This window comes from Ambystoma mexicanum, chromosome 1q (assembly GCF_040938575.1).
Source record: "Ambystoma mexicanum isolate Mex_15411 chromosome 1q, UKY_AmexF1_1, whole genome shotgun sequence".
NCBI classification, from domain to species: domain Eukaryota; kingdom Metazoa; phylum Chordata; class Amphibia; order Caudata; family Ambystomatidae; genus Ambystoma; species Ambystoma mexicanum.
In genome coordinates, this window is record NC_090922.1 from 460,839,411 (window position 1) to 460,983,589 (window position 144,179).

At 44.4% G+C, this 144,179-nt stretch overlaps 1 protein-coding gene across 1 annotated transcript; it reads left to right on the plus strand.

Annotated features, from left to right (window-relative positions):
• The first annotated feature begins 14,958 nt into the window (after positions 1–14,958).
• Positions 14,959–84,848, plus strand: LOC138528667 (chemerin-like receptor 1). The gene is made up of 2 exons (XM_069640518.1): positions 14,959–15,059; positions 80,962–84,848. The coding sequence occupies exon 2, from the start codon at positions 80,968–80,970 to the stop codon at positions 81,937–81,939; it is 972 nt and encodes a 323-aa protein (XP_069496619.1). The 5' UTR covers positions 14,959–15,059; positions 80,962–80,967; the 3' UTR covers positions 81,940–84,848.
• Positions 84,849–144,179: the final 59,331 nt, after the last annotated feature.

Sequence of the window (144,179 nt, forward strand, 5' to 3'; positions counted from 1 at the left end):
CTCGAACATAAACCCGCTTGACTAAATACTCTTTCTTTTGGCTCCGGTCAGGTTTATTTGCAATTTCTTTTTGTTAAAGTCCTTCTTGTGTTTTACCAGGTTTGCCTTCTTTGTTCACCGTTTTTTCTGCCAAGAAGCCCTCCTCTGGGCACCTGGGTGTCTAGGTGGGCTGAATGTGAGGGAGGGGTGTAGTCACCCCCTGCACAGGGTATCCTAGGAAACCCGAGTCGCACTTTGCCATGATTGGCTGAGGTGGTTGTCCCGGCTGGACAACCCCTCTGCTGCGTGATTAACAGCCAGGCTGTGTGAATGGGGGATTTTCTCATAAAAGGCAGGACTCTTGGGCTAGAAGTCAGAGTCACCACTGGAACTACAAGGAACCGAAGAGAAGCAGAGAATAAGATGGCTGCTGCAACTAGCCAGTCCCGGTGAAGCCCTGCTGCAGTCCTGAGCTGCCCTTCGACGACCAGAGGAGATCCAGTCCGGAGTCTTCTTCCCTTGAGCTTGGTGGAGTCAACCAGCTCATCTTCCACAGCCAGAGGATCCTCTTCATGGTCGAAATCGCTGCACACTGCTGTAGGTCCGGATAGCCATCTGAAGAGCCTCTCCTGTTTTAAAGGAGCTCACCTTTTATTCACCGTCGCTGCTGCTGGCTTCATCCCTGAGTAGTGCAGACCCCTCCAGACGTCCTCCTTCTAGTCACCACGACCGAAGCACTAGGAACCGTGGGTCTGCAGGAAACTACCAGAACAACTGCTGTGGCACCAGCTTCTTCATTGAATAAGGTACTGTGTTTTTTTTCGAGGAACTAGGGTGAATCTCTTTTCTCCTCATCCAAGGCTTGCCCTTGTCTTCCCTCCTTCTTATAACTTTTTCTTCCTCTGTTGACAATATCCAAGTACTCCTGGCAATGTTGAATCTTGAACTGCCTGACTGTGTGATCCTCGACAATAGGAACACGGTCCCACTTGACACTGGCTCCGGCCTATTGACTTTTGTATTTCTGTCAACGATTGTTCTCTGATTCTCTCTGCCTTGACAAAAGTATTGCCTATGATTTTTGCCCCCAAATCTCTCTGGTTAGCCCAGGTGCTAAGTGTGTTTTTGTCCCGGTAACATTTCTCGCACGGATACGCGTTTCATTAATACGACCGAGCTGTCAAAAATATATCGCATATGTATTCCCGGTAACTTCTTTTGTTTCACAACACTGATCCGGCAAAACATAAGGTACTTACCTTGAGTTATTCCATGCCAAGAGAATGGTTGGTTGTAGTGTATTTTACGTGTGGTTTTGACTTTATAGAAGTGTTGTGTTTTATAACAGATGGTTTAAAAATAAATGTACTTATATTTTTTACCTGAAACCTTGAGTCAGTGTTTGCTTGAGTCACAGTAATTGTGGTCCCTGTGTGTAATCTCTGCTACTGCTCATATACTCTTGAGATAAGCCTGGCTGCTGCGCTACTGCTACCACTTTAACATAGTAGTACAGGCTTGTACCAAAGGTGAACTTGTATTACCACTTGTAGTCTTAATTGTGTGTAGTGGTCCCTAAGGGCACTGCACAGGATTCTGCCTCACAGAGACATTGAGCATCCTCACTTTACCCATAACTCCATCTCGCCATGTGGTGCAGCTCTCTGCAATTCCATAATCTGTGTCTCTGGTAGTGTATTGTACCCTTCCCTCGTCACAATGCTACTCATGCCTCCTTGGGCCTTTGGCCTCTCTTCTAGTTACCACAATTTTCCAAAATGTGCTGCACACTCATAATCTGCAGGTTTGTTCCCTCTTGAGGTAGGTCTTCCCCTTTTGTGTGGGCCTGGCATTTCACCAGTGCAACCTGCTTTGGATATGCAATCACTTCAATCAATTTTCCTAACAAGAGCACATGCTGCACTGAGGTTCCATCTGCCTTCATGAACCCCCTCCTGAGGCATTGCGCCAGTCGTGAATGTACTGACCATGTGACATAAGCACTGTCAGAATATATTCTCACATGCTTCTCCACGCTGTGCTATAGTGCTAATATGAGAGCCACTAGTTCTGCTGCTTGTGCTGAATAATGGGATGGTAGTGATGCACTCACAACTACCTCATTTGTCCTGTCCTCCGTCAGTCTTACCACTGCAGTCCCAGTCCTCCTGATCCCATCAGTCTGGTTTATTGTCGATGAACCATCAATGTCCAGTACGTCTCCCCCTCAAGTGCAGCTTCCTCCACCTTACATGTTTCACTGAACATCTATATGTTCTTTGTGCAGTTATGTGCGTTGTCTCCTGGTTGGAGGACGTCTGCCAAGAATAATGCTGGGTTTACTGTCTTGCATCTTACTATTTTCAGTCCCACATCTGATAGTATCACTTCATACTGTGATGCTCTTTGTGTGGTCAGTGTGCTCTATGGTTTATGCAGGATCGCAAAAAGGGCTTGTTCCACGTAAAGAGTAGTGGTGCACCTCATTGTCACTGCTGATGACCTTTTCACTGCAAAGGCTGCTGCAGCCAATGATTGTTTACACTGACAATTTCCTCACATCACTGGGTCAAGCTGTCCACTTTAGTGAGTAATTGGCCTATGGCCCATTCTTGTCTTCTGAGACAGTACCACTTTCATCACCACACCATCAGTGTGTGAAAATAGGAAGAACTCCTTTTTGTAGTCTGGGATCCCTAACAGTGGAGCTGAACGTATTGCTTGCTTCAGTTCCTGAAAGGCCTCAGTCATGTCTGTGGTTCATGTCAGTGTCTTTGTTCCCCTCTGGGCCTCATTCAATGTAGTCAATAGTGGCCTTGTGTATGTGCTGTAGTCGAAAACCCATGCTCTGAAGTAATTGAACAACCTCAAGAACTGATGCATTTCCCTCACTGTTTTGGGCTGGGGTGTGTTGTGTATTGTCTCTGCTCTCTTTGGGGCAATGTGCTGGCCGTTCTTGGATATCATCTGTCCAATGTATAGTACCTCCTTCTGACAGTACTGGAGTTTGGCCTTGTCCACATTGCATCCTTTGTCTGCTAACACTGTCAACATGTGCACTGAGTCCTGTGTGCACTTATATTCTGTCTCGCTGCAAATCAAAATGTTGTCTACATAATGCAGAACTGTGCTCTCTGTCTCCATGTTGCTCAGATCCACCTGGATCACCCTGTTAAAGATAGATGGTGACTTGCAGTACCCCTGTGGCAAACGAGTATGTTTCCACTTCTGGTTTTGGTACATAAAGCTGGTTTTAAGTCCTCTGAGTCTGGGTGTAATGGTATTGAAAAGAATGCATTCTTTAGATTAATGACTGTGAAACAGGTGGCTTCCGCTGGAATGCTACACAAGATTGTCGCCGGGTTTGCTGCTACAGGATATTCTGCTTCTACAATGCCGTTAGGAGGTCTTAAATCCTGAATAAAATGCCATGACCCCCCGTTGGCCTTGCACATGGGGTACACTGCTGTGTTGCATGGAGATTCTGATGGTACGAGAATGCCTCTCTGAATTAGGGTGTTAATTGTCTCATAAATGCCCTCATCTGCTTCCTTGGTTAGGGGATACTGCTTTACTCTTGACAAAATTGCTCCTGGTTTCAGTTTAATCTTCACTCCCCCATGCTCTTGATGCACCCCACGTCATAAGGACTTGTGGTTCACAAGCTGTCAGGTACCTTGGCCATGTTCTCCTGTCAAATGAGAAATTATATTGTGCCTCCTATAGCAATAAATATATGAATATTGGCCTACTCCAAGCTGCTTATAAGTCGCTTGCGAAGAAATCCGTGTTGCAAGGTCCTGACCTTAAAATCAATGTAAGCCGCCATTTTAGGTCAATCCGCCATTTTAGGTTCGCTTTATAAAGTCACCCTGTGAGTTAAAATGGTGGACGATGTCATTCCAAAATACAACATGGCCGTCTTGACCTCTGTATGTAGCTAATATGTAACTTGCCTCCAGGCCACTTGTTGAGGTCGTGAACTGAGACCTTGTCCTTCATTGACCTGTGTGTAAAGGATTACTCGTGCAATGAAACTAATCCACGAGCATACGTTAAGAACAATGTATTCACATACTGAACGTAGAACACTTGTTTAACTACATTGTATTAATGTTTGAGAAGATCTACATGGAAAATCTCAGAATACACAGTTGCCGTATAGGCTTGTTGATATATGTATTAAAAGCAAATCAGTTATATGCGGATGTGCGAGACTTGGCATGAACCCTAGATCGGTGATGTACTGGCGGAATATTAACCCGAAGTGGGTCTGGACATCGTGCTCACAAAGAGTATAAAAAACCAATGCATTCTAATGTACAGCGTCTCTCACTGAACACACTGAACCACGCTGGAGTTCGTTGTGTTGCACTGAGGGCCGATAGCTATCTGATTTTTGCTCTGTTTTTAGTAACTGGATTTAGTATAAAATAAAGTACTTTGAATGTTTCTTTGTAACCCATGTTCGGTGTATTTCCTTTTGGGGTACTCAGCCTCGATATTTTGATTTTGTTTTCACAGTTGGCACCTGAATAGGGACCCTCAAGATTGATGCCGGATTATCGAAGGTTGACGCAGGATATCGGACCGGGATCGGACGGTGTGACAAAAAGGGGGCCCCACTGAACGAGACGCGACACCTCAGCAGCGCTGCATGACCCGATCCCTGGACGATTAGCTTGTGGTCCGAGACGGCATCTTGACGAGGGTCCACTTATCGAGGCGGGCAGATTTGCCGAAATCACCATACACAAGGTAAGATTAGTTAGGTAAGATTCTTTGAAATCCGATCGGATCTGCTTAGGTTTGTTCAGGTGAGTCGTGACCCGACTCTTAATTCAACCCTGATAATTTGAATTTGGCGCACTGTATCTGCAGACACAATTATTGACCAGGTAACACCAATAATTTGATATGCCTGGGAAATTGTCTACCTGCTTCAGGGCATTGTTCCGCAGCGATAGACAATCTTTGGAATTTAGCCGTCCCGCACCAAAGGAGGGGTTCCGGCATGTACTATGTACTGTAAGCATGGCATTGGAAGTATAGTATTTAATAACATTTGGCACAGACAAACCAGACATGCCTCCGAACTTCAGTGGCCAATCAATGGTAGTTTTGAAATCCCTCGTATTGAGTACTTAGAGTCAATTCTATTAATGAAAAAGGCTAGACCTGCAGTATTTGATGTTTTGCAGAATTGGAAAAAAGAAGCGTTGCAGCAACTTAAAAGTAGAGAAAAACATGCGCGCCGTCATAAGACGAACGCCTAAAAGGCATTATTGTATGACCAAGATAAGCATTCTGAATCGAATAGGAATATGGATGGGGCTTTCTCACTTGGAATTCAGACAATCTATCCTTTCAAAGACCTCCATGCTTCCGATGAATTCATGGACAAATTGTTAAATGAACGAAGGCCTGGTGCCTCTGCGCCACCTTCGAATGTTCCTCTTCCTGCTGCTTTGCCTCTTCCTCCTGCTTTTCCTGCTCCACCTGCTGTTGTTTCTGTTGTTCCTGCTCCTCCAAATGTTGCCCTTCCTCCAGCTCCTCCACCTCTTGTTATCGCACCAGTTACAGTACCTCCACTGAATTTGCTTGCTCCCTCTCTTCCAAGTGGTCCTGAGTCGATCGAGGTGCGGGGTCAAAGGTTGTCACTCGCAATACTTTACCACCAGAGAAGAAACGTGATTTGATTGCATGGGCTAAGCACTGTATGGAGAGGGATGATCAAGCTAATGTTTTTGCCACACTTTATAATATGGATACATTTCCTGAGAAAAATGTTTTTATTGAAGGTTTAGGGATTCATTTATGTGTAATGTGGGGAAAATTAAATAATACAGATCTCCCGCAAGGGTTAAGGGATCTAAATACTTTAGCGTTTTCTATAGACACTGTGGAGAAAGTAAATGAGCATGCCGAGAGGTTATTTGGTTATAGAAAGGAGTTAGAAAAGTTGAAGAATGAGGATGACGAGGGGGAAAGTACGTATGTGCAGAAATGGATCCTTCCTTGTCGTAAATCGATATCCGAGGAAGCACAAATTTGTACGAAGGACGCACTTAGATGGATTTCGGATATGTCGATAACTTGAGTTGAAGTATATGACACACATAGTCAGTATATGCCAGAAATGCAGAGGAAAGTGATACAGGTAATGATAGAGTACCTACAGGATGATTGTGTAAAAAGAAAGATTAGTTGTCCCATAGAGTTATTGAGTATTTACAAGAGAGCTTTTTCTCTTGACACTTCTTCGACTGCTTTAGCACTCGATTTAGCTCTGTTGATTAGTAAGCGTTCGGAGCCACCTACTTCTCAGTTGCCTATGAGAGAGGTTCCTCTGACATTTGTCCCAAAGGTCCCAAAGGTTGAGATTGCGGCCGATGCTGCACGCGGTATAGTCGCTGTGGACATTCCTGCACATTATGTTTCACACTTCGTTCATGTCCTGTTCTCAAGACAGGAAGTGAATACTATTAGGCAATCTATTGCTGATATTAGGAAAAGTCCGACAGGATTCTATAAATGATGGTGATACTGCTGCTGTGCTTGTGCGATGGGGCTGGTTATAACCGTCCCTCCATCGTGTACTTTGATAGCTTCTTCTGCAGTAATTTGGCCTCGTCTGGCTTCCTCTCTTTAGCTGTTTGCTTGACCTTCTCCTGAAACAATCTGTAATGGTGCGCTATTGTGGGCTGTGTTTCTGGCCATGCTTTTGCCTCCATTCCCACCAATTTCTTCAAGCTCTTCTGTATGGGCTCTGTGTTGGTATTCACCAATGAAATTAGTCACCAGAAGTTGCGAAATTAAGACTGCTGCGTAACTCAGACCAAATAGGTCTGAGTCTCCTCTATGAGGTAGACCTTTCTATTAATGTACCCTTCTAGTTGTAATAATATCTAGAACACAGGAGTTAATTGATTGAAAGAGCAGGAGGAAGCACCAACACTAGCAGGCGTACACCAGCTGTAAGAAAAGGCAGGTCTAAGTATGGTATGATGGATCAGTCTTTTACAAGAACTAAAAGTAGAGGAGGACTAAACTTTCTATTCTGGTGCTGGAACGATGAGTGTCTTTTGATGGTGTGGGTTTTGTCTTCTGGTTGGTTTCCACCATAAAACAAACAGGGAATTGATAAGACACTTAATGGATTAAAGGAAGGTGTTATGAGCTTGCAGAGATTCTTACCTATATTAGGGATGTGGAGTTGAAGTGTTAAGGAGGACTCAGAGGGACTCTCAATGTTAATGGAAAGGAAACAAACGAAAAGAGAAAAGGAAGGGGAATTAGTAGGGTTAGAGAGGACCTGAAAACCCAGAGGCACGAGGACGCTCTAACAACGGTATGGTACACATGTGATTACAGCAAGGCATCTCTAGTTCAGTGCACTGAATGATTCCATGGAATTCAGAAGGGTGTTCAGGTTAAACGAAAAGAACCAGATAGTGTAGAAGTCCACTGTGAGTAGAGAGCAGCTCTAGTTTCTAGGGTGGTCATCAGAAGTACAAAACGTTAGGAATATGCAATCAGTGATCTCAAAGCTAATGGTTGGCAGTGTGCGGTCAGCAGAAGTACACAACATAAGGAAAATGCTGTCCGTGTTTCACACCTAATGGTTGGCAATGGGCGGTCAGCAGAAGTACTAATGTTAGGAATATGCAGTCCGTGATAACTATTAGAATCGTTTACCGTATGATCAGGAGCGGGATAGGACTTCACGCAAGAAAGTCAGTGACCCAGGAAGCAAAATTTAAGAACAGGAAACAAGAGTGCAGAGCACCAACTTCAATCAGAAGCGCTAGTGCTGGCGTTTGGCAGGGTATTATGGGACCGGCAGGGTGAGGCGCGACATGTCAATTGCAAGTTGGGTAGTCAGGTGATCACATTGCTGTGCCGACAGCGGTTTCATGGAAGGTGGAGCCGCAGAGCGTGGCCTCCGTATGTAGCGTCCCCACCATTGCCAGGACAACTTCCATTGTTGCAAGAAAGGGGAGGCCATTACATGATGAAAACAGGCCGAGCGTCTGTGCTGAGGTGCAACCGCAGGCATGGCACACCGAGGCCGAGGCAAAACCATGACACTCTGGTAGTCCCTGCACTAAGATATGATAAAATATGTCTATAATTGCATCAAAAGGCTCATGGGTTTCAAGGCGCAAAAAATCTTGAATCTCCTGAATATATTGAACAGGGTCTTCATCTTCCCTCATCTTGCGTGACGTAAACGCCTCAATGTCTGACGTGTCTGGGTAAGGTGTTCGTAGTGCCTACCATAATACTGCTCTGCAATTTGCAAATGGTGCTCCATCGTGTGCCGTGTTCTGTGTCGTCACCCTTGGGAACCCCACCCTCTTCCATATGTCATCAGCTGCATCGACTAGTATCGATACCAATAGTGCCTTTATGTCACCCACTGCCAACCTGTGCCCAGCTGTCATCTTTTCCATCTCATAAATCCATTTCTCTGCACGCACGCTCAATGATGGTAACGTATATTTCACATTCTCCTTGACTGTATGCTTCTAGGGCACATACTGTGGTGTCGTCTATCCTCTCTCTAGTAGGGGCATCTGTGAATATGCTGCCCTTTTTTCTGGTGTTCATCAGTAAAGGCCCTCTGTCATCCTCAATGTCTGTGCATGTATCTGCTGGTTCCAATCTGGGCACTCGTTTGCTTTCGTTATAAGCTCTAGACTGTCGCCCTGTTGAACACGCTATCACTGTTTCCTCTCTCCTTCGTCCTGGAAGATCCCTTAGTCTGTAAACAAATGTGTGGTGTGTGGTGCATATGTTGTTCACTGCTGTGCATGCCCTTCTGACCCAACCCCTGCTTCTCCTTGTCTGTCAGCCCGACATTCACATGACACCCTCTCGTCCGTTCCCATAGACTGTGCCCTCCTTTCTCCCTCCTCTCGTTCACACTGTGTTTGTCGTCATTGTCTGATCCTGTGTCCATGTTGCTACAAAAATCATCGGCAAAACATAGTCTCCTCGATGTCGCATCTGTGTTAGGTTTCATGTTAAGATCGATGTCAAACAAATTATACATACTGCCTCACGTCCATGTCCCCAGGCCTGCTCCACTCCCTTCTGCCGTCCTTCTGCACCCTCAATGTGTGCTATCTGAGTCTATCCTTCCATCCTCTCCAGTCCTAACATGTTCCCTATCCAGTGCTGCCCGCGTCCTTACTGCCCTTATTGCCCCTTCATCTTCCTCCCTACGTGCTCGTTCCCTCGCCAACTGAATTTCATCTGTTCCCACCCTGCATTTTTCTTGCTCTGCTATCCTTCTCCACCTCTCTACCTTCTCTAGCTCTCTCTCCCTTTTCTCCCTCATCTCCTGTTCTAATATCTTCCTCTCCTTGAGATCCCTCTCTATCCTCACTTCTTATTCCTTTTCCAAGAGTTCTCTCTTTTCTTCCAGTCTTTGCTCTCTGTCTTCCCGCTCCAGTTTCTCCTCTCTCCTCCTTTCTCTGTCCATACGCACTAACCTCACTTCCCTATCCTTCTCCCTCCTATCCTCCTCGTCCATCAGTTCTGTCCAATCTGTCATGTCACTGTCCCTCTTCAGACTTTCTATGGTCTCAGTCATCCCTTTTGCCTCCCCAGTTTTCTTTCCTTTAAGTTTTAGAAGCACCTGCGCTGCTATCCACTTGCTTGTGCTTATGCTCTCAAACTCTTTCTTCGCACGTTGTAACTCCTTGTCACTTGCTCCTGCACCACTAGCTGGTTGTCCTGCACATTTCGGCTTATCCTCCTTAGTGTGTGGTGGTGGTTTGTATGTCAGATTTGAATATTTCTCTGCTGCCCTGAGTTCCCTTATTGGATACATTCCCTGTTCATCGTCTGTGTCATCAGATATTATGCTTGCAGGGGAAGGAGGAGGTGCAGAGGGGTGAGTCCCCTCTTCCTTCACCTCATGCTGGCTTAGCATCCATTGATGCCTTGCAAGCACCCTGCATGTGTGTCAAAAGCAATTGCTACACGTCTTTGGAGAAATTGCCACAAGGTGGCCATTGCTTTGTTAATTTACCTCCCACACCTTTGGACCATTATATGCTACATTTACAGATCTTCCCCTTAGAAGGGGGTCTTATTTTACACAAATGTTGAAGGGGAGTAACTCCCCCACTAGTGCCCTGGTACATTTCAATGCCTTTTTTACCTGACCTCACGTTGAGGTTTTCGCTAATCCACTGTTCTGGGATACAAAGTCATAATGCCATGCTAATACGTTCCAATTTATACAGCGCCTCCAGGCGTGCTCCGCGCACAACCCCTACTTCACATTCGCTGCCTCCACAGGCACCCAACCATAATCCTGTGCATGCACGTTTATGTGCACCGCCACTGGTTCACCTTGTTTGCCAATCCCAAGTTCACAATACTGGCTCCTCACCGTCTGAAAATTCTGTGTCTTATATGCAAACCTAAGGGCGACGTCACCAAGCTATCAACGCAACCCAGGTAGATTGAACATTGCACACACACAGCAGTAGCCCGTTACTCCCAACCCCCCCAGAAATCCCCACAGCTGTTTTCAGGCTCTCCACGCAGAGTATACCAAAATTCTCTTGTGATCGAACTGCACCCGTTGCATCTCCTAATGTGTAAAACGTCTCTCTATGAGAATTGACCAGTCAATTCACCATACTCAATCTAGGATAGCTCCAGCCAACCTCACGGGAATACCATCATCCTGAGCTAAAACGCCCAACCCACAGGAATACTTCTTTACAGAATTCTTGTCATCCAAGTCATCAGAACCTTTTACCGTGAAGAACGAATATGCCCTAAACAGAGAAAAGGGACTTCTACCTTTGCTCCATTCCCTACTCACTACAACACTGATAGACAATACTATGACACTACTAGACCATACTTTGACAATGGGCGACAATACTAGACATTACCCCACAATACTCAATGCCCTCCCTCAGTCTGACAATTGCTGTCAGTTTGGGCCAATACTTACGTTCTGTGTTGCGCTGACACTGCTCGGCTGCCCGCTCCCCATCAATGCGCTCGCTACCCCGTCCTGGTCTGCCTGGACAACTCACTGATCTCGGCCACGATGATTTCCAAACGGCTCCCGATGAGCTTTAAATGAGAATGTGTATTCCGGTCTCTCTCAAAATATGCAAGGGTCCCAGAGCCTCTCAAGTTCGGCATTGAAGGAATCAGCTTGGAGCTGGGCTGGCGAAGTGAACCATCCTCTGGCTACCAACCTGTTGGGACAAACTCCCAGGTATGTTTAAGGGCTACTAGGAGTTTGCAGACTCAATACTCATGGAAGGCCCAACAACTTCCCTCAAAAGGAACACAAACTCAGCCAGACAGCAAGTTCAAACTTCCGTTTATTACAGCCAAAACCAACAGGGATCAGTACGAGGATCGGAGAAAATCCTGGGACATCTCGATGGTCCCTGGCTCGCAGGTCAGTTTTGTTATTCCGTTGTGTCACAGTCACATCACAAGATGGGCTTCTCTCCAGCAAACCTAACACATCACTAGATTGGGTACGGAGTAATAGTCCACCTTTAGCGGACCCTATGCATGTTAGTGTATTGGCTCTTCCCATGTTAGGTATCAGGCCTGGCCCATCCCAATATTGCTATCACTAAACAATGTTGCAGTGTGAGGGTCTTACCATTGGTTCTTGCACGTTGCTACCCACCCCTAGGATACTGAATTGTGGTTGGCTAGAGCTGGCGTCCCAAGGCCTGGGGTCCAAAATTATTCTAAGCTCGAAGTGTACCTTCTCAAGGTAATGAGTAATGTGTCTGCATTGTAACTTGGTTGTACCACCATAGTCTATGAGAGTGCCTGTTCACATCGTACAACATTTGTCTTCTCGCTGTAACGACTTTGTTGCAAACTTCTGTCTGGTGGCGTTAGATTTCTCCTCTTTCCCAGCGCTGGTTTCGATTCTCACCCATCCAGCGCTGGTTTCGATTCATCATCCAAGTCTGCCGAGTCACGTGTCTAGAGACCGTATTTGGGCTTCTTTTTAGCTCTGACTTACTCTGAATTATGAAGAAGTATTCGCTTTTACTGCAGCTGGTGCTACTGCCATTCAGGGAATGGAATGTTATTTGTATCTGTGGCCTTGACAGCAGGCCTTGTTTCACATGTTTGCTCCTCTGTCCAGCCTGCTCAGCTTCTACCGAGGGTCTGTGGCCTGCTGTAATTTTCCTAAACCATAACATGGCTTCCATTCTATATCCTCTATATGTTAGTCATACATGGCTCTGGCAGGTCCCGTAGGTGCTCCTGCAGCTTCATAAGGTTAGTTGCGTATAAGCATCGTCAAGCTTTTCAGGATCTCTTGCTTCTTGCGGTTACTGCGTTGTTGCGTTAGCTAATGACAAAATAATAAAATCAAAGACAGTATGTATATGTGTCCATCCTCTAACTTACAGAACTGTTATGCATGTGTTCTTTGTCTATTCGGGTGTGTGTTTATTTCCCGATGTGCGGATGGCACGTATGCTTCCTGTCCAACACAGCTATGTCGTGGTGTCTCTAACGATGTGAGTAACGTGGCTTCTTGGCACTTTAGTCGATATTGTCAATTGAAGTCTCCTTAGTTGCATCCTGAGGCTCCTCATCCACTCTGGGTAACGTTTGCACTGCTCCTGGGCTGTAGGGTTGGCTGAGTGGGTACCTCTCGGCATGCTTGTCTATCATAGGAGCACTAGGATTGGTACGAAATAGTGCGGGCGATGGCGGTATCTCCTGTTCTTCTTCTGGGCCATGTATCTTGTTGGAGGGGGAGCAGGAAGTGAGTTCTTCCATCCCTCTTCGTTGCCATGCTTAATGCCAGTTACTGTTGCAATAGAATTAGTGATGTCATCAGTAATTTGATCAGTGATGTCATCATTGTGGTCATAGGATGCGCAACAGGGGGTGCAAAGTTAAGGTGGCGTTGGCTGAATTTCAGAGGTTTTATGGCGTCAAGTTCTCATCTTAACATCCCTGCAACTACAGTGTTTTCCTTGAATATATTTATATATAGATATATTCCCAGTCAAGCAATCAGCCATCTTAATTTCAGTAAAATATTTAGAATACATTCCCTTCTGAAATTAGGAAATCTACTGTGGTAGGATCTGTTGGGGATTTAGTTTTTTTAAGATACATATGGCCCATCAACGTGTTAATAACTGAACATTAGCAGGTTTCATGTGGCCTTTGAACTTTTCACATAAAAAGGTTTCTGGATAGGAGCTTTCCCTCAGCACCTACTTCTGATTAATTACAAATTGCTGACAAACAGAATCGAAGTGCCTAGTGAACCCAAATTGTGACAGCTCTGGTCCTGACACACACCTTTAGACCTGATAGGACTCTTGCTACGCAACACCAATGTAAACATTTGAGGTGGTGAACACACCATACACCCTTGCAGAAACTACTCACCAGGTTAGAGGGGAATTATTTTAATAGTGAAATGGAGAGGAATGAGCAGGAATTGTGTGTAGTGCTGGGAGAATCTGAAAGAAATCCCCCAAAAAACATTTTGCCGTGCTCCCCCATCCTGCTCCCTCTGTGGACCTTAGGAATGGCCATGTAGAAGCAAGATAGAACATACTTTAGGGACATGCTTCTCCCATAATGTATGAGAGATACAAAATTCGATCCTGCCGCTCCACACATGTCATTGGAAGTGAGGAAGAGCTAGGTGGCACCATGACACAACACAACTCAAGAACAAGCTGCCCCCTGAAATAAATAGTAAATACACAAGTTGGTTCTGCCACACAACACACATTTCAATGGAACTTACGAGGAAGGGCCACACAAAGGATAAATAAATATGAAGCCAATACTAATCCCAGTGTCGAAACAAACACCACACAGCCACCACACTGCCAAATTAGCCAACGAAGAACAAGAACACCATCCAGACACAACCAGAGCAGAGACAAGATAATTGTACTGCAATAATCGCCCATGCTTACCACAGGAATGAGGTAGAACTGCACTACAAGCACAGTATAGTAGTAGCTGCCGTTGTCATCGTCATCTTCATCGTGATCAGGTACCCAAGCCAGCCACGTAGAAGTCAGTGACAGAAGTAGCCAGCTTCCACTGACACTGCACACACCAGATCACCCACCCATATGTATACTACTCTGGGTGAGCCTTCAGGGCTGTGCCCCTGAAATGAGTGGCACAAATGGAACAGGTCAAATGAAAACCATCAAGCCTTGTCCATTGGGACGCAATGGTGTCCCTTAAGAACCATTAGGGCTCACAGAATGAAGGGAACCGCACAAAGTGTCACATTTCATAATAAACGGTACATCAGGGGTGAGTGAACGGCCAGAACGGACCCATAACAGTTTTGCGCGTGCAGAATCGACCACAGGAGTGAATTAGCAAAACACCAGCGCAAATCAAGGGGTGGGCCCATGTTCCGCTGGTGCAGGGAAATCATCGAAAAGGTGGGCAAGCCTCTGTTTCCGCAATTGGCGGACATTTCAGTAACCCCTAATTGTGAAGCAATTGTGGCGCAGCATCTCTTGTCTTTTTGTCCAATTATTTCAGTGTCCAACTTTCCGCTATAGGAATATGATGGTGTGGATGAGACATACAGGAGAGATTTCACCATTTTGCAATCTTTCTCCATGACAACCCCAAATGCTATGTGGGGAAATGCAGTAAAAACAACGATGCCCTTGATCTGTTTGGATTGCCACTCAGTTGCCAATTTCCTCAGACGGAGATAATATCGTAGGCCTTTCCGGTACATGCGCAATCACCTTGCAGTTTTTTGTTCCCATGAGTCTATATTTTGCAAGTCCTCATTTCCCTAGAAGGGGCATAGGCTGGTAGCGTGCTTATCTGGAAATCAGTGTACGTGTGAGCAACTCACGTCGCATTTGTGCTCTCGAAACCACAGGCATTATCATGCAACCCTTATCCACCCCTACTCCAGTTCAGTTTAGCAAGATCGAGGCCTTTGAGCTGCAGCAGATCCGCGCGCGCCCTTCAGAGAACAGCACTGGGGACTTCTGGCTCCGGACCAGGTGCGGAGAGGCCGTCTCATCCACCGTCCACACCCTGTAAGTGAATGCGGCATGTTTGTATCCAGCTCAGGTATGACGACGTGTAAAAGGTTTATTTCTTGAGAATTAAGAAATCTTACTATGCAACCCGCCTCGTTTTGAGGAATGAGGCAAGTTTACCGTGAAAGTTGATCAACTTCCTTCATTGTACTTGTTTACTAAATGGAGATGCTTAGTAGGGAAATGTGCAAATGTGCCAAAGTCAGGCTTATTAATCAGAACTGTAAAGATGTATAACAGAAACTTCATTTTTTGATAATGTTTAAAGTTTTGTTGAGCTCTAAATGATATGTGTTATCATTGCCAATTATTTAATTGGGTGTTTTGGGCTTCCAGCATTCAAACCTGTGACCTTGAACTCGAGTGGACATCTTAAGAGCAGGGGCCTGATTTACAAAACCAGAGCCACATTAAAAACACTCTGTAAATCAGGCCGAAGTTTGACCGGATGCATTCTGTGCTTGCTTTTAAGAGGAGTCCCACACACATTCATTGCTCGAAAACCAAATGAATAATGAGGCATATACTGTCATTGCAAAAGAGATGCAGGGGTACAATGAAATCTACAATTGGGGGATAACCCTTCAAATGGTGGATGAGGCACTAACTTCATTGAGAGTGGGGGAGGGGCAAACATATTTGTGTTGGGGCATTTACTTCTTTACACATTCTAAATAGAGTTTTCTAGTGCAGCTTCAATGTTACAAGCAGTTAACTCTCTCCTTTGGGCCTCAAAGCACCTAATTAAGGAGTGCTGTGAGAATGAGTGGTCTCCTGTTCCCTCTCTACCCTTCCAATCACTCCCCTAGCATGCAAGTACTAACCTCACATCACAATTTCAATTGCCTAAATATGTATGCACATGAAGGCAAGTGCTAACAATTCTTGTTAACAATTGCAGGGCCTTTGTTAATGGTGAAGCCCAGGCGCCTTTTAACATATGTGTCTTGCTCTTTGCTGCCTGTGCACTGTAGGTCAGCTAGGGCGAGTCAACATAGCCAAACATTTCAGGTGAGGGGGTGGGAGAGGGCTGAAGCCAGGTGAGCTTAATAGTGTTGCGCCACTGAAGAGATAAATCTAGAGTGACTAAGACCGACTACTAGTGCCCTCTAGTCATGGCAGATATGTAGGCGTGCTGCGCAGCTGGAAGCTTGAGGTTCTACGCTCAACCTCAAGAAATATTGAAGCAGGGTGGCGCCAGTTGTTCACGCTAGCATTAAAACAATTTATGAATACTTTGATCATATGTTGGGTGAACACAAAGAAAGGTTTAATCTTGTATGCTTGATAAAACACTTCAACCAACACGTGTTTAGACACTATGGGGGTCATTACAAGGTGGGCGGTAAGGGATACCGGGCACCGGTAAGGAGACCGGTGCCGGTAATGCCTTACCGCCCTTCTACAAGGTCCTTTAGTGGGTCCCTCCAGTAACCGATGGTCTGACCAGCCGTTGTGGAAGGGACCCGTTAAGGGACCAGGGCGCAAATAATGGGCTTGACATTCGCAAGCCCATTATTTGCGCCCTCCCCATTCCCATTGAGCCCTATGGGGGCTCAAATGGGAATGGCATTTTCGAAGGGGACTTACCGGTCCCGCAAAGGTCGGACTACACCAGTAAATCCCCATTGAACTATACCGGTGCCGGACCCGTTATTGGTGGCAGTCATGGCGCAAATAGCACCATGACTACCACCAAACTTGGAATGAGGCCCTTGGTCTTTGTCAAGGTTGATGGTTAAACAGTAATAAGGTGAAGTCATGGTATGAAACAATAACATTAAATATATATAAATGATCAATACATATATGGTCGGGGTTAAGGAGGACGTGGAAAGGAAAAGCAAAAAGAGGGACATGGAGAATGAAAAATAGTTCAAAATGTAAAGATTCAACATACAATACATTACACAAGTTGTAGAAATGTTCTTGGATTCCATAATACATATACCTTGTTGTGGTCTGGTGCCATAAGCAATCACCTGTATTCTTATTGCTAAAAAAGGAGAAGCTGTAGTGGAAGTGGCACCCGCAAAATCCCAAAACTGATAGTGTCACCGTTTGGTAGTGAGAAGCAGTAGTATGGTGGGTGAACATTGCTTTTCCCATAATGATGGAAGAGGTTGAGAACTGCCATAATGATGGGGGTAGGGTTATTCTGCATGTGAGGAAGAAAGCTTAGGCATGTGCAAAAAAGGGCTAGGCTATCCCGTCTGGGACTCACCAATGCTCACGTCTTGAGTTTACCTGTATATCACATGATAAGGGAGCAAATATGTGTGCAGCCCAAGAGAATATCAATATAGATATATCCGTGACGTTTGTCGTCATAATGCTACTTTGCACTTACCCTAATGGTCTCATGTGATGTTCCGGTTCTACCAATATTTGGTTTGCGGATAGTTTACAGTTCAGATTAGCAAAATGTGAAAAGTGGTTAATGTCCTAATTAGATATGAAAGGAGGATGGTGCTAAAGGATGAAGATTGGTTATTTCATAGACTTACCACTCGGTCTTGCCAATATTAGCATATTGGCAGTAGTTCTTGGTAACATTGGCTGGCTCTATTGTAATTTCCTGTAGAGAGTTAGGACAGTCTTATAATGTGAAGTATAGGGGGCATGTTGATAGCAGTGATTCAGGTTATGGATACACAATTAAAGTTACATGGTTAAGATTACAGAGATCCTGCAATGGCAATAATGGAGGTTTAGTATTGAAAATAGAGGCTGCACAGTGCTTGTGCTTACTGATGCGCTGACAGGAGAGAAATGAAACACACTGAAATAGCCCTTAGGGGTTTGCATACGAAACCCAAAAAGAAAAAGGAGAAGAGGAGAAAGACCTTACCTAATGGAAGGTGGTTCCCTGTAAGGAATCGTCCCTTGTGTTTCTCTTGTGTTAGACGCTCGGCCATCTGATCGACAATGTTTATGCGTTGCTGCTTGGTGACGTCACATGCATCAGTGTGCGTGAAGTCACACACTCTATACGTATTGTCTCTCTGGGGACAAATAAGATCAGTGATCTGTTAGCGCTTGTCTAGATCAGAGTGCTTAACAAAATTAGAATAATGATGTTTTGATACTGAGTGACTTCCAACAGAGGTGTGTTGGTTGTACCGAGTGGACAATAATTGCTTGCATCATTAACTGGCAGTATGCGAATAGGTCACACACATCAGAGGGCATGATTGTCAGAGGAGCAATGTTTTAAAGAAACAAGGCCAGGCGACCTAATGTTATCTAGTTTGATAATGTCTGGGACGTGGTCAGTTTACATATTAGATTTAAAAATTGAAAATGGTGAGTGTTAAGGTATAAGTAGAGCAAGTAGGTGATCCTCATTGTTATTTGCAAGGCTTGAGTAATGATTAGTAGGATCTAGGGAGATGGGGTGAGAAAATATCATACTTATTTACAAAAATATCAGTATAAGGGATGTGGGTGCTTCTTCTTCCAACCTTTATTATTTGTATAGTTTAAAGAATTATTGAAACCTCACATAGAGTAGTGCATATTGCAAGAGATATCTGGTTACAACAGATATCAAACAGTACAGTACTAGGTTGGTGTCATCTGTTGGCAACTGTAGTCACAGCACACTCATTTTGATGAACATAATCGTACAGCAAATTGTTGAACTTAAATTGTTTGACCATTAGGTCAAGATTGAATAATAGAGTTGGGTACAGCAATACAATATAGTACATAGCTAGATCACGTGATATCCTATAGTTTTAATATGGCAAAAATCAGTACAGAGATGCATGGGGCGGATCATAGATACATTTGTGAAATATAAGGTAGATTCAGAGTAAACACATTGATTAAACATTTCACATACAGTTTATCATCTTATATACAGTTGAACTGATCAACAACCTTGACCTTGATATCCTAGCTATTACCCAGACCTGGCTACATAGCGTTGCAGGGCCTGCTCTCACTCTAGCCATCCCACCAGGTTACTCCATCATCAGGTAGGACCGACTCACCACAGTAGGAGGGGGTGTAGCAATGAAAGACCACCTAGAAGCTAGACAAATCCCATCCAACCTAAGAGGAAACACTGACACCTTTGCTGTCAAAAATCTCCCTCTCCCCTAACACCACCATCACCCTCAACCTTGTCTACCACCAACTTGGCCCACTACTAGATTTCCACGAGAATCTCATGCACCTCCTAGCAGAAAACCTAAAAACCACCTCTAAAAGCATCCTTGTAGGTGACCTCAACCTTGGATTCAATGACAAGAAAGACAGACCAGCCAAAGCTCTCACTATAGCCCTACATGAACTAGGCTTTGACCAAAAAATAAACTCGCCCATGCATAGCAAAGGGTGCATCCTCGACTGGGTAGCCAACCACAACTGTGATATTTACATCAGTTCTATCACTCCTGCCCCATGGTCTGACCATCTTCTCATACATTTTTTTATCCCCACCGAGACTACTAAGACAACAAAACCTAACCCAACCCCCCCAGCCTTGGCAAGAAGTGCAAAAAACCTCACCAAAGACAGAATCTTACCCCACCTCTGCACCCTTACCACCAAGCCTGAGTACTCAGACCCATTGGTGCTAACAGATAGCTACAAATCCACCATCAGCAACGCAATAGACATTATTGCTCCTCTCCAGAAGAAAAAAGCCAAAACAGTGAACCACTCCAACACTTGGTTCTCCAGTGAACTAAAAGAACTCTGTTCTCAAAAATGCAAAGCCCTGAACATCTGGCAGAGCTCACCCACCACTGCCACGCTATCCTCATGCAAAAAACTTGCATCACAATACAAAAAAGCTATAGTCACAGCCACATCAGCCTCCTATAATGAAACCATTACAAATGCCAGCTCTGAATCTAAAGAACTATTCGCTATCTTTAAAGAGCTCACCACTCCAGCCAAGTCCCAAGAGATTGTTAAAAATCAAACCTGGTGTAACACAATACAAACCGCCCTACTCAATAAAATCGAACTTCTGCAAATGAAAATGAAAGAACACCACAATAACCTATCACAGCACATTCAGCTAACCGCTAGCAGAGAGCAAGTGATCACCCCTAGTGCAGAGCCAGTGACCACCAAAGATCACATAACGCTGTTCAAATTCAGAGAAATTACGGAACTCGAAGTAATTGAGATAATGAACAGAATCAAGCCCTCCAACTGCAAAGGAGACGTCTGATCAGCCAAACGAAATAAAGACTATGCAGAAACACTTGCCCCATTTCTCAAGTCCTTCATCAATGCCTCATTCAACTTCCACACTGTTCCAGACAGCCTAAAAGAAGCCTGGGTGCGCCCACTTCTAAAAAAAACCCACCTTGGATGCAGATATTGCCAACAACTACAGCCTATCACCACCGTCCCTTTCTTGCTTAAGATACTGAACAAAGCCGCCTACACGCAAATCCAGCAATATCTAGAAGCAAACCACATCTTAGGTAAAAGACAGTCAGGCTTCCATCCAGGACACGGGACCGAATCGGCTCTACTCGATCTCAAAATACAACTTGGTGACATCAGGGACAAAGACAAACTGGCACTGCTCCTCCTCCTGGATCTGTCCACTGCCTTCGACCTCGTCAATCATGATATCCTAGGAATGCACTTAAAAAATGAGACCCACTTCTCCCCTGAAGCCATCGCCTTGGTGGCCTGCTTCCTAAATGGAAGACTCATGAAAGTCTTCTCGGACACTGCATGTGCCTCCCTCACTAATATCCATTGTGACGTCCCGCAGGGTTCATTCACTGCTCCCACGCTCTACAATACAATCACCCTGCCGCTCTTCAATGACTGTCGCAACATATCATACACCAATTATGCTGACAACACTCAGGTACTACTCCCTCTATTTCGTACTTATGAAGAAGATGCTGCAGCCCTTACCAAAATCTACTCAGCTATTCAGACTTGGATGGCTGCCAATGGCCTCTGCCTAAAAGGGGACAAAACAGAGAGCTTCCTAGTAGGTACCAGCGGAACTCTCAACAAGCTCCCACCACAATAGAAAACCTTCAACATTGACAGCTCCACCATCACAGTCTTAACAGCTGTAAAAACTTTGGGTGTCTATCTTGACTCCTCACTATCCATGTCCCGCCAGGTCAATGCCATAGCCTCTTCTGCCGCATTCACCACCAAGGTGATCAATGCAGTTAAGCATTTCTCTCCACCAAAAACTGCTTATCCATCGCCAGAACTACAGTAGGCTCTAAATTGGACTACTGCAATGCCCTATTCTTGGGCACCTCGGCGAAAAACCTTAACAAACTTCAAGACACACAAAATAATGCCCGCAGGGCAGCTTTGTTTATTCCCAAAAGGGAACACATCTCTCAAGCTAGGAAAGATGCCCACTGGCTACCAGTCAAGGAACGCACACTCTTCAAATCACTGGTGATTACACATTGGTGCCTCTCATCAGATGCCCCACCCTACCTATCTGAAAGAATCAACCTCAACTCCTCCACCAGACCTACCAGATCCCACCTATCCAATCAGATCTATGTCCCCACCTTCAAAAGAAAGAAAGCGGGAGGGTCCAGCTGTCAACACTTGGGACCAAACAATTGTAATGCCTTGCCATCCACACTAAGGAATGAAAGATCCTACTCTACCTTCAGCAAAATGTTAAAAAATTCCCTGTTCTGCTAGTTGACCTAGACCACGTATAAATTTGATATTCAGCTGTAACCGTAGCAACAGCATAACGTACATATGTTTGCTCTGTTTATCCTCTGTTAATTGTATATATAATATCTTCACCTCTGTCAGTGACTTTTGCAAGCTAAGTACTCTGCAACAACGTCACAATGCCCCAGGGCCGCTGTGCACTTTATAAATGCAAGTATATAAAATAAATAAAATAAAAATACAGAGCAGCGCAGTGCTAACCTGATATCCACCACAAACTCCTATACTCTCAGTGTGGTAAATACAGCGCAGAATGACACAAATTGTGATACAGCTACCTCCATATAAAAACAAGGTTAGAGAAACACATACATTCTGTGCTTCACATTCAGGCCATGCTTGGTGCCCCTGCACTTGTAGATGCATTTGGATTACATCTGCCGTAACCTTAGTGTGCGGTTGCCCCGTGTTTACTAGTATTGGCTTTCATCAAGCCAAATTATTTGATCATTCTCTTATCTGACAATTAGTGGCAATTCTGCCAATGCTGTGCCAGGGGCACCCCGGCATCCTGGCTGTTGAGACTTGCCAGATGTTCCCTTATTCTAATTCTCAGTTGCCTTATGGTGCTCTTTATATAGAGTTTCTGGCAAACACATATAATAGCATATACCAAATAGGTGGTCTTACAGTTGATGAAGTATCTTATCATGATCTCTCAACCTTGTTTAAGGGAGACTCTGTTGCAGTTCCCATTGGCAAATGACCCACCCTACCTATCTGAAAGAATCACCCTCAACTCCTCCAACAGACCTACCAGATCCCACCTATCCAATCAGATCTATGTCCCCACCTTCAAAAGAGCCAAAGTAGGAGGGTCCAGCTTTCAACACTTGGCACCAAAAAAACTGGAATGCTTTGCCTACCACACTAAGGAATAAAAGATCCTATTCTACCTTCTGCAAAATGTTAAAAACGTCCCTGTTCTGCTAGTCGACCAAGCCCACCTGCATTCATTTGGTGTTCAACTGTAACCATAGCAACAGCATAACGTACGTATGTTTGCTCTGTTTCTCCTCTGTTCATTGTATGTATAATGTCTACACCTCTGTAAGTGACGGTTGCAAGATAAGTACTCTGTAAAAGGGCCACAGTGCCCCAGTGCCGCTGTGCGCTTTATAAATGCAAATAAATAAAATATAAATACAGATCAGTGCGGTGCTAACCTGATATCCACTACAAACTCTGATACTCTCACTGTGGTAAATACAGTGCAGAATGACACAAATTGCAATACAGCTACCTCAATATAAAAACAAGGTTAGAGAAACACATTCATTTTGTGTTTCACATTCAGGCCATCCTTGCTGCCCCTGCACTTACAGATGCATTTGGATTCCATCTGCTGTAACATCAGTGTGCGGTTGCCCCCATGTTTGCTAGTATTGGCTTTCATCAAGCCTATGAATTTGATCATTCTCTTATCTGGCAATTGGTGGCAATTCTGCCAATGCTGTGCCAGGGGCAGCCTGGGATCCTGGCTGTTGAGACTTGCCAGATGTTCCCTTATTCTGATTCTCAGTTGCCTTATGGTGCTCCTTAAATAGAGTTTCTGGCAAACACAACACAAACTTTGCCCTAATGCTAATACCGTGCAAACTTTGCACTTGCGCCAGTGCACAGTTTCTGTAATCTGGCCCCACACAAATTCAGGCTTGGGAGTAATGTGGTTTAATAAGTCTTTGTCCATGCATAGAATATACCAGTGCTTCTCTGCTATTCTGTACAATGTGTGGGCATCGTTTGAGTACTGTGTTATGATATCTGTTGTGGTCTTTTTCTTTGGTTGATCTTCGAGTCTTGGTCGCAAGACCTCTGGCCTTGTGTGTTACTTGATTTTATCAAGAGATTTCATGACCAGAGGGGGTGAATATTCTCTTTCTTGAAATCTCATGGAGAGCAGTGCACATTCTGCCTCAAAATATTTGTCTTCACTGCAGATCCTACGGGCCTGGTGAAACTTGCCTGCAGGTATTTTGTTCAAAGTAGCTTTATGATGGCAACTTGAAGCATGAAGGCTGGAGTTTACTTCAGTTGCTTTGCGAAATGTTTTTGTCTGGATTTTGCTTCCTTCTGTATAGATATGTAAATCTATGAAGTCTATTGCAGTGTTGCTACAGTGCTCCGTAGGTCGGAGTCTGAAAGTATTGGTATTCAGGTATTCTATAGATCTGCAGAAAAGTGTTGGTGTTCCATTCCAGATAAGTAGAATATCATCAATATATCTCCTCCAAAGAGTAACATGTTGTACAAAGGCATTGTCATTTAGTGGATGAGCATCCTCATACTGAGCCATGAAAAGGTTTGCCAGAGATGGTGCATATTTTGCCCCCATAGCGACACCTTTAACTTTAGCATAGTATTTATCATTAAACAGAAAGATCTTATGTAGTGTACATTGGAGAAGATATTTGATGATATCAACATGTTATAAATAGGATGTACAATGATTCCTGAAGGTATAGTCAATTGTCTTAATGGCTAGATCATGGTCAATTGAGGTGTATAGAGCTGCCAGAGTGTGGCTAGCATATACCCCTCTTTCCATTCATAGTCTTTTAGGAGTGTGAGTACTGCTGTGCTGTCTCTAAGGTATGACGGCAGTAGGAAGACATATTGTTTGATGGCTTTGTCAATGTATTCAGATAGGCCTTCTGTCACCCATCTAATGTGACTCCTGATCGGTCTGACCTTGTGTAGGTTCTCAAAGGGTTTATGAATCATGGCAAGAAATATATCATTGGTATTCTTGGCTCTTTGCTGGACAGAACATTTTTCTCATCATCAGTAAGGAGCCCTAATTGGTGCCATTTGAAGATCTCAATCTGATGAGCTTGGAGTATTGTCTTGGTAGGATTGCTGGCAAGGATCTTGTAACAGCCTGGTGTCACAAGATGCTACAGGCCCATGTCAATGTAGTCTTTTCTGTTTAGTACAACCACATTGCCGCCCTTGTCGGCCTCTTTGATAACTATATTGGTGTCAGACACTAGTGTGCTGAGGGCCTGTCTTTCAGTCCAACTAAGATTGTGTCTTGGTCTGTGCCAATCTCTTTTGGTGGCATCAAGATGTTTGTGAATGTCATTGATCACTGCTTGGTGAAAGGTATCAATGACATTATCGGTAGCCATTTGAGGTGTGAATTTTGATTTGGGTTTCAATTCTTGTACTCGTAAATTGCTCAGATGCACCTGTAGTTCAGTATAAATAGCTTCTTGGTCAGTTAGTGCACTGTCATCCAGCGATACAAGGAGATGGGTGTTTTCCTTGTCTGTAATGGAAAATTCACTAGGGGTTGGTGGTTCTTCATGTGGGACAAAGGTTTTAACATGAGTTGCAAAGAACCTTTTAAGTTTGAGCTTCCGAACTAACTTAGAAATATCAATTAGGAAATCTACATAGTCGGTACCACTGCTTGGGGCAAATGATAGGCCTTTGTTTAGAACAGCCAACTAACCAAGTTAGGTGGTATTATGTTTGTACTTTCTTCCTGGTGCCTGACCTCATCAGTTGGCTGGTGGTCCCCTGGTCTCTGCTTGTGCTGGTTCCTCCCAGCCCTCCTGCCCCATATGTTGTGTTTTATGTTGTAGTATTTTGTACTAGAGGAGGTCTTGGAATCTGACATGTCTCGTGTTGCCTCATAGAGTACCTTTTTTGTACCTTTGGATTTGTTCTAAAAAAGCCATCTTGGGTCTGCTATTGTCTTGGGTAGATTCTGATGCGCTTGCCAAGGCACCCACCATTGGTTTTGCCTTCGGATTCCAGATCAGTACTCCCTGGTGATGTGGTGGGTGTGTTTTCGAGACACCTGCTTTTTTGAATATAATCATATTTAGGTTAAAAGGTACACACACTATCCTTCCTGTAAGTCACGTTCATCCCTGAATCATTTCCATGATTTTCCTAATTTTATCTGCATCTTGTTGTAGTTACTCTGCTTGTTACTGTCAGTATTAGTCAAGTCTGTAATTTCTTGTTTAAGTTGTTCAATATCAGATAGAACCTTCACATGTTCTCTTTTGGCATGTTCAACTAGGAGTTCAATCATGTTCTTTGAATTCTGATTCAAATTGTCTTCCCATTTATCGGCTATGCCCTGGTCATCTTTGTTGTTGACATTGGGGAATATAAGTATCCTAAGTCCTCTGTCTAGACTGACTACTAGTGCGCTCCAGTCCTTCCAGATGTGTAGGTGTGCTGTGCAGCTGGAACCTTGAGGTTCTTCTTTCAACCTCAAGAAGTATTGGGAAATGGCAGGTTGGTTTTAGTTGTTCGCGCTATCCTTAAACATTTTTATGAATACATTGATCATATATTTAGTTATCCCAAAGAAAGGTTTAATCTTGTATGCTTGATTAAACATTTCAGCAAACACATGTCCGACAATTGGTCTTTGTCAAAGCTGCTGGTTAAACAGTAATCAGGTGAAGTCATGGTATGAAACAATAACATTAAATATATTTAAATGATCAATACATATCATGGAGGGACATGGGGAATGAAAAATAGTTCAAAACGTAAAGATTCAACATACAGTACATCAGACAAAAGGTGTAAATGTTCTTAAATTCTATAACACACATAGGTTGTTTTGGTCTAGTGCCATAAGCATCACCTATATTCTTATTGCAAAAAAAAGGAGAAGATGAAGTGGAAGAGGCACCCCAAAGTCCCAAAACTGATAGTGTCACCATTTGGTAGTCAGAAGCACTAGTATGGTGGATGAACACTGATTTTTACATAATGGTGGACGAGGTTGAGAACTGTCATAATGACAGAGGTAGGGTAACTGTGTATGTGAGAAAGAAAGCTTAGGCATGTGCAAAAAAGGGCTAGGCTATCTTGTCTGGGACTCACCAATGCTGACGTCTTGAGTTTACCTGTATATCACATGATAAGGGAGCAAATGTGTGAGCAGCCCAAGAGAATACTAATATAGAAATCAAGGCACGTCGAGTATAGCTGAGTGTCCTGTGATTACTGGGACTTCTCTTTGCTGCTCTGGAAAGTCAGCCTTGACACACGATTTTTACATGACTGCACTTTTCTGTGTTCTGTTGCTTTGGCCTGGAGGCCCCCAGTTGTACTGTGCTATGCGCTCTGTGCCTGCCTTCGAACTCAAGCGGCACGCACATCTATAAACAATCCTTACTGGTGCGTCAGTGTGCACGTCAAGTGTGGCTGAGTGTCCTGTGATTACTGGTACTTCGCTTTGTTGCTGCTCTGGACAGTCAGCCCTGACACACAATTTTTACATGTCTGCACTTTTCTGTGCTCTGCTTCTTTTGCCTGGAGGCCCACAGTTGCACTGTGCTATGCGTTCTGTGCCTGCCCTCGAACTCAAACGGCACACAGCATCTATAAATAATGATTACAGGCACGTCAGTTTGCACGTCAAGTGTGGCTGAGTGTCCTGTGATTACTGGTACTTCGCTTTGCTGCTCTGGACTGTCAGCCTTGACACACAATTTTTACATGGCTGCACTTTTCTGTGCTCTGCTTCCTTTGCCTGGAGGCCCACAGTTGCACTGTGCTATGCGCTCTGTGCCTGCCCTCGAACTCAAACGGCACACAGCATCTGTAAATAATCATTACAGGCACGTCAGTGCGCGTGTCGAGTGTAGCTGAGGGTCCTGTGTCTTGTGCTGCTTGCTCCATGCTGCAGGGGTTTCCCCCCTCCGTTCTTCATTCTAGGTAAGAGCTTGTGCTACCTGCTTTTCATCTTGTGAATCTGCTTTATTGACACAGTATGACTCATAAAGCAACACTACGCAGTACCGCCGCCTAAATGACACAAACAACAACAAAAACAATGCCACACGCCCAGAAAGCACAAAACAGAGCAATTTTTCTAATGCTTTGCATACCCCCTTCACAATCTGAGATCACTGCCTTTTTCGTATCAAAGGTAGTTTCAGTCTCGCATTCATCAATATCAATTACACACAATTGACAACAACAATTCTATGCTGAAATTGGTTGTGAATTTGAAACGCGTCTCCTTGGGAGACGAACATCTTCCAATTGATCAAACATCTTGGACGACATTATTGACATCAATTTGTCCAATTCACCATAGATGGCTGCATTTGCCTCTCTTTCAGAATCCTCTGGCAGTCATAAGTAATATTACTTGCAACTGTGCTATCAACCGGACTGGGATTAATACATCACAGCTTCTGGAAAAAACAAAAAAGTTGACTCAGTGTGGTGGGACTTTGGGGAAATCCACATCCCTCGACCCACAGAGCTCAAAAATGCCCTAAAAAACAAACAGCAAACTTAGGACTTCCAGCCTCCTTTCCAGGGCCAAAAGATTGATACAATTCTGAAAGTAAAACAACGTGGAGCTCTCTTTCCTAACAAATAAAGCCCTCATGAGCGCGCTGTAGTGAAAAAGTGTGCACCTGATGGTAGTATACGTCAGGATACTTACACCGTCCGATCAAGATTGGAGGAAAAAGACTATCTGAGGCCACCTTCCCAAAAAAAGAAAGCAGACAATCAACTTCTCTGCACAGAGGCACATGACTAGTCCTGTAGTGTCTCCAGAACATCTCCAAATGTGCAGAAGCCAGAAGAAAAACCTCAAATGGTGATACCAATAAGAAACTCTGTAATTGATTTACTGATTATCAACCCAAATGCACTAAAAGATTTGGGAAAATGGATTATTCTTGAGGAATCTCATCCAACTGTTACTAGCCCATTTTTGAATAGGTATGCTCTTTTGGCCTGCTTTCATCAGCTACCATACTTCGATGTAATTCAATCCCCTGATATTTTGAAAATTGAACTACCGGAGTGGGATAGCCCTATAAACTGGGCTTTCGTGGAATTTGCTTCCCTTCTGATGGTAGCCTTGCTGAGAACTCATGCATACTTATTCACTCAATTGGGCTTTACCTTGATAGTTTGCAGAAAGGTTAAAAGAAGCCCTAAAGCTTTCTTGGAGTATGACACCCACTCAAATGGCCATTCTGCACCCCAAAACTCTGAATGAGAGGCACTTCGACTCCTTCAAGTCCAAAGTGCTAGAACAAGAGAGTGCATGCCTGGTGTCGAATACTGGAAACTCCTTCTATCAAATGATACCAGTGTATCTCATGGAATACCAAGGGGTTTCACTCTTTTTTGACACACCCTGAGGGTCAAATGCTATTAGAGACCACTAATATTTGTATGCTACAAGAAACCTGGTGTACTAAACCAATCTCCATCAACGGTTTCCACATTCTCTCACAAAAAGCAATTCCCTCAATAAAAGGGTGGGCAAGTGGTGGGCAAGCAGTCGTTTAGCTATTGGCATTAAGACACACCAAAACTTTTCTTCCTTCCCACACTCGCCAAAGTCTCCCTATGTGACAATGGGAGTTCTGAAATCTTTTTCCCCTGAATCTGAGGGGATGTTGATTATTAATTTATATGACCCCCAGGTGGCTCTCAGACAAGACTATTCCAGGGGATTTTGGATAGTTCAATTTCTAACTGGTTCTTTGTTTTCCAGCTCAATTTGGTGTTGCTGTTAGAGAGCAAAGAAACAAGTGACTCTTATGTGTAATGTATCCATGCTCACTATTACTATAGAGGAAGCAACACCAAAGCCAGTGAAACCATGTGTGATACTTTTTTGAAGATCATATCATGACAACCAATTCACTCTAAATGGCTACAATTATGAAGGGGTTAGAGACTGGGAATTTTGACATATTCGGTACTACAGGATTAAAAGAGATGCCCAGGATAACACATTGGCTAAGCAGTGAAGCTTGGATTTCCAACAACTCTTTAATTTACACAATTTACCACTTTCTTTTCCAGTTCTTACCATTAACTAAAATATTCCATTTAAGAGAAGTGACTTGGAAAGTACACAAATCACATAACCTAACATGACCGTTTTCAAAAACAAAATGTTGTAGAAGTGTATTATGCAGTACAGGAATGATTATAGCTTCATTGTCTCCATCATCATGGGTAGTAAATAAGTGCCAGAATACTAATTGATGTGATCTTAAAAGATGTCATCTGGTTTTCTTCTTTTGTATTTTAAAGCTTTAAATATGTTGAAAACACAGGCTTGTGAAATTGTTATTTATAAACGTGCAGCAAACCTTTAAGTTGTGCAAAAAAAGCAAACCGTTTTTTTGTGTCAAACGAGTAGACCTTAAAAAATGCTTGCCAAAGGCCTGCGATATCTGGCCCGCTCTCTTCTCTCCAAAATCCCTACCGCTCAAATGGCCTACATAAAACTAAATCGGGAAATGAACTAAACAATGCCACGAGCATGTGAGAAGGCCAACCTTACACATAACATCGCAGAGTATTGCCAGTGAAATAAGATGATTTATTCAGGATCACTGTATCGTCCGCTGCCAACTCCAAGATACACACATGATTGCTTTGGCTCCACAGTCTTGAATGTAGATACCTAAACACCTTTCGTGATTACACTTGATGCTCATCATAGGAGGTGGCTGCAGTTTTACAACAAACCAGATGCTATGCTATGATAGTTTTTATAGCAACCACTGTCTGGTGCAGGTACATTACTGATAATGGTATCTGTTGTTACAAAAGAAAGTGCATATACATGCAGGTTTATTAACTTCACAGTGCTCTGGGCAGAATGTAGTTGTCAACAATAGATAGCTAATAGGTTTAATAGGTTTAATTTCTGTATTGGGGCCCTAGGAGTGGAACCTTCCTTGCTAAACTCTGTTTGTTTATTCTGGTGTTTTTTGATCTAATGCAAGGTCACAGGATGGGGTTTTGAGGTGAAGCCCACACCTCCTTTGTTGTATATCAAGGGATATCCTGGATACCTCGCAGTTTGCTTATTTTCTCAGAAAAAGATTTTCCACACCGTTTGTTTGGTGATAAGTGCAAAGCGAAAGTTTTTATTCAGGTTGTTTGTTACATGGGCTCATGGTCCCAGTAATGGTCAGCCGACATGTGTTTTGACCCGTGGGACATTATCAAGGCTGATATATGTTCAAAAATGTTAATATTTAACATACATGTGAACACAGCAAGTGGTGGGGGTGGCGTATGTGACATAGTAAATGTGTACCAGTTTCAAGTGCATTGAGTGGTGAGATGGCATGGTTATTCAGTTTAGTGAAAATAATTATAGTAGTTACATCATTTACATTTGGTTAGATGTGGGTTTGTACAGGCAATTCAATAATTAGATAAGGGCGAGGAAGAGGGAGAGGGCTACTCCTTCTTTTGCCACTAGGCTACTCTCCAGCTATTCTTACAACCTGGACGGAACAGCAATGGGGACGCTCAACCGTCCCCCACTCGACCGGACTCATTAGGACCGCTGCATAACAGTTCTTTCCAATAAGCCACCCTTTATCATTGCAGCACACTGCTACTGAGGGTAACTTATCCAGTAGGGTACCCTTCCTACTCCTCCACATACACATGTTGGACTACAACTCCCAACATTCTGTGTAGGTTCCCAGGCAACTCAGAGACTACCTAGGAACTGTTCACATGCGCATTCAGGGTCTCGCGGACAGAGCAGACACTACTACAGCAAAATGCCCATGCGCAGGGAGTAATCTCCGCTCCATGCATGTGCACTGCCCTCCTGATAACAGTATTAGTATCCTCACTTGAGAGGATCACACGATACAAGATGGAGGACGCACTGACGCTTTCTAACATTGAATCCAGGTAAGCCTTGTCCTGGGCATTTCTCTACTCCCTTCCCACTCAACATGTTCCCAAGCACTTGCACTCCCCCATGATGGGGATTCCAAGCTTATCTCAACCCTAGTTTGGACTAGTCCGGACGTGGGACCTGACTCCAGCCACTTCCAGTGGACTGGGTTGACCTTGCAGCCACATCCGAGCAGGACAAGGCCCTCAGCATTGTGACTCATTGCATCAAATTGGACAGAACTTCACACTGCAAACATCAAGCCAGGAATGAGAACGAGACCGTAAAAGATAACAAGTACTGGTTGTTAGGCAGAATCCTGTGCAGTGCCCTTAGGGACCACTACACACAATTAAGACTGCAGGTGGCAATACAAGTTTTACCTTTGGTACAAGCCTGTACTACTATGTTAAAGTGGTAGCAGTAGCGGAGCAGCCAGGCTTATCTCAAGAGTATATGAGCAGTAATAGAGATTACACAAAGGGACCACAATTACTGTGACTCAAGCAAACACTGACTAAAGGTTTCAGGTAGAAAAATATAAGTACATTTATTTTTAAACCATTTGTTATAAACACAACACTTCTATTAAATGCAAAACCACACGTAAAATGTACACTAACCAATTCACTTTGTACAGTATGACTCAAGGTAAGTACCCTGTGTTTGAATGGACCGGTGTTACGAACTAGACACGTTACCGTGAATACGATGGCGATCACTTTTTGACAGTTCGGTCTACTAAATAAACGCATATCCGTGACAAGAAATGCTTCTGGGGCAGAAACACACTTAGCACCTGAGATACCCAGAGGGAGTTGGAGGCAAAAATCATAGGCAATATTATAGTTAGGCACACAGGATCGAAGAACACTCATAGACAGGAATTCAAGAGTCAAAGGGCCGGAGCCAGGGTCAAGTGACACCGGGTGCCTGTTGTCGAGGATCACACAGTTGGACAGTTCACGATTCAACGTAGCCAAGAGTACTTTGATATTGTCAATGTTCGGAAGCAAAAGTTATAAGAAGGAGGGAAGACAAGGGCAAGCCTTGGAGATGAAGAAAAGGGATTCACCCTAATTCCTCAAGCAGGACACAGTACCTTATTCAATGGAGAAGCCGGTGCCCTGGCAGTTGTTCCTGTTGGTTTCCCGCAGACCAACGGTTCCTGGAGCTTTGATGTGAAGGAGGACGTCAGGAGGGGTCTGCACCACACAGGGCTGAAGCCGGCAGCAGCGACAATTAATAAAAGGTGTGCTCCTTAAAAACAGGAGAGGCTCTTCAGATGGCTATCCGGACCACTACAGCAGTGTGCAGCGATTTCGACCAAGAAGAGGATCCTCTGGCTGTAAAGATGAGCTGGTTATCCCCACCAAGCTCAAGGGAAGAAGACTCCGGACTGGATCTTCTCTGGTCGTCGAAGGGTAGATAGCTCAGGACTGCAGCAGGGCTTCACCGGGATGGGGTAGTTGCAGCAGCCGACTTCTTCTCCGCTTCTCCTCGGTTCCTTGTAGTTCCAGTGGCGACTCTCTGACTTCTAGCCCAAGAGACCTGCCTTTTATGCGAAAAAACCCCATTCACATAGCCTGGCTGTCAATCACGCAGCAGGGGGGTTGTCCAGCCCGGACAACCACCTCAGCCAATCATAGTAAAGTGCGACTTGGGTTTCCTAGGATACCCCGTGCAGGGGGTGACTACACCCCTCCCTCACATTCAGCCCACCTAAACACCCAGGCGCCTGGAGGAGGGCTTCTGAGCAGAAGCCCGCCAAAAGACGGTGAACAAAGGAGGCAAACCTGGTTTGCCGTGCAAAGTAAGACACACAAAGAAATGGCGAATAAACCCGACCGGAGCCAAAAGAAAAAGTATTTGGTCAAGCGGGTTTAAGTTCGAGGCAAATATAATAGGCTAAAACAGTACCACGTTTATCTAATATAATCGTGGTAGAAAAGTTAGGGTAGATACCACTTCCACCAGCCAAGTCTAAATGTTAAAAGAGCGAAACAATGCTCTAAGAGTTACAGATACAAGGGGATAGGAATTAACCCTTTCCAGTATTCCATGGAAGATAGGGTGTACTGGATCTGTGGTAATTTGACTAAGTAAAGTCAATGGTAACTTTACCCTTTTCTCGGGAACTGTAGTCAGCCCCAGGAATGGAGTCGGTGGGAAGTCTAAAAGACAACCCTGTGTCACTGCACTGAAGGTGCTGTGTAACACGCAACAGAAGGGGGCTACTGAAGTGGTGTACTCCAGAGTTCACAATCATAAAACAGGTAAAAGACACATGTCAAACATGGGTAAGAGTGGGGGGAAAGCTTACACTCTTACCAAGTGAAAGAAATAACTCCAGAAGTCCAGCAAAGCTGCTGGGGGACTCACTAGGTGAGGGAAATTAGCCATAAATGAGAATCCTCCCTAACACTGGTGCGTCAACCTAAGGGTCAAAAGTAAGACCCACGTTTTCTCCTGACCACCTGATAGTGACCCACAACAAAGGCACCATGATCACCGCTGGTGGAGATAGGCAATCGTTGGTGATGAGAAACCCGTCCCACTTCAAGAAGGTTGGGGCCTCCTGGCCCTCGGGTGGGAACAGACTTATGACAGTCCAGATGAAAGACATTCAGATGATTCCTATCTGGGAGATGGGGAGCTATCAGGATATGACGACGGTGGGGGGAGAAAGCCCCCACCCCTGCTGGTGAATCGCCTAACTCAGAGGCCTCAGAGATGTTGCATGAAGCCTCAGACACTGATTGAGGAAATGGGCTGACAAACTATGAGTGACCCATTATCTTAAAAAGGGGGGAGAGGCCATGTCGCGAGCGCGTCTGACCAGCCCTGCTATGTTGTTTTGTGGGAGGACCCTCGTTGGGGCCGTATCCCAGTGGAAGTCACGTTGGGGTTAGGGAAGCGGGCGGCGAGGGGAAAGGGTAGTTCCCGTTGTGTCATTGAAAAAAGAAGTCATGCTTGAAACCTCTACATCTGCCGTGCTGTTATTGATAACGGAAGCAACTCTGAGTGTACCGGCGGGTCCCTGGGCGGTCCCCGGTTGTCTTTGCCATTACAGTAGCCTTTTTACACGAAACTCCCCATTATTGGCACCATGTTGTCAAGTAGCGAATAGTAGCTTTTCAGTGGACATTTTGGTTTTTCAACTCCGTGCCCGTGATTATGACTCACAGGTAGAATACCTTGAAAAGAACTGTCAATATTATCAAAGTCTACTCAGACAAATAAGACCTGTCCTGAAAGGAAAAAAAAACTGCACCACCATTGCTAGAGCCACTATCCTCTCAATGCTAGACTATGGTAAATCCTAACTACTGGGAGCAAATAAAGGCTGTATAGCCCAATGTCAGGTAATTCAAAATGACACAGGGAGAATTATCAAAAAGAAATCTAGGAGGGATCATGTCACTGAAGATAGGAAGTTGATCCACTGGCTAGCCATGGACAAACATATTATCTCCAAAGCAGCCTAGATGGTTCACCACTGTATCTATGGTTGCGCACCAGCGTACCTAAAAGAGCAAATACTCCCATATGAACCAGGCCAAACTCTTAGAAGAAATGACCAAGGCCTGGTAAAAAAAAAACATCTGTGTCAAGAAAACAAATGGACTAGGACATTCTTTTCCAGTCTAAGCAGCTATAGAGTGGAATAAACTCCCGGTGTAATTAAGGTTCAAACCCAACTTCTTGGTATTCAAGAAAAAATTGAAAACAATGCTATTTTCATGAAACACATAGGAACTCGTACTTTGTAGCCTGTCATTTGTAGCCTGTCTCTTGTCCTGTCACTCCTTGATCTGTTGTCTTTTATGCACGCGCCCTGATGCCTGCGGGCTTCGGCGTGTTACAAACAAATAAAATAAATAAAGGGTTGGTTTGAGCAGTGCATAGTCGTGACTTGCTGTATTTTCTTGATGAATATTTTGGTGCACGTCCATCCATTGGTGCATTGTGGTGTGATTCAGAGGGCTTTGGAGGAGAGTGTAGTGTGGAAGGAAAGCCATTGGAATGACTTTGGGGTTGGGGAGATGCGGGTATTAGTATTTTCAGCTCATTGCCAATTTGCATTTCCTTAATAAGCACTTACATGAGTTGTAGATTTCTATTGGGTGGCACAGTTATGTTTTTTGTTGGGTTTTGGCATTTATATTGCGCTCTATATATCATTAGTATGACCTCAAAGCACTGGTAGGTTGAACGCCCTCTGGGACCATGGTCCAGGTCAGTTGAGAGAGTAAGGTGGCATAGGGTGCATGGGCTCTCCGATTATGTGTGCAGCTGAAGTGATTGCCAGGGTAGCTGCATCATAGCATTAGGTGTGGTGGTATTTGATATCAGTAGAATGTGTGCAGTCTGGTCGATGGTCACCAGGACTGGGTTCTGGCTGCGTTAGGCCTGTTCAGGACGCTTATGTGTGCAGCTAGGCTGAACTTGAGAGGTATAGTTGTGTTTTATCAGAGTGTTGAGGTGTTTATGAGGTATTTTTCATATGTGAGCAGCTAGGCCAAATTGCTCGAGGGGTGTAGCTGCGTTCTAATTGTGTATTGGTGTAGCGAAGTGTGTGAGCGTAGCAATATGAAAGGTGAATATATGGGAGGAGGGTTTGATCAAGCGAGCTTGCAGTTCCGGAACTAAGGTCTGAGATTGTGATTGCCCCGTTCAGAGTAGACATATTCGTAATTTATTAGTCGCCTTCGGTGGCGTTATTGCTCAGGATTTCAGAATATTTTTCATCAGGTAGCAAGGTTTCAGCAGTCATAGATGGTCATATTCGTCCTTATGGAAAGAGACCGTTTTTCAGAACTTTGCAGAAGGCCATGTAGTTGTGGGTGTGTTGAATATGAGCGGGTAGAGAGTTCCACAGAGTAGCGGCTAAGGTTGAAAAAGTGCATCCTCCGATCCTGGCAGAATTAGAGGTTGGAATCGCTAGAAAGAGGGCAGTGCTTGATCTGTGTGTGCATGATGGGAGATAGGGTTTTATCTTTTCTTGTAGGTATGTTGGGCCGGTCTTGTATACTGCTCGGTGGGTAATGCATAGGGTCTTGAAGGTGGCCCTTTGTCCGACTGGGGGTCAGTGGAGGGTTCGAAGAGTGAGAGAGATGTGGTCTCTGGGTCCCAGGGCGAGGAGGAGTTTGGCGGTAGCGTTTTGGGCTCTTTATAGTTTGTTGAGTTGGTATGCCGGGGCACCCAAATATAAGGAGTTGGGATAATCCAATCGGATCGGGTTAGGCCTGAGTTCATAGTGCAGCCTAGGTATTTGACTATTTCCCAGGGAGGAGGCAGTGGGCCGAGGGAGGGGGGCCAAGGGAGCTGTGAGCTGAGGGAAGGAGGCCATGGGAGCAGTTGTGGGAGAAGGTTGGTATTGCCGCACACCATGATTTCGATTTTATCGGGGTCAAAAGAAGGTAGTTACAAGTCATCCATCGGTCAATATCACAGAGACAAGCCTCAAGGTCAGGCTGTCGGTTGGTGCCAGTCTTGGGGAGTCTTATGATAGTTTGGGTATCAGCGGCGCAGTTGTAACAAGAGAGTTTGCGTGCATGGATGATTCCTGGTAGAGTGGTCAGATAGAGCTTTGAAGACGGGAGCCGAGAGGCATGCACTTTGGGGTACTCCAGTGTTGACGGTTCGAGCAGTTATGATATGATAGATTATTTATAACACACTTAATACCCGGAGGTTTCTAAGAGTGGACCCGGGGATCGAACCTGTGGTGCTCAGTGTCGTCTTGCTTCCAAGGCAAGCATGTTGCCCCTGAGCTATCTTCCCAAGACAAAAGGAGGAAGGAAGACTGATTGTTTCCTGTTGCTGAAGAAGGAGGCAATCCATTCGAGAGCCAAACCACGGATTCCTATGGAGTGGAGGCGGTCAAGGAGGATTGAATGGTTAACGGTGCCAATGGCGCAGAGAATGAGGCGTATCTGTGCTGTGCATCCCTCAGAATCTGCAGTGACTTTGAGATTATCCCAGATCAAGATCAGGGTGGTTTCTGTTCCATGTCGAGGGATGAAGCCTGATTGTGCGGAGTCAAGGAGAGTGTTTGATTCTACAAAGCATTTGAGCTGGGAGCATGCAGTCCAGTCAATGAGTTTCACTAGAAATCGGGTGTTGGAGATCGGTCTGTAATTCTTGGGGTCAAATTGGTCGAGGGATGCCTTTTTTAGAAGTGGCTTGACATGCGCTGTTTAAAAGGCTTCTGGGAAGAGGCCAGAGGTGAGGGAGTCATTTAGTATAGCTCTTGCATGTTCTCCAGCGCATGTAGAGGAGAATATTTCTTTCAGAACAGAGGCAGGGCAAGGATTGAGGGGTGATCCGGAGTGTCTGCTCACTGTTAGTAGGTCAAGAAACTCGTTTCTGCAGATGGGTTTGAAAGAGTCGAAGGTTGATCGAGTGGGTGTCGGGGCAATGTGATCTGGAGGGATCAGTGTAGGGCAGGGTGTCAACAAGGACAATTTGGAGTGAAGGGTTGCCGTCCGGTCAAGTGCGATGTTGTAGAGATGTTGCGAGAGGGAGTCGCAGAGTGATTGTGTGGGAGTGAAATGGGCAGAGGTGCAAGCAGGTTCCACGAATTCGAAGATGATCTTGTGGACCTCTTTGCTGCTACTGCCACAGTTCAGAATTTGTTCATTGTAATAGACTTTTTTGGCCTTACAGATCTCGTATTTGTAGTTACAGTGATGGAGGGCGAACAGGGATCTGTTGCGGTTGGTTTTAGATGCTCGCCATTTGCGTTCAGGAGAGTTATTTTGTTTTTTGAGTGTCCTCAGAAGAGGAGTGAACTATTTGGGGGTCGATTTTTTGCGTGAGGTTGCAGGGCGCGAGGGAGTGAGTGGAATTAGTGATTCTTCAAGCCAGGAGTCGAAAGATTCGCTGGTTAAGGGTCTATCACAGGACAGCGGCGCAGGGGTATTGAGTAGCAGGGCTTCAGCTAAGTCAGGAAGTACTTTGACTTTGTTCCAGCATTTGTGAATGCATGAGTGGGCAGATGGAGCTGCAGGAGATGGGGTGGGTGAGTGGTTAGAGAAAGGGATGGCAAAGTGGTACGTCCAAATAAGTGGTTTGGGACTGGATATAGAGACAAGGTCACAGGAGCTAAAGATCGCGTCAAGGGTGTGGCCGCCTGAATGGGTTGGACCAGTTGTGTGTTGGGAGAAGTTGAGTGCATTGAGAAGGTCAGCCAGCGGATGGGTTATGGGGTTTTATCAAACCAGATATTGAAGTCTCTCAGGAGTGTAAGGGAAGGTTGAATTACCTGAATGGTGGCAATAGAGTCGCAGAGATTATTCGCGAAATGTCTGTCATATCCAGGGGGTCTGTGGACGAGTAGGAAGCTGTGGGTGAAGGTTGGTGGTAGCAAGAGTTTTATCAGAAGGGATTCACAGGAGGTGTTGCATGTCTGCGTTTCAATGAGTGGGACGGAGAAATGCGTTTTGTGGAGGATTGCCACTTCACCACCCGTTTGAGGGTTTACTGTGGGTGATTAGAGAGTAGTAAGGGGGGACGTCCTCGTGCAATGCACAAAGTCATCAGAGATCCAGGTTTCGGTGATAAAAATGAGGTCAGGATTGTCAGAGGAAAGGAGGTCAAAGATGCTGTGTCTATTTTGTGCTACGGAGCAGGCATTGAAGAGGATGCATGTGACTTCATGAGGGCAGGTAGATTTCGTGGCGCTCATCACCGCGAGGGTTCGGGGAACATGGGTGCCGGACGATGAAGGGGCTGACGGAGGGTCATTCAGGGTGGTGGCAACTGAGAGAGGGGATGCATATGAACATTAGGTGATGTGTGGAGGGGGTTACGTTTGGGTGGGGAGAGGAAGAGTAGGCGGACAGTGGTAGGTATGTGAGAATCTAGGAGGGGGACTCAGGAGGGAATGGAAGGGAGGTGAGTGGAGCACATGAGGTGAGGGGTTTAGACGGATTGCTTGTGGTTCGAGTCTGGTGGGCGATGGGGGTTAAGGGGTGCTGGATGAGAAGTCAAGGGTGAGGGAGTGGTGGCTGGGAGGGACTGGAGGTAGGGGTGGGAAAGGCTGGTAGGTTGGTCCGATGGAGAAGGGGTGAGGTGTGGAGGGTTCAGGGTCGAGGGAGAGGACCAGTCAAGGGAGGGAACAATTACGAGGAAACTTCAAATTAGCTCATTATGAGGGACCAGCTGCACACATTATTGAGTTGTGTATGTGTGTATGTGTGTATCTTGTATAAACTGAGCAAGATTTCAGCAGATTAGAAATAGCTGTTATTTACAGCACAATACAATATGATTCAGTTAGTAAGCAGTTTTGAAATAATCACCTTGTGGCCATCATTATTATTATTATTATTATTACTATTTAACAGAAGGGACGCAAGGAGGCAGGCCAGGAGAGAATGGCAGCAGAGGGACCTGCAAGGTTGGATATGAAAGAAGTGAAAGGGGGTGATGAGAGGTTGTGATAAAGATCCAATGTATTGTGGCGTGTTCTTCAGCCATGGCCCCCACCACCCACCCTGGTTTGTTTCGGAAAGGTGATTCCTTAAGTAACTTTCTGTCATTACCCTGATTTGTTTCAGGCGTGTGACGCCTTTCATGAGACATCTTGTCAGTTACAGGGACAATGGTTGACCAACGGTTTGCGGAACAAGGATGGGTGCCCATGTAAAAAAAAGAATTTGTCTCAGTACCAGGGATGTCATTTCACCAAAATGCCAGGGGTAGCTGAAGTGACATCACGGCAAGCGATGGAACACAAACCTTCACCCCTTGACAAAATAGGAATTGGCATCACATAGCATTGTTCCTAAGTACACTACGAAAAATATGGTTACAATATCACTGTAATGTGTATACATTTCATACAAGAATGATCACCATACATATTATTAATATCAGTGTGTATAGGCCCATATTACCAAATTACTGTGAATGCAAGCAGACGTCCAAGGCCAAGTGATAATGCTGTTTTTCAAAGCACTTACGATTAAGCGCTATATATAAAATAAGTTTTAGTCGGTGAAGGTGTGAATGCCTTCCCTTTACTGGTGATCAATCTATATTGGAATGCAAATTAATTTTCTGATCAATTGTTGGAAACAGAGCTAACTGCCGTAGGCAAACAAATAGATTTGTGGTCCATTTGTGGTCCATTGATAACAAACAGGGTCAAATAATCATAGCTGGTGATTTAAATGCAGATTGTAGTGTGGATAGGTTGTTAGGAGAATATTTGTATCTTAATATGGCGACCTGCAAGAATGGTAGTGAGAAACTTAGAGGATTTCTTTGGCTAAGTTTTGCTGAATTGTGGGGGCTCAAATTGATTTCTAATGATCACCATACATGGAATGCGAGGGGTTGTTCGTCTATTATAGATTATATTTTTTTAACCGCAAAATTAAGTCATTCCCTGTCCAATTTTGAAGTGAAGACAGTTTTAGTAAGTGATCACTGTATGTTGACGGTCGAGTTTGAGTCTGAAGTCCTAATGAGGGCCCAAAAGATCTATAATAAGGATCTAGTATTCAATACCTCCAAGAATAGGATCAAATGGTCCTTTAATTCTACAAACAAATTCATTACTATACTGATCGCTGAATATGAAAATACTAAGCTGGAACAACAAATGCTTATGTTTTCTGTGAAAGAGTTTGATAGTACCATAAGATCTAAAATTAAGGGTTTCTTTTAGCAGAGGTCTCGTAGGTTGTCTCAAATGACTTATCATAAACATTCGATGGATCTTGAGGTCTATGAGAGAAAAAGAGCACTTAATAGGGAGCTCTGCAAAATGCGGAAGTTGGCCATTATTGATCCAGGAATTGTGGGCGTAATAAAACAACTAAAGCAATCATATAAGAATTGGTTGATCAGCCATCGATGTATTACTGCCCAACTTGATGGTGAACGTATGTTGGGAGCAATGAGGGGGGTTACATCCTCTAACTTCTGGCAATTGTATCAACAACGTTGATTCGACCCAAGATTTAACATTGGTAAACCCAATTCCTGAATCTATTTGGGCAGGTCATTTTGCCAAGTTATATAGGACAAGTGGACCTTGTCATGCGAGATAGAAGTAATAAAAAGTCTGATAATTAAATCCAAAAATACGGGGGCCTCAGGTCTAAATAATCTTACTAATACGGTATTAAAATCTAATCCTCTCTTATGGGCAAGGATCCTATGTATACTCTTCAGAGATATGTGTTTGACTAAAACTATTCCCCAATCTTGGAGGGTTTCTGTAGTCATTCTCGTGTATAAAAAGAGTTCTAGACTACTGCCTTGTAGCTATAGCCCAATAGCTATTGCAGACTCTGACTCCAAAATATTTTCATCCTTGGTGTTGATAGATGTTCAGAGATGGATTGATGACAATCAAATTCTTAGCATGAACCAATTGGGATTTTAAAAAAAAAACTGTGGTACGGACTGTGGTGGCCTGCTCAATCAATGGACCTTAGTAAGGCTTTTGATCTAGTTGATAGGCCAACATTGTGGAATAAATTAAAATCACTAGAAATGCCTAAACATTTGTTGGATATCATTATTGCGCTCTAGACAGACACCAGGTTAGTGGTACGAATGAACTCCACTGGGGACCTTTCCTCTCAGATGGAAACCAACAATCTTTACGTTAGCGGTGCTCATGTGGCCTTTCTTAATGGGGGTTTGGTGTCACCTAAACTCAACGGAAGGGCCATTTCGTGGTTGGCTTATGAGGATGATTTTCTGCTAATAGACAATACTAAAGTGGGGCTTCAACGCTTAATTAAGATCTTTGAATTGTTTATATGCAACCTTCACTTAAAAATCAATCCTTCCAAAACAATCATAATTGGTATGGGTTGTGCCAACAAGAATCAGGACTCCTTCACATGGTTTTGTGAGGGTAAACACATTGGCCCTCATTACGACCCTGGCGGATTTCGCGGTGCAAAATGCACCACGGAGCATGGCGGAAAGCCGCCGATAGCGCCATGGGGGTTGGCGGATTTACCACCCCATGCCGACCTTGGCGGAGCGGTAAATCCCCAATCCCCATTTTACCCTTCCCCATTCCCATTCTTGCCCCATAGGGTATAATGGGAGTGGGGAAGGAGTTAATTACGCCGCCGTAAAGTACGGCGGCGTAATTAACAACGAGGTCCCTTAGCGCCATGGTTTTCTCCGCCCGGTAAAACCAGGCGGAGAAAACCTCCATGGCGCTAAGGGAACTCGTAGTACGGCGGACGGGTCCGCCGCGATTACCGCTGGCGGTATCCCACTCCGCCAGGGTCGTAATGAGGGCCATTAAGTCCCAGAAAGCTTTAAATATCTGGGATACTGTTTTGCAGGTGCTGAAACTGCTGCCTTGTTCAAAAATCAACTCCGGACCAAAGCCGAAGTGGCATTAAGGCAGATGCGACTGTTGGAAAGGAAGTTTGGAGGTTTAACGATGAAACCCATTAGGGAGTTCTATTTAAGAAAAGTGGTCCCAGGGATCACTTATGGTTTGGAACTCTTTCCAACCAATATTGCAGACTTTTTGAAAACCTTAGAAGGAATCATATGGAAGCGACTACTATTCTTTTTACCCAAAAGTATTCCGATGGAGGTACTGAGGTACGAAATGAGCTTGCAGTCTCTCCATTCGGTGGTCGCAATAAGGAGGCTTATGTTATGGAGAAAATGCAAGTTGTCTGGGGTTAGTAATTTTTATGTGGAAGCAGGTACGGACCCAGCGTGCCCGTTCATGATTTCTTTAAATAATGAATTTGAAAAGATGTTTGCAGAAACAGGCATAGCAAAGTGCACTTTAACGAATAAGCCTAAAAAATGCAAAATGATTATAAGTGGAATGGACTGGTCTTTGACAAGAGCAAAGTCTTAGAGTCTAAACTTTATAACCAGGTCCATTCTTTTTGGAAATTTCTGCCATGCATGGAAATGTATTTAATAAAATATCCATCAAGCATTTGTAGAAATTCTTTTATGAGATTTAGATTAAATGTTATGTATACTTACCATATACTAAACATAAGAAATCTGTCTGAGGAGAAAAAATGGTGTAGAGTCTGCAATCAGTCTGAAATGGATGAGACCGTAGAACATATCATGTTGAGATGCCCTATGCTGATTAAGCAGAGAACAGAATACTTCTATTTAACCACAGGCTCTGTATGGATTCCAATTATATTTGGTATAGAATGAGAAATGGATATTCACCTATTTTGATTATCTGTGTAATTACTTTTTTTAAAACAGTGTGTGAACTAAGTTATGTGTCCTGCTTTGATTGATGAATCTTGAATCTTGGAGTTTTGTTTGGATACTCCTCTTTTTCTTTAGTTCTGTACTTTTCTCTTCTCTTTTTTTTGTTGTTTGTTTTCTTTCTTCTCATGCATTCTTAGAAAAACAACGGTGTTTTAATCCTAAAGAAATGTTTATACCTGGAATTTGAAATTTTGGGTTGTTCTAATTGTGTGTCTATTATGAATATTTTGTAAAGGTTTATGATAAACCATGAACAAAAAAACAAATTAAAAAATATATATATCTAAAATAAATATACATACAATATCACCCAACCTGTCTTGAAACTCATTTATCGACCTCAGAAGGATGAAAGACTGAGTTGAGGTGTTTAAGAACAGACAAATCACTGACTCACCCTTGAGGTATGCCTGCAATGAACCTTCAATGCGTCCAGCAATTAGTGAATAGAATTCCAGAATGACAAATTATTTGTTATTCCTACCTATTCTTTCTTATTTAGGGTCACTGTTCAAAGTATTAAACTTGTGCAACCCCCTGTTTTTTTAAGACGCCTGATCAGGAAAGCCAGCCACTACAGAAACAAAGAGCCACATGCTGCTTCAATTAAAAAAACTAAAAACACTTTTTTTCCCTTTACTTTTTAGGGGTTGCAAGCGAGACCACAGGGGTAGCAAGGGAGACCTCAGGGGTTGCAGTCGCGACCCCTGGCGACCCCCAAATGACGTCCCTGCTCAGAACAGCGTTTACATGTTTAAGTGATGCTTACAATTGGATGGTATTCCCAGGACGCCATATTTCAATAAAAACACACGAGGAAGATACAAAAAGATTGGAGAAGGACAATCTGTGGACTAACCAGTGCTGTATCCAGTATTTCTTGCGGGGGTGGAGGTGCACATTACACACAGCCCCATGGCATGTGCCCCTGCAAACAAAGGAGGTATATTCATTCATATTTGTGATGTATTTTCTTTGGCATGCACCCACAGCCCGAAGTTTGATCATCTAACGCCAATAAAACATTTAACTAGTTAGAAACACAGTTCAACCAAATGCCAACTTCCATTGACAATGTAATGTAACTTCAGCCCAAATATATTCCCGTATGCATTTTAATACTCTACTTTCGAGACACAGCAAAATAAACTGTGACACCTACTTGTTGTCATTGTTTCACAAGGGAATGCGGATTGTTGTGTGTGAGGTGAGTACACATGTTAAGCAGGGGTCAAGTCCTAAAAAAAGAAGTTGGGGGGCTAATTAATAAACGCAACTGGATGCGACGTCGCCAGAAATTATCATATCAAGGTGAAATATGCACAATTCATTGAATCGGCTTTGCATAACCACCCAAATTGTACGGGGCAAATAGCATTTGCCTTTCATAAAATCAACACACACACAAAACCAAGACAGGATAATTTCTTCTAATAGCGTTTTGCAAAACGTTTAAAGGTGTTCATGTTTAAAACTCCAAGAACCAATACCGATGTGTTCCCTGGAACATGCTGTACAGAAATGGGACATAGCACGTTTAGTTGTTTATTTTTCACCAGGCTCGATATTGCAGTGGTGAAGTGTCTGCCCTTTAAACCTAAAGACTGTTTTTTAGCACCGAGGTTGGTGTTAATTTATAAATTCAAAGAAGACACTCAATATTTCTACTTTTTTGCAGGTTGGGCACTGAGTCCACCCTCTAAAAAAAGTGGGTGGACTCTGTCCACCCACGTCTATCCTCGACTTGCGCCCTGATGTTAAGTGCTGTAAAAAAGGAAAGTGATTTTTTTCTCCAAATTACATTGTTAAATGCTTTGTGTGGGTCCTTTTAGACCAGTCGCACCCTTCGTTGTGTGATTGACTGAAACATTCACACTTCTTGAGGGCAAACGAGTGAAATTGACTGCATCACAGTGACTACTCGTAGCTTCATAACATTTTAAATAATACATGTACATTTTGACAATCTAAACTGTATTAATTTTACTGCATACTGATAAAAGAAAGTGTTGGTCCTTGCAGAATTCAAGCATATGCGTGTTTTCTATACTAGTGCACCATACCAGAATGCATGCAAAGCTAGGAATTTCAGAAAACAAAACGATTCCAATTTTTCGCTTGCCATTATTTCTTCATGCAAACTCCTGTTTCTTTAAAAATATGGAAGACCAGAACTCTCAACTCATGCTCTACGAGTCGGGTCATTCGTATTTCAAGCCCTTGTGCATGCAGCTACAATACGATAGATACGGGACTGCATGCAGAAGAATGTTATATGAAAGTGACTGGATTACTATTTCACACCTGGCACAGCAGCACTTGAGCTATCTCTCAAGTCGGCTATGTATGGCTGTATTTGTTTCAGGCTTAAGCCCAACCTAGAAGAGTCTGTGTGCTAGTCACCTGCTTGTAGCCATTGTTTGCACGAGTTTGTTGGTACTATGCATACTATATATGTATTTGTATATCCCATGCAACAGATGGCAGTCGAAATCTCCATTTGGGATTAGAGGTGGGAATATCACAGATTGCATTAGCAACTGGGTCTTTCTGCAGGGGCCCTCACTGCCATCTTTTCTGCTAGAGGACTACCTGTCGGAAAGACCTCTTAATATGTTTTGTAACGTGGACATCCAACATCCTGCAGGCAAAGAAGGAAAGTACTTCCCAACATGCTTTGTGTTTACTCCTTTGCCCAGGCAACATTTGCATCCATGAAAGGCTCTGAAAAAGGTGAAAGGATTGTATTTTATTCAATGAAGTAAACGAACGTGTAGACCAGTGCTGATGCGGCTCTGCTGCTTTATTTCGCTCCTGGAATGTCTACTGTTTCCTGCGAGAGCATGTCTAATCCTTTTAAGACAAGGCCATCTTAACATATTTTTTAGCCCAAGACGCAGAAATATTGGGTACCCCCAAACGTCATAACACTGGAGGGATCACAAGACTCTCTTTTCAAGCCCAACACCATACTTTCATTGCAATCACAAACCATAACTTGTTATGTTGGTATTGTAACAATCAAAATAAGCATCAGAGCTCTCTCAAAGTCCCTTCGTCCTCATGCTGGCATTAAAATAATTAACAAATGGCAGCACAAGTGCAACATTAGTTGCCTGCAATAAGGACACATTTTAACAAGAGCAGGACACCGATCAGTAGCCAAATGGCAAACAATACACAAGCATCAATGAAGGAGACCAATTGGGCACAACATATACACACACCACAGCATTTATAGAGACTACATATTAGAAGTTACCAGAAATATATAATATACATAGATTAACATAGATTAAGATTAGAAAAGGGTGGGGGAGGGGGGGTGCTAGAGAGCCAACCAAGATGGCCACATCTCTTTGAGTTCTGCCGGACCAGGGACATTCATCCCTGATATCCTGCGCTATCCTGCTGAGTAACTGGTGCCGACTGCTGCTATAGTCCCCTGAACTGACAGTGACCAACACTGAAAAATTGCTGGTCACCGTGCACTCCTTCTTGAAGAAGGCTACAACGGCTTGCCGGTGGAGGCAGTGGTGCTGAAAGTGGCCTGCAACTTTTCGCATGGTGATCGCCTGTGGCAACTTTAGGGGACACAGATGGAGGCACACCTAATCTGCTGCAGGTGCTCAACCGGAGCTGAGGACACCCAGACGGTAAATATGCCAGCTGGAGCAGGATTAGTGCCCGCCGTGGAGATCCATCCTGCAGCGCTGAAGTGGCAGGGACCTCCCCGCTGTATAAGACATCGCCAGAGCCTGCACCGGGGCTCAGTGAGCAAGCAGGTGTGTGGTGATGACTCCTGCTGAGGGACTTGTGTGATTGAGGTGGAGCAGTGGTAAGCCGTGGGCGCTGAGAGTGAGGGTCACACGTGGACCAGTGTACAGCTCTTGCTCCCGCCCCCACCCCTTGGGACAATGGCAGACAATGTGGAAAGCAGTCAGAAGACGCAGGTTGTCCCTAATGCAGGTGTGCCATTGCAGGGTTGAAGACCCTGCGAGGGGGGAATATTGGGCCAAATGGGGATTCATGAGGTCGGTGACCTGTGGAGAACAATGCAGGGTGGACTGAAACTGAGCTTGCCCAAGCCGTTTGGAGCTGCTGTTAATGGGCCACTCAGTTTCAACTTGCACTGTGAAGTCAACCTGATCACTGGTAAACCAAGGTGACTATGAGCTAAGCTTGCTGCCTGAGGGGACCTGCATCTGTTTGCTATATAGCTGGTGCACTCTGGTCACAGATATCCAACCCCACAGGCTGGACGCAGAAATGGTGAAAGGTCAGCAGAAATAAGATCAGTGCATGGGAGGAAAGCGCAAACTTTCAAAGGTGAACACGCAACCAGTGGGAGGGGGACTGGAAGTGGACCCACCGGAAGAGTCGGTGACCATTAGACAATGCCTACTGGCAATCCAGGAAGCTCGGACATCTCTGCAAGGGAACGTACTAGCGGTGTCAGTGGAGCTCTCCATGGTGCATGCAGATCTGCAGAAGATGGGGAGAGGGTGTCAGAAACTGAAAGGAGAGTGGCAGATGTGGTGGAAACCGTGCAGACGCTGCGAGCAAGACTTGATGCACTATCTGCCGCCATGAGAGCCCTTGAAACTAAAAAGGAGGATGCTGAAGACCGCTCTCAATGGAGTACCATCAGGATCCTGGGGATCGTTGAGGGAGAGGAAGGTCCCAACATGGAACTGTATCTGGAGCGGCTCTTCCCCAATGTCCTGAAGGTTAGAGGTCTTTTGATGTAGTTTACGCTCGAGAGAGCGCATAGGATCCTGCAAGGGAATCATTTGGTGGGCGTCCGACCCAGAGCTATTCTGGCCAAATTGCTGAATCATAGAGACCATGATGGAACCATAGAGACCATGACGTGTTCCTTTAAGATGCACAGTGAAACTCGGAATACGAAGTGGGGGGCATGCATGTTCTGGTTTTACCAGACTTCACCTAAGAAGTGCAGACGCAGCATAAATCATATGATTCATTGCAGAGAAAACCCAGAGATTTGGAAGTGAAGTACATGATGTTGTTCCCGGCCGAATCGATCACATTTCTTTGAGTGCCCAGCGGAGGTCTGGGAATGGCTGGGCTTAATGTATGGGGACAAGGCTCAACCCCAGCATGGAAGGCTCTAAGCTGAGGCCCAAAAGAGAGGCTGTGTCTTGCCATAGAGGGAATTCGCTACTAGGAAGCGATGAAGATTGAGTGTCCGTGCCGGAGGACGGAACACTGGAAATAAGGAGTGCTGTGAGATCCCGAAACTCTGGAAGAGCGGCGGAAGCCATTGGAGCAGAAAGGGGGAGCAGTGAGCTTACAGAGGTAGAGACCAATGGTTGAGGCTTGCAGTGATTTTCCTGGGTGTATTTGTCTTGACTCTCAGGAATTACATGTTGGTTACTTCAGACACAATGACACTGGATTCTCTGGGGGGTCGATGGTTTTGGGGTGAATTAATCTGTGGTGTGATGATGGGGCACAGTGGAAGAAGTATGGGGATGATTGCCATGGATGGGCATCAGCAGCCCATCTCAATGTTCCACCTTCACCTTTGTAGATGACCACTTATGGTCGAAATGGGGGCTTGTGATCCCGCAATATGAAGTTAGATTGGATGAAGTTGGTGAGGGGGCTTGAGGAGTTTTGCCCTGTTTGGTGGGTTGTGGGTGCAGGGTAGGGGGAGGTGGAGGAGAGGGGGATAAGGCACATAGTTATTTGATTTGCATTTGTCTTCATTATGAGTGGTGTGGGGGTTGGCTGTTTGACATGCCCAGAGTGGTTAGGGAAGGTTGATAGTGCCTGTTAGAATGGGCAGACTGGGGATGGTTAGTTGGAATGTGCGAGGGATGATTGATGTCATGAATAGAGGGAAGGTTCGCTCGTACCTCATTTGACGCAACATAAACATGGAAATCTGGCAGGAAAACAATTTGGACGTGCAAGGATTGCAGGGAGTGAAAAGAAGTTGGAAGGGGGTGGTGATCGGCATTACTTTCTCTACCTATGCCAGAGGGATATTGGTGTGGATCAGGGATTATGCATTGGTAAAGGTGTCACAGACTTTCATGGATAAAGAAGGGAGATATGTGGTGATTGTGGGGGAGATTCTGGGCACCTCAATGTTTCTTTTGGGAATGTATGACCCCAATGTGGCACAAGCAGAGTTCTTCAATAACACGCTTGATGTACTGGTGATATTTTGGAATGTTTTGACCATGCAGGTCGAGGATTTCAATTGTGTGTTAGAAGGCATGCTGGATGTGGCTACTGCTGCGTTCCAGCAGGTGGACGCGGCAACTAAGACCCTGGCGGGGGTGGTGGGGGATTTTATTTATTTTTATTTTATTGGGTATTTACAATGCGCCTATAAAGCAAATGGTGTTTCATCCTTAAACATAAGGATGCCTGGAGGTGGTCCACGGGAAGGAGTGTAGTTACACTCCTTCTCCTCAGTCCGTGGGTCCTATTCGAGTAAAGATTACACATTTGTGGGGGAGGAGAACATTGGCTGGGCAACCCGGTTGGAACACTTGGATAGGTCATTATCGGACCACTCACCCATAGTGGTAGCATTGGGTGGAAAGATGTTCATCCGCTCATTCCCATTTGGACATTTGACACCCAGATGCTAGAAGATGGTGGGCTCAGGGCATCGCTGAGAGATAGTATCAGTCAGTTTCTTGAGGATAATTGGAGCTCGACAGCACAGTGGTCCACGGAGTGGGAAGCACTGAAGGGGTTCCTGTGAGGGGTGTGTATGTCCACGAGGGTGGGGGTATTCAGGGTCCTTGGGCCGGGAAGGTGAAGAATCGTTCTTAAAGGTTGCTTGACTAGACCATGACCTAACTACTGGGAGGGTGTAGGCTGGCGTAGTATATGCTGTGAAGGGGGAGTTTAGGGCAGCGAGGGACCGGTTGGACACTCTTAACTATGCTGGGTGAGTGTCCCAACAGCATTCCGAGGGAGATAAATCAGGTAAATTGCTGGCCTGGTTGGTCAGGTGAGAAGGTGGGATCAGGAGGTGTGAGAGTATCTGGGGACCGGATGGGACCCTAACTATGGATAATGAGGGGATTTGTACTGCATTTTGTGAATTTATGCCACGTTGTATCAGGAGAAGGGAGGATTCCATGTCGACCGGCCAGATAGTGGCTGAGGGGGTATACAGTGTTAATAACAAACATTAAAAAAAATTACGATCCACATTTTAAATGACACCCGAATAACGACAAAAAGACAATTTCTTTTGTAAAAAGTATGTATGGAGGGTGGGGTAAGGGATTAAAATGGGTGGGAGTAGTTGGGGGAGGGTAAAACCACTGTATAAATGGGGGTCTTTTGGGTGGACCCCCCAAATTAAAGAAAATAAAAATTTAATTTTTTCATTATTCAGGTGTCGTTTAAAATGTATGCCGTTATTTAGGGTGTTGTTATAAAGACATGGAAAAAGATGAGGGACCCCCACTTACCAACGCTGGATGAGGAAGTGAAAGGACAGCTGGGGGGAGACATTGATGTGCAAGAGGTGACTAGGGCCATTCATTCCTTTGCAAGGGGTAAGACACCCTGGACAGATGGGATAAGGATGGAGGTGGATAGGGAATGTAGTGCTAGTCTTGCCCGAAGTTACTTGAGATTTTGGTGGAGTCTAAATCGAAGGGGGGGGTTCCTGGAATCCATGCTGGAAGCTCTGGTAAAAGCTCTGCCTAAGGAAGGGAGGGACCCATCCGAGTGTGCATCCTACCATCCCTTGTCTATGATAAATGTGGACGTTACAATTATGTGTAAGATCCTGGCAGGACGGATGACCCTGTTCATTCAAGCCTTGGGCCATCCCGATCAGATGGGATTTATCCCAGCGAGATCCACAACGAATAACCTGCAATGTTTGCTTTTTATTCTAGATTAGTGTAGACATAAAATTGCTTTGTAACCATCTTCCTTCCACTGTAACCAGATTATGTCTTCATGTAACAGCGCCACGATGCCCCCGGGCTGACGTGCGCTTTAAATAAATTTGAATAAAATAAATAAATAAATAAATAAATACATTCAGAGGAGGGGCTGGCAGTGATTCGTTTGGACTCATATAAGGCGTTTGACTGTCCCATAGGAATTCTAATGGCTGGTCTTGGAAAAAATGGGCCTTGGGCCCGGCTTTATTGAGTGGCTGAAGTTGTTATATGCAGGCTCTTCGTCCAGAGTTCGGCTGAATGGGTTTTTCCCCCCACTTGGGTGTTCAGAGTGGCACGCAACAGTGTGGCCTGCTCTCCCCATTAATATACCCTTTGGTCATTGAGCCCTTGGCGAGGATGTATAGTTTACGGCATGAACACACAGGTCTGAAACTTTGGAGGGGGGGCAGAAACTGTATATTCATGCACGCAGACAACATGCTATTATACATTTCGGAATCCGCAGTTAAACCTCGGTCGGACTATGGCAGTTATAAATGAGTTTGGTCAGCTCTCGGGACTGGTGGTCCATGATTCCAAGTCGGCGGGGTATGCGTTACCAACCGAATAGAGCATGGATTTATCTCAGCTTGAAATGGAGGTGCTGATTGCGGGTTTTAAGTATCTTGGAATAAGGATGAGTGCAGTCTGTGAGTGGATGTACACCCAGACCATTGGGAAATAATGTATAATATTCACGGGTCTCACAAGCTTTTGGTTTAAGTTCCCTATAATTTTGCTGGCGTGGATGGCCTTGACGAAGATGATCATGCTGCAAGATAGTTGTATGTTTTTCGAGTAATGCTGATGGTCTGGGGGTAATGCATGTTTCAGCTCACTGCATGCCACCCTCACTAGGTTACCTTGGAAGGGCGAGACCCCGAGGATTGCGCTACAATTACTGCCAGGCAAAGGGGGGGTGGGGCACCTGATTTTAGGACATATAAACTGGGTGTTAGTCCTGTAGCACATGGTGGATTGGTTCACACAACCCCATGAAGACCGTAACACCAACTGGATTGCTAGATCTACCAGGGGGGTGGGAATGTGACAGAAACTTTGAAGTCTCCTGACCCCTGTGTGCACTGTCATTAGGGTCTGGTGGCGGGCCACCACTTGTGGGGGATCAGAGGTTTCCTTTTCTGCCAGCTGTACCCCTGAATTGCAGCAGACAGAGGCAAGTGATGGTTTGAAGGGCGACTGGACGGCTGGTCGGGGATGGGATCCTGAATGATGTATATGTGGGCGACAGGGCAGTTACGTATGTCAAATTCAACAGTGCTCATCCCCTGATTTGTCTGATTTTTTTAGAGCTTACAATGCTAATGGCTAGAGTGGGAGCAGCCTGGGAGGGTTCCCAGATAAACCACACACTCATGATATCAATGGAACCCTCATGGAACTAGTAGAAGGGGGGGAGCGTGTCTCGGAATTGTATGTGGCTATCCGGGCGGAATGTGACGCTGCAGTAGCAGGGCTTCGAGCTAAATGGGAAACAGACATGGTAGGGCAACTCACAGATGGCGAATGGGTGAGAGTTCTTTAACATGCAAAACGGGTCACCAGGAATGCTAAATTCTAATGGATAAAATACAAAATAGTACGGGGGGCATATGCCACCCCAGTGAAAGTGGGCAACATAGCGGTGGGAGTGAACCCAGTTTGTTGGAGATGTAGAACGGAGGTTGGACCTTCCTACACATGTGGTGGGAGTGTGAGCGGGTGGTGGGATTTTGGAATGCCATCTGCTCAGATTTGTCTGAATTGATTGGGGTACAAGTCCAATTTACGGTTAAATACTGCTTGCTGGGGTTAATGCCCGTAGGGAAGGACAGCCGACAGAAGGCACTGGCTAGAGCTATGGCATTGGATCTACTGTTGGCCAGGAGGGCAATAGCTATGGCCTGAAAGGAGCAGGCTAGTCCAAAGATGGGTAACTGGCGAAGTGCATGGCGCAAATGGGGAAGCGCTGAGAAGGATGTGAGTGTTCAGGTACGCTCAGAGGAAGGGACAGAGGTGCGATACACAATACGAAACCCAGACTTGTGTCCACCTTGAAGGGATGAGTAAATGAGGATATTGTTGCTATGTGGGTACCTTGAAGAAGGGGGAATGAACAAGAAAAGGTTCATGGGAATTGGGCCAGAGGGTGGGGACTGTGTGACTATTCCCTGGTTCTGCTTGGTATGAGGAAATGTCACTACTGGTTAACAGGATGCCGGCAGGTTGGACAATGTATACTCATTGAATGACATTTGTTTGTGTGTTTTTGAAAATACAATTAAAACAATTCCTAAACAAAAACAATTGATTAGAACAGATGTTTTGGCTTCTCTGGCTCTAATGTGGTTAGCTCATCACCTCTCCTGGCTAGTGCATGTTGCTCTTCATTGGAGTTGGCTAATTCCGCTGGTGGTAATTCTGGCAAAATAAACCCCTTACAGTCTGATGGACTCTGGAAAAATGGGGATTAACTCCGCCACCACTACTTGTAATCTGGCGGCAATTCCGCTGGATCAAGTGGCGGTAACAGATTTACAGTTTGTTAATATCTTGGTGGATTTACCACCCAGATACCACCAAACTCGGTAATGAGGCCCATTGATTTGTAGTAGACTTGGTGTTAGTATCTCCAAAATGTATGAATTCAAGATTATCAACCTCATTGATGAGAAAGGCTAATTCTTCTTTGCCAGCATTTGCAACTGTAAGCTGGTTTATGAAAACAAATCTCTGTAATAAGTACATGACACATTGAGCTATCTTCTAAACCATCGTGGCACTCAACTCACCAACATGCATTTACAATGTGGTTATTGCACAGGTTCACTCCAATCCCCAAAGAAAGACGAAAATGCGAGTTAAGTTGTGCTATTGTGAACGCAAAAACCGTATGTACAATGATCACCAAATGCATTACAGGATTAATTGATGAATTTACAGTGTAGTTATCAACAGCAGCAAGAAAGCACACTCAATGCCTCAGCAGTGCACTATGCAATATCATAACCTGTTACTTATATTTATAAAAAAGTGCCATGACTACTTTGTATGAGGCAATCAGGCACAGCTCACCGTCCTCCAAGGTTTTAAATGTGCTTGCTTATCAGCATACCACAATAGGAATTGTGGTTATCTCATGAACAGGGGTGTTACCACTCCAAAAACTGGGCCCTGGGAATTAGATGGTGGAGCAGAACCCTCAGGCTAAAGCCACTCTATGCCACTGGGATTCTAAGTAACCTCAAAGTTGTTTAACTATTTGAAGACACATTTGCCCTCCCCATGACTTGTCAGTTTACAACTTGCCTTGAGAGAAATATAGAAGAGGGCTGACAGAACTAATATACAACATTAATATCTACGTCATGTTTCTATGATGTCCCTTCTTGGCCCTGGTTTCCAGGCTGCATGCATTTGTGTACTTTATGGGGCCTCTCAAAGCACTTGTGCTTTCAATTACTCTTAGGATCTGGTCTGAAATAAAAATCACATCCACTAATAGGATGCATTTCTTCTGCTGTAGATGGTGATATGTCATATTAGTACACACAATCCTGATAGTGCATCTATTTAAACTTCAAGACCTTCATGAAGAAACCTAAAGACAATACCTCACTTAACAGTCACACAGAAGTGTAGTGTACTCACTGGTAGGCATGGATGAACTGTCCTGAAACAACCCCAAATCACCCAAAATCTGGGTGGTTCGTCTAGGAAGACCCTCAGACATGAGGTTCCTCCACGTGACTTGAAGGGGGACACATGGCTGGAGTACAGGTAAATTCTCATGAATCGTTCAGAGAGGCAGGATGTAATAGCTGGAGCTTTGCATATTTAGGGAAGTGCAGGCATATTTAGAGTAGTTGTAAGAAGGAGGTTCGGGAGATGTGGTCTGCATCTTAGACCCAGCCAGAAAGTGAGATGTATGGTTAGATTTGCTTATGCAGTGCTGTGTGCCACTTTCACTAAATTGGAGTCGTTTGACAAACAACAGAAGTTCCCTCTCTAGAGATTAGGCAAGGTGGGTGACACACCGTCCGTGTCCATCTCATTACATGAGTGGATGAGACATGTGCCATAAGGCATTAGACCCGGGAGGATAGCTTAGCGGCAACGTGTTCGCCTTTAAAGCAAAACAACACGAAGCAACACAGGTTCGATCCGGGTCCGTGCTTAGAAACCTCTGGGTATTTAAGCGCGTTATAAATACGTAACTAAGACAAAAAAAAAGACACAATTTTGCAACTAAAAGGAAAAAAAAACAGTTCCTGTACCAGCACCTCGTGGGCTGTGTGAGCGCTTTAAAAATGCAAATAAATAAATAAATAAGGTGATACCTGGGAGGAGCTGGGAATTTCTTACAGCAGCTTGTGGTAGAGATAGGATCATCTGATTTTGCTGGGAAGGAGCTGCAGAGATCCAGGAATCAGAGTGACACACCAATCAGTGTCTTCCCCTTGACACAAGTAGGCAAGATAAATGCCATCAGGTAACACCTTAGAGGAAGAGCAGAAGGCAGTTTGCAGAAGAGCCATGATTGCATAACGTTTCTGAGTGGGAACAGCTCAGACTGAGAAAGGCAGGTGATATACCAGTTGGTGTCAGTCTCCTGATGCAAGTGGATCAGAAATGTGCCATCAAGTGAGACCTGGGAGGAGGAGCGGCAGAGTCGGGAAGCCCACATTGTAGTTTGAAGGAGAGACGTGTCGCCTGATCTTTCTGGCAGGGAACAGCTGAAATTCAGGACGGATGAGATACACTAGTAAGTGTTTGTGCTTTCATGTGAGTGAATGAGATTTGGGGAGTTGGAAGTGACAGACATTTTGACATATTGGGGATACCATGTATTCTCCCAAATGAGCAAGAGGCAGTGAGAGACATGCTGCTCATTGTCACTCCTGCTTTAGAACCTGCTGTGTGCAGTGGGGAAGCCATAGTTGACTATGGTGAATTTAGGGTCTGTTCCTACTCATGTTCGACTCTGCTTGCTAAAGTGATTGCAGGGTATATGAACCAGTACAACAAAAATGCACAGTGATTGCACTATAATGAGGAACATCTGCCAAGGCCAACAGAGGAGGGTGCTTTCTCAGTTCCTCCCAGAATCTCAGGAGTATAATTGGGAGGTTTTCAGATCTTAACTAATGATGAGGAGGGAAGAAGGACACTCCCAGTTCACCATCTCCGTTGGCCCTATCCACTCATTCAGACAGTGATGATGATGAGATGGATGATGATCCAGCCAAATATTATGCTGTATCAGAGCCCGGATCGGTGCAAGCAACGCTGGTGGAAACCAGTGATACCCACATGGCACAGGGGAAGGACACCACAACAGATGCAGAGGGTGTAGTATTAATAGAAACGTGTCCACCGCCTGTATAAAGACAAGAAACAGGCCTCCCATTGCAGATCCAAAAGCACGTCCCATCAGAATGTACTATCCAGACCTCCACCTGTGTACTGCTAGCCTGCTATGAAAGTCAAAGGTGTTGCAGTACTACAGAGAGTAAACAGCAAACAAATGCTGAAACAGGCACACTCTAAAGCAAAATTGTATGCTGAGGGAAGGTAGGGGTAAACTTGGGTACCCTCATGCATTGGCATCATGTACAGAAGATGCCAATCAGACAAGCAGTATACCTCCAGCAGTCTGCACTTTTACACCTGAAAAGGCTTCAGTTTCATTAGTACTTGGCACTGGGCGTAGGACACCCAGTTCTACTATCTCTTCCCCAGAGCTGCACAGCATTGATTGATCCCCCATTGCACCAGGGCAGTGTTAAGGAAACAGTCCTGTGTGACCATAAATATTACAGGTCACATCACATTGCTTCTTTCCCTACTCTCTTGTTGAAACGCTAGATTTCAGGTTTAGAAAACCCAGTCAAGATTTATTTCTCACAAGGTAGTAACAGAATCATACAACAAGGTGACGGCTGCAGTGGGGTGGGCACTACACAGTCCAGGGTAAAAAGTCCACTTCTCTGTGGACTTTGAAGCAGTATTCAGAGCATTGATGCTGCGGATGTCATAGTGCAAATGATGGTATTTCCTTCCTCAGCATGCAAGTCCCAGAGCATTTCAAGGGAGCAGCAGGTGTGTGCAATCCATCAACAGGCAACAGTGTGCAAGTCATTTCAGGGCAGATGCCACAGGGGATTTGAACACTGGTAGAAGTTCAAGGAGGTGGAAGCACAGTGGGTAAGGCCCTGCGTTTTGCATTTGACCTGGGCACCATGAGTACAGATGAGCCATCACAAACAGGCAGCAGAGCATCAGACGCACAGAAGCCTGATGCCTATCTTCTGTACACTTTATCTGTGGGAAGGTTATGAGGCCTGTTATAGAGCGGCACAACAAACAATCTGTCTGAGCGCAGCACTTGTGCGATTTACTGTAGGATCCCTAAGCTGGCCCACTGTAAAAGTGCAGTCTGACAGTTTTTGTAGGGGCGGTGGTCCTTTTATCTCCAAACATAAGTATCGCCGTGCAGTGCCACATGTTAAAAATGTGACCTTTATAAAAATGAGAAGCATCTTCATTGTGTAAGACTGTAGAATGGCATCTACCCATAGCCAATATACCATCTCAGAGGATGGTGACCATGATTGTTTACTCAGTAAATGTCAGGCACTGAAAAGTGGAGCTGTGTTTTGTCATGGTACATGTGGTTGTGAAATGGATAGCTGTAACTTTGACTGTGACTGCATAGCCATAACTATTTGCTGACTTACACATTTCATTCCATTGACTTTACTGCAAGTAATAGTTTTGAATCTTGATCACACATTTGTAATGTTGTCTCACAGGGCACAGCCACCAACTAAGGTTCTCCGATTTTCACAGGGAACAGGCACCCCTTAAGGTTTTCAGGTTTTTTCCCAGGGCACAGTCACCCACTAAGATTCTGGGTATTATTACAGGGCACAGACACCCACCAAGGTTCTCTATTTTTTCACAGGGGGCAGCCATCCGTTAAGGTCCTCAGATTTTGTTCACAGGGTGCAGCCACTCTTTAAAGTTCATAGTCATTTCCATGGGGTGCATCACAAAACAACCCACTTGAGGTTTTTTTGGTACTCCTGCAGAGCATTCCATTAAAACTCTCCAGCTCTCAAATAGACTGATCCCACTGAAACAGGTGAGTGAGGGTGTGTCAAGACGTGATTGCTGCGTGCATAACAATATACCTCTGTCCCCAAGTACCAGTCAGAGAGAGCAAGCTCACTCACTAACCAGTCATTGAGGCCACAGGTGGCAGGAACAACAGCACAGGGTCTCCAGTTGACTGAAAGGAAAAAATGAAGCAGGTAAGAAAATACACAAGGACTGATGTCGACAGAAAACAACTCCACCAATGCCTCAACTTACCTATATGAAGTTGTGACAAGCGTGGAAGTGGGGAAAAGGTACAGGCTCCTGTGGGACACGAGGTGTTTGCCCACCCCAGGTGCTGAGAGGGTAACAATAGGTTCCGGCAGTCAGTGGGAACCCTAGAGGTGACTGGATGTACAAATGAGTCACCAAAAAGGACTGGATGAAGGGTTCCAAAGTAGTGCAAGGTGCAATTTCCTGGCTTGGCACTGTGCAATGGTTCCAAGGAAGAATGCTCTTTAAGCAGTCCTAGTACATGGTGCAGATAAGGGCAATCCAGAAGCAATCCTTGAAGCAGTCCTAGGTCGAGTACACAGTCAATCCAAATGTCAAAAGAAAGCCAGAAAGAACTGAAGCCAAGGAGTATCGAAGAGAGAAATCCAAAGTCCAAAGCCAAAAGTTCAGAAGCCAAGAAATCCAGAAAAACGAAGAAGTAAAACAAACCCCATGCAAGCTGGCTAAACAGACACAGCTGAGAAGCGGCGTGCACAGTGTTTCGGCTGTATTTATGTCGGTTTTCATGGTAGCAGGTCACGTGAGCCATTTCCGCCTCACGTGAGCAGCTGCTGACACTGCCCGTGCAGTCACCAAGGCAACCACCAATGAGACCTAAGTCTAAACTGCAAGTGACAAGGTCTCTGTGACGGTGTGGCGAGTGCCTCACAATTTTTGACTGTGTTGGAAGGCACGACAGGGGCATCATGATCACGGAGTCAGTGAAAAGCCTTAAAGTGAGGGATAAGCCGGCTCCGTACTCGTGATCTGGGTGAAGGCGTGACAGGGTGTCAGGCTTTGAGATAAGTCTCTTCCCTATGACTTAGTCTTTCTTTCCAGTCGACTGGAAAATGGGTGGTGCCTACTCAGGCTGCCCTTCACCGCTAAGTGGTCCAGCTCCCCAGCGTTAACTGATCCCTCACAATAAAATAGGTTCACACATGCCTTTTGATCTCATCCAAAGGGTCCTACCCAAAGGACGTATGCAGTTGGTGTCGCACCACTCCCCAAGTGCTTCTGATGAAGTGCCACCAAAAGGGGCAGGGGCCTGATGCTGATTACAGTTATCAAAGCTATGGATAGAACATACTGCACCCCAAGAGTGGGACGTTCTAAGACCCTCCTCCTCAAGACAGATATAGATGCTGGTAGTGGTGGATACATGTTGGTGTGCCTCTGAGGAAACACATGGCTGGTAAATCCTCCTGTGCCACAGGCATGCATAACTCCTCATTGCTATGGTCCCCATGGCGCAGAGCCCCTCTCTTCTTACATTTTACCCCCACCTGACCCACTTCCCACAGCCCTCCACACATGCAGAAGCGAGCAGACTCCTTTCAACTGATGGTCTTCCCTGTGGCAGGGCAAACTAGTCCCTTGCCCAGGAACCTGTGGGATGTGTGTTGCGTTGAGTTCACCCTCCATGGGACTCTTCCCAGATTTCCTCTTGTTGCAAAGTCAGAATAGGCTTCTCTATAACAGCCTCTGCCTGCACCTCTCTTCCTCTCAGGAATGTCCACCTCCTTCTGCAGCTCCTAAACTACCTCTGGAAACTCACCCCCCCTCAGTCTGAGCAGCACAATTCCCCCTCTATGCCGCCAACCAAGTCAGGACCCAATCTTAACACATCTTTGATTGTGCATGCTCTGCTCCCTGTTCCTACATGATGGACATGCCTGCCTGCTTGTCCAATCACTTTCTAGGGATGTCAACATGAGGCCCCTCGCTCCCTTGCCTCTGTTCTGATCCCTGCCTGAACTTCTTCTAGTGGCCCCACCTCCTCTTTCACTGGTGAGGCCTCTCCCAATGCCTCTGCTTTTTCCACTGTTTAAGATAATCTGCGGTGCTCTGAGCCTTGATCCCGGGACCTGATGCTCACGACCATGAGGTTTCACCCTTATCATCACTTCTAGAGCTATCATCCTCCTCCTCCCCCCATGAGAAATGAAGCTTATTCTCCTCCTTCTCACCACCAAATTGCTTCGTCTTCCCCTCCCAGCATTGTAGGCACACCATGACTGCCACAAATGCCAAGAACCATGTATGTATGTGAATCTGAGAAGTTAATGTTAATGCTAATGTTAAAGGACATTTGTACCGTGCACTATCACCACAGGAGTGGTCCCTTGGCGCTCTGGCGGCTCTGAATAGGGAAGGGAGGGGGGTTAGTGGGAAGGAGCTGGAAAAGTACAAGAGAGCAGTGATGTGCTGTTGGCGGCCTCAGCCCGTTGGGTCCGTTGGCTGGGCCTGGGGTGTTTTGCGGCCGGTAGTCGTTGTGTACTGTTGTGTAAGTCTATGTGTGTTTTTGTCTTGTTGTTGCCATGTAGTGAAGTTTGTGCGGTTTGTTGTGCTGTAGGTTTGTGGTTGTATTTGGTTTGGAGTTTAAGAGATGTATGCAGAGGGGGAAATTGTTAGTTTAGTTGATTAGTTGGCATCTCTATTCTGACTTGAGGTGGTGGGTTTCTGTATTCTCCCCAGATGGGTTTCGGTAGCACCCCTATGCATCTGTCATGATCTGAGTCCATCCAGCCTTCACGGTCTCTTTTATATATATCCCCCTCGTCCCCCAGCCTGCCTAGCAGCGCTACCTATCTTCCCTTCCCACTTATACAGCCATTGCACCTCTCTACGCCTACGTATCCTGACAATTCCAACCACTGTGGTACCTGGTGGGAACTAAGGGGCGAGTGCGTATGTTGGGTGGGATTAGGTAGGGTTTGTTGATTCCATCTCCGTGGGTGTCGCCGGTGTTACCCTCTAACCGGTGAGACTCGTCCAGGTGCCGTGGGAGTTTCCCAGTGGGTTCTGGGAGCTGTCTGTGTCTGGTTCAGTCTAGTCATCCCTTTTGTTTGTTTGTTTGTTTATTTATTTATAGCGCGCGCCAGACCCGAGGGTATTCGGGCGCGTGTTCAAGGATACTTTAAGCTTACATGTTACAGTTACACATTTCAGGAAGGTTACAGGGTGCATTAACAGTAAATGATGACAGTATACGTGTTACAGTTACACATTTCAGGAAGGTTACAGGGTGTATTAACAGTGAGTGATGTTAGTATGATTGGTTACATGCGCAGGTGAGTGTGCACAGGGGTGTGTGCACAGTATGCATTGAGTGTCGGGAGCAAGGTGGGTTAAACGGGTGATGAGCGAGGTATGCGTTCGGCTGCAGATTAACAGGTGGGTCAGACGTGAGTAGTCCTAGTCTAGTCGGTTATAGGTCATTTTCTTTGAGCCATTTAATGCAATTCAGTCTGAAGCGTGGATAAGATTGGTCAGACCTTAAGGATGATGGGAGGGAGTTCCATAGCTGGGCCGGTTTGACGGGGAATCTGGTGCCTCCGGCTGTGCTCAGCTTAAATGGGGGCATGGCTAGTTGGTTGGTGTATGCTTCTCTGGTAGGTCTGTTAGAAGTTCTCCTTTTGAATCTTTCTGTTAGGTATTTGGGGGCTACGTCATTAATACTTTTGAAAGTCACTGATGCTGTTTTGAGTTTAATTTTGTCAGCTGTGGATAGCCAGTTAGATTGTCTTCTGACGTCTGAGATGTGCTCTCTTCTTGGGATTCCTAGGGCGGCTCAAAGGGCGTTGTTCTGCAGGGTTTGGTTTTTTTGCAGTGTGTGTTTATTGGACCCTATGTATAGTGCATTGCAGTAGTCCAATTTGGATAATACTAGGGCTCTTGATAGGGTGAGACAGCTGGCGGTGGATAGATATGGTTTAGCTGCTCTAATCAGCTTACAGGTGTAAGCGGTGCTAGAGGCCATCGCATTCACCTGCTTTGTTAGGGAGAGGCAAGAGTCGAGGTAAAAACCTAGTGTTTTTACTTCTTTCGCTACTTTAATGGTGTTGCCATCTATGACAAATGATGAGTAGTCATTGTTCAGTCTTTTGATATTTTGTGTGTTCCCCAGTATGATGAGTTCCGTTTTGTCATCATTCAGGCATAGACCATGACGGGCCATCCATGCCTGGATGATGAGGTATATTCTGTTCATCAAGGCCAAATCCTGTTCATAATCCCCGAAAGTGGGATGAGGATCTGAGTGTCATCTGCATAGTTTGTGTAGGTGACAACCAGAAGGTCCAGATCATCGAACAGGGGCTTCGTGAAGATGTTATACATAGTCGGAGAGACACAGGATCCCTGGGGAACGCCACATGTGATAGGTACTGGGTCAGCCGCTGGGGAGGTGGAGAAAACCCTCATGGTTCTGCCGCTTAGGAACGATCTGATCCATGCAATGGCATGTGTGGAGAAGAGGGCCGCGGTTTCCAAGTGGGTACAGAGCACATCATGATCCACCAGGTCAAATGCTGCTGAGAGGTCCAGCAGGAGGAGTAGGGCAGTTTTTCCAAGATCTCTCAGCTCATCGACCTGGGTTTTGAGATCGATAAGTGCAGTTCCGGTGCCATGTTGAGGCCTGAAGCCTGACTGTCTGGTACCTAATAGTTGGTGCAACTCCAGATATTTTTGGATCTGTAGGTAGGCCACTCTGTCTAGGAGTTTTAGCAGAAATGGTACCGTGGTGATTGGCCTGTAGTTAGTCGGGATGGCGGGGTCCAGGGTTTGCTTTTTAAGGAGCGGGAGGACCCATGATTGTTTAAGATTGTCTGGTATAGTGCCTGATGCAAAGGAAGCATTAATAAGTTTGGAGATAAATGGGGAAAGGTCTCTGGCGGCATCTTTTATCAGTTGGGCTGGGCATATGTCACCTCGACAGTTAGTTGGTTTGAGCGAGAGTATCATTTTTTCAATCTCCAGGATTGTTACTTTGGTGAAGTTGAATTTATGTTCTGGCTTGGTAGAGGTAGGTGGTTTACCACTTGGGTTGGTTGAGGTGGGTATATTTTGTTTCTTTTTCTCAATTTTGGTTTGGAGTGTGGCAATTTTGTTGTTTAGAGCTTTTTGGATGTTAGAGCACCATGTTTTATTTTTATCGCAGTTGTCTGGAGTAGGGATGGGGTTTTCCAGTTCCTTTAGTATAAGAAATAGTTCTTTGGTTCCGGATTTAGCCTGTAGTATTCTGTTGTTAAAGTTTTCTTTTTTGGCCTTCCTTATTTCATTTTTGTAGATCTTGGAGGCACTGATGAGAGCTATTTTATTAGTCTCTAATGGAGTTAGTCGCCAGGCGGATTCGCATTTGCGTTTTTCAATTCTTAGGGATTTGAGGTGAGGGGTGAACCAAGTGTTTTAGTGTGCTCTGGGCTTGCTTTTTCTCATTTTCAACGGGGCGATAGTGTCCAAGGCTGTGGCCATGTTTGAGTTGAATTCGTTCACTAGGGCTGTTGGGTTTAGCGATTCAGATAAGGAATTTAGAGTTGGGAGGATAAGTGGTAGCAGTTTGTCTGCAGTTATGTTTTTTTTGTTTCTGGTCGGTAGGGGGGGGGCTAATACAATTTCCTTGGGTTGGGTGGTGTTTTCATTTATGAGGAAGGTTATTAGTGATGGTCTGTCCAGATTTGTGGGCAGACATTGGTGATTGTTACATTACAGTTGTGGTTGGCTACCCAGTCGAGTGTTCAACCTTTTTCATGGGTAGGTTGTGAGATTCTTTGGGTAAATCCCAGTTCTGTGATGACATTGGCGATGTTAGTCGCTTGCAAGTCTTTGTGGTCATTGAAACCTAGGTTCATGTCTCACAGGAGGATGGCTTGTGAAGAGTTTTTTAGATTGTTTGAGAGGATCATAGCGATGTCCTCCTCAAAGGTTCCAATGGGACCTGGAGGCCTATAGATGAGGTGTATGTTGATAGATTGAGAGGGTGATGTTGAGAGTTTGGCGGTTAAGGATTCACAAGATTTGGTGATTGAGGGCATTTCTATTGTTATGGCGAGGTTGTTTTTAGCGATGATGGCTAGGCCGCCTCCTCGAGAGTTGGTTCTGTCCTCTCTGAGAATGTTGTAGTTAGGGGGCAGGGCGAGCATCAAAGCGGGTCCTGCTGCTTGGTGAAGCCAGGTTTCCGTTATGGCTAGAAGGTCATAATCGCCTATTTGGATGAGATCGGCAATTTCGGTGGCATGTGCTATCAATGATCTAGCATTAATGAGGGCACCCTTCAGCGGTATGTTTGGTTTGGGTGTCGCAGGGGTGACATGGCTTTTCTTTTTGGTGGGTCTGATGCTTGATTTGCGGTGGTTTTTAATGGGGCTGTCAGCGTGGGAATCTCTTTTGGTGGGGGAGGTGTCTAGTTTGGGGGCATTGCATTGGTGGTTTCTTATATTGCTAGGTTTGGTGGCTAGTCTGGCTAGGGGTTCATAGATTTTGGGTAGTCTTGAGCGTAGTTTTGCATTTCTACTTAAGGTATCGCATGGGATTTTTGTTATGGGGTGGTGGGTGGTAGGTATCTTTATCTTTATAGTTTCTAAGTGTCTGGGATGCTGGTCGGTCGGGGCTCGTCATCAGAGTTTGACGTTGCAGTAGGCATAGACTGCGGTGGGTGGTTTGCTGCTGTCATTGTATAGCAAAGGGTGATCAGGAGGAAGAGGATGGGGATCATTCTATAGAGCATACAGTGGCTGTCAACACGGTGGCTAAGTATGGGCAGTGGTAACACAATGGCTAGGTATGGGCGGCACACTAGTTAGGTGTGGGCAACACGGTGGCTAGGTGTGGGCTGCACAATGGCTGGGTAAGGCAACACGGCGGCTGCGCGATTGAATCTAGATACGCAGGGTTCACCCAGATTCAGAAATCAGGGTAAGGCTAAAGTGCGTGTGCAGACAGGGTTCATCTAAATTCAGGGGTTCAAAAGTGGGGCTAAGATGCATGTGCAAGCAGGGTTTACTTAAATTCGGGAATCGGAGGTAGGGCCTGGGTGGCAGATACCAATGCGGCATCTAGTTTAGCAGTACAGTGGGCTAAAGCACAAGGCAGCAGTACAGTAGGCTAAAGCACAGGCAGCAATATAGTAGGCTAAAGCACAGGGCAGGGCATCACCTAGATTTGAGACAGCGCAGTGGGCTAAAATGCAGTACTTAGATTAGCAGTACAGTGGGCTAAAACACAAGGCAGCAGTACAGTAGGCTAGAGCACAGGCAGCAGTATAGTAGGCTAAAGCACAGGGCAGGGCATCACCTAGATTTGAGACAGCGCAGTGGGCTAAAATGCAGCACTTAGATTAGCAGTACAGTGGGCTAAAACACAAGGCAGCAGTACAGTAGGCTAGAGCACAGGCAGCAGTATAGTAGGCTAAAGCACAAGACAGGGCATCACCTAGATTTGAGACAGAGCAGTGGGTTGAGATGCAACACCTAGATTAGCAGTGCAGTAGGTTAAAAAGACCAGGTGACTAGGCGTGGCAGGACTCGGGTCAGAATAGTTCCAAGGGTCTGATGTCCCGCCTGACCGCGGGAGGTATTGGCAATATCTTTCATGTGGAGAAGTATGCGGTGGCAGGCAGTAGTGAATTAGCATTAGACGTTATAGTTGCTAGCAGGCCAGAGAACAATGGTGGCAGTGGGATATAGAGTGGGGCAAACAAGAGACGCTGATTTCTATAGCAGTGACAAGGTAGTAACTGGCAATCTATGACAGACAATCATGGAGAGCTTGGCAAATGTATGGCTCTGTAGAAGGGCACAACAGTGCAGTAGCCATAGGCACATGTGAGCAAGTTAAATCCGACAATGTGGCCGGGCTCTGTGAGAGGGCCTAGCAATGCAATAGGCATAAATACACGTGGGGCGGTTGCGAACAGGATGAATCAAGCAATACGGCAGTGCGTGAAACGCATGAGGAGGCTTATACAAGACCCATATGACCAGATGTGTGGGCTTAGAGACAGATGGCTAGCAGTGCGCGCAGTGCGCAGGCAAGGCTAATCCATATGAGGACATGACGTTTGCGCCGCAGGGTGGGATAATTGCAGTTCGTGGCGTGAGGCAATGTTTTGCAGGAGTGCAGTTTAGGATACAGTGATTGCGCTCTCACAATAGGGCTAAGTAAAGTCGTGCAGTGCAAGCTACTGACAAATGCAACGTTAAGCACTGATATACATATAGCTGGTGCTGTGTTCCGAAATCGAGGAGCGTTTGAACATGGTAAACAGATATGTAGGTGTAATGCAATGCGCCAGAAGTTCAACAAACATGCAAAGTCTTACAGTTTTGAGGGCAGCAGGTCGTTGTCGGCCAGTCCGTACCTCAGATGCATAGGGCTTGGCAGTAGAACAGTAAGAGAGACAGGGTGGCTGGCAGATGGCAACCCCGGCAAAACAGGCTCAAAACAGGAGCTAGCCTTGCTTCCCGTGGGCCTTGGAGGGAGTGGGCCGGCTTCGCCTGCCGGCGGCCAATCGGGAGCAATATGGATCTGGTAACCAATCAGCTGGCATCCAGGGGGCCTGGTTAGGAGGAAAAGGTTGTAGGCAGCAGGCGGGCGGCCATCTTAGAAGAACTAGGTACCTCGTGTACCACAATGGCGGCAGCGGCTCGAAATGGCTTTTTAGGAAAATAAAAGCGTTTATTTCTGTTTCTAGGATCCGGATTCAGGACGATTCAGAGCGTGCTCAGCTCGGGTAAAAAAGGAGCGCTGTGCACCCAGTTTTCATAAGGTGTGCTAAGGGCATCAACGCTTACCATAATTCGTGGAAAGCAGGGCTGGGCAACTGGTGTCCTCCATGGGTCCACTGCTCCTGCAGGGACATGACCTGGAGCTCCTGCTCCTCAGGTGGGTGGTAGGGACTGCCACCTACCTGAGGAGCAGGTGGGTGGCAGTCCCACCTTTCTGTTTCCGTTTTCAGTTTGAGTCTCTGGTGTTGAATAGCCAGGTTTTTAGTAATTTGCTAAATTTTAGGTGATCTTTGATGTTTCTTATTTCTTTTGGGATGTTGTTCCAGATTTTTGCTGCTAAGTGGTAGAACGAGGTTCCTCCAAATTTTTTCTTGAGGTATGGTTTTGGTTCCATGCGGATTTCGTTGCATGACCTGAGGAATCTTGTAGGCCTGTAGATTGTTATTTTCTTCTGTTGGAATTCTGCTCCTTGTCCGCTGATTTCCCTGTGCGTTATGCACGTTGTTTTGAAGGTGATGCAATGTTTTATTAGGAGCCAGTGTAGTGTATTTATGGCAGGAGTGATGTGTTCTCTTCTTGATAGTTTGAGGAGTAGTCTAGCAGCTGTAATTTGGGTTTGTTGTAGTTTCTTCAGGAGGCATTCTGGTATTCCGAGGTAGAGGCTGTTTGCATAGTTTGCATAGGGCGACGATAGTGAGCGTTTTGTGCGTGAAGGAGAGCAAAGGTCGGATTCCCCTAGTTGTGTGGAGGAGGAAAAAACATTTCTTGACAGTTGCATTTATTTTTGTTTCTAAGGTTAGGGAGTTGTCCATCAGGACCCCCAGATTTTGTACTACCTTAGATGGTGATGGTGCGGTTTCCATTTCAGTTGGCCACGGGATGGTGGTTTCGTTTTCTTGGTCCTTGGATATGATCATGATTTCTGTCTTTCCTGGGTTGATTTTCAGGCTGTTGGCAGTCATCCAGTTGAAGACTTCTTTTAGACATTCGATTAGGGTTGCGTGATCGACTTGGGTGTCTTTGATTTTTTAGATGATTTGAGTATCGTCAGCGTAGTTGTAGCATGTGATGTTGTGTTTTTTGAAGATTCTGATAACCGGTGTATGGTAGATGTTGAAGTACAGTGGTGACAGTGAGGATCCTTGTGGAACTCTGCAGTTGTTAACTATTGGAGTGGATTTGAAAGGTCTGATCCAAATGGTTTCTGTTCTGTCCGCTAGGAATGATTTAGTCCAGAGTAGTGCTGTGTCAGTTATGCCTATGTCTTCTAGTCTTTTGGTTAGGGTGTCATGACTAACTGTGTCCAGGACTGCGGAGAGGTCGAGTAGGATAAGGGCTGAGGTTATGTTTAAGTCTGCGTTAGGTCATCCCAGATGGATAGTAGTGCTGTTTCTGTTCCTCTTGCAGGTCTGAAACCGACTTGAGCTTGGTCTATCAGGTGATAGTTTTCTATGTGTTCTTGGGTTAATTTATACACGTAGGTTTCCATGAGTTTTGCCATGTAGGGAATGTTGGAGATCGGCCTGTAGTTGGAGAGGTCTTCTACGTCGTCACTTGTGTTTTTCAGAAGTGGTTTGATATATGCTGATTTGAAGATCCTCGGTACATTTCCTGTTACTAGTGATTGGTTCAAAAGGTTTCTATAGTGTTCTGCTGGCGTTCCTTGAGCGAGGATTGATTTGTAGATGTCAGGGGGACAGGGATCCATGGGTGATCCAGCTTTCTTGCTGTGTTTTACCAGCATTGCAAATGCCTCTGCTGATATTTCAGGAAAGTTTTTGAGTTTGTGCTGAGGTTCTAAGATAAGATCGCTCGGTAGTGTGTTGTGGTCCGTTGGTATGTTCTGTATGGTTTGTCATTGATTTGTTTCTTGAAGTGGTCTGCCAGGTCGTTGCACAGTTTTTCTGAGGGGGTTGGGGTGTTGTCACAGCCTGGTGGGTTTCTCATCTCTTTGATTATGTTAAACATTTCTTTTTGAGTTTTGGTGGCATTGGTAATTCTGTCATCATAATGCCTTCTCTTCGTCTGTTGAATTTCCTTCTTGCATGCGCAAATTTGTCTCTGGAACATTGTTTTATTGTCTGGGTTGTATTCTTTGCTCCATTCCAGTTCCATCTTTATGTTTTTCTTTTTCATGGTGCTTAATAGTGGAGTGAACCATTTTGCCATTGCTCTTTTTTTTTGATGGGGTGAAAGGTTTTTCTGGAGCGATCTTGTTGATTGTGTCTGCAATCCATTTGTGTAGCAGTTCCGCTTTCTCGTCTAGGTTAGCCAGCTCTAGCTCTGTAGTTGAGGGTTTGGTTAACTCCAGTTGTTCGAATAGGTTGCTTTCTTTGACGTATTTGCAGTTTCTTTTTGTGGTGGTTGTGAGTTTGGGAGGTTGGATGTGGACTTGAGCAGGCAGAGTGATCACGAATGGGATAGTGAGATGGTCAGCCACAGTGCCGTGGTGATGAGTTTATTTTTGGCGAAAATTGCGTGAAGGGTGTGTCCTGCCGAGTGTGTTGCCCCTTTGACTAGTTGTCGTAATTTCATGGTATTGAGTTGTTCGATCAGTGAGTTTTCCCCTAACGGTGTCTGAAAAAAAGTACAGCCATAAGTGGACAAACAAGTGAACAAACAAAACAATCTTATTCCTCAGGAAACTACAACCCACACCTACACCTACAACTACAATATACAACTACAGCTACTACAATAAAATACAATACAACAAACTACAATACAAATAATCAGTACATGTGAAACGCAGAGAGAGGAAAATGCACTTTTTTGTGTTTTGGGGGCACAAATAGGTATTTAAAATGTTTTGAGGGTGTTTTAACTGTCATAAAGGGACACAGAAGGGGAAAGGTACAACAAATATGCAAACTCTTTTTTTTATTTTAATAAAGAAACAGGAACCCAAGACACACACTGAACAAACACCTACATATAGATGAACATAAAAATGACTTTGAACATAGTAAACAGCAAAATATTGTACAAAGGTTAGATTGTGTTGGCAAGTCCAGGGAGGATAGCTAAGTGGCAATGTGCTCGCCTTGGAAGCAAGACGACATGAAGCAACACAGGTTCGATCCCCGAGTCCGTTCTTAGAAACCTCTGGGTATTTAGGCATGTTATAAATGTGCAACTAAGACAACAACAACAAATAAAACAAAATTCTGTTTGTGTAACAGCGCCTCGATGCCCCAAGGCTGTGTGAGTGCTTTAAAAATGCACAATAGAAAGGACCAAAAACAAGCAAAAACCAATCCTCCAAACTCTATAAATATCTTCTAAAAAAAAGCACAAACCTCCCTCCGAGTGAGAGTCTGCCCTGTCTAACACCTTACCTCTCAGAGCAGAAACACCAACAACAGAATAGGAAGTGAGTTGTCCTATATGTAGGGGTCAGACTTTCTTTTAGATAAGTGTCGACTCAGATTGGCTACACAAGCTCAGACAAACTTGATTGGTTCCACAAAACCTATATATGCACCAATGATGTGGGCCTCATGTTGAGAGATAGTGCACTGTATATAACTATTTAGGAGACATAAGGTAGAAATAAATTATGAATTGGCCAGTGTTAAACATCATTGTTCTCTTTAGGGCTTGCTAGACCTGTAAGCAGTTCAACTTTCAGAAATAAGTTATTGAAGGGTATGTGTCAGGCGCTTCAGTTCCCTCTCCAACAGCTTCTAGTAAGTAATGCACTGAATTGGAACTATCGGTTGTCTTCAAGCAAAAAACGACTTTGCAGATTAAAACTGTCTGAGACAGGATTGGCATTGTCAATTACTGTTCTGTCTTCATTGTAATGGAGGTGAAATTACAGATTGTGTTTACTGTCCTGGCCATATTTCAGGTATAACCACCCCCCTACTTTGTTTTCACAGAGCAGAGGCTGCGTGGATCAGTTTCACGTCGTCATGTGACAAGTTTATCAAGGCTCACTTCATCTGCTGTGCTCTGTGGTGATGTATATGGTTGTAGGTGAAATGGTCAACTGCAATTGATTCAAATTCAATAGTTTTGAGTCAAAAGGACTGGAAAAAAAGGTTGAATGTGTTTTTTTTTTTTGGGGAGGCGGGGGGGGGGATCACCCCGCCAAGCACCCATTTTTGTTGTAAAAAAACACTTTTTTTTCCTATACGGAAATCAAAAAATAAAAATACATTTTAAAAAAGACATTCAACCGTTCTTTTTCCGGTCCTTTGGTTTCAAAACTTTTGTAATTCGAAACAATGTATTCGACCCTTTGACTGGACACCGATGTATATAGGTTTAGTATATTTTCATGGAAAGATTTTCAAGACACCAGAGTTGTTGGATTTATGTATCTCAGATTAGACTTGGGGCAAGAAAATGCATATGTTCAAGTGTCCATCACATGTTGGCCTTGTTTATGCAAGATTAGGATAGATGTTATATCTCAGTGGTACATCTAATTAGATCACAAGGGAATCCTACTTATAACTGAATTGTCCCTGAAACAAAAGTATGGGCCAGGTGCAGTCTTGCTCAAGTTGAATGAGGTATCATCTTTTGGTGGGAGTGTTAACCTGTTTTATTTTTTATTTTTAGTGAAATTAGCTATGAAGGATGGTTTACTTGTTTGAGGGCCTTCATTGGCCATGCCTGCTTGTCTATAAGAAGATATGTTGGGACAAACGCCATCATCCATTCCCAGGGATGGTAATGCTACTCTGGAGTTGATCCAACTTTCCTTTGGCTTTGGGTGCCAAATGTGGATGCTGAAATTCCTCAGTATTTTTCCTGTGATCTTGTGAGTTCCCATAGCACATCTTTTACATTGGTATACGGGGTACTAGAGGCATCTTTGGGCATTTACAGAGCTCTGGGCTACCATTGCTTACAAGGAACTACCCCGTTTCTTTGTAGGCCTGTTCGCTTTATGCCAATTTGCTTGTATGTGTTTTACCATTTTATTGTAAAACATTGGTGGTGGCTTGGGTATAGGTATTTCGAAGGTTGGGAGGATGTGGCAGGGGTGTGGTTGGTCTCCCCCCAAATTGTTTGCGGTAAAATGTGGTAAAAGAAAATTGAAGCAAATGGGAGCAAATTGCTGCAAGGAAATCACATAGATCTGCTACCAATGCTGCCCTTGGGCTTCCTTTGTAAGAAAGTTGTAGAACAATAATATTGAGGGTGGATAATGTTTCTAAGATGCCTATTGGTGCCTTGTAAATTCTAAAAATGTAGTGGTGTAAATATTTTCCCCAAAATGTCCTGAGTGAATGAGCAAAGAGAACAATCCTAAAGTAATATAGGGGTATTGAGGGTTTCTCCCCCAAGAACATTTTAAAAATAATTGGTTGAAGTAGTCCATGTTGCACCATAAATTTAAGAAAAATTGGTAAACATGTATTAAATTTACAATTGCTTCAGTAGCGTAACATCCAACACATGACCCAAGTGGTGCCATTTCACCAACAGTATATCGCAGAATCTTATAATTCCTCTATATGGTCAACATTGATAATGCAAACCAATTGAAAAGTGTTTATCGTTTGTTTCAGCTGTATTGGTTGCCTCCAAACTCAACTTCTGATTAAATCCACTTACAATGTATTGAAAAGTAAGTGACGATAAGCAGAAGTTTGGAATGCTGAAGAGAAACATTGAGCAATTGATTTCAGGGTTGTTTTCTAAACATCATAAGCATTGCCATAAGAAAATATGTGGAAAATGCGGGTGAAGTGGCTCAAACATTTGTCTGCTTTTGATGTCTTCAGTGGAGAGCAGCAAATAAAAAGGAAGACCTAATATGTGAGGTGGGGGAATTAAAAGGTAGCACACTTTGCATCCTCTCCTATAGCAGAAAAAGGCAAGGCAAGGGAAGGCATCATTGACACACACTGAGGTTCTCAGCTGTGCCGTTTGGAAGGTCATGTCATGTTACACTCACTGGAATACAGCTGCAATGGGAGCAGAGATGCAAGGTCCTGCTTTTCCCTCCCTAAATTGTATCCCCAGCCTGTACCCCTCTCCATGTTTTTATTTATTTTATATTTGAATTGATTGCAGCCGGCAAGGTAGTGGGGTGCTATGCAATGGATATATTTGAATATAAGAAGTAGAAACTTGAAGAGGGAGCAATTATGCATTGGAAGCCATTCAGTTTTGTGGTGATGCAAGGATGTGGGTGAGGATAGGTAGGTTAAAGAGTGTGCATTTGGCGAAGCTAATTTTATGGAAGAAAAAGAGTAGAGGGGAAGGTCAACACACAGGCTACTGAAGTGATCACAATTTCCCAGGGCCTTGCTAGAGATTAGAGATTTGGCAGAGTGAAGGGTGAGGTGCAAACCTACTTTACTGGTGTGTACAAGTTTAAACCTTGTGGAAGTTGCAACTGTACTGATGAAGTGATTGGCTTCACGCTTTCTTCCAATGGAGACACTACGTCTATGAGCATTGGGTGATGGAATGAGAAGTAACAAGTATGTTATAGAACACAGTTATTCCCCTCACTAACTGTAGTTAACATTCATGGTTCCAAAAGACACGGCGTTCTCGCAAATAAAGCCTATTATATTACTATGCAAAGATTCAATACAACAGAACTCTGTTAAAGTATTGCACTCAGCTGTGGGAAATAAAACCCTTCTAATTTGAGTAACCTCAAAAATATTTAATTATATCTTTTGTGTTTTCTCATTCTGAATAATCTTGACTAGTTTTTTTCTGTAGAGTGCACATATTTTTAATGACTTTCTTAGTGATTGAAGCAGAATTTTCATACAAGAATGTTGACGTAATGTATATTATTAAATTTGTTTTATTAAAATATTGCACATTTTAATTACTTTTCGAGATCAGACAGGAGTTGTTTCCAAGGCTGAGTGCATACAAGTCTCTAGCAGGGATCTGTTACATTTAATCTTTGTAAATTAATGGAGTGAGAAAGTCTTAAGCAAAGGAGGGGTAAAGGAACAGTGAGGTTGATAGCAGAGTCCTCAAATACTAATATGTTTACACTTCATGTCCTAACATGCATAACCTTGACAGTCAATCCTTCTATTGTAGCCATATAATTATATCCTATTACTGTAGCCCCTAGTTGTGCAGTTTTCAATTACTTACCAGCTATGGTTGAACTATATAAAACTTAGAATATACTATAAAGTACATATGCTGTTTCTCTCAATAAGCTACCATTGTCACTGTTAAGTACATGCTCATGATACATTTTTCACAAATGTATGCCATTATTGCAATTGTAATGAATATTTTCACAATGCCCAATACCCACAACATATGCCAAACTTGATCCTGTTAAACATACATTATGAGGTCTGTGCCCACAGTATGTGCCAGCATTGCCCCTCTAACACCCTTCATGATGCCCGAGCCCACAATATATGTCATTGTTTACAACAAAATAACATACAATGTAATGATACCTCTACCCACCAAATAAGATAGTGGTGTCCGAAAAGGGTTGGAACACACTTCTCCCCACCCTAATGGGACATTTTACACTGAAGATGTCTGCTTTTACCCCTTCAAAGAGTTTACCACTAACTCTGAAACTAAAACTTGGAAATTGTTCACCTACATGGTTATCCTCAAAAGAATATTTCTGATTATAGCCTGAAGTATGTTTACAAATTCTGTGGGCAATATGTGCCACTATGGAGGTTGAACGTGCCCTTACATCTGGTTGTTCGCCTGTGACAATTGGTCACAATGGGCAATTACAATACTGGAGCAGTACAATCAATAGTATCTATGGGCCAAGCAGCCCAGTTAAATGTTTTTGTTGTCCATGGCAGAGATTACACATAAACAGTTTGCAATTCTTGCTTGGGTGAGGGAATGAAAAGGTAAACAGGAGAGGATAGAAGATGGGAAAGTGAGGTTGACATCAGAGTCTTTGAGTAAGATGCCTACTATTTATGTCCTCCTAGCATGCCCTTAATAGTCCAACTCTCTAATTGTATGCATACTCTTGAACCTATATTATGTGTCCCCAGTTATCTGAAGCTTCACAGCTAAGTTTATGCTATATAAAACCCAGCACATGATGTAAAGCACATTTCTGGGATGCCTCTGCCCACAACATCAACATATGCTAGCATTGCCACTATAAAGCACATGTTCATGGGGTTGTAAGTGACTTCAATCTAGCAATCCCACTAAGTCAATGCCTAGTCTGGAATGCCCAATGGAAGCCTTTATTTATATATTGTTATGTCAAGTTCTTAAATCTGGATGATAAACCCTTATATAACGCCCCTCTCTTTGAATCCCCCTGACCTCACTGAGCCAAGAAGTAGGTTTGTTTTGCAAATTAAAAGGTTTATTGGAAAAATTAAACAATATATATATATATCACACTTTTATGAATAAATTAATATTTGATAGCACACTTATGAGTATGAACAGTGATCAACAATGGATAATATTACAGTAGCACAATTCCTTAATTACTTAGGAGTTGGTATAGAAAGGATAAGGTAGCAGAGAATACTTTGTATGGTTTCAAGGAAAAGCAAGGATGGAAAGAATGCAGCACAGAAATAAACTGGATATGGTTTCAACAAGAGATAATCTGATCACTTTTTCCTCACTCCCCCCTTATGCAATATGAAGAGATGGAAATGAGGGCACACAGGTTTTCAGGAATACAATCAGAAGCAGTTCAGTTCCCGTTCCCCCCAGCAAGCTTAGAGAAACAGGGATGATTTTAAAACACAGGCCAAATACTTTTAAATGTGGTTGCAATGAAGTGAAAAATAGGCTAAAAATGATTTTAATTCCCTATAGGAGATTCAGGGTAGGAGATAGCTACTTTGAATTAGTTCAGGTCAACACTAGAAATGATTCAGGAATGATTTTCAGAGTGAAAACGAATTTCAGCAGTGGAAAGCAAGAAGCAGCTATTTTTACAAGTGGTGAAATTGGGTCAAATTGCAATTCGCAGCACTTTTTCCGAGTGCGTCGATCGCGATTACTGAAAAACTATTTTGGGTTTGTTTAAAATGACAGTTAAATCTCGCTTATAGGATGTGCGGTTCAAAAGATACGAACGTTTTTGTGGAGGTAGATTTTCAGAAATAATGTCAAGATTTCAGAATGACAGATGACACTTTTGCAGCTTTGAAATCACAGAATGGACACACAATTTCTATGCAGTTCTAAATAGGTTCAAATGGATGGGATGAGATTACTTTAGAGTAAGAGATGACTATGCACAGTTCTTGGCTGGATACTCACTCCTAGTTTTGGACTGGAATGGGCCTGGGACTGCACTCCCGCCACCGGACGGTCTCTGGCACTGGTTCTGCTCACAGCGTGGCCTCTGGTCTGCTATCGGCACGGCACAGCGGTCTGGTCTGGGTCTGACGGGTTCTGGATACAGCTCTGCTTTCCGGGTCTGGGTCTGGCACAGGGTTCTAGCCACTGTGCATTTTTGGATGATTTCTGGCAAGCAGCATGCTTTCCAGCAGCCATTATGATGTTTCCACTGCCAGTAATGCACAATGATGTTGTAGGGCTTGAATGCGTGGGTTGAAACATCCCACAGGGTCTGTGCCCCCAATGCATGCCAGCACTGCCACTGTAAAACACATTAACATTATGCCTATTATCACAACACATTTCAACATTGCCTCTGTAAAACACATTTTATAATACCTGTGCCCACAATATATGGCAGTGTAAGTGGTGTCAGAAAAGGATGGCATGCCATCTTCCGACCACAATGGGCAAGTTGCCACTGAAGATTGCTCGTTTTACCGGAAGAGTTTGCCGGCAGCTTAGGAAGTAGCTTAAAGTTTAAGGTGAATATTGTTCTCCTACATGATTAGCCTCATAAGTTTATTTGTGACTGGAACCTAGAATATGTTTGAAAGTTGTGGGGGCAATGTGTGACACTTTGGAGGCTGAACAGGCCCTTTCCTTTGGCTATTATCCACAAACTAATAGTCTAAATGGGCAAAACAAATGCTGGAGCAGCACAAGCAATACCTTCTAGAGGACAAGCTGCTAATTAGACGATTCTCTTGTCCACAGCAGAGATTGTGTATGCATTCTTTGTTATTCTGCTACTCTTCTCAAACACTTTTGCCTATGAGGATTAGACAGCAGTGTCTTTTCAGATACTTTTTCCATTAATCATCTTGGCTCGTCCCCTTTTGTTCATGAGTTGTAGAGTTTCAGGAAACATTTTGGCAGAATTTAAAACAGTCTAACAGCAATTCAACTATCTGCAGATACTTCTTGTAGACATACTTTCTCTTATTTTGTGCTAGATAATTATTGGTTGTCAGCATGGTTTTTGCCTGACTGTTATTTGCCTGTTGACTTTCACCTCATTTTGATGGTCCTTCCATGGTGGATCATGTCATGTATCCTATGGATGGCCAGTTGTAATTGCTTAGTATATGGAAGATCCTTCTTCATGTTTCATGTGTTACATATCTGGAATTGTTTGCTTCGTTTGACTTTCTAAAAATCCTCACTGACATTTCTCCGGATGCTCATGAGAAGGTTTAGGTGTTTGATATTTGTGATGCCCTGGATTTCTCTTGGTTTGAATTTGGTTCACTGGAAAAAGTGAGTAGTAATAGGTCCTTGGAGCTAACAGCTTTTGGGTTTCCCCCATTGTTTGCTTGACCATTGCATTAGCAATTTCGTGAAAAACTGTGGGTTCCTGTGGGGCTTCATCATCATTGTTTTGGGCAACAACAATGCAGACAGCCTGTCTTATTAATTTTTGTAGTTTTGGAGATGCACTATTGAGGTCCAGTGCTGGAATCTTTGTTGTGGTTGGGACCTGGTGTCATTTTTAAAATGGTTTGTTTGTTTACCTTTTTAGCTCACCCCTGACAAACCCAACAGAAACCTTAGATCAGGTATTGCTTTATTCCTTGCTGCCTTCAAATCAACAAGACTAGGGGGTCCATCGAGGCTCCCACAATATGCAACACGATTCCCCTCAGCATCCACCGCCTAGAGGATCACCTTGCCTTCCAGAAGGACAAGACCTGTCTCTTCCACCTAGCATCCTGATGAACCTTTTCTGCCTCCTGTGATAATTTAATCCACTGTCAAATAGGCTGGTGCAAAAGTGAGACCCTCAAAGAATGTATGCAGCAACATAGGGAAAAGACTCTGACAGACTGCAGGACAAGAACAACAAAACATCAACGAAATAAGAAACCTTCCTGGTCACTCGGGTATGTATCACACTCCATGTTATTTGAGAATAGCCATTGGCACAGAGCCACCCCCACTCATCTTCAAGCACATGCTACATGGAAACAGATCACACATCTCCTCTGCCATTAGAATGCAGCAAAGTCCTACAACAAATATTCGGTCTAGCTGGATACATAGTCAGTCTCCTGGACACGCATACACTCACTATAAAGTCACAGCATCCATCCACATGCTTGCTCGATATGAGTCGCTGGCAGGGACATAGCCACCCCTAACTACTTTCGTATTCGCTAAATTGCATAAATGCATTCTAAACTCCTCTGACGAATCTCCCATACCACAGACATCGGTCCACCGAGGGTGTTCACGTAAAGTGCTTTGAGGCCATACCAATGGGAATAGTGCTATGCAAATGTAATATTACAATACATTACATTACTTGTCTCAATTCTTCATGATGTGGCTTGCTTTGCAGTTAGGATGATTGGAAGCTTTATGTTTGTATCATGGTTAACACATTCTTTCTTATGTTAGATACTTCATGGACACCATCCCTCCTGTTGTTGGCCTCTCAATGTAGTATTCCTCTTGGTATTACCTGTCACTATCTCTTGACATCTCTACTTTTTCCCTATTGTACCATGAGGTTTTCTTCAATAAAATGTAGGAGTTCTTGCAGTGGCCCAGTTCCCTTTATTGTAATACCTCTCAGGCACCATTCTGAATATCCTCTAGCAGACTCTTGAAAAACAAAGATAAAGACATTATTTTTAAGCACCCACAAACACCACTAAACAAACCACACAATGGAACTGCATTCTTGATGATCCGTTCCGGTAAGTGCTTTATCGTGTTGCAAACAATCACATTATATCATGCCATCCTTCCTCTATCATCAATAGGGATGAAGCAGAGTTGCCCACTGGCTCCCATCCAATTTTTGGTTTTTCTCTCAGACTTTCACCCATATGTTGCGGGAAGAAGAGTTTGCCCTCTACAATTGAAGTCTATTCTTTATATACACTCTTTTGTATGCTGGTGACACTGCAATTGTAGATCTATCCCCGGCAAGTCTTCAACAAAGGCTCCTCTATGCCAAAGAATATGTGTGTGAATGCAAGCTGAAAATAAACAAATCCAAAACTAAAATCTTGGTATAGAAGTGGTCAATGAATGCTGCTATCTAGGCCCGGCATTTATGTCAAGCAGGGAGTGGACTGCCCACATTAGGTAAAACTGCTGAGAAAACCTCCTTGAAGTCTAAAGATGTAATACAATTTTTTTTATTACAGGTTTGATGCCTAAGGCTTGACACGTGTATGAAGGAATATAAAACCACGTTCAGAACAATTATCCTTTACAGCAGCTAAATTTGGGGTCATGCAAAATGTAATCGGTTGGAGGTGGTACACACTCTACAGACAGATCCCTTCAGAGACACCAAATAGTGAGCTGTGTGTAGAGCTGGGGTCTTGCGATAGTCTTGCGATAGAGGATCATTCCACATTCGTAGTTTATTTTCCAAAGAACCACTTGGGATGTGTCTCAAATGTAAATGTTAACGCAGGGATATCGGAAATGGCTGCAGCGCCGGGTGCCCTTGGGTATACGTGGGATATAGCAGGGTTCAACCTATGAAAACGTTTTTCAAGGAAAGATGAAAGCAAAGACCCAAGGCACTTTGCGATGCTAACCTGTCTGAAGGAAGAAGTTAAGATGAAAGGAATACAAATCGGAAGAAACGAGGAGGTGCGGAGCATAAAAAAGCTTTCCTCGTTAGTACTCTATATAGATTGCTGACTGTCTCAACAAAGAGACATCACTAGAATAAAATTGCTGGATTCCAGAAGAAGGCTGCTTCTTATTAGCCTACATCTATTACCCTTGCACAAACAAATACAATGGAGGAAAGGGAAAATTAACTGCCCGTGTGTAATCGGGAGGGAAGAAGACCTGTGTCCTGTCCTTTTGATTTACCCCGCTTTTCAGCTCTTCACACACAATGGATCAGACCTTCCTTTCAGGGTAAATGGAATAAGGACTCTCTTCTTAGCAATGTATTTTATAATGAATTGTGAAGAATTGGGTTTGCATATACAGCCTGGTGTAGTTTATTAACCTTCTTTCTTTTTAAGGTAGACATATGTATTTTGGTTTTATGTAATATAGCTATGACTGTTTTATAGAACTGTATTTAGTTGTTTATATATAAATAGAGAAATCCGAATAAAATTCATTTGATGATCTTTTTCTTTTGTCAGAAAAGAATGAATATCACCAATCTATCAACACCTCCGTGCAGCATGACCGAATCAACTTCCGTCAGTGATAATGAGGCACTGCATATAGTAGCAAGCATTGGTAATGTCATTATCGTCATAGTGGGAGTCATTGGCAATGGGATTGTCATCTGGTTGGGAGGTTTCAAGATGAAGAAGACCATCTGCATGATCTGGTACCTGAATCTGGCTGTGGCCGACTTCTTCTTCTGTGCCGTCCGCATCCTGAGTGCAGTCAGGGAAGCTATGAACTTCGACTGGCCCTTTGGAACAATAGTCTGCAAAGTGAGTGGATTCATGAAGTACTTCAATCTTTACGCAAGTGTGCTTTTCCTAATGGTTATCAGCGTTGACCGCTGCATCATGATAGCCAATCCCATCTGGTGTAAAATCCACAGAAACATGAAGCGTAGCATCATTATCTGTTGTGTGGCGTGGATACTGGCCACAGCAATGAGCTTGCCGTATGCAGTTTTGTTTGATACGTACAAGAAAGAGCGCAACTGCATGTGTGAATACAGTCCCAAATTGAAGAAATATACCATTCACCCTTTGCGTATTAGCAGGTTCATCTTTGGTTTTGTTATCCCCCTCATCATTATCATAGCCTCAAACATTATCCTGGCCATCCATTTGAAGGCACAAAGGCTGAAGACTTCAAGAAATGCCACAAGGCTCCTGACAGTAGTGGTTGCATCATTCTTTGTTTGCTGGTTCCCCCATCATGTGTTAATTTTGCTAAAAGAGACACATAATTCAAAAATGGGATGGAAAGTTACATTTAAAATGTCCAACCTGTTGGCCTTCTTCAGTGCCTGCATCAACCCAGTGCTCTTCTTCTTCGTGGGCTACGTAAGGAGATATCCCAGGGACCAGTCTCTTCTTCAGGTCCTCAGCCGAGCATTTGTCGAAGACTCCAACTGCACAACTGAACCAGACCGCCTTCAGATGTCTGTGTAGAACATTGACTGAGGATCACAGGTCACCCTTGGGTTCTAAGGTCCCAATTTGCTTAAATTGTTTTATGATAATTATGAAAGCAATGTCTCTTTGCAATTATTCACCAGCTTCCAAGGCTTTTCCAAGCCTGAATACACCTTTGTACCTTGGCTAGTACTTAGGCTTTCCTCCTAGATTGTGAAAGCATGGGCCTCCTAAAGGCCCTGTGGCCAACACCTCCAAATGATGAAAAGTAACTGGTGAGTGCTCAAGTGGGATACAAAAGATCTCAAATGGTCAGCTAAACTATACCCATGCAGACAAATGTAATCGTTAATTGTTGACATATCACTGTGGGCCCAACTCTTTAGATTTAATAAGCAAACAATGTCCTCAGCAATACTGGGCATTTAAAGATTTACTAACATGAAAGCTAGCCTCTAGCCATCAAAGCACTCTGGAGTTTCCAACAGGTAGCACACAAAATATAAGACTTAAATATGTGGGCCAGGTATGATGGTGTGTTGCCTCACTGAGACAATCCAAGATAACGGAAGGGGTCATTGTCTCACTGTACAGCCATATATCTCATCTAACCAAGGCTTTGGTGAAATACATTTTGGAACATTTCTAAGACCAGAAATAGCAAATAAGTCTAAAAATATGAGGCAGAAAGTCAAACACCTTTATTGATTGCAGGGTGTTTCAATGAGTACATACAGCATTGGCGCTTCAGGTTTATTGTTAAACTTGCTGAGTGCTACTGGTTTTCCCATGAATGCCTCCTGAAGTAATGCTTCTAGTGTCTTCACTAACGCTTCACAATCATGTGTGTTAATTTTGGAAGACATAGCACAGACTATTGTAACACAATTGAATGATAGCCACATTTTAAGGCATGCAATAGTATGACTTTCTCTCCCATGTCCTGCGGTACTGTTTAGCAACACTCAGAAAATTATATTTGTGTACTCTAGGTAGTGCAATTCAAGGCATATCCTTAAATACCACTATCATTGTATTATAGCATATTTCTCTGTAGAGCTGTTGTGGATATGTTCCCAAGGCAGATAGTGGCTACATGCCTACCCTCAAACGAGTAACCGAATCTGACCTGCCCTTGCCCTGCAGATAGATAAGAACTCTCTAAATCATGGGTCTTGATTAAGTAATTATCACCTGCTCTATCACTTCATACCTCAACCATCCTTATAGATCCTATTGACTTACCAGCCCATGCAGCCTACTATCATACACATTTCCTTTTAAAGATATTGCTATGTTGCCTCTCTATTTGTCTTCATAATGGTCTGCTCCAGATAACAGCAGGCAGTTCACTCTGGCATGCTCATAACTTATAACACTGATTAGTATCACTGCCAAATACCACCTTTGTTATCGCTCTGCACAATTGTGGGTTTTATCACCCACAATAAAATACCTGTTGTAAATGGAGATAGTATCTCCACTTGAAATGCAAAATAGCAGCATGCAGTCATTCATTAATGTAGACCAATATGACTCTAAAATAGGGAAGTAACTTTAATTCTAGATAATGCAGTGAAATTACTTTTACTGCATGCAGTAAATGTATTTCCGTTTGGAGGTGTTAGGACAGCTAATACTGCAAAACATATAATTAAACCTGGAGAGTTTTTTGCTGTTGTTGCTACGCTGGCCATTTTCTGATTGCTATGCATGTCCTCTGGCACACCTAAAGAAAGCCTCACAATTGCCACCAATGTGTCACTCCTGCTTTCATACTCTATATAGGGATGGAATCTGAGCTAGCCACACAACCAGGCAGACAGCTCGGCACTAGTGGAAGTTTATCGCGCTCTGACTGACGGGGAGGGATTCAGAAACCCAGGGTCAAATGTCGTATATTTCAACCAGCACCAAATCCACGTTCAAAGTTCTGTCAAGTTTTTAGAACTTAGTTTATAGTATGCCTTACAACATGTTCATTCCTCTGACTACTTGCTTAGGATGCAAAGATATACTGCTATCTAGTAGTGGTTACACTCCTTTCCCATTGTGCTTTCTTTTCTTTGTATTTATGTATTTTTATTTGTATTGTTTAAAGTGCGGGCCTAGCCTGAGAGCAGCAGGCTGCTGTACAGAGTGTGGGTAGCCACCATTTGGCCTGCCATCTTTCCACAGTAGCACCAGACTGTGAGGTCTTTACGTTGGTATGTACGTCCATTGTAATTAGTCCTTGGTTTGGAGTTGTTGAAAGAGACATGTTTTGAGAGATTCGCGAAATTGGAGAATTATTGTTAGAAATGAATCAAGAATTTAGGTAATGATGTTCATTTCTAACCTTTTGTTAGGATTCTAATGTTCTGTTTATTAAATTATGTCAGCATGACTAAAAATGCAGAAAGAAAAAAGGACAGCTCCCATAATTGCTTTCAGAGTTCAATCCAGGTGACCACTCATGTTTTGTGTAGTCTTTCATCTATTTTCGAACAACACAATATGGTATCTTTCTGTGGTGACGAACAACTATCAGGATGCCATCTTTGGAAGAAATGCCAGGAAGATGAAGACCTTCCATATTAAATATAAACATTGAGAACCCATTCGAATATCCTCATAAAAAAAGGCTGCAATGAGTTGAAAAACTCTGCTGTTGAAAAACAGAGAACAACACGAGGGTCGGAATAAATGAGAGGCATAATACTCACATCCAAGCACCTCAGTGGAATCCCGACTCGCCATTGTTACATTTTATGAATAATCTTCATTCTTTAGAACAGTATGGAGGAGTCACAATATGCACATTTAAGGCTGACTGCAGACTGGCAGTAAAGGGTTCACATCTGGCTTACAGTAATCCAGTTGTGCATCCATAAAGCAATAGTCTCATTCAAGAAATCATGTGACCTAAGAATCTCCTCAAGCTTTACCCCAGAGCAAAAGGCTTCAGAAGCCATGGCTCCCCGAGGCAATTCTACCCCAAAAATGGACATTTCATTCCCTGGCTTAGACATAACCCACATACACCACACATCAAATTTGGAGAGAACAAGGTAGGGCAGGGCTTCTGGGAGGAGATAAACAGTTGATCATAGTACATTCTTTGGTCAGCAGTCCGTGGTCATCTTTTGACACATTTGTGAGTTTGGGATATTCTTAGGTTGTGCCAGACATCAAAGGACAAAGACAGATTATCATTACTCTGTTTATTGTATGTCTTGAAAGTATTAAGCATGTATCATAATGCCCTTGTGATTAACACGTGTTTCGGCCAGTCGGCCTTTCTCAACACCGGGCTATTCCAAAATTTCAGGACAGTAATTTACAGTTCTGATCAAACGTAACTATAGAACCTCATTTTAGTAAATAGACAGAAAGTTTAGGGTTGTTGATATGTAGGATTAGAAGGGAAGGTGAGACAACAAAGTTCATATTTCATTAGTTATATTGCCATTTTTTCAATATCATCTTTGAAATCTTCTTTTAGAGTTGAATTACTTATCCCTGCTCTATGAGTGTGATGTCCCTTTCACCACTTAATAATATAATTCATCACTAATTCAATAGTTCCACCTTCTAGTGACTCAATCATCCTTGACTACAGTTACATTCCTTATTTTGATTATTGATTATAGGGATTATAGGGATAATTAATCTTATGCCCTCAAAGTGATAGATTCGATCAATATTCCACATAGGTGATTAGCCATATGTAGCACTCACCAGTCTTGAGCACATCTAAATGAGTCCCTGTCGTTATTCAAAGTTGCTCCAAATTTCTGGGTTAGTTCCCTGTTTCTAAAAAAAAAAGTGTTTTGTTCACATTAAATACACATTTCCCATCATGTAGTTAGATTCTTTTTGCAATACTCCTGATTATATCTAGATTGCATACGCTCAAGTCAGGTGACAGCCCTTACATATTATCAATATCATGTCCTTAATCTCCAGCCTCACAGGGTGAAAGTTCTGCCCCCACAGATTTGTTTTCCCTACGTGCTTAATAGTGTTGGTTGTTCTGTGCGTTGTTCTCTACCGACCCGTTCATTTGTGTCTAACAACAATTTAGCCCTCCTGGGTAGAATAGGGTCATGAACAGGAGCCCTTCTTTTTGATCCCACATTAGCCATTCCAAATGGTATCTGGCATTTTTTCATGTAGCCTCACCCCAATTACTTTAAAGTGTCCTCTGGGGTGAAAATATCCTCTTACACTAGCGTCCCTAGTTATAAAGACTAGACATTGTGCCATTTTTCTGTAAACTTACTTGCTTTCATGTAAGGAGCAGGCTCCAAAAGTGTCCATGTAGGTTTTGTGCAGTGCAGTCACCATTTTGAGAATCTTTCTATACTAATGGGTGTCGCCATGCATCTCACGTCCTCCGTGTGTGATGTAATTACATCTTAGTGCAGCCCTCTGCAATGTCGCTTTGTGCAATATCTTTAGGTTTATTAATATGTAAATAAACATAAAAACAACAAAGGCAGTTAAGTCCCAAAGCTACGACCGGCTCCCATACTCTCAAATCTTTAGTTCGGTTCTTTTGAAAATCTGTTTGTGTTATTCTCACTCCCGTAATTCCATTTGGATTTTATTTGTGCCCCTAATCGTACCATATCCAAACCGGCTGACGCAATTAGATAGAAAGTCTGAGAGGAGTCCGCTACACAAGCCCAGCACCCAAGAAGGAGAATAGACACCCAACCTACATCTACCTACCTTCAGCATCAGAACACCAACAGACATGGCTAGAATAGAACGAGGAGGAGCAATCAGAATACTTACAAAGTGCGTTAGAACAGCACAGGGAGCGCCCCATTCAAACTAAACCCTGCCAGGCGTAGCCTTTTGCCCACCCCGATGAAACGGGGAGGATTGGCGAGTGCCACACTCGGACAGACTTGGGAACTTCTGTTCTGACTTCCGCCTAACAAAAAACTCAGCTTTTCTGCAGACTGATCTCACTCAAAAATCTCACACAACCATCTCTCGCAAAACAACCCGCACGCACTTCACAACACCGCAACAACACATAAGCAACACCAACAGCATACGAGGACTGGCAACGATCCAATACTCGCACCAAAGCTCAGCACCCGGTGTATACCGAGTTGAAGCTGCCAACAGAACACCACTGCTCTCACTATCCTACTCCCGGTTCACCTACTAACCCAACCCATCCTCTCATTTGCACATCTGCCAGAGCGCCTGGGGACCAACTCCGTTGGTGACGGTGCGCGGTAAAAATACCTTTAAAGGATAGTTCCGGGACTTTTTTTTTATTGTCCCTACGGTTCGGCCATGTGTTTTTAAGCATAACTCGGTAGATCGTAGAAAACTTTCCTATGGACCTTACCCGACTTTTCGTCCATTAACGCACTCGAAATCAGCCGCCATTTTCTGATAATCCTATCATTTCCCCCCATCGCCCTGGCTCACCTGCTTTTGCGGCACTAAATCAAATCCCCCGCCCCTGAAACAGACTTTATCAAAACATTCATATTCCCCGCCTCTATCCGTGACGTGACTGAGCTGCATAGGCAAACGCGCCCAGGCGTCTTCTACGCGACTCCACACAGAACCCGGAAATCAACACAGATGAGCTCACACAACACAGCGCGCCACAATTGGGAATATGAAACTGTACTTTTAAATGAAACCGCAAGATTGTAAATTTGGTAAAGTACATTTATTTGACATCAAATGTTTTGAGAATATTCAGCGATTTGCATTTTTATTTGCTCACGTTCCAAAAAGTTCGTTTTGAGGCACGCGATGTTCCTTTGCTGTACACAGGGTCTTAGATCATCTCACAATACAGCGCCACAATTCGGAATATGAAACTGTGGTTTAAAAGCAAACGGCAAGATTGTACATTTGGCAAAGTACATTTATTGGACATCAAATGTTTAGAGAATATTCAGCGATTTGCATTTTTCTTTGCTCTCGATCCAAAATAGTTCGTCTTGAGGCAAGCGATGTACGTGTGCAGTACACAGGGTGTTGGTTTACGATAAAATAAGCTCTTCGGTCGCACTGATAATCGCATGGCTGTTCCAACAACGAGGCACTAGGCCACCACAACGGTCTGTATGTTGCATCTAGCCGTTAGTACCGCGTAAGGGCATACTTGTACTTGGCGATCGTCCCATAAAATGGTCAGGGTGGTAACGTTGTTCACGCGGAGAAGCAACTGGTGGTTGAAAAACCCATCCGCCGGTGTCTGGTACTCGTGACACATGCAATAATGAAGGATGTACCTGTTTGAAAAACATAAAAAATGAAATTAGTCTCACCATCAGATCTTTATTAAAATTATTCATTTTATATATTCGGTCGGGAAATTATTTCATAGCTAGGACAGTGCAACTGGGTATTATACGTCAAGGGGGGGCTGTAGGATACTGAGACAGTCCCCCAGTGCAGGGGTTGACAGGGAGGCAGTGCAGGTGGAGAGTGGAAGGGCCCAGGACCGAGGTCGCAGACAGTGGACCAGTTGTAGCAGGGGAGAGGGAGAGAGAAAGCAGAAGCAAAGAGGAAGGTTTTGAGGTGCTTCCGTAAAAGGAGATGGTTCTCCTCAAGATAGTGCGCGGTACAAAACAATATGCCACATAGAACGAACAAGTTTAAATTGCGGTATAAACTCATCTAAAGAGTTACTTACATTATATTTGCATTTTCCATTGTTTCTGTGCGTAGGGCAGCCCCGAAATACCACTCCTTCTATGCCGACGTTATTTCTTCTAATGAACGAACATTAAATGGCTATCGTTTCTGAAATTTTATTCATTATCGTTTCTTACGTTATTGCACCACACCCCCAAAAAGAAGTCTTTCGGGATGGTCCCGGCCTGTCAAGGTCAAATAACAATAGAACCTTATACTGAGTCGTGGGCCATTCCGGCACCCGAGCAAAAAATCAAAGCAGCTGACCTTCACTTTGAACGAGCACACATTCCTAGTTAGCTACATTCAGTGTAAGGCCATCTCACAGGACTTGAAATTTACACTCCATCTTTGCATTTTGTCTGCGTGCTTTGCAGCCCCAGAGAACCATGAATACGGAGACATTCTATATTTTTTGAAAAATGATTTATATTACTGTTTGGTTTAATTTAATGCGCAAATGAACAAGGTTGGATAGACACATTGCATGTACACTGAGCAATCACTTTTATTTACACAATACATAGCTACACATATTCAATGGGCCTGCGACATGAGGAGACTCGAGAGCAAAGTCACAGGTGACACCCGGGTGGTTCGCACTACTGCACGGTGAAGGGAGGGGCAAGGGTGGAGAGACACATTGCATGTACACTGAGCAATCACTTTTATTTACACATTACATAGATACACATATTCAATGGGCCTGCGACATGAGGAGACTCGAGAGAACAGACAATCAAATTACAATCATTTAAACCGTGATGTGTATTTCTCAATGAGCTCTTCTTTAGGTGGACATGGAACAGAGGCAATGTTGGGTGGCAATGCACTTGTCCCCTGCACAGGTTCATTCACAACTCCATGTATGTGCCTATCTAGGACATCAACAATAAGTCTCTCAATAAACTCATATTGCATATCCTCAAACACTGGTTTGATCACCCATTGTTTACTTCTTTTAGTGAAGGCCTTATTGTAGCGAAGCGTCCCTAAAGTTCTGGTCGTCCTACTTTGTTGGCGGCCAACATTATGGTTATGTGCCAAGACCGCTAGAAGAGTCCGATTTATCATGCCCTCCATGCCAAAATGCAATCGTTTTGGCCTGTACTTTAGGCACATATTGTGGAACACCTCCAAATCTCCTGTGTGGCAGAATTCCGTGAGTCCCCTCAAATCTCTTGTTATAGTTTTATCAAATACAATCTTTTCAATGGCTTTGTGAGTGGGTGATGAAGGAATCAACCACTTCTTCTTCCGTGCCTCCTCTGTGGACAAATGGCCATGTTCACAATTGTGGAAATGTTGGTTTGTGTTCCAACGGTGAACGTTGGTACAGTGTAGCATTACTGACCGCCATTTTTCCAGTAGAATTTCCAACGACCTTCCACATGTTTTTGAGCTCCACCAAAGATGGTTGCTGATTGACTTGGACCACTGTGAAATACCTTGCATATCTTTTTTTTTACCTGCAGCCGACATTTTTTTATTGATTGTTTTTGCAAGATGCCAAACGTCAAATTGGTGATTTATATTTTTGTACTCTTCTCTCATTGTCTTGGCAATTGAAACGTGTCTGCCCGTGGCTATCAGGTCGATCACCATTCCCCGCGATTGTAGTTCTTGCAATGATGCTACAAAGCCAACTTTCTCCATGGCCACTGAGGATGTACTATGTGACACCTGCACGACCACCGAACTCACAATTTTCTTACTTTCCATGTCCTGAAAGTGGTAGGTGCAGTACTTGGCTGAAAATCCTGGGCTGTCGCACTGTCCATCACCAGCTAGCCTGAGCCGTTTGCCCGCGAATGTACTATCAATAGACATTTTTTCCATTCTCCAAGCTTCGCTAATGGCTGGAAATAGATAATCGGTTTGGTATTTGTAGAACTGAGTTTTCGCAATGAAATGGATTCCCACAAACTGAAAGAAAGACTCTAACTTTTTAAAACTTGAACCACTAAAAAGTGCAGCCGCTGCACAAAGTAGATTGCCTGCTGGCAGTTGCCCCAGCATGGGTTGTGCAGACCATGAGAAAGGATGATATTTTGTACAGGTGGCATGTATTTTAAGGTTAGTGCCTCGAATTGCACGAGTCACATTAATCAATGGCTCCCCACATACTTCCCCACCAACCGAATGCCCACATTTCATCCGAATAATAATATCAATCAAACAACTATCGAATACAATGAATTTGGCCTCTTTCCTTATACTGTCACTCTGCATCCCAGCTGGTTCGGCCTGTAACGTTGAGGACATGTCACTCACATGAAAGGTAGAATCTCTGATATCGTCTTCCGCTATGTTCAGTGATATTGATGGTGTTTCATTGTCGTCCACTTCATTCTCTTCCATTGCAACATCTGTTCCTTCTCCGGCGATGGGTGAATAAAACAATTTCTTCAACTTTCTCGCGGCCTTAGTTTTTGCGGGTGTGGATTCTGTGAATTGATCTCCGACTGCATCCGAACTACCAGGAGGACATTCACTATCAATGGCTGGATGTGGTATAGCTCCGTTGTCAATCACTTCATATTCTTCCCATTGGCACGATGCATCTCCAGTCTCAAGTCCCTGCCAAAAGGTTTGACAAGCAACATCTCTCGTTCGCTTCACTGTCTGTGTAGATCTAGTTCGTACACCCACTCGCAACTAGAGGACAGATTGGAAAAGGGATGTTCAGTTTAAACACAACTTACAGTATTGAACTATTAACAGTGAAAAACAACATAATATAGTGACCAGGACACTAACCTTCTTTTGCTTTCTTTTCTTTGAAACTTTCTTGCCTCGAACTTCAACATCAGGACGCTGTTGCTCCGACTCGTGTGTGCATGTCTCCACTTCCTCTTGCGCTGCAACGACTATATTTTCATGATAAGCACATCCATCACGCACTGACGCTCCATCGACTCCCTGAAACATAGAACTTTCATTAGTATGTATAATAATATCGAAAACACAAAATGTACTTGGGGACCAATACCCACGTACACCTCAATAGCAAAACACGAATGAACGCTTTGTGTAGAACATTCAAACGACAATTATTCACGCATTGTTTATCTAGTTAGATGGAACTGTCAAGATCCATACCTCGGGCTCCTCATAGACTTCCATTGGTGATATTATTGAAGATGATGCTTCAGTAACTCCCTGAAACACAGTAATTGCATTAGTATGGTTTTCTATTTTGTTAAAAAGAAAATAAACTTTGTGCAGGCGTCAACGGCTCATCTAAATAGACCTGCACAAATGATCAGTTGTCTAAAATAAATAATGGACATGTAAATATGATTCGATTTGCTCGATCGTTGGAAGTGTCACCACCCAGAGATCTGCATCAACTACTAGGGGTGATGTTCTTGTAGAAGAAGCTCCGTCATCTCCCTGAAACATAGTACTTGCGTTAATAAAGAAGGAAGTATAGCGGATGTAATCACGTCATATGATTTCGCTTGATCGAACTGTCAGTATCCATACTTCGAAATGCATAAGAACATCAAGGGACGATGTAACTGCGGTGCACACTTCTGCAAGCTGTTGCGCCGACCCGTAACTGCATGCTCCCGCTTCTTCTTGGACTAATGCTCCATCGACTCCCTGAAACATAGGACTTTCGTTAGTAATGAACTCAATATTGAAAAAAGAAGAGACATAGGAGGGCGACGACAGAAGGACATATCAATGACTAAAAACGAAAGAAACATTGTGTGTAACAATCACGCTACAAGAATGCAAGATCTGATGATCTCCATCAATGGAACTGTCCGGAAACGTACCTCGAGCATCTGAGTGACATCAACGGTAGTCGTCAATACGTTGGACTCCTCAGCATCTCCCTGAAAGACAGTACTTGCATTATTTTGGATAACAATAATTATAACTGAAAACAAAGACTAGAGGACGAGTACAGTCAGTGGCAGAATAGCCAAGTAAGATTACCCAATAGGCGCTTGAAGTGGCTGATGACTGCAATAACGACACGGATGGAGAATCTTCCGCCTTCATATTGAGTGGATACATAAATGGGGAAATTATTGTTAGCTAATGCTACACACTACCGCAAGGCCGAGAGATAAATACGTAAACTTGACTCACCAGTGGAGGGATGTGGACGAATAGAGTGGGAATAGCGGTTGAGAGCAATTTTCGCCTCGCTCGCGGTGTGTTCTTCTTTATTAGCAATGATGTGGAGTACATGTCAGAGGTAAAGTGCCTGCTGCAGATGCGGTATCGATCACCCCTCTTGTCCGCAAAGACTTCTAGGACTCTACTTTCAAGCTCAGACGGTGGATATCCGCAATATCGGACCCATTCTCGTATCTGATCTATTGTCTTAGGGAAAACATGCATTATAGTACCTTCAGATTTATTATGGGTCTTCGAAGGGCAACCGCCAATGGAACAGGCAGGCATTGTGGAAAGTTCTGAAAAGTAAAGATCAACAATTCTCTATGAATACCAATGTGTTAAAAAATTAAATGACACATAAAAGGTTCAATGCAAGGTTTGTTTTGGTTCTTGGAACTATACACGTTATTCACATGCGGATAAGTATTTGAATAACTTTAAAAAAATAGAAAAATAATTTGACTAAACTCAGAACATGTGACTAGTTCCTTGCATGTACTGTCTTGAACGAAAAGAAATTGGACGCAAAATGATTATGGTACATGGCCTTACCTTGACGAACAAACAGTTAGATGCAGGGATCAGAGCAGTTTCTTGTCGTAGAACAGGGAGCAGTTCACAGGTTGCAAACTGACGAGTTTTCTCGAAGTGGTCACGGAAGTTTGCAGAGACGAAGAGCAGATAACCAGCACCTTCACGGGTTGACTAGCAAAGCGCAAAGAAGTTCTCATTAGAAATATGAAGTTGGTTATAAAGAATTCGAAACAGGGGTGTGTTTGTGAATGAATGACGTGTATATGTCGTGGCATTATGCGGTTTGCAGGGGGCCGTCCAGCGTGAGGGGGGATGCTTGGCAGGAGACACGGGGTCTGGAGGTAGACATGGGAACAACAACCCATGCTCTATAGACCACTTTGAAGTGTACATGGTCTTTGGCACCTCTTGGCCTTTATCGCTCCCTGACAGCTCCACTTGGCAGCGCAAGTACCCCGGTGCGAACTGCCTTTGATAGGGCGGGGGGTGGATTGGGGCGGTGGTCGTGCAGACAAGACACAGGAAGACTCGTGAATGGAGACACACTTATGTGGATTGCAGGGGGCCGTCCAGCGTGAGGGGGGGATGCTTGGCAGGAGACACGGGGTCTGGAGGTAGACATGGGAACAACAACCCATGCTCTATAGACCACTTTGAAGTGTACATGGTCTTTGGCACCTCTTGGCCTTTATCGCTCCCTGACAGCTCCACTTGGCAGCGCAAATACCCCGGTGCGAACTGCCTTTGATAGGGCGGGGGGTGGATTGGGGCGGTGGTTGTGCAGACAAGACACAGGAAGACTCGTGAATGGAGACACACTTATGTGGATTGCAGGGGGCCGTCCAGCGTGAGGGGGGATGCTTGGCAGGAGACACGGGGTCTGGAGGTAGACATGGGAACAACAACCCATGCTCTATAGACCACTTTGAAGTGTACATGGTCTTTGGCACCTCTTGGCCTTTATCGCTCCCTGACAGCTCCACTTGGCAGCACAAGTACCCCGGTGCGAACTGCCTTTGATAGGGCGGGGGGGGGGGATTAGGGCGCTGGTCGTGCAGACAAGACTCGTTTGCCGCAGGGCCTCACCAAGGAGAGGCCATCTCACTGCATGTAAGAGGCAGGCTGAAGGATCTAGTACATGGAAGGCAGGGGGGTGAGTTTATAAATACCTCAGCCTCCCAGGAGAATATATGGGTGCAGTTCACCCTGGAGACCCTGGATGCCTAGGCAGTTAGTCAGCTGCAGGCTGGCCTGTGGTGGCAAGGCGGCACGGGCCAGAGGGGGTCATCTCTGTACCCGGTGCCCAAAAGGATGATTTATTACGATTAACCATATTGATTATTTTTTTGTTTTGTATGAATAAAATCCAACGGCCTTTTATTGCCAACGCTTGAACAAAGTGGTGTGGTAAGTATTTTTGGGGGAGGAGGCAAGGCCGGGAGGCTTGATGCCAACCCGCAAAATAACATATGTATGTCTGCTGCATATGGGTTCAACGGTTATGTGGATTGAAGGTGGGCGGCCAGCGTGAGGGACGATGCTGGCCGGAGACATGTGGTGTGACAAGACAAGGCACAGGAAGACTATTCAATGGAGACACACTAGATTCATTTAAAAAATCAAAACAACCATTGTTAAAATATATGTTGGGTTTTATTTTAGATCTTTATTTCAATTGAACATAAATAATAAACATTACACATTGTAAAGTTCCGGTTGCAGCACATCCAGGGAAAATCCGCGGTATTGTCCACTGTCGCTGGGGAAATGTTGTCTAATGGCAAGTACCGCACAGGCAGGTATTACTCTCCGAACGCGGTGTCTGAGCCTCCCGTGAAGCCACCAAGTGAAGCAACGATAGACCACCAGCCTGCACCACCTGTGAAAATGAAAGATGCAAACTGTATTAAAATGACAAAACTTTCTTATCACTATCGATTCAGGTAAAAAATGTCATTCTGCTTTGAAAAAAATTCTATCTAGAAAATGCACAATATGGAACCAATTTACATGCGTTCGAATGATATGTAGATGTAATTTTATATGTGGGAGACGACCATGACATAGTAGTGGCATCACTGACATCACAACCAGAGTATACTTACTCGTTACTCGGATTACGCGGACGAACAGTGCCGCGAAGTTCGTGCATAAGCACCATCATCATCCTCAACACGGTCCGTGAGAGGCAGGCTTCCCTGAACTCTGGCAGCTCGGTGATGCATTGCGGACTTGGCTCGCCTTCCGAAATGTAGGCCAAGCACCCGGAATTTTCACGGCAGCAGCAGTTCTCCTCCTCAGTTGGCATTAGCTCGCACCGATTGCACGTGCACCAGGGGGAGACGCCGTCCATGCGACATGGTCCAGGCTCTTCATCCGTTGACTGGTCCTCCCAACTGCCGTCAGAATCCCCATCGTTTTCGCGTGCTTGCCTTTCCAGTAGTTCCTCCTCGGTGTACTCGGGCTCGTACATATACGGCATTATTGTAGCCATTGTGTGGTAAAGAAAGTAAAATAATTTACAGAGATGGTACAGGTGTTCACAAGGCCTAGAAGCGGCGAAGGTAGCTGACCAGAGCACAGAAACGAGTCACAGAATACTCAAAGTAACACACAGAGAGTAATGGAATCGAAAATCTGCTGCTGTGTGTTGTGAAACGGTGTGTTTATACTTATTGAGGAAAGAGGCGTCCTGCCATTTCCATGGCGACACTTCATTAGCTGAGGCGCAGCGATTGTTGACACGAAACGTGCTTTGGCGTTGGGAAATGGGCGGTACGCGTCTGCTGATGTCAGGCTCAGGGGCGGGGGATTTGATTTAGTGCCGCAAAAGCAGGTGAGCCAGGGCGATGGGGGGAAATGATAGGATTATCAGAAAATGGCGGCTGATTTCGAGTGCGTTAATGGACGAAAAGTCGGGTAAGGTCCATAGGAAAGTTTTCTACGATCTACCGAGTTATGCTTAAAAACACATGGCCGAACCGTAGGGACAATAAAAAAAAAGTCCCGGAACTATCCTTTAACATTTACCATTTAACATTTAACATATCTTTAGATGAAGCTAAATTAGTATAACACGTTCCTATTATTCATTTGGCTATTCTTAGTTGTACATTATATAAATGTAACGCTAAATTAATGTAACACATTCTCCTATTACATTTACCTATTCTTAGTCATACGTGTGATATATGTAATACATACTAATGCGAATTTTAGTGAATGCTAATTAGTGTACCACATTCTACTTCTCCAATATACCATACCTGAGCATATATTTTATAAACACCTGTTAGGTATAACACCTTCAATCAAGAAGTTCAATACTTCTTGAATCTAAGGTTAGTTTCTGCTTTTCCAGTTTATTATCATTTTGTCACATTTGACCACACAAAATTTTCAAAAATGAAAACACAGTGACAGTAGAACCTGTCTTGTCCATCAACGAATCTGAAACATGACTCCCTCGGGAGAGTAGGACACCCCCACTCAGTTCAGGGTTTTAACGTTGCACACTCTTTTGAAAGATACCATATACATCAATATGGCAAGTTTGGCCAAAAGTACCTTGAGAGAAAGATGTCCAACCGCTAGGCAATCCCTGAACATGAAAATCACACAATTAAGGAAGATTACTTAGCAGCAGGGGTGTGTGTATGTTTGCTCCCAACACATCAAGAAACTGCAAAGCAAAGGATGCTCCCCAAAACGGACACCATCAATCAAATCATCCCTCCATGAAATAGCTGACCTGCAAATGTTAACCATTCGGTATTACACATTATTCACAATTCTAGCCAAGAAGATTACCACCTGGCTTCCTTTAGCTGGGAAGAGGATCCTACCTTCTTCAAAGGCATCAGAACACTCAGGCTTTCCAAGCTGTGCCACAGGTCCTAAGCATCCTGTGGCCTAAGATTCGTGAATGAAATCCAAAGTGGCTGAAAATTGTTTCTTAAGGGGTCAATCTGCTCCTGAGATAAACCACACCATCAATTGAAGCAATCCCTCCAACACCAGAAGGTCAGGGCGGGGGAGTGGATCCAGCAGCATGTTCTTGAACATGGGAAGTAGAAGCTTACTTTAGCTCTTCACAGTGGCATTAGAGCACCAATAGTGCATCCAATATTGCATTAAGGTCCAGCCAGGGTAACTCCTGGACACCTGGAATGTTCTCAATGATTGGTGCTTGCTGCATTGGTAAGCTGCACGCTATTGGAAGCGTCACATGTCTCTGTTTGGAATGTTACAGGGCAGATATTTCACTTTTGTGATAGAACTTGTTCATCTCTACTGAACTCCGAAATACCAATCTGTTTCAGTTTGAGGTTGTATCCAGTCATGCCGCCAATTGCCATTGCTTAAATATATAAATTATTCTTATGCACTTGGTGAGTCTTAAAGCCACCAGCTTTCTCAGTCTCTTCCAGGCCCTACTTCTTTCAATCTGTGGCATGCTCTAGTCTTTCTATGTGCGTCCTGTCTGAAAATTCCACAGCATAGGAACGTATAGGTGATAGACCCTTGAGGCCTACCCTGAAGTGCATAGACTACTCGCCAAACCCCCTGCAGCAAAATGAGGTTGCACAATAAGGCTGCAAAATGAGGCTGCAATGAAGCTCTTAGGTCAAGCAGGAATACAAGCTACAGCCAGGGAATATAACTAGATCCCGGTGAGCAATAAATCACTTCAGTAGCAGGACAAATAGCAAAGAAAGTGGGGCAATGTGATGGTTAACCTTAAAAAGAGCACCAGTAGGACAAGATGGAATTTTTAATTGTTGGACCATCGAAAACAGGCTACCTGAAGTATGATTGGACATTCTGGGAGGAGCAATGGAGGGAAATATGGGAGCAGAAGTATTTTTGTAATTTCTTTTTTCTTTTCACTTTTACTGCTATAACCTAAAAAATAAATTGCAGTGCATATTAAGAAGTCCCTATTACCATAGATTGGTGTCCAGTTAAAGGATCGACAGTCAAAGGATCGAAAGACAAAGGATCGACTACAAAGGGCCGAAAAACAAAAGGATCAATTTTTTTTTTTAATTATATATTTTTTGGGGGGTTTTCGTTTAGGGAAAAAAGTGGTTTTTATCACAAAAACAGGGGTTGGGGGGATCCCCCCAACAAAAAAAATGTAAAAAAATTAAAAAATTAAATCCTTTTGTTTTCGGTCCTTTTGTGTCGATCCTTTGACCATTCGATCCTTTGTAGTCGATCCTTTGACCTACAACCCCATAGATTTCATAGTCAATTTCTGACACACACACCAAACATTTGTTTTGAAATTGTTACCTTGTCATCCACTTGAACTTGTTTATTTTTAAATGCCGTGATTGATGAGCTAATTGCCACTGGTTCAACACAGAATCATGCATCCCACCAAATACTAAAATATTGCCTAGGAAAGTACCATCTTCCAACTTAGGTTGGTACCTTCCCCAGGACTCTGCTCCGGGCCTCTACACTGGGTGAACATGCAAAGCCATTACAACATGAATAAAGTAGGCTCATTTAAATACCCAGATACAATAATGAAATGGTTATATTTTAGTCTTTCATCAAGATGTATCATGCCCCCAGAAGTTCCTTTTATTCTTCATCAACGTATGCATTTTGCAAAGATGTTATTCTCGTGCAGACAATTATACTACTAAAGGATGCTGTTTAGAAAAGGGGCACGACTTCAAGAGATGCTAGACACAATTGTCTCTGGACTGGATCATATATTAGAGTTTAGTTTTTTCCAGAGGTTGGTAGAAATTACTCAGATCAAACCTCCTGATCAGACTTTCTGAAATTGAGGTATGATTGTTAGTTTTCATGTAGAGGACCTGTGAGCCAAGATGGAGGAGAGTGATAAAACCATTTAATGGAAAATGGAAACTAGAGGTATGATAAGATCAATACAGATTTATTTTTTATTGTAGACTTATTTCTGCGACAGCATCTCATTCCTCTGATTATTTTACAATCTGGAAAGCTTGAATGTGCAACCAGCCTTCCCCATTGTGATACATATATATATATACATATATACAAACAAACAAGCACACACATAAACACACATTGGTTTGAATGTTGTCAGTAATGTGACCCTTGTTTCTGAAGTGAAAGTCACAATATCATTTATTTGTACCTTCCAATTTTGACAATAATACTCCCTGGAACCTCTTCCCTATCGCACCTCTCTCACATGCATACTTTGATTTGCTTGGTTCTATTTAAATATTATAGGCAAGCATTTAATAGTTAACCATAGCAAGCAGACCGGAACTGCTTGGTCACATCCCTTCTGCACGAGACCACACGCATTCCCAGACATGGTTCACCTCGTTGGGCCTCATCAGTGCGGAGTAGCTTGGTTCTCTAGGCCCAGCAGGCACAGGGTCACTATAGCAAAACAAAAGAGTCATAGCTGGAAGGTTTTGAACAAATCTCAACCACTGGCATTGCTTTGGGCAACTCTTCAGACCATTGTTCTTCACCTGCCAAGCTGTTAAAAAAGTAGGAACACCATATGCAAATCAGGCTTGGTCCCACCCCAAAGGGGCAGTCCAGCCTGAACTGCTAGGTCACATGCCTTCTGCACGAGACCACAAACATCCCCAGACATGTTTCAGGCTCATTGGGCATCACCAGTGAGGAGTAGCTTGGGTGTCTAAGCCCAGCAGGCACGGGAGTGACGTCTGGGCATAAAAGTCCCACTCAGGGTAACAATAGCAAAACAAAAAAGGTCATGGCTGGAAGGTTTAGAATGAATCTTTACCTCTGGCATTACTCTGGGCAACGCTCCAACCCATTTTTCTTCACCTGTCAAGCCATTACAAAAGGGGAAAGACCCTATGCAAATCAGACGTGCCTCAGGGAAGACAGGAGCAGGGGATTTTAGATGTCTACATTGATCTTTACCCTGAGTTAAACATGCAAACACATTGGACTGGAGCAAAATAGAAATGTAAACACTGCAGGTGAGGAACATCTACACCTGGTGCCCCTCACAGCCTTCTTTACAGTAACCAACCGAAAGCAAATAAAACTGCACGTTTATTTTCCAAGGTACTCATTGATTAGGCCACAGCCCCTTACTTGATGAACGTGTCTCCTGCAGGACGCTCTAGCGGAGCTACAGATTGTATGCCCCACTTAAAATTCTGCAGCTGCTTATTCATACGGTAGACTCGTTGATAAGACCTGCTCCAACACAGAGATGGGTAACTAGGAGCAAATAGTAAGCCAAGTAAACCCTGCGCCATTTGGGATAGTAGTACAGTCCTTGTGTTCCATTCAGCAGATTGGGTGGAAAGGGTGGTATATAAGATAGCTGAGAAAATTTCGAGAGGTTGGCAACTACTTGCTATGGGTCTTTGCAGGCCTTATTCTCATACAATAATTCCTTTTCTTGGTTAATGTCTGTAAGATAGGGGATCATGTGTTTGACAGATCCGAGCAAGCATGGGCTCTTTGTTGCTGGTATGATGAGACAGCAAGTGGATTCACCTAAATGAGTTACCAGAGTTGAAGTTGAGTTACTCAATGCAGTAGGTTGTTCGTGCAGTTTTAAAAAATAACTTAGGGAAGCTTGGTTAGGATTGGCGGGAGTAAGGCAGGCTATTAGGGAGGTGGAGTGGTTGGCAAAACAGTTGGGGAAAAGGGTGCATTGTTGGCGGATTTTGTGAGGGAGTCTGAGGGGAGGATACTTTAGTCATGGAGAGAAGGGTGCAATTAGAAGATTTGTAATGAATTAGTGCTTTCACAATACTGTTTTAGTCTGTTAAATGTGATGTGTATGGTAGCATTTTTTGTGAGTTTTAACTAGTGACATTGATAAAACCTAACACCTACCTAATATAGGTGTTTCAGGTACTGATAATAGGCCTAATTATCCTTCTGGACTCTAGGCCCATGAAGATCTCCACCAATGACTCCAAACAGTTCAAAGGCAGCCTAAATCTTCGCACAAAGAGAGGTTCTCTATTATAGCCTTCTGGTAATGTTGCGACATACAATTCAGCACCCCCATAGTCATATGCATCTCTAGCGAATACATCCATGAATTCCAAAGATAATTTCATCAACAGGTCTCTCTCTAACTGATTTGTACATGCATCTGCAGCTTGGATTTGTTCCTCTACCCTTTTAGAACATTCTGGAAAGTCCTCCAGAGGAGGAATTTCTGTGATGTCCTCTAATAATGTGGCAATTGTTTTTGGATAAAACACCACTCTGAAATATCATGGCAACTCAGCCTCCATTTCAATTTGCTATTTGTTTTCGGTCTCTTTGTCATCCACCTGGAATAGAATGCAATCATCCTGGTGATGACAAATCACATCTTTGGGCCATAAGGATACACTGACTGAATCCTGAAAACTCCTTTTGGTTTGGAGCCTAGAGACTCAGGCAATTCATCTTGTAAAGTGACATACCTTCCAGGAATAGTTCCAATCACTATGTTGTTCAAATCTGCAGTGTAATATTATTTTGAATTGCCATACCAAATGGTGTACCTTCTTCCAAATGAATCTCCTGACATCTTTGTTTTCCACTAGTATCCAGATGTGACTATCCCCAAATTCTACTAGTGGTGTGTATTCACATTTTGTCACCTGCTGTCTCATGGTTCCACTGATACTCACAAATGCATCAGACTCCATACTTTGTTGTCCCTTTCAGTATTTCAAGGATACAGTAAACTGTCTTGTGAATGCAACATCCTTTTTCACTTGGAGTTCAACTGAATATGGCATTATTTGTGCGCAAGACTATGCCTGCCTTTTATTCTCAAATTCCAGTGGTGCTCCACCCAGTATGGACACAACGTTTTTATGTAAGAAATCTAAAACCATACTTATTCTGTTCATGATATCATTTCCCAAATAGAATGTGGTCATAGTTCCACCTACAATCCATACATTGTGATTGATGCTTTTGGATCCGCTTTTTATTTTCAACATGCATCTCCCCAGAATTCTATGTCCCAAATCAGAACACTCTACTCCTGTTCTAAGGTCATTACTGTCTCTGTCATTCTGGATTCCCATCCATGTGCATTGGTACCCATGCCTGAACTTCATTCATTTGTATCTCCGCAATGGATGAACTACAGTGTTCCTGATCTGACCAAGAGGCAACACAACATTTTGAGTCTTCCTTATCTGAATAGAATCTTGATGTGTTCATCTACTAGTGTTTGACAATTCTTCTTTGCATCTAAATGAATCTCTAATGATCGTTCTTTTAGTTTATCCTGCATTTCATCCTGAAACATGATAATAGCAATGACACAAGGTACAAAGCCATTAAGGAGATATACCTCAACCACTTTTTCAGACTTTTCAATGGCGTGGCATTCTTTTGCAATGCTAACCTGGCTTACTATGTTTTGGGGTTTCTGGGGCTTTTTGGCCAATGACCACAGAACACCATTGGCCAATGACCACAGAACACCATTTACCCCATCAGTTAGCGGTGACAGACGCTTGAGACAATGTGTGCCTAATACGAATGGTGTCTCCTTGATTGGAGTGACCATCACTTCTTGCCTCAATGTATGCTTTCCTACCTTAAAATTAACTTCAGTAGCACCTTCCACCAGTTTTTCTTCACCTTTGAAACTATGCACAGGGCCCTCGATATGTCTTATAAATTGTTTTGTTGTTGTTTTCTTTCATTTATGCTATCCAGCATTTTCCTTGACATTACAGTAGCCTGTGCTCCTCTATCCACCATCGCAAACACATTACATTGCTGTTCTACTGTGATAGGTCATACTATCAATCCTCACATTCCTCTAGTGTACATAGGAAAAGTGAGTTGTTACTATCTCAGGACTGATTTTTCTTAAGCCTGTTTAAGTTCTTGCTAAACAGTCTTATTTTAAACTCTCCTGTCTTCTTTGTTTATTTTTTTGTACTGTGATTCCATCTGTGATATGATATGATATGATATGGCATGTATAACACGCCTGCACACAAGTGTTTCTAGGAACGACTTGCAATTTAATGGCCTCTCTGCATAATGGGCCCACAGGAGTTTTCACCCAATTCCCCCAATTTTTCCACATTGTTTTCAGTATCATCACTTACCTTCTATATGGTATATGATGTCTCTGTATTTTGAGTAGCTCCTTTTTCATGTTGTAACACATGACCATTTGTGTTTGGAACTTACCTTGCACTTGTACTTTACCTGTTAACTTCACCTCATTTAGCATCGTTGGCACAACATGTTCCTCTCGGGACTCACCTGCACATGTCCTTTGATGACTTTTTACCACTGTGGAAATATGAACAGTACTAGATCCATCGGGAAATGGAACCCCATCATTTTTATTTAATATTTACTCCATCCTCACTAGCCATTTAATTTACTTCTGTTTAACTTATTTCTGATGTGTTCAGTGCTCTCATGTGTTCTTTTTGAAATTAATCAACCAAGTGATCAAACAGGTGATAGCCCTTTTTCTCACCATTCGCCATTGGTTCATTGTATTCTCCTCATCCTTTCCATTTGCAATATATTTCTTTTTAATCTGTTTCCTTTCCTGCTGTTCTTTGGGTTAACCACAAAACCTGGTGTAATCATGTGTATTTTTCCTTTGCCTTTCCCTGTCCTTGAATTGAGTCAATGTTTTGGTTTAATTCTAGGTTAAGCCACATTCTATTCCTGTGCGTGTTCCAATTTCAAATGTCACTGCATATCTTTTTCTCTACATCTAAAATACTATGCATTCCTGTGTGTATAGCCAACAGTGTGTCATTTTGTGTCTGTTCTCTATTGTGGGGTGTTTGCCTGACTAGTCACTTACTGGTTCCTTGGGCATGATCACTTCTTCATTCAGGTGCTCTTCATTCAGATTTGTCATGTGTTAGTGATTTCTCTGACTATTGCACAGCCTTCCTTTTTGCTCTGCAAGCATCTTTATTTGGGGTTTTAGGCTCTGAAATCTTTGCTTGAGTCCTACAATCATCTCTCTGTGCTCTGGGCCTCTATTGATTTGATTCAAATTGCCCTAGGCTGTTCTGGTCACCATCGGGTGACTGGATTTGGTTAGTGTTTTTCCTGAATCCCCAAGACAGGGGAGGGGAAGAACGTGGGGTTACGCTCTGTCCATGAACCCATTGTGATGTCTCTTGGGCATATGAGTACAGACTATATGTCACATTATGCCTTTCATTAGGCTGATATTGCTCCCTTTGTTGAGTGTATGTTTCATTGAAGCTGTCTACATATCATGGTTCCATTTGGTTACTGTTCCCATATGTCAACATGGTATTGTGTCATTTTCTTTCCTGTCCCATCTTTAGCATCATATTCCTCCTTGACTTAATTTCTGCAACAGTGGGGCAAACTAGCACCTCTTTCCCTTTATGTTTTGGCTATTTGACTTTATCCTCTGAGTGGGAGATAACTTCATATCTCTTCATGGCTTTATCTATAATCCAATGAATACTTTTTTCACTTAAGAACTCTCGTGCTAACTGTGCTAAAATAGGCTGATGAAGACCATAAAATAATGTATGTTTGAACTCAATTGAATTGCCATCACAGCCCACATCAAATCATACAAATTCCCTTTTTAGTGTTGATAGAATTGACTTTGTGATTCATCTGTGCCTGTGCTTGCTGACAATGCATAAAACGCCCTCTTAACTTCTTGCACTGACTTGCAGGACAAACAAAACTTGTTGCTTCTTGCTGGTAGTCATCCCAGGTTAACATGTGCTGCTCATTCAAGCTATGCAGAAACCTGGCATGTGCTTGATCCACAGTACAGTGAAAAAAATAATGTACTGCTCCTTTGGGACATTTAGTGTTTGATGAAACTGAATAACCTGCTGGAAATGCTCTTCTATCGAGTCAATATAACCCTTTTTAAATGTCCTTATAATCTCTTTAAGTGACTTAAGTGAGTTATCTTAACTGGGTCAATAAGGAACATATTTTCTCGTGAAACCCTATAATTGGAAGAATGTTGTGGCATCTGCTCTCTTGTGCCCATCTCTTTGTCTCCAGTGAAAACACTTCCCTCCAGATGACTGGTAGAGCTTCTCTGCCTCTCTATGTCAGCCCAGGGTACACTATCTCTTCTCACTGACCCTGTAATGCCACTTCAACCCTTTTTGTTTCATCCTGAAAGGTATCAATTTTAGATTCCTCTTTTTTTAGCCTTATGAGTAAAGTCTTAATTTCCGAGTCTTGCCCCTTATAGTCAGAGATTATTTTCAGACTTCTTACGCTCTCTGACATCAAATTAGTGATTTCATCCTCTAAGCACTGTACATCAAAGGACAGCTGTTTATTTTCTTTACATAATGAATCAATTTATGTCACAACCTCATCACTAGCCCCTCGAATCTGAGCTAATTCCCCTTTTAACTGGTTTATCTCTTCAGAATTCTCCTGAGCCTGTTTTCTTTTAACTTCCAACTCATTCTGCAATGTTTCATAACGCTGTGGGTTCGCTTGTAAATGTGACAATTCATACATCAATTGATTACATTGGCTTTGCAATTGTGAAAATGGTAGCTCACCTTTGCCTGATGCATCTACTCGTTCACGTAATTTGTTCGTTTCGTTTTGATATCTCACAATTGTTTGTTCAATCCTATGTACCCAACCGGAATATACTGTCTTTCTGAGACTTCTTATCATCATGGTCAAAATGTCTGACTAAACACAAGTGTAAAACGGTGCCCTCTTCAAATAATGTAGCATGCACCTCCTTCATAGTATCTGATATCCATGTAGCTAACGCAAAGAACTTGGTTTCTGCATAGCCATGCAAATTTGCCACAATAACCTCAGACATGTTGCAGCCTGTCCAAGAAATTTAGAATTCACTTCCAGTAAAGCACACTATTGACAGAACCACAGTTTCCACATCTGACTGACACACTAGCTAAAAGGTTCCCAGCCAATGCACCAAATATGTAGAAAGAAACAGCTTTCTTTTCAGACGCTTTTCTTATACTTTTGGAAGTTAGCTATATATTGTCTGCCTTAGTACTGTACCTTTCATCTATAATGTCCATTTACCTCTAGATGCAAAGACAGGCTCCAGACACAGTAAGGGCCACAACACACTTTCACTGTTAGTCACTTTATATATTCAATCTCAGCAGCAAGAAACAAACCACATAATTAGATCACTTGTAATGTATGAATGCATTTGCAATAAATCATTTTTTATTAGGCACATGCGCAAAAATGCATTGTATTTCACCATAGCATAACTATCTTTAGACTCTGCAACTTCCCCAGTATTAATTTGTTATGAGAGTAGTATAATATGACTAGGATTTCAGTTATTGGTTATTCCCCTCCCCTCACTTATCATGTTAGCTTATGACCCCTACTGCACTAAAAAGGACAAACTCCCATTCAAGGTTTTGAACATGGATACTCCATTAATCTTTTAGTACCTTAAATATTAAGGGAGTTATGCCCTTCGTGCCCACCTTGCCAATTAGCCTGTAGGAGGGTTCCTAATGAATTGTTGACCTATTTATACTCACAATCCAAATGATTTCTGGTCTCGCTGTCTTTCAGAAGGCCACCTCACCCTTGGCTTGCAACTTGCCTTCCTGTAGCTAGTTTATCTCAGCCTGTCTCTCCCAGGACACCGCCTCGGAGTCCAACCACAGCCTTCAATGAACTCTCTCTGCAGAAATCACTCCCAGCTATACCGATCAGCAGGCCAGCAGATGATCCTCGCCAAAGCTCCCGCCATGCAGCACAGCCCTCTCTCTCCAGCAAGTCTGACCACCACCATTTTCTCTCCCTATATTTCAAACACTCATTCAACACCTCCTCCTCTGTATGTTTCTCTACATTTTCTTTAATATTTCCCATCCTTTTCTATGATGTCACTTATCACGTGCCAGAAACTTCCAGCACCCTTCTCACCCCCTTTGCTGACTTTGAGCAGCATTCCGCTTAGCAGAATTTCTTATCAATGTTGCATTTCTCACCTTATCCTGCCTTCCCTTTCCAGCTTCACATTAACAAAGAGTGTTCTATTTTCAAGGCCCAACATGCTGTTACATTGCTCTGCACACCACCCATCTTTCCTTCACATTCAGCCTTTAACTCTGATTTATTTCCCGAATCTGCCAATGTTAGTGTACCTGCTGCTATGCCAGCACTTCTGTGGCCTGTGGCTGAACAAATCTAACCCACTCTATTCCCCAAATCTTAAGTAATAGTTTAAAATGTTCAACTAAACACTGAAAGTACTATACAGCTCATAAATTCCCTAACAGTCTACAACCTTTGACTCTTGAGATACTTTTTTACTACAAATCCCATCATCCTGAACCAGCATAGCCCATGATGAGGGACCATGGCAGTCATATTCAAAAACATCTGAGTAGACACAGGTTGCAGACCCTTGCCTTGGATGGTTTGTGCTCTGTTACTCAACACATGAACACATCACGAGGAAAGCAAAAGATGACACAAAGCAATTGTACAACAGTTTTCGAGAAATGAGGATAGGAAGCTGGGTGAAGTCTCCGTGGGAAACCCTTCCTTTTCCACTAATACCATGTAACATATGGGTTGAGCAAAAGTAGCAAAGCTAATCTTTACTAAACAATACCTTTTAGGTCTGTTATTTTAATGTGTCATCTCAGAGTCAATAATACCTGGGCTCATAAAACTTTGATGGTGAATCATTCTGGTATACTATATTCTGTCATTAAATAAAGTTTGTTGTTAATGTTTCACTCTCTTCTGTTCACATGACACACAAGTATCCCTGTGTGTGTTTGAATAGGAGAAACTTGGTTCTTCCTATTAAGCAAGGGAGGGTAAAAAGTGTTGTCAGATGCTTCATCAAATTCGAAAGAATAAAGAACATGTTGTGTACCATCAGTTGTTTGGACAGGAATTTCTCTAATTACACTGAAATGCCTGATTTTGGAATCCAAAGACAGGGGTTCTAATCTCGGCTATGCCACTCTCATTTCAAAACCAAAACTCAGGACATCTGTCCTCACTATCCTCTACTCCCCTCCCTTCTCCCTCACCCACTTGCAGGCCTCCCTTAGGCCCCCTCCTCCCTTCCCTCCTACTCTCCTCTTTCTCATCCATATCACTGGATGAGCTCTCTAGACAACTCCTCTCTATGAAAGTCTCTTCCAAAAAGATGGCCCCCTGCTCCTCTCGAACTATCAAGGACAACATTGCCTCCCTTGCTCCAGCCTTGCCTGAGTTCTCCAATCGCTCCTTTGTCACTGGCTCCTTGGTTACACCACTCAAGCACTCCCTTTTGTCCCCTCTGGTCAAAAAGCCTTCTGCCGACCCCTTCAGCCGAGCTACCTAATCCCCTTGTTGGGAAAACTCTTGGAGAAGCTGGCCATCTCCCAGATGATCCACCACACTGAATCTGTTGGTTGTCTCCACAAGCACCAGTCTGGCATCAGAGCAGCCAGAGGCATGGAAACTGCACTCCTGAATATCTATGAAGGCTTTCTCTGAAATCTCAATTCCAACTCTCCTTCCGTTCTCATCCTTCTTGACCTTTCCTCTGCCTTTGATATGGTCAATCATGCCACTCTTATAAACCAGCTCTGTGATACCCTTAGTATCACAGACCTGGCACTGGACTGGTTGACCTCTTTCCACTCTGTCTGATCATCCCAGATTCAACTGGGCCCTTTTCTCTCCTCCATCACACTCTCCACCTGCGGCAATTCTCTGGGCTCTATCCTCATGGCTCTTCAACATATACCTTGCCCCCCTAGCACATTTGATATCTGCCTTCCCTCCTTACTTCCAGTGTTATGTGGATGACACACAGCTCACTTTCAAGTTTCCCACATCCTCCTCTTCTTTATCTCTCATCCCCAACTGTCTGACCACCATTCAGGCATGTTGTACTCCTAATGATCTCACCAGTAAGACCAACATCCTTCTCATTGGGACCCTAGATCCCACCTTCCCTCTTACTCTCTGGTCGCCCTACATGGGCTCCCTCCCCTCACCCTCTTCTGAGGCAAGAAGCCTTGGTGTCACCTTCGAATCCTCTCTCTCCTGCTCTCCTCACATCAAGGATCTTACTAAGAAGGCCCACGTCCGGCTGAACTTCCTCAGAGACATTCTCCCTTTTCTCACCTTCCACCAGAAACTAAAAGTCTCCAGAACTCTGGTCCTCTCTAGGCTGGACTAGCGCAACAACCTCTTCCTCAAACTGCCTAAATCCTCCCTTCGCCCCTTTAACTAATCCAGAATAAGACTACAAGATTTATCCTTGGCCTCAAGCCCAGGGACCGCATCTCTCCAGTCCAAAAATCTCTACATGGATGGGCTCCCGGTTGCTCTGAGGATCAATTTCAAGACCCTCAGAATCATCCACAAGGTTTTCTGGGGCCTAGAACCCTGTTACATCCAACTCCCTCTCCTTAAATACATCCCTGCTAGAGACCTTCAGTCTTCTAGCTCCAAATCTCTGCAGATCAGACGCTTTTCCAAACAGATAGTAGGGGTTAGATCTCTCTCTTCCACAGGTGCCTTCCTTTGGAAAGGGCTCCCTGCCCCCTCAGACTTGAGCTGGATCTCCTTAAATTCTGGAAGCTTCTCAAGACCCCCAATTTTCCCTTCCCCTCTCCTCTTCCCCTGCTGATTTCCCCCTCTGTCTCATTACTGGCTTCCTGGTTCCTTCAGCTTCATACAGGGCACCAGGCCCTCCTTGACCATTCTACCCCAGCACTTGGTTGACCCTGACCCTAACCTGCACTTGCCCTACCAAGCTCCCTCCCCCTGAACTAGCCTGGCTGGGCCTGCACCCCTATTGGCGTCCATCCTGTGTTGTCCTCACACTTACACATGGACCTCCTTCCCCTCCACTCTCTGCATTCTACTGGCACTTGTCCACCTGGGCTCCCCCTAGCACTTGCCCCCCTCAGCAATTGTGCACTTTCCACTCTAACCTTTACCCTTTACTTCCTTTCCCTCCTTAGCATTAGTGCTTCTTCTCAGACCGCACTCCCCCCACCCAAACCCACCCACTGCACGTGCACGTCCAGGAGCTGTTTTGCTGTTCCCTTAGGTTGTGTTTGTGCTTGAAAGCTGGACTATTGAGAAGTGATGTTTCCACTATTTGATAGGTGTAGGTTGAACTTTAATTCTGTTAAGCATTGAGGCAGGTTTTCAGACTTTTCTGAATTGTAGGTGGTCCTTTAAGTGCAGATTGACCTTGGTAGTGCATTCCAGTGTTTGCCAAACATAGCAGAAAAGCCAGTCCATCTGTACCTTTCTCTGCATAAACACCTAGTTGCTAATTATTTTTTGATCTTAGGTCTCTGGTTGGTTGGCAGAGAAATGTGTTGTTTAGGAGGAATTGTGCTGCTTGACCTTCAGGTGCTCTGTGGGCAATGTGGTAGGCCTAAAGCTGGATCCTTTTTTTTAATTATTATCGAATGTATTGCTTGGGAGATGCTATTATGTGTTCCCCGCTGTTTGAACAGATTAGGAGTACATCTGCTGTGTTCTGGATCCATTGAAATTGCAATTGCTCTTGGCATATTAGATTATTGCCAGAACAAGGTTGATGATGGGCAGCAGCACTCATTATGTGAAAGCCAGTGAGGGCATAATCCGCCGGTAGTAGCGGTGATGGTGGAAGTACTTTTTTTGACATGGGATTGCAATGTGAATATTCTGTCCTTTAATATTAATGGGCTCTTTATCACATTAGATGGTTTAGGGCAGTTATCCATTTCCAAAAGCCAGAGTAGAAGTGCCAATGGGGCATTGTTACTTGTATAGTCACTTCTGGATTTTCATTTTAATGCACAATCCAGCATAGCTCATCACTCTCCCCATCAGCTTGGACCATCTGTTTCTGCTAAAAATATGTCTCACGGAATCAGGTCTACATTAGGCAAAGTCTGCTTCAGGCATCCTCTGGGAAAAGCCTGTGAGGAGACCTCCATTCTCTTGAGGTATTAACCCAATTCATGATATCCATTCATGCAGGGATCCCCTGTCTGCAGACTTCCAGAATTTGTGTTCTCCCTAATTTCTTTGAGTTTTGACAACATTTTCCCACACTGTGTCATTTGACATCATCATTTTTGAATGATTGTATCTTTCCATTGGTTCTCGTGACAGATGGATACTCCCATAAAATGCAGCCCATTATTTAATTGGTCCAACATATTTTAGACATGTGAAAGAGGTGATTCTGTATGATTTGGAATCAAATTACAATGTTCTTCCATAACTCTGGTTCTACACACCTTAAGGCATACATTTTCAAAATCACAGAGCAAGTTCTTCCCAAAATATAACAAGCTATGAGCCATAAACTGGATACAGGATTCACCAACTAAAGTTTCCCTGAATATAATACATTTATTTGTTGAGTATGTTGATATGCTAGATGGTTGCCTCATGAATGCCAGAGACTCCCAAGCTTCAACCACATGTACTCATAGCATATATTTGAATTCCTCTGATTCTTAAAGATACAGTTGTGAATGTTAATACATTTCTCCCACTGCCAACAGTAATATAAGCCTATTTAACACAAAATTATTTATGGCACTTACAATACTGTTTGGGTTCTGTGCAGAGTTTAACTTTATCATTATTTACAGACAACATGTTCGAGGTGGCTGACAAACAACATGTTAGTGGGGGAAGCTTTACCTCGTGAAATAACAGTGTATTTGGTAAATCTGTTACTTTATGGATGGAAACATTTTTTGAAGTTGCCTTTTGATTTCCACATATTCTGAATGAGGTGCACATTACAGAAGTGAAAACAGCGCGCATATACAATTTATTGAAAATTATAAGAACAAGTTTAAACTTCTGATGGGATGGGAATCCGATTTTCTTGGATGTAATGAGCTGTTTTTTTATGCGCAGCTCCACAATGCAGGAGCACGGGCCCTGTCTACGATGTTGTTGATCTTTGTGTGACTAACACTGATTGACAGTTAATTGATGGGACAACATCCCACAAATTAAAAAGTGGTATTAGCCCTAGAAGGAGTCACCCCTATTGGGTTTCCAAGTATTGTTTCCGTGTTTAATTAAGTTCTGAGCTATTATACATCTGTGTGTTAAATGGTAAAAAGTACATGCTCTTAGCACTTGTAGGGCTACTACAGTTGACACCTATCTCAATGTTCATTTGTCACATGCGAATACATCACATTTAATTTACAGATAATTCTCATGGGGAAAAAGTACATACGCATTTCCTTCAGGATAAATGACTTATAAATCTGTCTAATGAGTGGAAAATAACAAGAAAAGTGGGATTTTACAACAAACTCCCACACCACCAACACAAGTGTTTCAAATGTACAGACATTCATGTTCACCAACCTACCAGTCTGCTATTTGTTAATTTAATGTTTTTAAAGGGCAAAGAGTTGGATGTGTGGATAAGGACTAACAACCTCTGGTGGGACCCACAGCTGAGAAAACCACCCACTCTTTCATCACCAGCTGAAGGCTTCGTCTAACACTGATTTATGCAGTTTTTTCCAATGACATGTTTCAAAAAATAGGTCTTCACCAAATCAGTGGGCCTCATTACGAGTTGGGCAGAAAGGGATTACCGGCACTGGTAAGGACACCTGTGCCGGTAATCCCTTTGCGCCCTATTCTGAGTTTCCTTAGCGGGTCCCTTCCTAACCAGCCGTTAAGGTAGGGCCCCACAAAGGCACCTCGTAGTAAGGCGGTAAGGGTTTACCGGCACTGGTACCCTTACCGGTAAACCCTTACCGCCATCCATGTAATGAGGCCCAATGAATCATCAGAAGGGGAGGACTGGTCCTGTCTGGCTGGGGCTCACCAACCGAACATTTTGTGCAGACCATATCAGGCACAATACCCTACTTCCTGGAATACAAGAGGTCATGACCACTATTTAGAAGAGGATGGTTTATTGAATAACCTAAAGAAGTATGAAGTAGTGGCTTTACAGGAAGGTTAGGCAATTGATGAGCTTGAATGTGACAGTCAGAATCAGATTGAAACACCAGCGGGACCTGACCTGAGTAAGGAGACCAAAGTGATGGTTACTTCTTAGTGTTCTCAACCATCTTAATATATGCAAGGTTGCACCTGACTCCGATTTTGTTCGGGGGTGAATCTATGGGAAATGGTTTGGAGCCTTTGCTGTAGTCTTAGTGGTGAATATTTATAGTCCTTATAGCCTTAATCATACAGAGGCTATTATGGCTACCATTGGGACACTTGTGGAGGATACAAATAGGGTTGCATCAACCCCCTATTCATTTTAGGAGATTTTAATGCTAAGATGCCCTATTCCCCAATTTATGATATATAACCAGCACTGTATATTCCAGATGTTATTAAACTCATCACAAAAAGAACAATACTAGCAGAAAAACCTATCAAGATAGACTTAACCACCAGCCTCACAGAACGTAAGACCCCTATCTTCCATTTCTCACCAGTCTCCCAACAAACAGTCTTTAATACAATAGGGAAATTGAAAGCGTCTAGTTGCAAAGGGGACAACTTCCCAGCACATCTACTCAACCTATGTGCCCCCACCCTCACCCCCATCATTACCAATTTCGTTAATGCATCATTCAATACAAATGTGGTCCCAGCCAGTATCAAAGAAACCTGGGTCACACCCTTACTAAAAAAAAACAACACTAGACCCTCTTATTCCAACAAATTATAGGCCCATAACCACAGTCCCTTTCCTTCTTAAAATTATAGACAAAATAGCATATAACCAAATACAAACCCACCTCGAACAGAACAAACTCCTTTGGAGATAGACAATCCGGCTTTAGACCTAACCACAGTACTGAAACTGCTCTCACCGACCTAAAAATCCAAATTGACACCATCAGAGACTCAGGAAAAATGGCTATATTGTTGCTGCTGGATCTGTCAGCAGCATTCGACCTAATAGATCATGATAAACTTTGTGAAACATTAGCCAAAGACTTTAGCTTCTCCAACAACGCCACCCTCTGGGTCAAATCGTTCCTTTCTGAACGTACATCCAGAGTCACCATTGGCACTGAGGCGGCAGACCCCATAACCATCCCGATCGGATTACCCCAGGGTTCATGCCTCTCCCTGACCCTCTACAATGCCTACACCAAACTCCTATTTTCAGCTCTTGATGATATGGGTGTCATCTACAACAATTTTGCAGATGACACCCAGATCCTTATTCCCATTTCTGGGGATTATACCCAAGACACCCAAACCATTAACAAAATCTATGCCATCATTCAAAACTGGATGGCACTAAATAGCCTCTGTCTCAATGATGAGAATACGGAGATCCTCATCGTAGGATCCCAAGCTAGATTAAGTTCTCTTCATACAGACTACTCTGACATCAACATTGACGGCACCCGGATACCAGTACTTAAACAAGTTAAAACCCTCAGTGCCTATCTAGATGTTAACTTCACTATGAGCAAGCACATCTCAGCCCTCTCCTCCTCCGCAGCATACACAGCCAAGCTCATTGCCCTCAGCCACCAATTCCTGACTCCTACCAATTGCATAACCCTAGCTAGAGCTTTGATATTACCTAAGCTCGATTGCTGCAATGTACTTCTACTAGGAACTTCCAATGCCAATACAAGTAAAATGCAACTGCTTCAGAATAAAGCATTAAGAGCAGCATTAGGTATCAATAAATCAGAGCACATCTCTTACCTTAGGAGAGAAAACCATTGGCTACCTGTCAAAGCCAGAATCATTTTCAAAACTCTATGTGTTGTATACAAATGCCTCACTAACAAAGCCCCCAGTTACCTCAATAAGGCCATTAAGAAAAAAACACCCAACAGAGTACTGAGATCAAACAACAAGGCTCTACTGGAAATTCGGCATAAAAGCACCAAAGCAGGAGGGAACAGCTTCAGAGTCCTCGCTCCCACCCTATGGAACTCCCTACCCCTCAGAATTAAAAATGAGGCAACAATGGCAAGTTTTAAAAAAGCGCTCAAAACATAGCTATTTAATCAATACTGAGGGACCAAAACCCCCCACCTGCATCCTGCCCACACAGGTCCACTCTCACTCCTTTGAAGTATTCAGGGCCTGCCAATAACAAGTAACTAATTGTAACTAAACCACTGCTTTGAGCCATGTTGGCCATATGTTTTATTTGCACAAATGCGACAATGTTTAATTAATACACAAGATGTCTGTAACCTCGCCATGATACCTAAGGGTCTGCGCGATTAACAAATGAAATAAATAAATAAATAAATAAATAAGCAGTTAAGCCTGTCTACATGGAATGCAGAGGGGAATAGATGGGACTTGTTCCTTTCACTGCTGACCAGGAACAACTACAAGACTACAGATCCCTACAAGAGAAGAGCAAACCAAATGGCACCACAGGGTGGCATTTGCAACTGTGAACCCAATACAAAATACAAATACAAACACATCTAAAAACTACCAGAGCTCACAAGGATAGACATACCACTAGGGAAGATATAACCACAAAAGAACACCACAGGGAGGCCCTTGCTGTCGGTAGCCTGAGACTAGTGGTTTACTACCCATGGGATAGCCTGGTATGCAAAATAGTCTAACCTGTGACAAGCCCCCTCTAGAGCAAAAGCCTTCAAGGACCAGAACCCAGTGCAATATTCCGCAAACCAGCAAAGACCGACGATCAAGGAATAACCAAAACAGAGCAAACGAAATGGAACAATCTTGGAAAACCACACCTGAAAAAAGGCACACACCAAGGGATCAAACAGCTCGCCCAATAGAAAAAAGCCCATTCGGGGAAACAAGACCAAAAATGCTCTACCTAACAACTTACATGTCGTGAAACACACAGAAACCAACCTGAAGGATATGACACCATCATGCAATTTATCACCAAAAATGGGCGCAAACGTAGGCACCATCAACATCAACAGAGAGACGACCACGAAGAAGCCATCAACCCAATATAAAGCTTGACTGATCTACTCAATGAGGAATCAACCTCCACAGAATGAAACTTGCAAATAACCAGTAATAATGAACAACATCAAAATGTTCAACAACAGACATAGCCAAAGACCCAACAGACCACACAACTCACAATGATACACTGCACCCTAGTCAATGCCAGATCCATGTCCAAACACACAGCAGAAATCTACGATCTGCTTTGTGACAGATCGAAGGATAATCTATTCATCACTGAAACCTGGCTAACACAAAACTACAAGGTCATAGTGCACAACTGCATACCCAAACCACTTCAATATCAAGCAAGCCAACAGACAAGGAAAACGAGGTGGAGGGCTCACTGCAACATAAAAGGACCACCTAAAAATATTTGCCATACCATTAAACACCACAAACTGTGAGTCGCTCATCATACATCTAACCACAGACCCTCAAACCAATATAACCTTTATACTAGTCTACAGGCTGCCAACCTATGACCCTACATTCATAGACATCTTCATCGAAGCCATCACCAACATGACCATTAAGCACTACCATCTGATTTTTCTTGGAGAATTCACCATCTGATTCGAAGAAGAGAGCATCAACTCGCCAAAAACGCTAACCAATCAACTAGCGACAATGCACCTAAGACAAATGGTGAAAGGAACAACCCATACAGCAAGCCACACACTAGATGCAATCTTCAGCAACAAAAACCTAGTTACAACTAGATCTCCAATGCAAATCCTCTGGATAAACCACCTCATTATGCTCTTTGTGATCCAATCACCATCAAGCATGATATTCCACCCGTTTGCTGATACTCGTTTTTTTACTTTCTATGAATAAATGACTCATCAACATATTTAGGGGGATAAGGGAATAAAAGGGGCAGGGAAGGTGCTGGGGTAGGGGTATTTTTAAAATTTCATTTTTTAATGTATTGTGTTTTAACTGAAAATCGGCTTTTCACATATACAAACCAAAGAAAACACATATTAATAAAATCACATGATACTTCTATAAACATATTATGGGATAGTACATATTGAATACATTTTGTGTTTTCCTCAATCATTTCACAGCAGTATATCTTTTCTGCTGATGATAATAACTTCTTCTTCACTCCCCCTGACTCTCCTTCCCTACCTCTCTCCCCTTCTAACCACGTATCCCCCCTTCCCCTCCCTCCTTCCCCCTCCCCCTATGACCTCAATTGGACAATTAATCCACTTAGGGGCATTGGAGGTCACAAGAACACTTTCCCCTTCCCTTCTCCTCCCCTTCCGCCTTCCCCCTTCCTCCCACTCCCCTGACCTCAAAACAGACATTGTAACCCCCATCACATCCCCCCTCCCGTTCCCCCACTCTCCCCCTCCTTTAAGTAAATTGTTCTACATATTGTTCTAATGATTTGTTTCATGTTTGTAAATATGCTTCTCTCATTATTGTACCTGTTGTTATACGGTAAAGTGCTTTCGCTTAAATCGCTATATAAACTCAATAAATATAAACATGAACATAATACCACAAGTCTGCAGGACCCGAATAACATTTATGGTCAGCGATGTTTCATGGACCGCTACATGCCTGTCCGGGAACATTTCTGATGTCAGTCTGTCTTCTCTCTCTCTGCAAATCTCATAAGATATCCTACCCTCCCAAGTGCCCCTGCCCTCCATCAGAATGTGTTTAATGGACTGCTTGCTCAGGACCTCACAGAGAGTGCAGAGTTTTCTTTTTCTTTTCTTCTCCACTCCGACCACAACAGGATAACATCTCACCAGTGTGTATCAAATTAAACCAGATACTTAGGAAGGTCTGTCTCCCTTTCCAATCAGGGAAATGCCTTAGGTACTTTAGCAGAAAGCCATTTTTTTTGTCAGTTGGCGAGAGTGAGCCTCGTATGGCTAACTTGCACATGTCATCAATTGTGTGTATCCAGTTAGTGCGTGTCAGTGCCTTTTATGAGGCTACTAGGACCGCCCCTGCCTCAATATGAGCACAGATAAAATGATTGGCTGATCAATGGTTCCAGTATTGCAAACATCAGAATCATAGCGCTTTTATTTTTTTATAAAGAATGCTTGTTGGGTGGCATATCTTTTAGGGTGAGAATGGCCCAGGAAGTGGAGGGTATATCAGGTATTATACGCACATCATGAATATGTAAAAATGTATTTTGGAAATTGAATAGAATATGAGTTATGTACAAAAGTAGATTAGTTCGCCGTTTGGTAGCCGGACTTCTAGGCTGAATAAGACTGAAATATTTCTAAAATGGATGCCAAAATACAAAATGGCTTTGGGAGCAGGTGTCAAATGGTGTTACTCATGCAGATAATTAATAATTCTTTGGCAGCAGTTCACTGTAGATATGCATGTCTGGGATGGTATATTTAGAATTTTTTAGCAGAGAAAGAAGGCATGATTGATAATAGATCAGATAAGGGCATGGGAAAGCTACCAATTAGACAGGACAGCTGCTTACTTAGCAACAAATAAGATGAGCTCATGAAGTTTTTCACAGTATAAGCTGCTAAGTAAAATTGACATACCTCGAAAAGCTGATAAGGGCAGATTTTTGGCAGGCGTTAAAAGGATTTATAATTGTGTCCAGCTGAGTCAAAACCAAGTTTATCAGATTATGTGTCAGTCAGCCAATGCTTGCCAAAATGAGCTAATATGGGCTTTGTGAGTGACAAACAAGCCAACCAATCAAAGACAAGGAGGGCTTATATTGAAGCATTATGTCATTGGAAAAAGACTATAAAAGCAGGCTGATTGTAGCAGCTCTGTGTGCCTTCCAGTGTGTATTCTGAACGTATATTAAAATATGGTTGTGAACCAGTAGCCGTGCATCCGTTCCTTCTTTATCCTGTCTCCAGTGTCAGAATCTACAGATGCAAAGGCTGATGAATGAGACGGTCCCCCTTTACAGTCTGTTTTACCTTCATTGGATTACATGCAAGGGTATCAATGTCACTGTCACACTCAGGCAGTGATCTAATTACGAGTTTCTTTTTTTTGTGCTTTATAGGTTTTATTTCAATGAGGGGACTACATGATCAACACAAGTCAATATAAGGAATGGAATAGTCTAGGGATCACCCCTAGCAAAGTTTTCACACTCTGGTGACAAGTCCTCTGGTCCCATGGTGGTTGCTACTTATTTTCTACTCGCTGGAGGTATGGCTTTCGTGGGTCCTGTACCCAAGGCTATCTAGCACCAGGAGTCCCCAGACTCTCCCTTAAGATGTCAGATGCAAGACTGAAGCTGGTCCCTCATTAGCTTCTTGGAATACCTGGATGAGGCACCTCCATATCGCCTCTGCTAGGTACAGTCTCCTCTACCGCTAATTCCCAGGCCCCACTCCACCTTCAAGATTGCGCACCTTTTTTTAAAAAATTTCTTTATTGGTTTTAAACAACAACAAGACAACAAAACAAAACATACAATCTCTCATGACATAGCATCACTGGCGCATTGGCATGTTTCTCGGAGCCTGCTGTACTCCCGCAGCTTTGGGGTTCTTGGGCGACCGTGCCATTCATGTCCATCACCTTCGTTGGGTCTACCGCAGAGTTCTTTATAGAGGTGTTTCGCCATGAAGCTTATTCCGGTTATCACATTCCTACTCGTTAATCTGCTGTCCCTATGGGGTCATCACTGTCTCCCTCTTCTCTCGTGTCAAATAGATCCTGCATCAAAGAATTCCATGCGGTTAATTTGTGTACTGTTTCCCCTTCTCCTCTTTTTACCGCTCTTATCCACACCGCAGTCTCTGTCTGTGCCCACATTTGGAGATCTGACCACCATGCATCTATGTTCGGGCCCTCCCTTGACTTCCATGACATTGCTTATCTTCTTTTAGCCAATATGCATATTAAGTCCTTCATTTTTGCTTGGTGCGATTCGTGTCTGTTTCCTCTTGGGAAGAGGCCTAGTAGGTATTTCTCTGGATGCTCTGCTTGTAGTTGGAGTCCTCTTCGTGCTATCTTGATTCTGATCCCATCCCAGAAGGTCTGTATCACTGGACATGTCCAGAACATGTGGAGCACATCAGCATCCTCTGTCAGGCAGAGGGGGCACCTGTTCTGGTTTCCACCCTCATCTTGTGCATCCTCTTGGACGTGAGGTATGCTCGATGTGTGATGTATAACTGTGCCTGCCTGAACCGTGCGTTCCTTGAGACCTTTTTTGAGTATCTTAGCGCCCTGACCCATTCCTGATCACTAAATGGCCTCTGGAGTTCCTCCTCCCAACGCTGCCTCTTGCTTGATTCTTGCGGGTCTACCGTTTTTAACAGTTGTTCATATAAACTGGAGGTTGTGTGGGTTCCCTTTGAAATGTCATACCATGCATCTAGCTTCGTCATCTCCTCCTCCTCCGGGTCTATCCACTCTGGCCATCTTTTTTTGATATTTCGTATTATGCAATTGTAAAGGATGAATTGGCCTTCATGTATCTCGTGGTCATCTACTATTTCTTGAAAGTCTGCCCACCTTTCCCCTCTCCTCAGGTCACCAATTTGTGCTACACCTTTGGCCTCCGAGCGCACTCGGTACGTCGCCAGCATGTTCGTGTTCCCCCCCAGGAGGCCCGCCAGAGGAAACTGTGCCAAGCACGGGTCTTTCATACCCTGGAGTTTCCATGCCCTTTTCCATAGCCCCGCTGCGATCTTAAGCATGGTCGGCAGGGTCTTGAGCTGGGGTGTGTCAAGTCACAAGATTTCCTCAAATAATATCATTTTAGTCCTGGCTGAAAGCCAATTGTGTCTATTGTTTCGTCTTCTCCCAGCCACTTAACTGCAATCTGCAGCTGTCCTGCTAAGCTGTAATCCCTTGAGGGCAGTTCCTTGGCTGGGGTGCTGGCTTCCTATTCCTGTCGTCCGACCTGTCCAGCAACGGGTTCAAGGTGCAGTTGAAGTCGCCGGCCTAGATAAACGTCACCTCCCTATACTGGGCCAGCCTGGGGGCCAACCTTTTAAAGAAATCTGCTGCGTCACAATTCGGGGCGTAGGTGTTAATCAGGCACACTTCCCTATGTTCCAGCATGCCATGTACCAGCACCAGCCTTCCCTCTGGGTCTGACTCCTGCCGGAGCATTTGAAACGGGAGCCCCGGGGCAATCCATATCAGTACTCCCCGTGCATAGTTTGAATACGTGGCGCTATATGTTTGTCCTCCCCATTTCTTATTCACCTTGGCCTGCTTTTGTGAAGTTAGGTGTGTTTCCTGCAGCATCGCTATCTTAACCTTCATTCGGTTTAGCCATGCGTAGACCCTAAGTCTCTTGACATATGCATTAAGGCCTCGCACGTTCCAGGTGGCTATTGTCGTGCTATCTGGTCCCATTGTTCTTCATGCGGACTGGCTTCCTCGTCCCACAGCCGTGTCTCCGTGACCTGCCCTCTGCTCTCCCCATGTGGGAGTCTCTTACGGTTCCTGTTGCGGGGCCACTCCACCTGGTGCGGCCATAATTGTCATCTTTTGCCGTTTGCTGTATGTAACTCTGGTCACCTTCTACTCGTATCTCCCCTTCATCCTTTGCAGTCGTTTTCCTGTTGCCTGCGCCATATGCTGTCCATAATTACTAGTTTCTTTAAGTTAAATAAGAACATTGATGAAGAGTATTTCAGATGGACAACTATGTCCTCGTAAAGAAAATTAACCTGTGGGGCCACTATCTGTCGATATGGGAAACAAGCTTCCTTTCTACCTGTGATCTAAGTGATCTTAGGCCTTGCTCATATCTTAGACTGGCCATTGGGAGACTCATAGAGAGGCCAAGAACCTTCTTCCATATGCATACCTCCAATCTCTGCCAGTTCATTTCCCAGGCCAGGGGTTTTGCTTTTAATCCATATAAAATGATCGGGATCACTTTCGTTATGTACATTTTGATGACAGGAGTTATGGAGAATTTGCAGTATTTCGCAAATAGTTTCTTCTTTTGGGATGTCAATTGAGCGATCTTATCTAGATTGATTCGACCCACCTTTGAAGATGCATATAAAGTGAACCCCAAGTATATTATTTCCTCTAACACCGGAATGGTTTGGTCACCCAGAGACCAATTATTTTTGGTTACCTGTCTGCCTTGTCTCTTGAAGACTACTTTTTTCAGTTTCCTTGGATTGGAGCATGTCATTCTATTCACATAGGTCCCCAATGAGTTCAGCAGGTGCTGAAACCCAACTGCTGTGTTATCTAGAAGGACGCTATCACCAGCGTAGGCCAACCATCTGATCAGAAATACGCCAATTTTTTGGCTATCAAGGCTAGCAGATATGGGAAGGCGGATGCCCCCAACCCCCTTCCCATATCTGCTAAGTAGAGGTTAAAGAGAAGGGGTGCCACCATACATCCCTGTCTCACTCCCCTCTCAACTTTCACATGTTCTGAGAATAGTCCTGCACTGTCCGATCTGACTCTCACCATGGCGTCCTTATGGAGAGTGGCCAGCATCACCAACAGAGGTTTTGGTATTCCCCAACCCTCTAACTTCCAAAGGTGTTCCACGTTGACTCGGTCAAAGGCTCTCGATATGCTTATCCATGCCCCCTACAGTACCAGTCCTCCCTTTACACAAGATTTATCACTAAGGATCCCCAATATTGTTCCATTCAATGCTGCGAAATGGCATTTGTGGAATCCTGTTTGAAACTTTGGTAAGATGTTTCCCTGTCTGGCCCACTTCTCTAGCTCTTTCAACAGCAGTCCTACAAATAACTTACTTTCAACATCAAGGAGGGTTATCGGGCAGTAGTTGGTTGGGTCCATTCGACCCCCCCCCCTTGAAAATAGGGATGATGATAGAGGAGGATGGCTTGTTTATCAGCTCAACAAATAGTCTATCCACTCTATTTCTTATACTAAATTACTTTGAGCATTATTTTGGGGAGCCTATGCATATTTTACTATTGCCCAGAAATTATAATAGTTATTAATGCTCAATGCTTCAAGCATCAACTCTCCTTCTTTTTGGAGACTTAATACTTGGCGTTCCCGAGACCAATTTTTCTACCCTTTCCTAATTTTGTTTGCTTTATTTTTGTATGCTTCTGGGAATGTATTCCTCATGACCCTCAGTTCATTGCGCAATTCTCTCTTTTTCCAGGTCTCCTCGTCAAACGTGTGTTGGTCTGAACTCTGCTTATGGTTTTTTGATCTGGTAGGACAATCAGTAGACCATAGAAAGTCTTGGAAGTACAAAGGGCTACATCTTTGTTTCATGGCATCGTCAGGAATCCGCCGATATACCCTTTGCAGCTCTTCATTAAGGACTACTCCATCTCTTCTATATTTTACCAACCTATTTTTACCATTATTCATGGACAATGATTGGTAATGATATTCCACTTTCCTAGAAGAGAACCAGGATATTACCACCTCTAGACGGTTATGATTGTTTGTGCCCCCATCCTTTACACAAAAGCTTGTACAGATTTCAAATAACTCAGGAGAAAGGAACACATAATCAATGGTAGAGGTCAAACTGCTCCATCTCCAGGTCACAGCAGGCGGGACATTTGCCTTTGTTGTACCATTGATCACTCTTTTTGCTCTTGACCTATCCTCCCTGGGTGAGGTGCGATACATGTGTGTTGAAGTCCTCTGCCTAAAGGACTGGTATCCCCGGATGCTCTAGGTTTACTTTGGTCAGGGGTTCTTCCAATGATTCTAAAAATGTTGGGAGATAGCTATAAGCAGAGTTAATATATATATATATATATATATATATATATATATATATATATATATATATGTATATATATATATATGTATATATATATATATACATGTATATATATATATATATATATATATATATATATATATATATATATATATATATATATATATATATACATGTATATATATATATATATATATATATATATATATATATATATATATATATATTGCAATCGATCTTTAGTTCATAACCCCAATTTTACTGCTAAGATTCCTTTTAGTGAGGTGGAAGTAACTCCTGACTCCACTATTACGGAGTTTCGGGTGGTGATGCTAAGACCTCCTAATGGTCTCCACCTCCCCTGGATTAATGCTGACTGATGTAAAATGTTGAAGCCCCCTAGTTATAAGGAGTTTAGTAGCCATGTTTCTTGGAAGAATAACAGGTCATTTTTGCCAAAAGGTTTCTCCTTTATGATTGTTGTTTTAAAAAAATTGGAAACTCACGTATTCCAACTCACAAATCGCCATTTCCTACAACTAAATAGGTTTCATTCCCACACCCAACCTCTGGAACATATGAGTTATGATTTCTGGGAGCATATACCAGACTTTCTTTTGTAGGACAGAACTACCAATATTTTTTTCTAAGTCAGGTATTTCTATGTTGTTATTACTCTTACTCAATATATGGTCACCACCTTGTACTTGATCCCCCATACGTGTCTCCAAGTCTCTTTCAGGCAAGGCTGTGTGGACCTCTAAGCCATGTTTTTGGAGGTCCTCTGTGGCTGCCAAGATGGCCCTTGAACCCACCTTCGATTTCAACCCCACCTCTGCCGCAAGAACAGCATGCTCAAATGAAAATCTAACAAACTCAATCTCCTCTGTGGAAAACAAGTATAGGTCTGGGATTTTCTTAAGGAGAAACAGAATGGCACTCGATTCAGAGATTTATATTTCATTGCTTTTGTTGTACTCTTTCACCAGGCTGTCTGGTATAGTATGAGGAGTTCTGTCTGGCACAATAGTCCCTCCACTTTCCCAGATCTCCAGCGGCATGTCCACAGGGAACGTCGTGTGTCACTGTCCTGTCCCCCTCTCTTGATATTTTGTGTTTCCTTGTAGGAAGATTGGAGCCAGTTGTAGCACTTTAGATTTCATTGTTATTGATGACCCACTCTGGTTACCCAACTGCTTTTTACCCTGCAGCAAAATAGGAGACAATTTTATTGGTTTTATAGCTGTATTAGTGTGGGCAATTCGTTGGTTGACAATGGACCGTTGTTTTTATTTTTCTTTGTTGTAAGTCTTTAAAATTCTGAGGGCTATCAGTGGAGGCATGCATTGTGTCATCATTCTTGTGTCTCTGTCTGTAGGCCTATGCTTGCTCTGATCACCTGCATGCAGGGATTTTCTTGGTCTTGGCTCTCTTTGTTAATTTCTTTTTTTGAGTAGTCAGGTTTTGGTCCACTGTCCCTATGATAGGTTTCTTCTGGTTTCTCATTCCGATCAGGTCAATCGTCCTCTACGAACTCTCTGGTCTATTTGTATCTACTAGACTCAGGACTGTTAAGGCCTTAATAAAACTTGTTGTGCTTGTATTCTTTGATTTCCTTGATTTCCTCTTCTTTGATTTTATTCCCATCCTTTCCTCCAGAGGTGTAGACTCCAACCTTCCCTTTTTGAGCCCCTTCTTTTGGCTTTTCTTCTCCCCTAATAAATCTGTTGTGCACACTTTCGGTAGTCTCTTCCACTAGCATGGATTTAGGAGATGTGTCTAAGTGGCTTTCTGTTAGTTCTACTCCATCACTCTCAACTACGTGTGCCATTCTGCGCAACTCCTCCAAAGTTGATTCTGAGAGGGAGTATCATCGAACTTGAGACCTAGCCTGTCTTCCAAGGGTAAGATCTCCTCTTCTTTCACCAATGCATTGTTTCCAGCAGTGCGGTTCAATAGTTTGATGGTCATTCACTGGAGCTCCTTCTTTTCATTCTTTGCTTCTTGTAAGGCCCTGTTAATCAAACTTGTTTCAAGGGTTTGCTTTGCCACCTCCTCCTTCAGGTATTTTAATGATGGTACTATTGATGTATTTAATACATTTCTTAGACCCACCATTGAGGATTCGCATTGGCTCACTTTTTTGGTTAGTTCCAGCAGTATCCCTGAGTGGGTCTGAACTTCGACTTCTAACAGTTCAAATACATTTACTAGTGAGTTTTGCATGAAGTTCAGTGCTGATAAGGTGTCGTCATTCGTTCTTGGAGCCTGCACAACCTCTCCTGGGGTTTGCTGGTTTCCTACTTCTTCAGTTTCTTGGCTTGGTCTTACTATGTCTGGGGGAGGTTGTTCCATAATTTGGGTTGCCAGTGAGGGTTTATGTACTGCATTTGTTATTATGGGTGACAGATTGCCTTCCTGGAAAAAAACCTTCAAACAAAAAGGAATAACCCACTTCCTGTTCCATATCCATTAGTCGAAAGAGGGATTTCCTGTCATTCATAACTCTCAGATTTAGATCTCCCAAACTCCAATGTCTTCTTTTTGGAAAGTACTCCTTGATTTTCCATTTGATGTTTGTCGCTGTAAGGGTGTTTTCCATTCCTGATGCCATTAATTGGTCGGAATTCATATTATCTTGTAAACTTGTGCTGCAATCTTGGAGTTCTTGTGAGTGGTCACTAGCATGGACTTGAGCATTCACTGTTACTTCTTGTCCGGATGGCAAACATTGACCCTCCTCTGTGGTCAGTGAGGCGCACATGGTACTGTCTTTTGCCATGAATGAACCATCCCATTCTGGCACCCTCATGTCGTCTGCCAGAACTCCACTGCACAGGTAGTATTTCATCAACATAATCTGCCTTATTTGGTCCCTTTGAGATGTTAACTCTTCTGTTCACTATGACCCAGTGACGTGCTAATCATGGGTTGCTTGTCACTATCACGGTCTGGTACATACAATTATATTTGTAAGTGGTGGAACCCCATGCTGCTATATTTACATGGTTAGTTCCAGATAAGGGAGTAATTCAGGCAGGCCTTATCCTCAGTGTCAATTACCTGTAACAGTTTTTAGAGGATCACTTCAGTCAGTCGTCACTGATCACCGGCACCCAATTTAGCACAATTCTTCACTGACCTTGTAGAACTGGCTTCGAAGGAGTTCCAAAAGTATTGGCCATGTCACAGATGACCAGTGGTAGATAATTCACTGCAGGTTTTCATGTGCCTGTGCTGTCTCTTGCAGTTTGCAGCTCCTCCTCCACTGTAAGCCGCCATGAAAAAAAGACTGCAATTTCACTGCCACAATTCTTTGCTGGTACTTGGTCATGAATACACAGCTCTCACACTGGGGTAATAGGATAGGGAAGGCCTGGTTTGGGAGTGGCCCCACAATAAAAGAAAATTGTTGAAGAAAATTACTTTGAAAAAACAGGTGTCGGCAAAGGGACATGGAATGATCAAGGATAGCTGTCACTCTCCTTAATAACCTACCAATCCGGAAAAGAAATTGAAGAACCATCAACAGTGTCGACGCAAAACTGGAAGCCAACAAACCATCACTAAGCATAGAAGAAAGGACAGATGAAATCTTAAAATGGATCATGAAAGCAATAGATGACATCACACCGGAAAACCCTTTCTACCCATCATGAAAGAAAACAATGGCAAGGTGGTTCATGCCCCATCTCAATGCACTGAAAAGAACAAACAAGAAACTGGAAAAAGAATGGAGAAAAAACTGACCAACAAAAAAAACTGCATACCAAAGACAGACGAGACTATACAAAGCCTAAATGCTCAAAGCCAAAAAGATCTACTACAATGAACAGATCGCAAAAGTAGGCAACAACCAGAAAGAAATGTTCAAGATCATGAACAAGATGAGAAACCCATATATATGCAACAGCCCCGACCACTTTCAGCTAATCATACAAAGCAAGCCAAAAAGTCCCAAAGACCACCTCAACCAGCCAGCACCGGAGACATGACCAGACTAAGGCCCTCATCACAAGTTGGGCAGTATCCTGGTGGTATTACTGCCCCCTCTCTTGCTCCTTCTTCACCTCCTTCTTCTACACCTCCGCAGGGCTTACCTCTGATCTGTACCCCTCCCCGGAAGTCCTTCAAGGATGGCAACCTTCTCCACATTGCCACTCTTAACTCTCGCTCTGCCATCAATCATTCCTCTGATATCTGTCACCTTCTTGAGGAACTGGACCTTGACGTCCTCGGTCTCAATGAGACATGGTTCACAGCCACTTCTGTCACCAGCTTTGACACACTCCTACCTGACGGTTACAAGATCCTCTCCGTGCCCAGGCCCAACCGTGCAGGGGGGGTCGTTGCCCTTATCTTCCCTGAGTGGATTCCTGCCACTGTCACTCCTACGCAGACCTATTCCTCTTTTGAATGTCTTGTCTGCCGACTCTCTCTCTCTCCTAGCCATTCCCTTACCGTGGCTACTATCTATCGGCCACCTGGTCAAATTTCCTCCTTCCTCTCCGAGTGGGCTGACCTTTCCTCCTCACTCCTGTCCACTACCACTCAACTCTTTCTTCTTGGTGACTTCAACATCCACCTAGATGCCTCCTGTCCCCCCACTGGACTCTTTCGTGACCTCTGTGACTCTCTCTCACTCTCTATTCTCCCATCTGGGCCTACTCATTCTGCAGGGCACACTCTTGATGCTCTGATCTCTTCTGACCTTCCCCTCTCAGTCCCTCTCTCCACTCCTTTCTCCTGGAGTGATCACTTTCTCCTATCCTCCCACCTCACCCTCCCTACCCCACAGGCCAAGCCACCCTCATCATTGCCACCCACCTTCTCGGTCATCCGACCCATGAAGCGCGTGTCTGTTGAGGCTTTCGCTGCCACCTTCTCCCCCCCGTCTCCCTTCGGCTGACTCCCACCCTGACACAGCCCTCTCCTTGCTCCACTCTGCTATTTCTGATACTCTTGATATCCTTGCCCCTGTCATGAGAATCCGCCTGAAGCCCAAAGCCAAATGTAACTCCTGGTATGATTCGGATCTCGTCACCCTAAAACGCAAGTGCAGGGTGGCAGAGAGGAAATGGCGTGCTTCTTGTTCATCCTCTGACAAACTGGCCTGCCGCCTACTCCAAAGGCAATACCGTCTCTCCGTTCTCACCAAGAAGAGAGCCCTTATCCAAGCCCGCATCTCTGCGGCATCTAACAATTCGGCCGAACTCTTTAAAATCTGCAAGGAGCTTGCCACCCCTGCTGCAGTCTCTACCTCTCCTGTCCCCTCCCAGGCCCTCTGTACTGCACTGGCCTCTCACTTCATCTCTAAAACTCAGGACATCCTGTTCTCACTCTCCTCCTATCACCTCCCTCCCTCGCTTCCCTGCTCTTCCTCCGGCCCTTCTGCAGCCACCCCTCCTCCCTCCTTCTCTGCCTTTCCCCTTTTCTCTGCTGATGAAGTTTCCAGACAAGTCCGATCTATGAAAGTCTCGTCTAAACAGGTTCACCCCTGTTCCTCCAAAACTATCAAGGACCACATCGACTCCCTGGCTCCTGCCCTGACTGACTTTTGCAACCTCTCCTTCGCCTCTGGAGTCTTCCCATCCCCCCTCAAGCACTCCCTTCTTAAGAAACCCTCTGCCGACCCCTCCTGCCCGGCTAACTATCGCCCAATCTCCATCACTCCCTTCCTGGGCAAGCTCCTGGAGAAACTGGCCATCTCCCAGCTTAACCTCCATGCTGAAGCTGTTGGTAGTCTTCATGACCACCAATCCGGCTTCAGAGCGGCCAGAAGCACGGGAACTGCTCTCCTGAACATCCGTGATGACCTGCTCTTGAACCTCGACTCCAACACTCCGTGTGTTGTCATTCTGCTCGATCTCTCTTCTGCCTTTGACACTGTCAACCATGCCATCCTGCTCAACCGTCTCCGCGATAACCTGGGTATCACTGGTCAGGCTCTGGCGTGGCTGACCTCTTTCCTTTCCAATCGACCCTCCCAGGTCCAACTTGGGTCCTTCCTCTCTGACATCTTTTTCTCCACCTGTGGTGTTCCCCAGGGATCTAATCTCTCTCCCTGGCTTTTCAACCAATATCTGGCATTTCTTGCCCACCGCATTGCCGCCCTCTGCCCCAACTTTCAGTGCTATGCGGACGATACCCAGCTCATTTTCCGGCTACCCTCGGCCTCCTCCTCTCCTGCCCTCATCTCTGACTGTCTGTCTGCTATCCAGGAATGGTGCGCTGCCAACGACCTCCGCCTTAATGCTAGTAAGACTGAGATTCTACTCATCGGCACACCCACTCCCTCCTTCCCTGCAGCTCTCTGGCCAGCCTCTCTTGGGCCTCTTCCTGCTCGTACCTGCAAGGCAAAAAACCTCAGGGTCATCTTTGACTCCACACTCTCCTTCTCTCCTCATATATCTGATGTCTCTAAGAAGTCACACTACCAGCTGCACCTCCTTAGAGGTATTCTTCCCTTCCTCTCCTTCCCCCAGAAGCTCACTGTCTCCCGAGCCCTGGTTCTCTCGAAGCTGGACTACTGTAACAGTCTCTATCTTAATCTGCCTGCCTCCACTCTCCGCCCTCTGCAACTCATCCAGAACAGAACTGCGAGACTTGTCCTTGGCCTCAAGCCCAGGGACCGTATCTCTCCAGGACTGAAATCTCTACACTGGCTCCCAGTGGCTGCGAGGATTAAGTTCAAAACCCTCTGCATTGTCCACAAGGCCTTCTGGGGCCTAAATACCTGCAACTCTCTCTTCCTAAATATCTTCCTTCCCGAGCCCTTAGCTCATCCTTCTCCAACTCCCTCAGGGTCAGCCGCTTCTCGAAGCAACGAGCTGGGGGTAGATCTCTCTCCGCGGCAGGAGCCTCCCTCTGGAACAGCCTCCCTGCCTCCCTGAAACTTGAGGAGAACCATCTCCGGTTCCGGAAGCACCTCAAAACCTTCCTCTTTGCTTCTGCTTTCTCTCTCCCTCTCCCCTGCTAATTCTTCACTAAATTCTGCACTGAATCTGAAACTTGGCCACTCTCACCGACCTCGGTCCTGGGCCCAGCCACTCTCCACTTGCACTGCCTCCCTGGCAACCCCTGCACTGCGGGACTGTTCTCTGTATCCCTACAGCCCCCCCCTTCCCAGCACTTGTCTGTACTTACCTTGCACTTGCCACCAGCTGGCCCTATTTATTTATTTATCTATTTATTTCTATTCTACTTACCTTGTACTGCACTTTTCCCTTCCCCCTACCCCTGCACTTGCGCGATCTGAATGACACCTGGCCTAGTAGTTTCGTTGTCTGTCCTCCCCCTGTTCCCCCCTCCCTGCCTCGTCGCACCTTGAAACACTTGTGTATAGGTGCGTTACAAATGCCATATCATATCATATCATACCGCCTGGGCTAATAGTGTTACCGCCAAACCCCCCAGCGCTATTAGTGCTAGATCACTGGTTTGGCGGAACGGTAATTCCCCATTCCCCATTAGGCCCAATGGGGAATTTTTGGCGCAACTACCGTGGGCGGTAGTTTGCTCATAGACGTAGCTTTCTACTAGCTTTGTATGGTAAATTTGAAATTGGTCAGTAGTTGGTAAGGTCTTCCCCATTATCTTAGCTATGTTTGAAAGCATAAAGGCAATTCTACCTGTATTTATACTTTTATTTTGCATTCCGTTTTGTGATATTGGAACATTGCATATAGAGGACATACGTGATGACAGTTTTCCTCTGCATGCAATTACACTTGTTAACAAAATTACCTCTTTAAATAAGTTATAGGGCCTCATTATGACCCGGGCGTTAAGGGGTTAACGGCGCTGTGAAAGGTTGCGGCACCGTTAACCCCTTAACGCTTTACTACGAGGTCCTTTTGCGGCTCCCGACCTTAACGGCTGGTCTGTACCAGCCGTTAAAATAGGGACCCGCAAAGGGACCTTGAAGGTAATTACGGTACTGCAATTTGCGGTATTGTAATTACCGCCTTCCCCATTCCCATTGAGCCCTAAGGGGCAAAAATGGGAATGGGGAAGGGCCAATGGTAAATGGGGAATTACCGCCCGCCAACCTTGGAATAGGGTGGGAATGGGGTGGTAATTCCCCATTTCATCATGGGGGATTCGGTAAATTACCGGCGTTAACCATGGCGCTAATAGCGCCATTGGTTAACGCCAGGGTCGTAATGAGGCCCATAGTGTATGAAAACCAGGCCCGGAATCCAAATCAGAGATTGCCTTTTATTGGCCCATTTCCTTTTAACTAACCTTATGTTTTCACAAGCAGCACTCATGTAAGGATACGCCTGATAGTGTGACATTTGTGTGTTTGTCTGACTTTTTGATAATGTTCCCTTTAATGTGCATTTTTCTGCGTGTGTAACACATTTGAGTTTAGACAACAATCCATTTTAGTGAATTAATTATATTATATTATATTATATTATATTGAAAACATTTTCCCATTCATTTGTATAGTTTTTGCAAGACGGTGCAATTCTATTCACACTGTTTTACATGGGTGCTGCGTGGAGTGGGGAGAGCTGAGGCGTGCATAACCACTGTTAAAGCAGCTTTTCACATTTCTTGTCAGTGTCAATTGAAAAAGCTTTTCATAAGTTCAATGAAGTAATGAAGTGGTGTGTGTACTCTAGCAGAATTTAAAAGCACATTAAGGGTGACTATGTTTATGAACATGAAAATACATATGTCAACTCAGCACAAGACTATTTAAAATTAAATCCAAAAATATGCATGAAAAAAGGCCAAACACAATTATTAATCAAATCTCACATATCTTAATTACATTGCCCAATTGTGATCCATCGATATGGACATAAGAAAGAACATCAACAAACATAAATATTAGTATAGGAGACAAATAAATATATTACACTGAACACACACACCATTATATCTAATTGTATGCATAGTCACACTCCTACTCAGAGTCTATCTTTGTGTGGCTATGAGGGAATACATAAATGTGAATACAATCTAAGGGGAAGCAGAACAACATGACGATTGGTCTAAAAGAGGTTGTGGTTGAAGTTTCAGCACATGTGTACACTACAACACCATCATCAGGACAGAGAAAGACTTGTGACATTAGGAAAAGAAACACATCATTAATTATTAATGTTGACATATGCCAGATGTATTAGAGGCAATAGCTTAGACAAATAATGAGAACTTACAGAAAATGATTTTACAATGCGGACTCCAAAGACTCAGTCAGAGAAAGAGCAGATGCAGGTCCTCTCCTTATTATGTCAGAATAGAATCCCCCATGGATATATGTTAGCATAGTTTGATAACGTCGTTTAATCTTCCCTGCGTGCAGCTGTTCACCTTTCACCTGAAGGAAGTGTAAAACATATGTTGAGAAACATGTGCAAATGCATCGGCCAATAAAGGAATAGAGTAGCATTAATTCTAAAGGCCACTTAAAGGGCAAAACATGTCATAATTTAGGCTGCGTTACAAAATGATCATATTTTCAATATGGAACATGGTTGCATACAAAAATTGAACCAATCTAACACAACGTTTTCAAAGATTGTGAGAAAAGGTTTGTTAAAAACAATTAACATAGAATTGTATAAAGCTAGACCACCTGACCTTACTAAAGTGACTACTGGGAGTTTATAATATTGCAATGTGTGGTTAGAGTATTCATTCCCCATATTTTGGGGCTCTAGAGAAAATAGTGGGTGTCAAATGGATAGAGAAGAAAATCAGGGAGAGCCTGTCAGAAAGGTACATATAATGGAAAGAATGTGCCAAATGATGTCATGAAAGACTTGTGGAACCGTGTAAGTCAAAAGTGATGCTCAATCAAATTGATCTTTCAATCCTTGAACTTGTGAACCAAGATGATACATCCATTGGAGTTCCTTGCAAATACATACATGTTCAATATTTATACTGCAAAGGTTACAGTGATCCACATCCACCACATCCCAGAATATGCTGTCTATCAAGTGATTTCTTTCCACATAGTTTTTCCAAAGCCGGGCCATCATACTGTGGCATTTGATACTTGATCAGTGCTTCATGATTTCGACATTGACTGCCCACCTATTTGCTTCTACATAGCTTACACCACAGGGCCATTCAACATAATAGTCTAGCGCTTTCCACCCGGCAGTTTCTAAGGTTGTTGAGCTCAATTATGGATCTCCAATTAGTTAGTTGCTTTGTTTTGGTATATTTTTTTCTGTGCTTAGGTACTATGCTTTTGTGTTCATCTGTTTTCTTCTCAAAGGTAAAAATAAATTGCAGATAACAAAAAAATGAAATGAATGTGAACGTATTAATATTAGGCTCCCCATTGTGTGAATTGGCATTAATGAATGTGCAAATTCCCTTGTATAGTGCATTCCGAAGGAGAACCAATAAATACATGGAATAATTGACTTACATTTCCAGCAGAACTGTACCCCAACATTAGTGTTAAGGTTCTACCAAATGCTGTACTGTGATGGCTGATGGTGCAATGTTATTGGCTGCAGTCTCCCAACCCTTAGTGAACTGCCTCTCCCGGTGCGATGATCCACTACAAATACATCCAATAACTTATAACATGGACCCACTGTTAACTGTGGACTCTTAATGGTTAATTAGCTATTGACAATAATGAGTTAATGAAGCTGAATGACTTATCCTGTGCCACTGATTAAACGAAGCCAGTGTTGACCTATATCCTGTAGAACACGGGACACTAGAGTTTGGCATTTGTTATAACTAATCTCCTTTACAAGAATGACCACCATCATGGAAAGGTTAACGATTTAATGCTGACAAGGTTCACAAGATCATGAGCTTTAACAACTGCACTAGAGATTTTTGTGTAGCCTTCAGACTGCATTTTCCAATTCCTTGGTGTGATTGGATGGAAAAACCGATTTCAGTTTGTTGTGTGTACAATATACAATACCATTGAATATTGTAATAATATTGTAAGAGGCGCTATCATATTAGTTCAGGAACAATTGCTTGTTAATACTAGTGCAACTTGTGCGGCATGCTTGGCATTTGCTGCATAATTTTATGAATTCAGCTGACTAGTTGTGCCTTAAAATATCCTGTTTTTACTTAGTTAAAATAGTCTTTTGTATCTGAACTCTACGAAATAAGCAACTTCACTGTTTTTTAAAGCTGTACAATTGTTTGTGTTTTTTATGGTTTATTTATTGTTAATGGCTAATGCTGAATAAACTGTGTTTCTCTCTCTCTCTCAACTGTACCGTTGCACAATTGTACTCAATTCCTCAAACAATAACTTCAGCTCCTGCACAAAAGCTTTAAAACATCTTTTGTTTTAGACATGAAATTTGTCCAGAAGGCATTTAAATCTCTGTGGTACAGTAGCGTTAAAAACAAATCAGTTTTGATCAGTCTGAGTGCATTCAACATTTACATTCTTGCTCCTTTTTTAGATTTGGCTATTAGGTGGTGCTGAAAACGCTACCTTTAAGCCAAAACTATTGTCATCAAAATAAGAGCTTGAAATGGAGCTAAGGTCTCTAATGCTTTCCAATCGTGATGAGATATCAGGATGGATACAGTGTTGTTTGGTTACGTGTACCCTCATTTAACACACTTTTGAAAGTGAAACCTATGATTTTTCACCCATTCCCACCTATTCCAAATCACACCTATTTAGCACTCTATGCTTGCATTTGTATTTTGTGTCGATTTGGCAGCCATTTTTACCTTCAAAATGGCAGCCGCAATATGTTAATGTTCTCAAATCGTTATTTTACTTGTTTTATGCTTGCTAAAAATATATATTAGTGCTTGTAATTTATTTAATACATATTTATTTATTTTGTAATAAAAATGAACAACTTAATATTAAAAAGCAGTATAGATATTTTTAGTTTAAAAATGTCAATATACTTACTTATGGGTGTTGGTCTAGTGTTTTTTGCGATATAAGCAGTATTTGATTGGATGTGCAGTGTGCTAGTAATGTCAGTGTGATTTAATTGGATCAGAAGTGTGTTACTGTAACACAAGCTAGCCATTTTGTTTGGAGATCACAAGATAGAGTTAAGGATGTTTGTTTTCTCTGTTGTTAATGGCTTTTTGCTACTTGTTTAAATTGGTGGTGTCCATTTTTACATACTTTTAAGTATTTATTACAAAATGTTGCTGAATCAGCTTTCCCCTCTCATTGCAAGTATATTTAATGTGCTCCTGGGCACTTGGGTGCTTTAAATGCTCTGTGGTCCGTGAGGGTCTTTAAAGTATGTGTGCTTGTAATCACACCATTTTCCTCTTGTTTGGATATTTTGTTATTATTTAAAACACATGAAATATCTTCAGAGGCTCTGTGATGCTTGAGCAGCCAATTCACAGGGTAATTCATAGAATTTCACACAAAAGTGGCGCATGCGACTGGCGCACAGTGTGCGCGTGCGAATGTCTGCGCCAGCCGCGTGCGCTAAAATCGATTTCCGCGCACAGCGTATTCATGGATTTTAGCCTCCAAAACCAGCCGTGGCGCAGAGTGGCGCAATATCCCTGTAGCAGCGCCAGTTACGCCCCCAAGAACGCCCTTGCGCAAGGAAAAGCCATCAAAATTCCCAATTCAGCCCAAAGGGCTGCGCTAACCCTGGACCAGTTTACAGGGCTGCCAAACAGCAAACGCCAAGCGGGGAACGTGTATTACTGAGGTGCGCGTGAAGTTTCACACGCGAAAGGGCCTGTGCGAGTGGGGTACGTGTATTACTGGGGTTCGCGGAAAGTTTCACACGCGATTTCAGCAGGGTACGTGTATTACGGGGTTTGTGGGAACTTTCACATGTGAAAGGGCCTGTGCGAGTGGGTACATGTATTACGGGGGTGCGCGGGAAGTTTCACACGCGATTGGCCTGGGTACGTGTATTTCAGGGGTGCGCAGTAAGTTTCACACGCGATTGGGCTGGGTACGTGTATTTCAGGGGTGCCTGGGAAGTTTCACACGCGATTGGCCTGGGTACGTGTATTTCAGTGGTGCGCGGTAAGTTTCACACGCGATTGGGCTGGGTACATGTATTTCAGGGGTGCGCGGTTAGTTTCACACGCGATTGGGCTGGGTACATGTATTTCACGGGTGCGCGGTAAGTTTCACACGCGATTGGCCTGGGTACGTGTATTTCAGGGGTGCGCGGGAAGTTTCACACGTGATTGTCCTGGGTATGTGTATTTCAGGGGTGCGCAGTAAGTTTCACACACGATTGGGCTGGGTACGTGTATTTCAGGGGTGCGTGGTAAGTTTCACATGCGATTGGGCTGGGTACGTGTATTTCAGGGGTGCGTGGGAAGTTTCACACGCAATTGGCCTGGGTACTTGTATTTCAGGGGTGCGTGGTAAATTTCACACATGATTGGGTGGACTATGTGTATATTTTAGGGGTGCGCGATACGTTTCACACACGATTGGGCTGGGTACATGTATTTCAGGGGAGTGCAGTACGTTTCACACGCGATTGGCCTGGGTACGTGTATTTCATGGGTGAGTGGGAAGTTTCACACGCGATTGGCCTGGGTACGTGTATTTCAGGGGTGCGTGGGAAGTTTCACACGCGATTGGCCTGGGTACGTGTATCTCAGGGGTGCGCGGGAATTTTCACACGCGATTGGGCTGGGTACGTGTATTTCAGGGGAGGGCAGGAAGTTTTACACGCGATTGGCCTGGGTACGTGTATTTCAGGTGTGCGTGGGAAGTTTTACACGCGATTGGCCTGGGTACGTGTATTTCGTGGGTGCGTGGGAAGTTTAACACACGATTGGCCTGGGTACGTGTATTTCGGGGGTGCGCAGGAAGTATTAAATGCGATCGGCCTGGGTACGAGTATTTCGGGGGTGCGCGGGAAGTTTCACATGTGATTGGAGCAGGGTACGTGTATTACTGGGCTGCGCATGAAGTTTCACACGCGATTTTGCTGTCAGAGCGGGAAACGCGTATTTCGGGGGTGCGCGGGGAGTCCTACACGTGAATTGGCAGTGTGGGTCCTCCCAGGTGTCCCCTCTACCCCCTCCACGGCCCCTGCAGGCAGCCCACACCACAGGAGACTACCCTGCACCCCTGGTCATGTCCCGCAGGCAGCCCATCCACCATGGGCATGCCCCCCAGCCAAGCCACATGTCACGTTGCAATATGATCACCAACTCATGTCTCCCAGCACCCCCAGCCCCCAGCAGTGAGGGGCACCTGCCAGCATTCCCCCACTCATGTCCCCCAGCCCCCACTCCCCCAGCATTGACAGGCACCTGCCAGCAGGCCCCGACACATGTCCCCCAGCACCCCACCCCCCAGCAGTGAGGGGCACCTGCCAGCAGGCCCTGACACATGTCCGCCAGAACCCCCACCCCCCAGTAGTGAGGGGCACCTGCCAGCAGGCCCCCACTCATGTCTCCCAGCCCCCCAATCCCCCCATCATTGACAGGCACCTGCCAGCAGGCCCCGACACATGTCCCCCAGCACCCCCATCCCCCAGCAGTGTGGGGCACCTGCCAGCAGGCCCCTAATGTGTGCTCACACATCTGCATTTGGCCTGCATGCTTACCCACACATGCTCCATCCATGTGTCTCACACATGAGAGCACTCGCATGTGTCAGCCTCACAGCCCTGTACATACACATCCATACATGGCCCTACAAAACCACATGTGCAACCTGCACACAACTGGCACACCACCACAGGCACAGCTTACAATCAGTATGCATGTACACTTACCGCTCGACTCCAGACGGGTCTGCCTCTCAAGGACCTGGACGTGGAGCGCTGGGCATACACGTTCCAGGACCCTCATTTGGTCTTCCGACAGGTGGCCCCGGCGGCCCTTAGCATCCTCTGCCTTCAAGAGGCGCCGGGCCTTGTTGAGGGTCCTGGACCTGAAGTCCTCCCAGCACTCCTTGACATGTTGTAAGTCGCGGACTGCCACCCCCTCCGCGTTGATGGCAGTCATGATGTCCGCCCAGATCCTGGTCCGTCCTTCCTTGTCGGCGCACAAACTTCTGGAGAGGGCATCATACTGCCCCAGGACTTGCTCCACCAGGATACCAACTTCGGTGGCAGAGAAGCTGGTGGCCCTCTGCCTCTCTGGCTGGGGTTTGCCAGTGCTTCCAGCTGGAGGTGTGCCCGACATGGCAACCCCAGAGGCAGGTGTGGGTGGGCAACTGGGTCCTGGGGCTGGGCTGTGGAGCAATGGTATCCCAGTTGGGAGTCTTTGGTTCCAGCAGGGGTGGTCACAGCAACTGCACTCCTGGCTGATGTGCAGACAGCAAATGGCAGGGCACGTGGACAGCAGGCAGTCAGGCAGCAGCAGATGGCAGGTGGGAGCGTGCTCAGGGTTCTGGGGGGGCAGTAATTCGGCCTTCTGGGCAGGAGCATGGTCTTCCGTGTGTGTACGCGTGGCCAGCTTGATACGGAGTGTTTTGGCATGTGAAAATCTTGCACGTCAGCGTGTAATTCGAGGAAAGGCCCTTAGCGCATAAGCGTGTCTGTGGCATGACGCGCGTGGGTGTTTCCCTCATAGCACATGATGACAGAGCACACGTGGAAAAACTGCACGTCAGAGTGTCATCGCGTCTAATTGGAGCAAAGGGCGCGTACACGCGTAAGTGAAGTGTACGTGTGGGCCGGTTTAAAAGGTACGTGCAGGACGCCATTTTCTTGTACATGCTTTACGTGGAGAGCGAGTGGGTGAAATCTGTCCTTCTTGTCGGTTCACACGCGATAGGCCTTGGGCGAGCGGGGTACATGTATTTCTGGGGTGCGCGGGAAGTTTTACACGTAATTGGGCCTGGGCGAGCGGGCTACCACTCACCGTCTGCCTTTCATGTAGAAGAACGCATAGCCAACACCTACCCGCTGTGAAGTATTAGCGTGTGAACCCCAACGCCTGGAAAACACATGCACCGCACCCTACGAAAGCACGTACAGATCAATAGAAATCCATGTGGGATCTTCAAGCCCTGCCAGGGCAACGCCCGTGCACGATACGTCACAGATGCTCTTACGCGCTAAGGGCCTTTGGTCCAATGAAATCGCGTATGCGTGCGGATGCGCTTACACGCTAAGGGCCTTTCCTCAAATTACACACTGATGTGCACTTTTTTCACGTGCCAAATCACTCCGTATCAAGCTGGCCACGCGAAAACACACGGCAGACCACGCTCCTGCCCTGAAGGCCATTTTCCTGCCCCTGCGAGCCCCGAGCACGCTCCCACCTGCCATCTGCTGCTGCCTGCTGCCCACATGCCCTGCTATTTGGTGCCTGCACATCAGCCATCTGCAGGGGTCCAGTTGCTGTGTCCACCCCTGCTGGAACAGAAGACTCCCGATTGGGATACCATCACTCCACAGCCCAGCCCCAGGACACAGTTGCCCACCCACGCCTGCCTCGGGGGTCGCCATGTCGGGCAAACACCATCTGAGACCACTGGCAACCCCCACTCAGAGGGGGAGAGGGCCACCAGCTTCAGTCAGAAGGAAGTTGGTGTCCTGGTGGAGCATGTCCTGGGGCATTATGCTGCCATCTTCGGAACATCACGCACCAACAAGGAAGGACGAGATAGGATCTGGGACGACTTTGTGGTTGCCATCAATGCGGAGGGGATGGCAACCCGCAACATCAAGCAAGTCAAGAAGCGCTGGGAGGACTTGAGGTCCAGGACCCTCATAAAGGCCCGGCGCCTCGTGGAGGGTGGCCGGGGCAGCATGAGTACCATCCAGATGAGGGTCCTGGAACGCGTAGGCCCAGCGCTCCATGCCCAGATCCTTCGGAGGCAGACCCGTCTGGAGTCGAGCGGTAAGTGTACATGCATACTGATTGTAAGCTGTGCGTGTGGTGGTGTGCCAGTAGTGTGCAGGTTGCACATGTGGTTTTGTAGGGCCATGCATGGATGTGTATGTACAGGGCCGTGAGGCGGATACATAGGAGTCCTCTCATGTGTGAGACACATGGATGGAGTATGTGTGGGTAAGCATGCAGGCCAAATGCAGATGTGTGAGCACACATGTTTGAATGACTGTGTATGTAAATTGTCAAGGTTGTGGTGTCACACATGGATGTTGGTTCCAGCTGCATGTATCTGCACTGTGTACATGTGCATGTATGTGTATCTGTCAAGTGTGCAACTGTGATGCAACATGGATGCACGTGACACTGATATGTAGAAGGATGAATGGCAGATGTGACATGTATGGCGATCTCATCACTGCAAAAATTGGAGAACATGTAGACATTCATGTAAGTGGTGGCATGTGTGCATTTCTAGTGCACTCCTTGTGTTTAATGTGATGTCAGGCTGACCTTTGGCTGTTCATGCTGTTGTATGTGTATGGATGGTGCTGCCTGGTGCAATATTGCTGTTGAAATGTTCATGTGTGTGAGTTAAAATGACATGTGGGTCATGGAGTGTGATGCCGTGTCTGTAGGTAAACAATACCACTCATGTGCAACTGTCATGTGTGTATCAGTCCATTGTACAGTGCCCTGATGCCTGTGTTTTATCTCTCCGTGTCTGCAGCGTCAACTGAAGAAGAGGGCGGAGAGGGTGCTGTGGAGCACAGCGGCAGGGATGGTTCCGCCAGCCGGAGACGCAAGGCCCGGCTCCCCTCCCAGGTTGTCATCTTGTCATCTTGTCAGGTAGTCAGGAGTCTGGTGCCGCGTCCCAGGCCGCAGCTGCCAAGGGAAGGTCCAAGAGGCGGAGGTCGGAGTTGGACTCCTCAGAAGCAGAAGGGGCAGCTGAGACCCCACAGGGTGCGATGGAGGAAGATGGCACGGAGTGATCCAGGTGGGTGGGGGGTTTGGTGGAGGAGGAGGCAGTGCAAGGGACAGACACGGGGTCTGGAGGTGAGGTGCAGTGCAGGGGCAGTGACAGGAGGCAGCACAGGCCACTGCGGAGGTGCCTGTGTGTAATCCTGTCCTCGATCCAGTGACTGCATCAGCAGGGATGCCTACGTAAGACCCGTTTTCAGGGACGGGATCCGCTTACAAAAACTGGCGTTCCTCTCCCTGCAGACGTGGCTATCCGGGACCGGGTTGAGCCTGTCCTGGGTGGGGTGGCGTTGCGTGAACAGGCCATGTGAGGTGACCTGCAGTCTTTTCATGAGGAGACTGCACGTCTTCTCGATTGGCTCGTTGACCTACTGGGACAGCTCACCACGGCCGGATTCCTCCGTTTTCTGGACCTTGTTCCGACCCCCTCCTCAACTGAACCCCGTATGCCCCAGTCGTCCTCCATGCCATCTTCCCACCCATGTATCACCTGGGTACCCTGTGGAGCTGCCTCTGACCCTGCGGCCAGGCTGGTGGAGGACACATCCCTGCCACAGTCAGGAGTCAGACATCCAGCAGGGGTGGCCACCTCAACAACTGCACCCCAGCAGGAGGAAGATGTGCAGGCAACAAGAGCCAGGGCACAGGCAGAGGCACAGCAGCAGCAGCAACAAGGTGGGAGCCATCATGGCTCGGGGCCTTCGACATCGGAGGGGCAGGCATCGGCCAGAGGGCAGGAGGACCCAGGACTGGAAGTGTCTTCCGTGTGGCAGCGGTTAGGCCATGCTATAGATGCGGAGCGGCAGCGGGCAGAAGAGGCATGGCTCACGATGGTCAGGGCGGAGAACTCCATGCAGAGGGCCCTGAGGCGGGCCGAGTGCCTCGAGGCAATTCGCAGGGACCTGGAGGTCCGGATGTCATTGTCCCTGCGAACCCTCGGGGACATGGAAGAGGACCGCCTCCGGGACATTGAGCAGGAGTTCGATGATGCCCTGGCCCGGGAAATCAGGAAGTGAGCCGTCGGACTAGCCCGCTGCCCTTGTAAATAGTTTTTAGAGTTAGGTTTCCTTTTCGTTTTCCTTTCATTTGTGGTCAATGGACAATGCCACACAAATTTGTATATAGTAATATTTTTAGGTAGTTTGTTAGGTGGGTTTCATTCGTTTGGTTGGGATCATGGACCCTTTAGATCCTTGGACAATGGATTGTATATAGTTTCATCATGTATTAATTTTTCATTTTTTTTGCATTATGGACATGGAGCAATGGATTTATTTTTTCCGGACAATGGATTGTAAATAGTTGGACTATGGATTGATTTCTCTTTTTTTTTTATTATGAACATGAAGCAATGGAGATTTTTTTTACATTTCCTTCGTATTTGCGTTGTTGGAGGGTGACTTTGGACTGTTTTTCTTTCTAATGTTTTTTAATTGCTTTTCATTTTCATTCAATCATCTTTTTCACATGCTTTTCATTTCATGTTTCATATTTTGGTATGCTTTCATTTCATTTTTGATTTTATGTACATAATACATTTTAATTTTTTAGTTCCATGTCAGGGATTTGCTCATTGGGTTGATGCATGTGAAAATGTGGGTTTACACAAGCAATGCCAACCAGTGTATGGGCCTCATTACGACCCAGGCGGTAAGTTACCGCCTGGGTCGTACCCTTACCACCATGGTGTAAACTATGTTTACACCATGGTGGATGGCGGATTTACCGCCCCATTCTAAGGTGAGTGGGGCGGTAAATCCCCATTTCCCATTTTACCCTTCCCCATTCCCTTTTTTGCCCCATAGGGCATAATGGGAGTGGGGAAGGCGCTAATTACGCCACCGTAAATTACGGTGGCGTAATTAGCACCATGGTCCCTTAGCGCCATGGATTTTAACGCCTGCAAAAAGCAGGCGTTAAAATCACCATGGCGCTAAGGGACCTTGTAATCAGGCGTTAAGGGTCGGCGCCGTTTGGGGGTGGGGTTGCAAGGGGACATGTGTGGGACATGAGTGGGGGCCTGCTGGCAGGTTCCCTGCACTGCTGGGGGTGGGGGTGCTGGGGGAAATGTGTGGGGGCCTGCTGGCAGGCGCCTTGCACTGCTGGGGGTTGGGGGTGCAAGGGGACATTTGTGGGACATGAGTGGGGGCGTGCTGGCAGGTGCCCTGCACTACTAGGGGGTGGAGGTGCAGGGGGACATGAGTGGGACATGAGTGGGGGCCTGCTGGCAGGTGCCCTGCACTGCTGGGGGGTGGGGGTGCTGGGGGACATGTGTGTGGGCCTGCTGGCAGGTGCCCTGCACTGCTGGGGGGTGGGGGTGCAAGGGAACATGTGTGGGACATGAGTGGGGGCCTGCTGGCAGGTGCCCTGCACTGCTGGGGGGTGGGGGTGCAAGGGGACATGAGTGGACATGAGTGGGGGCCTGCTGGCAGGTGCCCTGCACTGCTGGGGGGTGGGGGTGCAGGGGACATGAGTGGGGTCCTGCTGGCAGGTACCCTGCACTGCTGGGGGTGGGGGTGCAAGGGGACATGATTGGGACATGAAT

What these genes read in the sequence shown, in the direction of transcription:
- LOC138528667 (XM_069640518.1), top strand. Translation starts at nt 80,968, where the DNA reads ATGAATATCACCAATCTATCAACACCTCCGTGCAGCATGACCGAATCA.